General features: G+C 47.1%; 18 protein-coding genes and 3 non-coding genes across 25 annotated transcripts in view; 8 read left to right on the top strand and 13 right to left on the bottom strand.

The window, feature by feature from the left end:
• Window positions 1-22,643: 22,643 nt before the first annotated feature.
• Window positions 22,644-23,084, top strand: LOC131207202 (shematrin-like protein 2). The gene has a single exon (XM_058199814.1). It carries the CDS (start codon window positions 22,644-22,646, stop codon window positions 23,082-23,084), a length of 441 nt encoding a protein of 146 aa, XP_058055797.1.
• Window positions 23,085-27,662: 4,578 nt separating this feature from the next.
• Window positions 27,663-29,200, bottom strand: LOC131209924 (beta-1,3-glucan-binding protein-like). Its single transcript, XM_058203082.1, has 3 exons — window positions 28,889-29,200; window positions 28,663-28,817; window positions 27,663-28,535 (listed from the first exon to the last, which is right to left on the bottom strand). Exons 1-3 carry the CDS (start codon window positions 29,135-29,137, stop codon window positions 27,755-27,757), a joined length of 1,185 nt encoding a protein of 394 aa, XP_058059065.1. The 5' UTR covers window positions 29,138-29,200; the 3' UTR covers window positions 27,663-27,754.
• Window positions 29,201-30,213: 1,013 nt separating this feature from the next.
• LOC131209543 (beta-1,3-glucan-binding protein-like) lies at window positions 30,214-31,646 on the bottom strand. The gene is made up of 4 exons (XM_058202633.1): window positions 31,518-31,646; window positions 31,360-31,454; window positions 31,129-31,283; window positions 30,214-31,068 (listed from the first exon to the last, which is right to left on the bottom strand). The coding sequence occupies exons 1-4, from the start codon at window positions 31,636-31,638 to the stop codon at window positions 30,270-30,272; spliced, it is 1,170 nt and encodes a 389-aa protein (XP_058058616.1). The 5' UTR covers window positions 31,639-31,646; the 3' UTR covers window positions 30,214-30,269.
• Window positions 31,647-32,709: 1,063 nt separating this feature from the next.
• On the bottom strand, window positions 32,710-37,286 carry LOC131209542 (facilitated trehalose transporter Tret1-like). Its single transcript, XM_058202632.1, has 6 exons — window positions 37,069-37,286; window positions 34,851-35,236; window positions 34,343-34,784; window positions 34,111-34,280; window positions 33,500-34,045; window positions 32,710-33,428 (listed from the first exon to the last, which is right to left on the bottom strand). Exons 2-6 carry the CDS (start codon window positions 35,058-35,060, stop codon window positions 33,147-33,149), a joined length of 1,650 nt encoding a protein of 549 aa, XP_058058615.1. The 5' UTR covers window positions 35,061-35,236; window positions 37,069-37,286; the 3' UTR covers window positions 32,710-33,146.
• Window positions 37,287-38,273: 987 nt separating this feature from the next.
• On the bottom strand, window positions 38,274-45,009 carry LOC131212042 (leucine-rich repeat-containing protein 58). 3 transcript variants are annotated; one of them, XM_058205765.1, is made up of 6 exons: window positions 44,870-45,009; window positions 41,010-41,709; window positions 40,160-40,376; window positions 39,109-39,298; window positions 38,928-39,021; window positions 38,274-38,860 (listed from the first exon to the last, which is right to left on the bottom strand). In XM_058205765.1, the coding sequence occupies exons 2-6, from the start codon at window positions 41,498-41,500 to the stop codon at window positions 38,782-38,784; spliced, it is 1,071 nt and encodes a 356-aa protein (XP_058061748.1). In that variant the 5' UTR covers window positions 41,501-41,709; window positions 44,870-45,009; the 3' UTR covers window positions 38,274-38,781. The 3 variants fall into 3 exon arrangements, 2 of the variants coding, with proteins under 2 accessions (XP_058061748.1, XP_058061746.1); XM_058205763.1 differs by lacking the exon at window positions 44,870-45,009 and adding an exon at window positions 42,376-42,608; XR_009156921.1 differs by lacking the exons at window positions 38,274-38,860; window positions 38,928-39,021; window positions 39,109-39,298; window positions 40,160-40,376; window positions 44,870-45,009 and adding an exon at window positions 43,339-44,862 and having other exon boundaries at window positions 41,506-41,709.
• Window positions 45,010-45,530: 521 nt separating this feature from the next.
• LOC131207204 (uncharacterized) lies at window positions 45,531-47,853 on the top strand. Its single transcript, XM_058199815.1, has 3 exons — window positions 45,531-46,651; window positions 46,717-46,807; window positions 46,889-47,853. The coding sequence occupies exons 1-3, from the start codon at window positions 45,581-45,583 to the stop codon at window positions 47,851-47,853; spliced, it is 2,127 nt and encodes a 708-aa protein (XP_058055798.1). The 5' UTR covers window positions 45,531-45,580.
• Window positions 47,854-49,008: 1,155 nt separating this feature from the next.
• LOC131212462 (hrp65 protein-like) lies at window positions 49,009-62,253 on the bottom strand. Of its 3 annotated transcripts, none has more exons than XM_058206333.1 (10): window positions 61,603-62,253; window positions 60,355-61,219; window positions 60,088-60,278; window positions 59,844-59,987; window positions 50,570-50,686; window positions 50,421-50,484; window positions 50,052-50,189; window positions 49,539-49,705; window positions 49,274-49,331; window positions 49,009-49,047 (listed from the first exon to the last, which is right to left on the bottom strand). In XM_058206333.1, the coding sequence occupies exons 1-7, from the start codon at window positions 62,062-62,064 to the stop codon at window positions 50,158-50,160; spliced, it is 1,875 nt and encodes a 624-aa protein (XP_058062316.1). In that variant the 5' UTR covers window positions 62,065-62,253; the 3' UTR covers window positions 49,009-49,047; window positions 49,274-49,331; window positions 49,539-49,705; window positions 50,052-50,157. The 3 variants fall into 3 exon arrangements, with proteins under 3 accessions (XP_058062316.1, XP_058062315.1, XP_058062314.1); XM_058206332.1 differs by having other exon boundaries at window positions 50,047-50,189; XM_058206331.1 differs by lacking the exons at window positions 49,009-49,047; window positions 49,274-49,331; window positions 49,539-49,705; ... (1 more) ...; window positions 50,421-50,484; window positions 50,570-50,686 and adding an exon at window positions 54,248-55,727.
• On the bottom strand, window positions 49,418-49,487 carry LOC131212994 (small nucleolar RNA U18). Its single transcript, XR_009156944.1, has one exon. It is a non-coding gene; the product is annotated as a small nucleolar RNA U18 (small nucleolar RNA).
• Window positions 49,795-49,864, bottom strand: LOC131212993 (small nucleolar RNA U18). Its single transcript, XR_009156943.1, has one exon. It is a non-coding gene; the product is annotated as a small nucleolar RNA U18 (small nucleolar RNA).
• Window positions 62,254-62,678: 425 nt separating the features above from the next.
• Window positions 62,679-65,027, top strand: LOC131212625 (transmembrane protein 216-like). Its single transcript, XM_058206558.1, has 2 exons — window positions 62,679-63,218; window positions 63,427-65,027. The coding sequence occupies exons 1-2, from the start codon at window positions 62,999-63,001 to the stop codon at window positions 63,618-63,620; spliced, it is 414 nt and encodes a 137-aa protein (XP_058062541.1). The 5' UTR covers window positions 62,679-62,998; the 3' UTR covers window positions 63,621-65,027.
• A 56-nt stretch (window positions 65,028-65,083) lies between these two features.
• Window positions 65,084-65,793, bottom strand: LOC131212626 (cyclin-dependent kinases regulatory subunit). The gene is made up of 2 exons (XM_058206559.1): window positions 65,549-65,793; window positions 65,084-65,466 (listed from the first exon to the last, which is right to left on the bottom strand). Exons 1-2 carry the CDS (start codon window positions 65,720-65,722, stop codon window positions 65,395-65,397), a joined length of 246 nt encoding a protein of 81 aa, XP_058062542.1. The 5' UTR covers window positions 65,723-65,793; the 3' UTR covers window positions 65,084-65,394.
• A 9,676-nt stretch (window positions 65,794-75,469) lies between these two features.
• Window positions 75,470-81,443, top strand: LOC131210849 (protein tipE). Its single transcript, XM_058204153.1, has 2 exons — window positions 75,470-76,245; window positions 81,374-81,443. The coding sequence occupies exons 1-2, from the start codon at window positions 75,470-75,472 to the stop codon at window positions 81,441-81,443; spliced, it is 846 nt and encodes a 281-aa protein (XP_058060136.1).
• An 18,252-nt stretch (window positions 81,444-99,695) lies between these two features.
• LOC131210188 (growth hormone-regulated TBC protein 1-A) lies at window positions 99,696-102,662 on the bottom strand. The gene is made up of 5 exons (XM_058203397.1): window positions 102,376-102,662; window positions 101,511-101,806; window positions 101,305-101,451; window positions 101,059-101,241; window positions 99,696-100,998 (listed from the first exon to the last, which is right to left on the bottom strand). The coding sequence occupies exons 1-5, from the start codon at window positions 102,393-102,395 to the stop codon at window positions 100,643-100,645; spliced, it is 1,002 nt and encodes a 333-aa protein (XP_058059380.1). The 5' UTR covers window positions 102,396-102,662; the 3' UTR covers window positions 99,696-100,642.
• Trnav-cac (transfer RNA valine (anticodon CAC)) lies at window positions 101,850-101,922 on the bottom strand. Its single transcript has one exon. It is a non-coding gene; the product is annotated as a tRNA-Val (tRNA).
• Window positions 102,663-103,157: 495 nt separating the features above from the next.
• LOC131209120 (probable Golgi SNAP receptor complex member 2) lies at window positions 103,158-104,019 on the top strand. The gene is made up of 2 exons (XM_058202108.1): window positions 103,158-103,423; window positions 103,483-104,019. The coding sequence occupies exons 1-2, from the start codon at window positions 103,287-103,289 to the stop codon at window positions 103,985-103,987; spliced, it is 642 nt and encodes a 213-aa protein (XP_058058091.1). The 5' UTR covers window positions 103,158-103,286; the 3' UTR covers window positions 103,988-104,019.
• Window positions 103,959-105,465, bottom strand: LOC131209118 (uncharacterized). The gene is made up of 3 exons (XM_058202107.1): window positions 105,377-105,465; window positions 105,147-105,293; window positions 103,959-105,079 (listed from the first exon to the last, which is right to left on the bottom strand). Exons 2-3 carry the CDS (start codon window positions 105,195-105,197, stop codon window positions 104,066-104,068), a joined length of 1,065 nt encoding a protein of 354 aa, XP_058058090.1. The 5' UTR covers window positions 105,198-105,293; window positions 105,377-105,465; the 3' UTR covers window positions 103,959-104,065.
• A 4,538-nt stretch (window positions 105,466-110,003) lies between these two features.
• Window positions 110,004-119,107, top strand: LOC131207205 (uncharacterized). The gene is made up of 6 exons (XM_058199816.1): window positions 110,004-110,412; window positions 115,900-116,410; window positions 116,644-117,835; window positions 117,916-118,105; window positions 118,180-118,416; window positions 118,476-119,107. Exons 1-6 carry the CDS (start codon window positions 110,004-110,006, stop codon window positions 118,523-118,525), a joined length of 2,589 nt encoding a protein of 862 aa, XP_058055799.1. The 3' UTR covers window positions 118,526-119,107.
• Window positions 119,108-119,954: 847 nt separating this feature from the next.
• On the top strand, window positions 119,955-125,678 carry LOC131207206 (uncharacterized). The gene is made up of 4 exons (XM_058199817.1): window positions 119,955-120,089; window positions 120,328-121,556; window positions 121,627-121,753; window positions 121,829-125,678. Exons 1-4 carry the CDS (start codon window positions 119,955-119,957, stop codon window positions 125,642-125,644), a joined length of 5,307 nt encoding a protein of 1,768 aa, XP_058055800.1. The 3' UTR covers window positions 125,645-125,678.
• A 343-nt stretch (window positions 125,679-126,021) lies between these two features.
• On the bottom strand, window positions 126,022-127,763 carry LOC131207207 (uncharacterized). The gene is made up of 4 exons (XM_058199819.1): window positions 127,587-127,763; window positions 126,488-127,531; window positions 126,214-126,416; window positions 126,022-126,152 (listed from the first exon to the last, which is right to left on the bottom strand). Exons 1-4 carry the CDS (start codon window positions 127,761-127,763, stop codon window positions 126,086-126,088), a joined length of 1,491 nt encoding a protein of 496 aa, XP_058055802.1. The 3' UTR covers window positions 126,022-126,085.
• A 483-nt stretch (window positions 127,764-128,246) lies between these two features.
• LOC131207208 (EF-hand domain-containing protein 1-like) lies at window positions 128,247-130,410 on the bottom strand. Its single transcript, XM_058199820.1, has 3 exons — window positions 129,665-130,410; window positions 129,406-129,590; window positions 128,247-129,337 (listed from the first exon to the last, which is right to left on the bottom strand). Exons 1-3 carry the CDS (start codon window positions 130,408-130,410, stop codon window positions 128,247-128,249), a joined length of 2,022 nt encoding a protein of 673 aa, XP_058055803.1.
• A 1,354-nt stretch (window positions 130,411-131,764) lies between these two features.
• LOC131207209 (pseudouridine-5'-phosphate glycosidase) overlaps window positions 131,765-136,784 on the top strand; it is a 9,673-nt gene continuing 4,653 nt past the window's right edge. Inside the window, exons 1-6 of the mRNA XM_058199821.1 lie at window positions 131,765-131,835; window positions 131,929-132,085; window positions 132,699-133,061; window positions 133,277-133,613; window positions 133,679-133,791; window positions 133,967-134,026. Coding sequence (XP_058055804.1) covers window positions 131,765-131,835; window positions 131,929-132,085; window positions 132,699-133,061; window positions 133,277-133,613; window positions 133,679-133,791; window positions 133,967-134,026 — 1,101 coding nt within the window. The remainder of the gene's footprint in view (window positions 131,836-131,928; window positions 132,086-132,698; window positions 133,062-133,276; window positions 133,614-133,678; window positions 133,792-133,966; window positions 134,027-136,784) is intronic.

A 136,784-nucleotide genomic window follows, 5' to 3' on the forward strand; every position in this document is an offset into this window, starting at 1 on the left:
ATGGGAACGGGATGAGAAACAAATTAACTGTTCCGTTGGTGGATCACTCGGGACTCTTCCCAACTCCGTTTTGGAACTTTTTTGAGCATCGTCCAAAAAACCCCAATCAAGAGACGAAGCAATTCTCGAACCGGGAAGGATTTTCCGCAAAACTCGCAGGCCGCCCGACAAGCAATGCAAAGTAGGTTGCCAATAAGGTCGCTTAATTATACGATCGGCCAAAGAGGCGGAAGGGACCGACTTCTATGTCTTGAAACCAGTCAGAAGGAGAGAGAGAGAGAAAGAGAGGGTAAGTAAGAATGTGTGGAAGAGAGTGGAAAAATGATTCACGAAGCGGCCGCTCGTAAAGCGGTGAAATTATTGGTTCCACTCGATGTAACTTTAGGCATCCCGGTTGGGCGTCTCGCGTTCGGCGGAGTTGGTTTGCGGAAAATTATGGCCCATTTCTCATACCGACGAACGCCGGTCGTGGACCGAACCGGAAGTGGTGTCACTTGAAGAAATCGAACCAGAAGTCGGTCACGAACGAGGCGCTACTAACGCCAACGCTGTCGAGCGGGTTTTTTGACACATTTTTTCAGATTTTGGGTACTGCTCGCGCCTTATCCGGCTGGAGGCGACTGTCGTGGGGCTTGCGTGGGATCGTGCCCGTCCTCCGGGATCCGAAGCAATCGAGTATCGAAAGTTAATTGTCACCATTGTGAAAAGTGGGGAAAGTTAAATTAATTTCCCACTCTTCCGGTACCGCACGGCCCACGGGCCCGTGGTGTGTCCTGAGTGTCCTCGGGAGTCCCCTCGAGTGCGTTCGTTATTGCTGGCAACGAACGGCAATTTCAGGCCGGATACGATTAGGGTTTTGCCTAAATTAGAATGCGCGTTTAAAAAATTAGGTGACTGTTCGGGGAAAGAGCGGGCCGGCAGCTAATAAACAGCACCACGGGCTACGTTCGGGCAGGCGGATGCGCTCGTGGGCGCGGGCTGCTTTTGTCAGCACATAAATGAAAAGTTTTCTTAGTGTTGCCCTGTTTTGGGACAGAAAGAAGGGCTAATTCAATTAGTCAAAATTATAAACTTCGTATGAAACAAGCTACAACGCTGCAACGATTCCAAAAGCATGATCAGGCAACAAATGGGAAAGGCACGAAACATGATAGCTGTTTTCATGGCAGCAGAACGTCCTAGCGGTTTTGTGAATGTAACTATAGAAGGGAAACAACAAGAATTATAATAATACACAGTTGTCCATTGGAAGCGAAATCATTTGTTTCTTTAAAAATGTTTCGATATCAGTCGTCAAGCGGACAATGGTCGCATTAAATCTATTGTTGATTGAGCTGTATGACATGTACCGCGTCCTGTTGGAATCAGTAATCAAGCCTATCATTTTCATGAACAATTGGCGTCACAAAATCCGTTATCATAGCCCTATAACGCTCACCATTGACGGTAACGATCAATTGAAGGTTTTCGTTAGCATGAAAACGAACAATTTTGTTTATTTACGGGCCAGCATTTAACGAAAAACGTGCTTCGTCAGACACGACAAAGATTGAATAGTTATTTTGAACGTACAACTGAACAATGTCGAAGCGTTCTCTTGGTGGGACCATGAATAAAATTGAACTGAAATAACGCTTCAGAAACGGGATGACGTTAGTCAATCTGACAATTCATGGCAAATAATTTCATTACGTAATAACATTCTGTAACTATTTCGTTGCTTTTCCAGTGAATTTTTATGTTACTCAGAGTGATCTTGAATTCGTCCGTCCGTTGAAAGTCCGTTCTCTCGAAAATTCTTTTTAAAAAAGTGATCTTGAATTTGACAGTTCGTGCAACATTCACCGAAATATGTTGGAGAATTCTGTATCCTTTACGCTACAGTTTTTTGCTCAAACGGTTAACAAATTGGTCTGTAAACACTTCGAATGTTGACACACTCTTTTTTTCACGAACTTTGTAGTTTCCGAAACAGTGCAGCAACGCTTCAGAAAACATTGCACCATAGCACGGCAGCCAACACTGTAATGATCCGTTTGGATCCGCCAGCGCCGACGGTCTTCAGGAGTTTGCACGCGAAACGAAGCGCACCGCGTCGAGGCCGGGCCAAAAATGGACACCGAGCGTTTGTAGAATTTTAAACAACGTGAAATTGATCCGAAACCTGCTGCTCTTCCGGAGGATCCGAAGCCTCCAACCTCCAAGATGATAGTGTGGTGCATCCCGTAGCGGTGCATTTTCGGTGCGGATACGCCACTGCAGCTCGCCGTTGTACAGCAAACTTCAGAAGCAACCCATATTTTCGCTAAACCAAACGAAGCCCGAGACCCGTGCGCCGTTCGAAAGTTTGCAATTTATTAAAAGTTTTCACTTTTGTTATTTATTGCCCCGCAGTATGCACGGGCCCTCTGCTTCCGGTTCCGGTGAGTGGAGCCAGCTCCGCCTGCGGGGAACAACTTTTTACACAGAAGCAATTAGCAAGTCGCATGAAAATGGATGCGGAAATCATTAAGCGCCGGTGGCAGTGCAAACGTGATTTTGTTAAACAGCAACACTGCGTTCATTGTGCCTCGGTGATGCGGGACAGATAAACACTTGTATATTTTAATTATTTCCCTCTTGGTTATTTCCAAACTAATGCCTCTTTTAACAGTTTCACTTTACGAACAGCCATACAACAGTCCTCGTGACATTGAGTTAATTTTCAAGACATATTAAACATTCACACGATCTCAAATTTAATGTCCACCTTATACGTGTGCAGTTTTAAAAAATATTCACTCCAATTTTCCTAAATTAAACACACTTTTGCACTTAACCTGTCGCATGTGCTATGGTTTCATGTGAACGCCGTTGAACTAATCATCACGATCGTGATCCTAAACTCACGCCCATGACCTGCCGCACCTAGCATTGCACACACGATGAGCAAAGCGTATGAAACACCACACCATTCATCGGTCGGCTCCGGTTTCGGAGAACAAGAAATCATAACGATCACAACGCCCGAACTCCAACGGGGTACAGGAACGTTGGCCGGAAAACATAAAACCTGCCCGAAACTACAAAAGCCGCTGGTGGTAGGACGAAACTCGCTACGTTTGAGTTCACTTGCGGCCCCAAAACTGAGAGCCGGCTCATAAACGGCGCCACACAAACTGTGACAGCGGCAACGACTCTTTCGACTAGTGTTTGAACGGTACGGCGCAACTAGCACTTCATTCACAACCCTTCGCGTGAAACGTGATCCGTTCCGTCGCCGCGATGGGCACAAACGTCGAAATCTTTGTCGTCGAGCAACCTGCTGGAACCTGCTGGGCCTATAAACGGCTCGAGCCACTGCGCCATAAACAGGTTCTCCTGAAAATTGTCGTAAATTTTTATTTACGATCCGAGCGACGAAGACCAACGCTTGCTGCTGCCTACCGACCGGAAGTGTGCGCGTGTCCTGCGTGCCCCGGGCGTGTCGGGATGGACTGTGTCACATGGGCCCCGGTTCGGTTCGCTTTCATTTCATCCGCCGGCCATCAAACGTCACACGCCGCCATCAAAACGGCCGTGCGTGCGTGATGACTGATGGGCCCGCCAGTGAAGATGATTTTATTTTACTCCGCGCCCCGCAATACTCGCACCGGGTCTGCAGCATACCCCGATCGTGGTTCCTATATTCAATTACGGCCACACCGGTGAACCGTCTCGGTCCCGAACTGGGTGGCACTCAAGTTAAAGTTCTCCGGTACTTTTTGCCGATGCTATACCGTTAGTATCTTGTGTGTGTCTTACATCCCCGTTAACATACGATCGCACTTAGCGCCTTCCTTCAGCAGGGCGGGCTGGTAATTTATGCTATCGGTTTATTGTACCCACTATCACCGGGTTTTAGGGGCCAATTAGAGTCTCGGATCGTTTTTCGGCTGCTACTGCTGCTGCTGCTGCTGAATTATTCATCGCCCTTCGGCCCTATCCGTGGGTGCAGAGAGGTTTGATTTAGTGTCCTTCCACTGTGCCGTGCAGAGCATCCGATCGCTACCGAAGGCACGCCGAAGAACACACCCGAGAGCCGTTACAGGGCCGGAAATCAATTTTACATCCGAACGTTTTTCTTCGCACACTGGCGACAGCACATCACGGTGCGAGGCATCGGCACACCGGTCTTTAAGGTGCGTGATCCGTTGGGAGTGTATTTGATTGAAAGATAATCGCTTCTCGGAAAATCTGAGGGCACCTCAGAACCGGAGAGTGGTTTTGTGAGGTATACGCTAAGTAAAAGAAAATTACAACCATTACGGAATCTCTTAATGGCGTTTGCTATCACTAGGTCTGGTGTATTACAGTCAGCAGCACCGACAACGAGAGCCAAGCGCTGGCCAAGTGGCATGAAAACTTTTGAAAGCTTATCAGACTGTATTCGGATTTTGGATTGCAAATTTCAGATTTCAGATTTTACAAACGACTAGGCGCCTCCACCGAGCTCCTTAAAAATACCATGCGGCTCCATTAAAGATTGTCAATTAATGTGAATGGGTTTAAAAAGATGTGTAGAAAATAATAAATGTGTAAAACGTCAACTATGTGCCCAAAGCGTGATGAAGATGGCAATGTAATCAAATGAACCATCCCTCAAAGATCCACGCAGAACAAATGCTGTCATCTGACAAGGGTCATTGCGGGCATGACCGAGCCCTAAGTCCTGTCTTCAGTAGCTTGCGACTTCCCAAAGAAGGCATGACCTACATGTGTTAATAATTACTTACGTTTACTTTTCTCGTGTTTTCTTTTTTTCTGAAATGGTGAAGCAAATATAGCCATATAGCAAAAGTACTGTTTCATTCATTTCCAGTAACACTTATTTAGTTATTGATATTTGTAACTCAAAACCTAGTAACATCCCGAATGGCTTAGGCCTTCAATCGAATGGTTGATCGTTCGACTAGCACCGGAACGTTAAGCTTGGACCATTCGCTCATCCTTCCATCCCAATGTCCTGCTGGTTGATTAGCAGCCATTTCCTGTGACACGTTTCCACAGTGTGAGCCACGTCCCGTCAGTGTCGGGGCCATCAAAATTTGGATAATAAAATCGACGGCTGTCCCGTTTGAGATACCACGTTTGTTGTGCTCTCCACATTTGAAGAGCTTTATCTATTTTTCTCTCGCTCGTTTCTACTCTTTGTATTGAACTTTTCGATGTGATATTTTACTTTATTTGCGACACTCAACGCCATGGTGCGATACGCCCACTCGACGGTGCGTGGGATGCTGCGAAAAGTCAAACACGTCGGGCACGCCAAGTGGCCGGAAAGTCTGTCCACCACTCGCGCGCGCTCTGCCAGCGAGGTCGACGACAAGTATTGATTTTCAATTAAAGTTAAAAACACTCAATATAATGAATTTTATTCAATTACTCCGATCGCCTGTTTCGACCGTAGGAGTACGTTGCCTGGGCGTTAGCGACCAGTGCCCGGCCGGCCAATGACCGGAAATGCTGGAAGTGGTGGAGTCCTAAACTCAACCTCTCCGCACGATGCACTTCGTCAATTGTGAGCCGCTGTCACCGGTAACATTTCAGCATCAATCGCAGTTCACGGTGCATGATCGCCTGGGTAACGTGTTGAAAATGCGCCTGTCGTCCACGAGAACCTCGACAGCGTAATGGTGGCTGTGTTAGGAACAAACTGAATTATACGTTCCGGGTAAGCGGGAATCAAACGAGCACTCGAATGCCTAGCGAAATGGAGTAACAATTCTGTTTCGTTTTCAAGCATGTGCTACGATACGTTTGAATTGCTTATAACTATATTTAAGACACTTTATGTTATGTAATCAAACATTTTAGTCGACTTCAATCTTAAGTCCCAATGATATAGACCAAAAAAATAAGATTTTAAAATTCATTTTATCAAGTCCTCTTTTATTAAAACATCATTCAACAAAACGTCTCAACTTATCTTGGCCCAAGTCCTAGGCGGCTTACGGGAGGCACGGCGCATCGCCTCTGCCCTTCCTGTTGCGAATCGTAACAAATGAAGATCATTTTTTGCATTTTTTCTCCACCTTCTGGGGCTGCTTCTGCAAATTAAGTTCCTCCCGTCCCGGTTGGTGGTGGCCACTTTGCGAATGCATAATTCTTCCTTCCCTGCCGCTACACCGTGTGGAGTCTTCTGCAGTCCGTGTTTAATATTCCTTTCTTCGTTAGTCCTCGACATTTTTTCTGCTCGTCCTCTGGGCCGCACGACGAAGGAAAAGATGCTGAGCTGGGCGGTACGCTTTTTTGTCCCCCATTTACGCAAGGTGCTGGCGGAAATCTTTTCCACCGGTGGCGGCCATGTTTGTGCGCCTAGGGACTAAATGGCCCATTTATCATAGTCACGGCGGCCGACATCGCCAGGGTGGGGTGGATTAGCGTTGCTAATTGTAGCTTTTAAAATTGCACATTATTCCAAATCTAGCACCGGAACGCACTGCACTCAATCACCGGGCCGAGTCGCGGCTCGTCTCGTGTGGGACGCTGTCCCTGCACACCGGTGATAATCTGCAGACCAAATGTCCTTTCGTTCTGTGCACCTCTCTCTCTTTCTCTCATTTGCCCGTGATTGCATTGTTGCGTAATCCGAGTGGAAAACTTAATTTATTCTGTCTCTTTTCAAGCCTCCCAAGAAGGCCCATCTAAGGTTCGGAGTAACGAAAGCAGAGCAACGATAGACGATCATCTAGCTCGCCGATCTGGAGCCTTATTTTGAAAAGCACTTCATTAGCGAAAGTTGGAGCTACGAATTCGGTCACACCATTTGAGTGCCATCGTACGAAGGACATCACACAGCAGTCAGAAACAGTTCTTTAAGTCCATTCACTCTATTATGCCAACTTGGAGTTAATTGAAAACATTTGAAACATTAATTTGGTTCCCAGGTAAATGGGACACGTTTGCGTGTTTTTTTGTCACCCAGAATCAATTGCAGCGGACGTCATCAAATAGACGATAAAACTGTGTCAACGGTTTTAAAATAGTCAGCATAACCTTTCTCTGCTTCTCTCTCGTTCGGGTTCCCGCCGGAACGACGGCCATAAACTCAAATAAATTATAAACTCCCACCCGCCGGAAAGCTCGTCACTCGAACATTGGCGCTACATCAATCAAAACTGAGGCTGGCGCTGCTTTCACGATGAGCAGTCTGCAATGGCAGCGAATATTTTCAATTTCATCAAATTCTCAGCCCGCCCGGGCCAATAAATCTTCGTCATGGCAAACGTGGGTGCTGAAAATGTGTCCACGGCGAACGAAGCTATCATCCGATCCGGGTCCCGATGGATGCAGCGGAGCGTCTAATGAAAACAATTAAGTTTTCTCTTGCAGCTGCACTTGTGCGACACCGAGCCGTTGGCTCAAGATGGTGACAGAGCACTAGCTCAACGGCCAGCTGCTGGACAGCTGTTTGATGCAGCCGCCAATTCTTTAGTATCTTTGAATTCTGTCGTGAATCGTGCAGAAAGTACATTTGTATCCGACCCACGGGAAAATGCTCCTTGTGTCGGTTCACATTTTTCGTTATTCGTTCGATCGATCATTTTATGAACTCATTCAACACAATTTCTACAATAAAAAATAATTTTACAGAATTAAATAATGGCAAAAAGTTTGTGCCGTAGGCTGCAAGTATGCAAAGTGTGGGAAAAATTATGCCATCTGCTACAAAATATGTGTAAATATGAAATATGTACAAATATGTATTGTAAATATGTAACTTTCCGCCACCTCAGCATAAAGTGGCCACCATAGTTTTGCTGACAGTCAACAGCCCAACAACCTGAATCGACCTTCTCGAAGCAGCAAATCGATTCCCTCAATCAGTGGGCACACTTCCGTTCCGTACGTACATATTTTATTGGGCTTCAATCCGAATCCGGCGCCACGAGTTAACTCCTGTGATGCGGTTCCAGGCCCGAAACCGCCATTTGGTAGCCCGGCAATCAAATCCTGCACCGTCAGACCGCTAAGCCAAGCGGTCCCGTGAATTTTAATCAAATCAACTGAAACCTTACTGATTGGCGGGACCGTCAGCTTCCGTGGTGGTATCGCATCTTATCCATAAATCGTTCCGATTGCCAGAGTAAGCCCTCGGAAGGGGTCGATTTTTTCCTTCTTCTTTCCGCCCGTCCACCACCGTCACACCTCTTCGAAGCGGGGAGAATTTTCACTTTATTCATAGCGCCTTTCGGTCGGTTTAATTAAATATTTGCCACTCTTCGGAAAGGCTCCGCCGCTCGGGAACCACAATCCGGAAAATCCCGGAAAAAGGCGATATCGATGTTTATCGAACGGATTAGGTGTCCTCGGTTTCAGGGCGGCCAACGGGGGCGGCTCGTGTGTGTCCCGCCGTGAACGTGATGCTTGATTATGCCTTCCATCAATCCCACCACCGGCAACGTCGCCGTGATGCTTTGCCCTCAACACGATCACGTGTACCACGGCCATCTATCGAGCCGCGCGCACCATACATCAGCCTAGAAGCGACCTCAGGATACGATAAATATTATCTCACGCAATCTCGCCTCAGCCCGCAACACACGTGGCCATCGGTTACAAGAAATTACGGATCTTAAAAAGCATAAGCTGCTGAAATTGAACGACATCGACCGGAGGTTGCCACGGACTCAAATTTCCCAGGAGGCAAAAGCTTTGTCGGACCCGGGCGTGGGAGATTGGAAGATTTTCGTCTTCGCCTTTTGATGCCGCCTGACGGTTGGATCGACTGGCAGGTTCCGATCCGGAAGTGCAGCCAGAGTACGAAGCGTTTCTTTTGCTGCTTCCTTCACACGTTCATCGAAGGAATAATGGAAAGCTGAAGCACAGGGGGGGCGACTGCGGGTGTCACTTAAGGAAGAGCCTGGCCATGCTCGAAGCAATACCGGCAAGGGCATGAACATTGACGCGCGAAAATGTACGCCGCGTGTATGAATGCTTTACAACATGTCCGTGAGAAGTTTACTCGGAAGTGTGTGTTTATGTGCTAGTATCGACCATTAAAGACACGATGAGTTTGAACATTTTATTGCATAGTATCGCGATCATGTTGAAGGTGAACCATTTTAGGATCATGGAGCGAGTTCTAAAAATATTTAAGTCAATGTGGCTATACAGAGTTGCTACATACATAATTTGGAACATCTTCGTCTTTGAAGTAAAAACACTTATAAACTCCTCATTTTGACCATAATAATGCGAACAGCTAATAAAAATATAATTAAAGCATATCGCATACTGTAAAACTCAATGACTTCTATGAAAATTTTAAAAACCAACTGAAGCATTGAACGATTGAATTAAAGCATTGAACCAATTGACACTATGAAGGTATTTTTGCTTAATAATGTCGTTGATTTTTCCAGAACAAGACAAATCGCATGCATTAAAAAATTAATTCGTCAGAAATCATAACATTGGAAACAACAATATGTGCTGCTCTTGGTGGTATATCGATCGTTTGCTTTTTCTTCAAAGCAGCACATCAATTCAATAGGCTATTTGGTAGAGCTTATTGAATTGAGGAGCATATCAAAATGCTAAAACAAGCACCAACACAAATCTTGGGAATCTTTCAATTTGTCACCCTCTTAAGATTTTTACGAATCGAACACAAAGCTAAAATATTTTTTCAAATTGATCAATTGATTTCAATCAACATATTCATTAGAAATTAATTATTTATCTTATATAATAGTTGTTTAAAATCATATTCATATTTGATTTAAGTTAACAATTTCTATTTGCAATAATGGTTCGCAGCAGAAAGCAAACGTTACTAATATGATTAATTGTTCCAAGTAACTTTTAAACAACCGATGTCCTCTCTTACTTTCCATTGGGAAAGATTGTATTGATTTCCCTGAGATGATGATGATGATGAAAATGCTTCACAATCTTGAAACTTTCAAAAATTTGAATTGTTTTATTATAAAGCTGGAGAACCATGGCATACTTTTGTACCTTTATCGTTATCACAACTGCTGGAAGCGGATAAAATATTGCATCATAGGATTAATCCGATCCTGACCTCCCATCAGACCATTCCCACAGCCAGCTTGGCATGTTCACGAATCACAATCATGGAAAGCCGAACAAGGAACACCATTCGGAAGAGAGTCGAGTACCGTAATATCCTGAGACGGTTCAACAGGCACGTAGCGTCACTTTGGGTGGACACAGCACCCAAAAGTGGACTAGTCCAGCGCCCGCCGCATAATTGTACCACGCACCGGGCATCGAGATGAGCCTCCAGAAGTGAGGCTAAAGTAATCGAGAAAGTTTTTCAATTTACAACAATCCAACACCACCGAACGGCTTGTAGAACACGTTCACGAAATATCTACAATTATGATGGGCTCTACCAGTGGCGGATGGCAGCATTCCCAAAACTTCCCATAGGCGAGTGGGCAGCACGGTTGACATTCGCGACGGAGAAGTTGGCTGCTTAGCATTCGAACATTTCAAACCGCTTGACACCTGATGAAGCTTCCGAAAATTCTCACACATGCCGGTACAAGTCCGGCCTGATCAAATCAACACCTCGCCAACGAAAAGTTTTGCTACAACCCATCACTAATGAAGCAACCAAAAGGGATCGCTGCCCACGCCGACTGCCAAGTGCCGTTGTGCCAAGTAGCTCATCCCGAAGCTGCAGTTCCAACTGTTGTTCGGTGCGCGACACGAGCACACCACCACAACCGCTAACTCGTGCGCGATCCTTCGCGTTTGTGCCGGAAAAGCCTTTCGACACCTCAAATCACGGACGTTGTACCTCCTGACGAGGGCGACAGCGAGAGGTCAAATTGAGACAAATGGTTTCCGTTGTTTTTTGGGCCATTTTCTTCAACCGACGCCATGAAAATCAGCAACCAGAACGATGAGATGCATATTTATTTGCATACTCATTTGCAAAAATTATTTCTCACCGACGCCGGTCTGGTTGGCGGGTTGTGCCCAGTGTAAGTGTTACAACGTGGACCGAGCTACACCGGAGGTAGGCCTTAGTGACTTCAGGAACATCAGGTCAGGCCCACCAATCTGCCAGCAGTTCCTTTGAAACGGTCGTGTTTGTCAATTTACATGCTAATGGACTCGCCACCGACCGGAACGCCGATTCCAAGGCTTTGCACAATTGTGGTCTTTTGAACCCTTTCTGGATGGTGACTGTTTGCCGACGGCCGCAATCAGGACCACGAACTGTAGCCGAAAACATAGCGATTTCAAAGAGCTATTCTCAAGGGCAAAGGTATTCTCAAGGTATTCATTAAGGATAAAATGAAATGCATAGCTGGACAATAACACTTTACAATAACTTTGAGGAATATGCAATCATCAACAGGTGAACAAAGAGTAGAGACACTGCACGGAAGCAACGTAACACCTACTCAAAGTTGCAAATATTAGATTGAAGAGCATCACTTTTCCTCGAGAAAAAATCCTCAGCATTGTTAAATTGCCTGAGGAAGAGATTTCTGTATCTCCCGAACCCAGAGCCTCTTTGAGGCATTTGAGGCATTCACCATAACAGAACCGGTCATGTTACGTTAGTAAGTTGTGTGGTTTTGTTTAAAATGTGTAAATGGTTGTTCTCAAATCCCGATAACTTGAGACGAATTGATTAAAAAAAAATCCACTCGAAACATTGCGGAAATATATTTCAGCATTTAACCTCGCTATAGCTACCGGTTTTCCGCGTTCCAAACAATCCAGGAATGACTATTCCCCATGCCCATGCTCCCTTTAATGGATTATGTTTGTTGCAAACATTTAAAAAGACCCAAACCAACAAGTCAGACTTGTGCACTAACTCTTCTCAGCACGCGCTCGTACCCGTGTTTACTGTTTAATAATTTACCTTCAAGACCAGGAACTTGTGACAGTCCTTGTGACGTGTGTCGGGACTCCGCCAACAGATACAAAAAGAGAGTTCCATTGTTCTATCAACATCAGCCAAAGTTCCCCAGACACTCGAGCGTGAGAAACGAAAATCGAGAACTCGAGAAATGAAAATTTAACAAAACGGTGCAAAGCGACCGAAAACAGAAACGCTCCCTAACTCAATCCCAGCTTTGGTATTGTTCCCGAAACGATGTTTAATTACTTCCCGCTGCTGTCAGTAAATGAACTAAATTACGCCTGCTGGCCATTTCCGGCACACAATCCATCTCCAGCGCCAGGAAATCATCCAGGACCATCCCTAGTCCATCCCGCCCCATTCTGGGATCCGGTTCCGGAGGCGGAACTGCATCGCCCTGCCAGTGAAACGGTGATGCAACGCCGTAAGACCGGAAGACGCGGTTCGCGGACGCAACCGGAAACTGTCGCTTGACGAGACGAAAAGTTAGCACGCAACGGGCGAAGGTGCGCGCGTTTGGCTGAGGGGTGGAAAGAAAAATTACAAACAGCAAAGGAAAAGCAATCCCCCGGCAAGGCCCCGTTTCCAATCTGACCCGGCTCCGGCACTCAGCAGCTTTTCGCCCCACTTGGCGCGGTGTGTTTTACGAGAAAAACTTCCCGGCGGCCCGCCCTGAAGTTTATTAATTATAGTTTCGTGTTATTTTTTATGTGATATTCAACTAAAGTCCGCCTCTCTTGCCACCGGTTGGACGGCAAGAGATCCTGTTACATCGCCATTTGCCGTGCGGCCCTGCAGTGACGACGCGTTAACCCGTGTCCGAAATGCTCGCCCAGCCGAAACTTCACCGAGATGCTTCTAATGAAGACGGGTTGAAAACGTTCAGCAACCGTTCCGCAACTCGGCCGCAAGTATTTTTTTTTAGTCAGATGCTTTGGCGGCGTTTGCCTTGTTTTTTTTTTATTCGGACCCGAACGTATCTTATACGAACGCTCATTACGTGCTGTTGATCGGTATTGTGGAAGACTTTAATTGTTTCACTGTTTTTGGCGGTTAAAAGTTGAGCTGTTTTTTCTGATCGGTGTTTAAAGTTTTCTGTGGCCACCGCGGGTAGATCGTTTCTGTGGTTGCCCTACCATTGCAACGTAATTTATTTATTTATTCAGTAACAACGGACAGAGAAAAAACTCTAATTTATGCATTCTATCAACGACATTGTTAAGTTTCACACTTGCGTCTTGAAGGGGACGACAAAACGGACGTCGAGTTCCTCAAAGCTGAGGTCTTTTAAGAAGATTTAAGATCGATTTTGGTTTATTTCAATAATTTGGCTGCTGTTTACTAATTATTTGCCATCTTCAGTTTCATTCACCGCTGTCAAACATCTTCCATTTTGCGTAGTTTTTATATCTTTTTTTCGTTTGTTCATCACACTTATTCTGTGCAAACTGCAATCTAACCTCAAAGTAACTTGTTGATAACCTAAGGATGGACAAAAATCCTTTCTTTCCCTAAGTCTCGTCCGCTGCCCAAACAGCTCCACGACTTGCAGATGTACGGCGTGTAATTCGAAGCTTGGGAGCAGATTATGCACCGAGTCACGGCGACAGCTTCCAAGTGCATTTGCATTGCTCTTTGGAACTTATTGAATTTCCGCTGTCCTCACAAAAAGTCCAGAACCGACTAGAGGTACCGTTCGGTTCGTCTTGAGACATGCAAACGAATGGTGCAAGTTCACAGGGTCGTACAGGACAGCAGTGTGCCGGACAGCTGAAGCGTGAAACAGGAAACAGGGACATCACCTCGCCATCCCATTGTCTGCCAGCCCGCTTTCCCATTTGCTTTTTTCGAACGAAAGCAAGCAAAAAGAAACGGACAGATTCGTGCCGGCCCAGAAAAGCCGGAAGCGGAAACCGGATCCAGTCCGGTCGGGGGTCGGTGACGACGACGACGACGTTCGCTTCTGCAAGCCATCGATCAACCAAACGGGATGAGTAATGGCTAATCGGTTTGATGATTTTTACGCTCCGGCTATCCATTAAAATCGTGCATCTTTGCGCTTATCTTCTTGGCCGGACCATCGACGGGCTCGATCGATTGCTGCACTGCTGCGGTGTTCGCTCGCTGTTATCGCTCCACCGTCTACGCTTCCGGTGCCACTTCCGGGCGACGAACGGCGACGACATACATATGCATAGTTTCGTGGCCGTGCAACATGCACCGCCCCTGACAATGATGGCCAATTTCCCGTTCGAAATGGTCTTTTCTTAGCCGGGCCAACAAAAACGGGGGACTGCGTTGTAGCATAAATCACCATCCGCCACATCCACACAATGGCCGCAGCTGGTGTCATGTGAGAGTTCCCAGTCTTCCCAAGGCACTCGTCGACGTCGTGGCGTTTGGAGAAATTGACCCGAATCAACCTTGAACCGAATTACCAGCGGTCTGTCGGCGTCGATTTCCGAGCCAGAACCACCCCGTTGGTTGGTTCCTTGGGTCGACAATTTAAAGCTCAATCCAACTATTGACGCAAGCATAATGAGCATAATTCAACTAAGCGTTCTTTTGCACGACGTAGCTTCTTTTGTTCTCAATTGTTTTCAGTTCCAACAAAGAGTATTCGTATTTGTCTGCTTATTAAATTGTTATATTTGTATATATTTATATATATATTTATACATTTATGTTATTTTAATTAATTTACAAACTAATTGTTTATCTTTGTTATTCTACATATTTTCACTGCTACAACTAAGAAGACAATATAGAACTCAAATGTTCAAATTTAGGTTTTTCATATCTTATAAATCAATCCAAAACGATGCTGCGTTGATTTGGCTGTGAGAAGAAGCGAAGACATCATAAAAATGGCGATGGCCAGGGGTGGTTGTTTTAGGTGAAACAACTGTCCTAGCCAAAATCCGCGAAGGAATCACTGTTGCTAAGGGCAGATAATCTTATTGCTTTCGAGTGGTTCACTTTAGGATCATTGAGTATCTTCTATGGGGTCGTCTGTGCGAGTTCTTCTCCATAAAACCTCAAATACATCCCATTTATTGCGTTCAGCATAATACCGTACGTGTTGACGTAGTTTAACGATGAAGAAGATGTTCGTGACATCTGCATACGCCATAACACGATTCCCCGAGGGTACTGGGCGCTCTGTATTGTCTCTGTTTCGTAGCTCAAGATACACCTGCATGACATAAAAATTCCGGCCCAGCCCATGCCGATTAAGCGAACGGTTGCCGGTTTTAATTTTCTGCAACAACACTGTCGGCAACGGAGAAGGTATTGGACTTCTGGATCCTAATCAACTGGCTGACCAGAAGGTGAGTTGCTGCAGCAATTTAATATGTGAACCACAAGCGAGACATGAATTGAAGATAAAACGGTCCGGCTTCATTCCCGTTTTGGCGCAGTTTCACCACATTTCGCCGCTATAAGTCTCTTCCAATCAAACCCATAATGGTGAGCTCTCTTCACAATACTGGGTCGAGTTTTATCAAAACACTGCAAAGTTCGATAGAAAACTCTCAGCACACGGTAAATACTGCAAACCTGGAAGTTACAAGACTTGTGGCATGTTCACTTGCGGCAGCTGTGGGAAGTCCACAGACTCCGTCCCTAGCTGATTTCCGGGTGGGGTGTGAGGCCACTTCTCACTTCCCATGGAATATTTAGCCTTCATTTCGAATTCATGAAATCTTCTGTAATGGCGTTTAGTAACAAACCTATTGCTCCCAGTGCTGCCGCTAGATGATGCCAGAGCTGCGTACCGAGTGTGTTCCGCAAACCCGTGCCGTTCGGCACTGCAAACCACTTTCGGAGAAAACGATTCCTTTCGGTACCAGCTAGCCTGTAATTAGCATGTTTCTGGCGCCTAGCGCGTGATTTCGTTATCAGTTACGGAAGAGCCCGAGGCCTAGAGGCGCGTGTTTTTCGAGGCGCTACTGCTGCTCACCAGGAACTGTTTGCTTTCCTTGGCAAGCACAATTATTGATACAGCGCATACCGAAACGCAAACATTGCCAATTGCACGCGTTACACTTGTTCGACGTAGGGTGGCGGTTTGTCTTAAAACAGTTGAATTAATTACCAGACAACCTTAATATGGTTGGTTTTCGAGGAATTCCATTCTTCACCGAACTGTTATTCCCGTTATATGGGTTTCTGCACGTAATCGTGAAAACGCCTAAATGTATGCAATCAAATAAAATTTCTTTTTCATTCGTTTTTGAATTGTCGTCTAATTAGAATCATATTATTAGTTAGTTTCTTCCGCCTTAGAACATAAATTTAAAGCTTGATTTAATTTAACAACGACTTATGTTACATCACACCAAAATAGAAATATGTAACGTAATGTAAACGAAGCAAAAATGAATTAAATTAAAGCACATCATAATGCTCATGTGCGCATAAAGCAACACAGTCGAAACACGTAAACCTGTTAATCATGTTCCACTTGTTCCCCAAATGACGAAACCATTTCGGGCATCTATTGTTTCGTGAGCAACAGCGTCGACCGAAACACCCAGTGGTCCGGTGGCATCACGTGGCTCGCCTCTAATCACCAGCAAAACGTTCTCAAACCAAACAAGCCTGCCCGAGCTCATCACGACAAGAAGTGATCAATCAATCTCCCATTTAGGGCCCATTTTTCACCACCGAGCAAACGGTCCCGAGGAAGTGTTCCACATTGAGCGAAACGTCTAGTCGGCTGCTGCCGGAAAAGGGGAAGCCACCCAATATTGGTTGGCCAAGTACCGGTGATTTTACGGCCCGAGAAATCATCGACACTGACGCATCCACGTTCCATATCGTCTCCAGTGGATCGCATCTAATCAGGGCGTCCTCGAGGGGCCCCGAAACAATGAACCACGAGGAAACAGGAACCCCTATAAGGACAGCGATCCACAGGGAAAGCACTTTTCACTCGCGAAATAATTGATGTCGGTGTCTTCGGCTGGCGGTCTCGATCTTCAACCGACCAGAGAACAAGCCAAGATTGTATCGAATCATTATGGCTGATAGCGCTTGATTGATGGCCGGTTGGCTCTGAAACGCCGGTCGATTGTGTCGAAGAAAGGCGCGTTTCATTCTTCCGGTGGTTCCGGTCCTCCAGTGAGATCCGGTAACTGCACGTGTAACGCTAATATCGACCGCCAGCCCTAATCGGTGGTACATTAAAATCGTGTCCAAAACGGTGGTCCATAGACAAAGTGTCATCGACAAATCGATGGGCGGCAGGCGATGATCGTTGCTCGTAACGAGATGCTTTAGCTGGCTCCTGAAGCGCATTTCACGCGAAAGCATTTTGCTAAAATATTTATGAAAGCAATTTACGGAATTCGAAATTCATTTGCCAACACGATTCGGGAGCGCGCATTAAAATGCAACGATGCATGAATTATGAATCATACAAAGAAATGCTCCGAGGCCCCAAGAACACATTTTTCATCAAGCCCCGATTGGTTAGGCTTGACGAAACAAATAAGAGCATAAAACTATTTCCCAAGTGAAAGACGTTTGCCAAATTAGCATCCATGCCTCGGCTAACATAAAGAACTCCGCCATTTCCCGCAGGAGAACAGAGAAAGCAGAGAGATAGAGAAAGAAACATTTCATCATTTACCACCCGTACGGGTTTTACTCCCGGGACGCACAGCAGGTTGATCACGGTTGTTTAGGGAACTTTGAATTAAAAAAGGACGCCTCCCTCGTGGGGCTCGTGCTTCGGGTACTAGAAGACGTGCATCCCATTTGCGCTCCGTTCCGGCGGATGTACGGTAGCGGATCCACCTAATGGTGTGCGGTATTCTTAATCAAAACCGAACAGCTCGTGGCATTGAGCGCGGAAAAACTTGCTAAAGCGACGGCGGCAACAAAAACTGCAGTAATAAAGCTGCAAAAGGAAAACGCAATGGCGGAACGACACACAAAGCAGCATGTTTAATGCTATATCCATTTCAGAACCTTCAAACCACATTCAGGATGTAGTTTTATCTTATGAAAGATTACCGCCAACTAAAATCGCAATAATGTCTGAAGACTAATAAAAGTTAATTATAAAAGCTGAAGGCTCCATATCAAGTGAACAACCTTTAGTAAAACGTTGTAACGTTGAACTAAAGAAAATCATGTTCGAAAAGAGGACGAACAGGAACAGAACGGAGAATGGGAACAATGAACGTTCCTTTTTTTGTGTTGTATCTACAGATTCCTATCCCCGAAATTGAATAGCTACGTAATGAAAATGGCCTAAAATAGTAGAAAATGTGAGTATGGATTCCCCCAAGGGACGGTGCCAAAATGTGCATAATTTAGGCAGAGTAAGACCGTCTGCTGTCTGCCGCGTACTTTTCAAACACATAAAGTGGCCACTCTATCGGGTCTTAAATTTTAGCCAAACTAGCGTTCGCGTTATTTGAAAGTTACTTTCCGATTCTTTCTTCCCATACATCGCCTGTCCGGGCGGAAGCATCCGGAAGACGCGTGGTATACCTTTCGGATACCCGGTACGGTACGTAATAAATGGGATCGTTGTCCTCATCGGTCCTACTTTCCGCTGGAAACTGCACTACTCTGCTCAAAAGGTTTCGATCTCCTCTGAGAGCGATATCGCTGTTCCCGGAGGTGTGCAATTGAACCCTTATCAGGGCGCCAAATTTATGGACCGACCCTTTCACCCTTTTGACCCACACACTCCAGCCGGGTGTACTTATTTGGTGCAAATTAAAGCATTTTCCCAGTGCAACCGAGCGGTCGGGTACGGTTTCCGGTCCGGTTTCTTCGCTGCTGGTAAGTGAATATTACACTTTCCACTAATGCATAACCGGCTTCGACCCTAACCAATAGCACACCGGGGACCCCGTACCCCGGTTGTGTTGGGGCAGGTGTGACATACTAATTTCATAGTGCGTCACAAAGCATAAACGACTTTTCGATCGTCCTATGTATGTATCTAAACAAGGGAACTGATAAAACACTTATCATGTGCGAGACCTGTTTGAACTTGTTAAGTTCATCCTGCCAAACCATAAGTGAATGCTCTCATTTTAATTTGTCACATAAACTGGTTTATTTGCGCAATTTCAGGAACCTTCCAAGAACGAAGGCTAACCCATCAAGCGATTGGTCCGGTGGGTAGTTTTATGCCCTCCGTATCCGTACGCATCTAATTGAGACACATCAAACCCTGAGCTCTGAGCGATGGGATATAAAGATCAACATTAAAATTTCCTTTGAAAAGACCATCATTTTATTCATGGCCATCGGTTCCATAAAACCGAAATGCAAATAGCGCACAGGGAACCGGCACGGTACGGGCAGTCCCATTTTTACGATGCTCAGGAGATGGTGTCCTTGAAGGGCCCGGGACCGGGTCAGGCCCCACTGTGCAGGTGACTGCTGGCCAACGCTGAGGCACTCACGCCCCCAGTCCCGTGTCGAATCTGTTTCAATTAACTTCAAAACCATATGATTTATGCAAACTCAGTCCATTTGCCGGCACGACCTTCGGTCGGGAGCTTTGCCCAGTTATCCCTTCAATACCCGGGTGGCCTCAAGTTGGTTCACATTTACATTCATTGTTCCCCGGCAACGCTGGCCTCTCATGCCCGTGTGTTTGTGTGTGTTTGGGTGCCTCTAGCAGTAATCCTTAAATTACCCGGCTGCGACACTGCCGGAGACGAGTCGAAACCAAACAAAAAGGGAAGTTGGAAACCCAACAAAAAAAAACGGAAGATGAAAGTTTGCATCCCACGTGGCGCCACGCAGTGAGGTTATTTATACGACACTGGCCAAGATTTATGAACACGTTCCGTCGTTTTGAAGGTAAAGACACAAACACACCAGGAGATGCCGGGGCCGGTAGTTGCACCGAGCGTCGCCCGTGGACCCGCCCGTTTTCGGGTGAAGCTTAAAACTATTCTTTGATTTACGACACTTCCGCCAAACAAACGAGAGCAGCCACCGGGGTGGTGGCCTGTTGTGGCACCGAACCCACCCATCGAAACCCATTATTGATATTCCCCCGGCGGGTGCTACTCCAGAAGCAAACTCACTTACCGGAAATTATCGAAGGATGCTCCCGGAACTATCCTCTGGCCCTCTGGGCTGGAGTCTATTGGAAGGTGCAGCATGCGAACAACGAGACATCGCAGCCTTTGCTGCCAAGACGTGACTCACGGAAACCAGTACAGCCCGGACCCGGACACTGCAGCCGAGGATGCACGGTAAGAGTGCTATTGATGTTGCGAGCTTTAAATTTTGAATTTACGATGAAGGAGAATGGCGTGTAGACACCTCCTCCGCACGGTTCATTCTGATGTCTTGGCTCCGATGGACTAAATCCTGCTCCTGCTGCTGCTGTTGCTGTCGGCTGCCGACGGGTGACATTGTCTTACCACACGACACACCGGACGGAACCCGAGTGGGGAACGTTTGCTCTTGAGGTGTCGCCACGTGGCGGCGTCGAGTGTTTGCCGATGCCATCTAAAAGCCAATGTCGTCGTTCCGTCGGGCCACTTCTTAAACGACAGCAACGTGTCTACGGACGTGGGAAAGGTTCTGGTTCTCTGGCAGCAATCTAGTGCATCCATTAAAATGTACACCGCCCGGACGATGTCCACTTCCACTTGGCTCACATAAAGTAAACCTAATCCCCGCCTCGACTACACCACTCCGTACATCCCGTAAGTAGTGTTTCCCTAACGCCATCCCAAGTGAAAGTCTTATGCCAAGAGTCGTAATTTATGCCAGCGAGGTGTCGGCCTTCGCCGAAGAGATCTCCTCGAGTCGACCTATAAATCAGGCCGGTGGAAGGCGTAATGAAGCCCCCAGATTTTCGCCGAATCGAGAACGAAGGTTCTTTATTTTAACCGGATGTACGTTGCTTGCAGGGTTGCCCTGTGTCAGCTAAAAATCCTAATCAACCCGTGACGATCGAGATAGAGAATGCGTTTACGGAGCCGCCATGCTCCGGCCGCTGGCCAAGTGGCCTCTCCCCCCCTCGATAGCACCTTTCCAGAAGGGCACTTTAAAAAAAAAGGGTGTTCCTTGAAAAAGTTTTGGATTTTGATTACACGCCTCACCGGCGACCAGGCGGAAGTGCCGATGAGTGATCTTCAGGATGTGAGTACCGAAGCGCAGCGAACAGGGTTCTGCATGTTCCGCGTAAACCGACCACCCTCCCGGTGCGAGTGAGAAATGGTTTTTCTTTCGTTCATTTCTCGAACGGCCTCGGCCACAAATCAAATCAATCCCGACCGACTGCCGGATCATCCGAAAGGTGGAAAAGTTTTGGGCCATGAATGGGGCGAAGAGGAAAGCGGAAGGTGGAAACCGCCAGGAATTTGTTGACCATCATCCATCGTCCATCATCAAACATCGGACCGGCACCGGCCGCCCAGGAATGGCTAACGGTGTCCACCGGTAAGTGGTGCGAGCCTAAACTAATCGAAAAACTGTGATTAATTTTGTTGTGGTGTGTTTAGATTGCGCGGCGGAAAACCGGAACTCCGTGTCGTGTTTGCGTACAGCACCGGAACGGCAAGGGACACATCATTAGGTGGTACTGAGCCCTCTTTTTCCTGCGCAACCACACGGCAACAGAATGTTATCTTTTCGAAATCGAAAAAAAACTCCATCTGGAACGGGGAGGAACAGAATAGGAGGCGAAGAACTGACCCATCCCGGTTCGGGAGTTGTTGGTTAAAAAAATTGTTAAATTTTGCATATGCTTTGTGTTGTTTATGATTGTTTATGATGCTACTTTATTTATTGAGTTTTTAATTTATTTGTTTATTTATTTGTTCTTTCATTTGTTTGTTGTTTGTTTGTTTTTAATTTATTTTCATTTCTTTTCTTTCCTTTACTATTGTATTTGTTAGACCTATAATAATTAAATATCTCAAACCTTTATGTAAGACAACACGTCATGGTTATTTCCATTATATTTACATTACTTTTGCCTTTCTAAACGCGATGGACTCGCCACAGGCATTAGTTTTGTCAATATTTAAAGTGAACCACGACGAAGCACGGCTTCTCATTCACCCATTCATAGCACCAGCACCAATAATATCATTGAAATATACTGGTGCGATCTTCCGAGGGATTTCCGAATCCAAGAAGGTAAACAACAGATCAACAGTTCTGCGAACGCAACGGTTCTGCTGCTGTACGGCCGAGGTCCAACCGAGGACCAGTTACAACCGGTTCGATAACCGTTGCGAGTCGATGCCACTTCTGGGCGGCATCGGCCACCTATCGGAAACCACCAATAGAATCGCCTCCAAGAAGAGAGGCCAAAACCTGCCGGGGTTCGCGGAAGCAAAACAGGTTTCAACCGTGGCACCCACACGAAGTTCCGCTGCAAAGCGGAGGAGTGTTCCACCAGTGCCGGTCAACGTCTTGAGCTGTCACTGAACTACGTAACCCCACCAGTGACCCGCCCGAAAGCCTCGCAGAGTCAAGGCTAACCCCTCCGGACGTCGCAGACAAACGCGAAGCCGATTCCCACAAGACGAATCTCAAGACGTTGCGAATCTGACCGCCGCCGCTGGCGATGATCGTCCAAAATATTTCAATGTCACCGATGGACGGTTTTCGAGCGGTTGGGTTGGCTCGGTGTAAGAACTTGATGTATAAATAAGAGTGTCACCAGATGGTGGCTGGCACAGAAGCGCGAGACGCGATCAACCGCGACAACGACCGACCAGCTTTCGGCTGCAGACTATTGTGCAAGATCAAGTGGACCATGTCGGGACAAGTGTGCGTGTTGTTGCTGCTGGTGATGACCACCGTTGGGATCTCGCTAGCCATCCCGATCCAGAACTCTGGCGCTGGTGCCGGGCTCGAGAAACAACTCCAGCCGACAAGGCTGGAAGCGGTGGACAGCGTGGTGTTGCCAGCTGTGGCCAGTGACGCGGAAGTTGATCGCAATAAGCGACAGCTAGGCTTCGGTGGTATCGGCTTCGGTCTGGAACTGTTCGGTGGTGGCTTCGGCGGGGGTTACGGTGGTGGTTACGGTGGTGGACCCTTCGGAGGAGGTTACGGTGGTGGACCCTATGGAGGCTTCGGCGGACCCTATGGAGGCTTCGGAGGACCCTACGGAGGCTTCGGTGGACCATACGGTGGATACTCAAACGGCTATGAATACGGCTATGGATCGGGATACAGCAACGGGTTCTTCGGTTAAACGACCTAGCCGACGCCGACCGAGTGCTCGCCTAGCTACCTGCAGTATTAGGCTCAGTGATGCCAAATAAATTATTTCACTATTTACATTCCATGTTCGCGTTGTTCCTTTCGCTCGAGGTACTTGATGGCCGGTGTCACGTTCACTTAGAAGGCCCGGCTTCGATCGGTTGACAACGACCAGGACCAGCGTGGGCCATGACAAAGTAATCTTCCTCGTGGTCGCCGGCTGGCGCAATTCGTATTCCGAGCGATGCTGGGCGGCTATGTTTGCCGGTTTCGAAAGTTATGCTGCGCCAATGTTCTCGCGGTTCGCGCTGTTGGTGAGGCGATTCATTTGAGATTCCACGCAAAATCCACAGAAAGGCGTCCCGACGCCGGTAATTAACGGAAAAGATTTATTACCGTTCGTGGCGCTGCGAAGGCGCAACTGAACGTCGCTTTCGTTATAAGTCATTTTGTGGATCTCGTTGGAGATTGTTTCAATAATCTCAGCGACCCAGCAAAGGGCTCATCGAATGGGCCAACTATACGAATGGTTGGGTTTAAAAATAGAGACTTGTTAAAGTTCTGTTTGCCGTAGAGAAGGGGGCACAAGCAACACCACATTAACCCCGTTAAGTTCGTTCGTAAAGTGCAAATTATCTTCGGTTATTATTCGGAATGCTCCCAAACCACAACGAGGATGACGATCGAAATGTGTTTCGAAATGGAAATTTCATTTTGCCATTCGACTTCATTTTCCACATCACCAATCAACCTCGAACGCCCGAAGACCTCGCCAGCGTCCTCCTGCAGGGGATGCATTTGCCAACTCTTGGCAATAAAACTTAAGCGCTTCGTTTTAAAATTTTATGCTCGCCTGTCCGTCGCTGGCCAACCTTGGCCAGCCTGTGGGAAGTTCCCACGGACGCATTCCACTGCGGCCCTGGAACCGATCAGAAAGTGATTTAACAATTCGCCCGTTCCGACCAGCGGGGCCAAGATGTTAACTTTGCTCGCAAACAATTTCCTGCTGCCTAATTGAAAGTTAAACATCTTCTCGAACCGCACCAGTCGCGGCAATTTGCGAACGGGCGCTTCTGGCATTTGGCAACTCGCTCCCGAGGGGTGGCAAGGGCACGAAAAATCACAACAATGAAATGGCCAACAATAAATTCACGCACCCCTTTCGGTTCGCGACTGCCGGCCCCAGCCTTGCCCTGCGGGTGTCGGAGGCTCGAAGAATTGAATAAATTCGTTCGTTATAAAACGATTCCTACAATAGAACTGGGGCTCGGTGCGGGCTCGGTGTGGGGGTGGAGTTTTCCTGACGCGGGGCGCCGTTGCGGTAGAAACATCCTATTTTTATTTCGCATCCATCAGATCCCATCATAAAAATCGGAACTGTGTATTGGAAGCCTTCAAATAAGAAAAAACGGTGAAAAACTAGAATTTTGCCAAACCAAATCGGGAAAATTATGAAAAACATACATTGCATAATGAATTAAAGTAGTTAAAAAACAAAGAATTGTAAACAAAAATTAAGTGAAATAAACTATTGTTTTGCCATTCGAGTAATTTTTGAACTGAAAAATATCGAAGTTCGTTGCAAAAATAAAATGCCAAGTGGTATCCGAATGTCGATTGTGCGTCAAACCGGTTATCGTTTAAATTGTGTATTAAACCTGTGCCGAAAAATATTAGTGCGTCTCACGAAAGTGAAAAACGATTTAATCATTTACATAATTTGTTCACTAATTACTTTATTTGAGCGTAATTTTACGGGGTCGTGCTGATACGAACGTTCAAATGGCATTTCCTTACGCGAAACGAAGCTCCTGGGCCCAAATCTAATCATGACTCATTCTCACCAAACAATCAGTCTGCAATGAGTCTGTATATCTTGAGTTGAAGGGTAGGCAAAACTTCTAAAAATGTAAATCCCGCACATTTTTATTCTAGAAACAAACAACACTTTTTCAATCATTCAATCGCGCCCTAAAAGTTACGCGGAAAAGAGAAGAGTTTCGCCAGAAACCCCGAAAAATTATTCGACTCTCCGGTAACATTCCTTTCGCAATTCCGTTCATCCGCCTCCGGAGGGTGCGTAAATCCGCAAAGAATCGAACCCCGAGGTGGTCTTTTGGCTTATCCGGCCAGGATCTCAGCCTGCGGTGTACGCCTTTGATGTTGCGCACCGAACGCAATCAGCTTGATCTACTTTCACCCGAAAACGGGTTGTGCGAGGCGGAACCCGTATTTATCCGTAATCGGCCACAAACAATTCAGAAGCAATAGAATCTGCGCCGCCCTCCGCGACTCTTCGGAGGCGTTCTCGGAGTGGAAGCTTTCGCAAACATTGGCTTCGAATTCGTTACATTTCTTACGGTATCGTATTTTTACCATCTCGCGTATGGCCGTTTGGCCGAACTTGCCAGATCTTGAGCCAGATACCGTCCGCAGCACAGAGCACTGCCATTTTCTTCGTTCACGATGTGTGGTGGTGTGAATTTCTTTTGGGCCGCGCGAAACGATCCGATTCATAAATCAAACTTTTCCCGGCCGGGCGGGTGCCACTGTCGCTTAACTTCTTCCGTCGCCGGGCCTTTTTATGACGCCAACCGACCGAAGGCGTCAAGTAACGAGTTACACACGAACCTGCGCCCCCGTGTGTCAGAAGTATCGTTTAGTTTACGGGTTGACGAAAGTAAACCGAAAACTTTCGAGCACTGCGCGGGTCCTTGCCCAATAACAAAAAAAAGGTGGTCCCATCACATCGATGACCTGGCCGCGCCACCCCTTCCGGGCACACACTTCTTCGCGCCAAGGGTTTTCGGGGGGAGTTTATTGGAAAACTTTTTCAATATAACCGCGCGCACTCTATCGCTGGGAACTGTGCGGAGTGAGCGACCGAGGAGTCGTTCGACTATCCATCAACGTGAGCGCGTCCCCGTTCCGGGGTCCGCCCGCGAAGACGTGGCACATCCCCACCTCCATTCCGTTGGCAGCTTAACTGGACATTCTTCAGGCCCGGATTCTCCCACTCTAAGAGCGGGGTGGCGTTAGGCTGGGAAAGGAAGGTTTTATCAGTTATTGATGGTCCGGAGACTACACGCTGGATAAAGCAATCGTTTAACGGCGTAATCCCCGCCATTCATTCAGCGGGGAACGAAAAACAACCAAAATGGATGCCGGTTCCGTCACGCGAAAGGGTCGGACTGTAAAGTATTGCAAACCAATCGACCATAGTGCAAGCTACATTAGGTTAATTACAACGCCTGGTTCGGTGAGGAATTCGATTCTGCACTCAAACTCAAACGGGTAGCCGGCCGATAAACTACTTAACCGTTTGATCGGTTCAATCAAAACCATTAGTATCGTACACTGGTCCCACCGGAGAGAGAAACAGTCTCACCTGGCCGCTAGACAAGGGAGCTCTCGATTCACCGCCAGAGCCTCCGACGAACTGATCAGCTGACTGACGGCGAGAATTAAATAACGTTGACTCTTTTGGTCTTGGTAAATAAATTGTCAAGCTATTACATGTCAGTCCCCGATGGGTTTCCGAGGTGTTGAATGTGAAAAGTAAGGGCCAAACCCATCGTTCCCAATTCTCGATGCTTCTTTGACGCTACTGGTGGACGGAGCATTTAAATGACTGAAGCGGTTGCCCCAGGAACGGACAGTACAGCACAGGAATCCTGCGGCCGGTCTCTTAATTATGGACGGATAGACGGACTGGGATTCTAGTTGGCCTACCAATGATAGGTCACACAAGCACCACGAGACACTGTCGGTCGTAGATTATCTATTACTGTGTGAGGCGAATGTGAACACTGGCAGCCTCATTTTTAAGACCCCAACCCGATAAAGAATTGGGACGTTAATATGAGCATTTGATTTTTTAAATTTGAGCATTTTTTTTTCAAATAGATAAATTTCTGCTTAAGGTTGATCGTTTGTTGACGTAGAAGACTCGACGTTGACGATGGGAAACTAATCTAGTTTTGATGACTAACTAATAATTTTCTCAGAAACATTCTCCATTCTCAGAAGTACTAAATTGTGAAATTTTAGTGGAACTCTATGTATGTAGTATTTATATTCAAATAAATATAAATAATTCATCGCATAGAAAATGGAACGCCTAATTGCAAAGTTTCAATTAAAGGCCTTGTGGTTTGGAAACAGTAGTCGTACTTAAATAAAAGGTTATCGGAAAAGTACAACTGTCGGGTGTATCAAAAAAAAATTAAAACGTTAATTTAACTAATAGTTAAATATTCCTATTTTCACTATTTCACATCTCGCGATCATCGTGAGCGTCGAAGTGGAAGTCGCTAAAGCTTACAACACGATCACAATTAGTCTGTTTGTTGAAGACCAGACTGTTGACCAGAGAACCAATGGAGGCACCAGGACCCGGCACTTATTGTATGATAATGATACCAGAAGCTGAACACTGTTTTCCCATTGCCCGTAAACCGTCAACGGAACGTGCACTGCTCTCAGAACGCTCCCAGGATCCGTTGCGAAACGAAATATCAACCATTGTTTCGACACTTTTCAGTCCTTGAATGCAAAAAAGTTTTTCGCCAGTTCCATTATTTATTCACCGTTGCTAAAATGGTATGGCCCCGCAAGGGGACCGGATGAAAGTGAATTGCCCAGTTCTGCGCCCATAGGGGCCTATAGTGCCCACACCTTGACGTAGTCGACCAGCAGCGACGCTGACTTGCCACGGTCCCGGTCGAGGTTCCACGTCGGCAGCCACTGGGTGCGCCCGTTCCAGAAGTCGGTGGCCGCCTGAGGCGAGTCGTTCCGCCACGGTTTGCCACCGGCCTGATTGGTGGCCGCATCCGGGAAGTACGCCACGCCGCCGACCGCCAGATTGATGACGAAGTGGAACTCCTGGTCGAACGGGGCCATGCGCGTCCCGTGACGCCACGGGTTCTCCAGATCGCCGTGACGGGCGAAATCACCCAGCGCCCAAAAATCTCCGCCCAGCGTGGCCAGCGCTTCTCCGTTGACGCTCACCGTCATATTGTCCGGTGTCCAGACAAACCCGAACGTATTGAAGTCCTTGTTGAACTCCTGGCCCGCTGGCGCATTCTTGCTGAAGGTCGCCTTCTCGTACCCATTGTAGGCAGGGCCCGGGCCGAAGTGTAACGTTTGGCCAACCTGACCCGCCCCGATTTGTACGTTATTCAGCATCAGGTTGTCGTTGCCGCGTGACTCCATCAGATCGATCTCTCCCGACGCCGGCCAGCCACCGTACGCGTTGCGCTTCGGCAACAGCCAGATAGCGGGCCACAGCCAGTCTCCCGTGGGCAGTTTGGCACGCACCTCCGCCCGACCGTACTTGAAGTTAAACGACTCGATCGTCCGGAGCCGAGCACTCTTGACCGGGTTTACGACGTGCTGCGCCGTGCCGACCCGCTCACAGCCCCAGAACGCATCGTTGGTACAGCTGAAGACGAAAAGTGACGCGGGATAAGCCACGCTGAGCCTAATCTTTTCGAGGTGTGTGGGAATGGCCCACAGCAGAAGGAGATTCCCACCGTGACACCAAGGTTATCGCGATCGACCATACTCACTGATCCGTCGGGTAGTTGCCCTTCAGGCTGAGCGTGCCGGATGTCATGAAACCGTGCCCGTGATGGTCCGCCGTCAGCGTCGGGCGAATGTTTAGCGCACCGTCCTCGGCGAACGAGTTGGACCGATTGTTCGTGTACCATTGGAACTCCCAGTTCTGAAAAGCAGTGGGGCAAGGGGCCGTAAACGATTGTGCCCACACGGCATAGGATTGCGCTCCCAACTTACACCGCCACCGGCCAGGGTATTCTCGTGGGCCCACTTCTCAAAGTCCAGAAAGTCGAAGTTGTCCTCGAAGATTAGCTCGCCACTGCAGAAGCTACGTCCCCGTTCGATCAAACTACCGCTTGCCGTCGTGACCGATTTAACACACCCCGGACTGGCCGTTGTCTCGGCATACACGCTACGGCCGGCAGCGCAAAGCAATAGAGGAACGGCGATGAGCAATCGCCCGGTACCGCCCGGGGCTGACTTCATTGTCACTTTCGTCACTTAATCGTCACACCGTCACACCAAACGCAGCCCGACTCGTTGACGGTTGTGGCGATACTGGCGACCGACGGCGATCGACGGCCGAGGTTTTATAACGCCCGATAGAACGCGATCGGCAGAACGCGTTACGCGATGCGCAAACAGGTTGCTCCGTTCTGCCTCACCGGATCGGTCCCGGTGCTTAACCCTTATTGGTACGGGTGGACCCAAAAGTTCTTATTGGTGAAGGACAAGCTCATTTAAGCATATTTTAAGGCTCTTTATTTTTGATAGCAGAACTTTGAAGACAGTGTTTTATTCGAAAAGTTAATTCAGCATCTCTTGTACGAATTAATGCAATGGTCACCAAATTTGATTTGACCGTTTGGATGCTGAGCGTTTGATAGCAAACGAAACTTTTACATTATTTATAACCCTATTCATACTTCTCGCTATGATCGACACACCATTGTCCACCGAGCTAGCCCCACGCCAGCGGTGAGAACTAACCGATCCCCGCACGGGATTCACTGGCCGTTATCATGGACACCGCATCTCACGAAGCCGGCTCCTCCGTCACGCAGCTCACACCCGTCCCGCGGGGCCACCGCGAGCCCCGTGAAGCCGTTGGAAGTGAGCGATTAAAATATATTCGGCCGATACCGCACGCGATACGTTGCCGGAGTCGGTCACCTCTAGCATTGGCACGGCTGTAGAAAGGGAAAATTGGAATTCCCGCACAATTAGGGGATTTACATCGGCAGATCCAACATAAACGGTACATGCTGTCGATGGAAACCACAACACGCGTGGTGAGGAGCGCAGCTCCAAACAGGTTTTATCGCCGAGTACATCGTGACCCACCGTGCATGAAACGTTAATTACTTCAAGCGGAGCTGGGTAAACCGTCGATTGCGACATCCCACCGATCGGCGGGCGTACATTGTTTGCACCTTAATATTATTCATAGTTGAGGCATGGGACGTCCTTTTTTTGGACATCAAAGATAGATCCGAACGTTGGTTATTTATTTGCAATAGCTCGCGATGGGAAGGCCTAGAAAAGGTACTAAAGGTCTACGATGGGTACGCTCGGTAGCAGTACCGCCTGGTATTGCCTCCCCGTGCCGTGGCTCGCTTCAGAGCGCCCAAACTCGCACGTAGTCCAGCTGCATCGACGCATCCTTCGACTCGGCGTCGTCCAGGTTCCACGTCGGCAGCCAATCGTTCTTGCCGTTCCAAAAGTCCGTCATGGCGCTCGGGGACCCATTCTGCCACGGTTTGCGCGTCGGGTTGATGTCGTCGTCCGAGAAGTGCTCGAACCCGCCGACCGCCAGCGTCACCTGACAGTAGAACTCCTGGTCGAACGGTGCCATAATGCTGCCGTAGCGCCACGGATTATCCAGCCCCGGGGCACTGATATTGAAGTTACCCTTCTGCCAGAACCCGGTGCCGACCTTCACCGTGCCCGTCTCGATGTCGTTGATGCTGAACGTGATGTGGTCCGGTGTCCACTCCATCTGGTACCGGTGGAACCCGGTCTGGTAACCCTTGCCCGACTCCGAGTTCCGTGTGAACGACGTACCCGGGGTCGCCAGTTCCGGCGAGCTGTAGGCCACGTTCGGGCCAAACTTGAGCGCCGACGTAACCTGTTCGATTCCGACGTTTATGCCGTTCTTGATTAGGTCCCGGTTGCCCTTCGATTCCAGCAGATCGATCTCCCCGGACGCCGGCCATCGCCCGTAGGCGCTCACTTTCGGCAGAAACCAGACGGCGGGCCACAACCAGTCGCCGGCCGGTAGCTTGGCGCTTACCTCCACCTTACCGTACCGGAACGCAAACGAGTCCACCGTTCGGATGCTGGCACTCTTGACCGGGTTCAGCACCTGCCCGTGGGTGCCCCGCCGCTCGCAGCCACCGGCCGAGTGTTTCGTGCATCTGTGGGCGAAAAACCAAAGGGAAAGGGAAAGGGGCCTAACGCTCTCGCTGCCATCTTACTGGTCGGCCGGAGAGCCTCCGTGGATGTTTAGCACGCCCGACCGTAGGAACGGCTCACCGAACTCATCGACCGTCAGGGTCGGTTTGATGAACAGGTTGCCCTCCTTGACGAAAGAGTTCGACCGATTGTTCGTGAACCACTGGAACTCCGAGTCCTGGAGGGTAGGAAAGCGCAAGCAACCGGAAGTCATTACGTCGGGTCAACATTCCGATTCCGCCACCAACGCGTACCGTGTTCCCCGCGAGAGTATTCTCGTGCTGCCAGGTATCCAGATCGAACCCATCGAATGTGTCCTCGAAGATGAGATCTCCCGGGCAGAACGGACCTACGTGGAGCGATAGTATTATTGACCAACAGCGCACGGACTACCCGGTGGGGGCCAACCCACCTGACGGGGCCTTCACACCGCTGGCCGTCGTGAGGGACTTCTCCTGACACTTGGAGCTCGAGCTGGTCTTCCCGGCCAGCACACTCGCGGCCAACGCAAGGACCACCAACATCGGGCACATGTTTTCCGCACGCATCGCTGCTCGTTCAACTTTTAAACCGGATAGAACTGTCACTGTGGACACCTTTGGCGACAGTCTTATATACTAAGCGGGCGCTCCCGGGGTCGTGGGAAACGGTACCCGTACCGGCCGCCCTCGCCCGACCGACAGCATAATTATGCTTGCCGGGCATTGATTTACCGGCGGCCGGTCACCATCGATCATCGGGCGCGCATTCAATGGCCCCCGACGGCACTCGGAAGTAGCGTCGGTGTGAAAGTTGGAGCATCACCACTGTGTCCAGTGTGTCGCAAAGCCGTCCCCGATTCCGAGCCCGAGTCAGATTATTATCACCACTGTCATGTCGGACACGGTGCAGCCGGGTGCGGGTGATGTTTTTATTGCAGTCTAACGCCACACCCGCCCGGTGTTCCGGATGGTGCTCAGTGACGGACGCTGCCCTCCGACTGGCACCGGGTGGCCGGCGGCCGATGGATGGATGACAGAGCGATAAGAATCGGGCAATGAAAAACTATGTTTTCAGCCGCTGAAGGCGTCAGCACCGTGACGCGCGCCAGTGGCGAAGGCATCAGATCCGCCCATGATGGAACTGCTGCGCGCCATCGCCCAAGTTACACAACGATTGTTGCCAAATTGAGCGTCGTTGCCGTTGGAATTGTTTCAAAAACCATGCCGTAGCGTCATTATTAGTCCATCTCAGAATCGCAAAAGTACGCATTGGAGTGTGAATTCATGTTGCAATTCGAGACCACAAGCCGCGAACGATAAATGCGACCATCTTATCGTCGTTCAATTTGAGTACGTGGACCATAGGTGGTAATTTTCCATTCATTTACTCGGTCCGATCGGATCGATAGTATTAATTAAACTTCGGAAGTGCTTCGTATAGCACCCTTTTCACGGAATGTTATTAAAATGCTGATGTTAATGCTAATTACGGAAGCGTCCGAGACCAGGTCGGCACAGCTGTGCGTCCCATTTGCCAGCTGGAAATGAAGTGTTTCGGAGAAACATTTACATCGGGACGTACACAATGAATATTGAACGGGTTTTGCATTAAAAACTGCTTACTTTAATGTCTTTGTGGTGAAATTTTACTTAAACTAATTGCATTGCATAAAACAGTAGTAAACAATGCTTCTCTGGCATGACCAATCCTCCGTCGATCGCTTACACTAATGTGACATAGCCTTGTAATTAACGTTTGAATCGTTTGGTGCTTCCTCTTCGTCTGGCTCCGTTGGTTTGGCTTCACTACAAGGTACTAAGTTGTCGATTTCTTAAAATCTTACTTTGGAAGACTTGTTGCTCTGTTTCAACGGTGAACTTCTACCGATCGTCGACCGCCGCTAGTCCCGATAATTCGAATTATTTCTCACTTTTCTGTGTCCGCCGTGCATTTGCGGCATCCGATATTGATAAAGTATAACTAACACGTCCTGCCGTATCCCTAACTATATCGCAAACCTACCCTAACCTAAGTTCTCTTGTCTTAAAATTCCCAAAAGTTAAGTAGCGCTTCCGCCAGTGCCAGCCTTCCGGTGCTGCTGCTGTTGCTGGTTGCCATCGGAACCCGTCGCAAAGTGTCGCTCGATTTCGACAAAACTTTTACCGAACGTTTCTGGCACGTACCAGTAGATGTACGCCGCGCCAGCCAAACTGGTGGCGGCGTACAGATAGAAGATCCCGCGAATCGCAACGAGCTCCAACAGGTAGGGAAACACCTTGACCACGCCGAACATCAGCACGTACGCGACGGACACGGTGAAACCACCCAGCTTACCCTTAACCTGCGAGAAAAAATGCCATAAAGATGTTACAGATCGACCACGGACGGTTCGGCGCACCGGCACATACTTACATCCGTGGGTAGAAGCTCGCCAATCATTGTCCACGGTAGCACGAGATAACCGAGCGCACTGAAGCAAACGTAGCCCAGCACACAGACGAGCAGCGCATAGCTTCCGGTGTCGATGGCAGTCGGCATGAAATCGATGTACAGAGCCGCAGTGGCCATGCAGAGACCCATCGCCAGCCCCGATATGCACAGAAGTGGCCGACGGCCATACCTTCGTGAACAGCCGGACGTCACGATGGACATAACGAACCGTATCAGTCCCAGCACGACCAGGGCGGTGTATTGGTTGAACGTTTGACCTTCCGTCCCTCCGGTGACACCAGCACCGTTGATTTCCTGAAACACGTTCAGGGCGTAGAAGATCAGCACGTATGCCCCGGACAGTTGCTGGAACAGAAACACCAGCAGCAGTATCGTCATCGGTCGGTAAACTCGCGGCTGCAGGAACACCTTGGGCGAGAGTGCCCCCAGAACACTGGCCTTCTTGGTGGCAGACAGATGGCGAGGGCTCGAGCTGGAGACGATCTGTCGGTACTGCTCCTCGGCAAGCTAGCGAAGTGAAACGGGGTTAGATCAAGATGGGGCCCTATCTTCCTTCTTTACGGCTCGCTCACCTGCTTATCACGGTACAGCCAGCTCAAGACGTCCCTCGCTCGCGACGGATCCTGCTTCGTGAAGGTCATCAGCCAGTGAGGAGACTCTGGGATCATGAGCAACAGTAGAAACGTGACGATCGAGAAACCGGCGAAGATGTACGCTATGGCACGCCAGTCGAAAAAGACCGCTGGGGAAACGGAAAGTACACCGTATAGGCGATCCGGGGAATCTTGGGCCGCATCCACATACCTAGCACGCACGTAAGAAGGATGCCAAACGAGACGAACACACTGTTGGCGCAGAGCAGCATCGGGCGCAGCGAGACGTGCGATATTTCGCTCACGTACACGAGGGCCACCGTGGTGAGGCCACCGGAACTGCCCAGGATAATGCGGGCGATGTAGATCATGCTCACGTTCGACGCCCCGGCAATCAGCAGCCAGCCAATCGTAAACGGGACACAGGTAGCCAACGATACCTTCTTGCGCCCGAACTGGTCCATCAGCTGGCCCACCACGAGCGACCCGAGCGGCAGGGCGATCGTCACGACCGACGCGATCCAGGATGCTTCGTTCCGACCGATCAGTATCGGGCTGTCGGGCTCGGACAGCTGCGGCAGCAGAATGGCCGAGTACGTCATGTTGATGCCCGCCTGGACGACCATGAGGTTTACGAGACAGGTGGCCAGCACCTGAAAAGCGACAAACGGGATGGGGATTAAAAGACTGTCGGTTACAGAGTTGTCACGTCTCCGTACCTGCTGATAGCCTTCCTTCCAACCGATCACTTTGGGAACACTTTGACTCCCATCGTCCGACCTGTTCGACGCACCATTGTTGATGTCGGGCCCTGCCGCCAGTGGTTGGGCTTCCAGATCGTGCGAAAGTATCTTCCGTTCGTCTGCGTGGCTCGCGGCCAGCTTAATGCAGTTTCCCTCCACACCCTGACCATTTTCAGCGGGAGCCATAGCTCTCCGGAGCGTGGTCACGTTGCCTGTTTCCAACCTTTCCCGGACATCCAGATATCACAGACAGCAAGGGTAATGTAAGAGCAGCGTGCGAGATACTGTCCGGCTTTCTGAGTGTGATCTGCTGACCGGTAGAGTGATGACCAGAGAAATGCGTGCCTGCCGCCACCGGTGAACTGCGGGAAATGGATAGCCGTCAACAAGCGGGTGATAAATGGCCTCACCATACAGCATGCACCGCTGGCAAGGTATCAGATTGTCCTAACAGCCGCCACCCCTAAACCTAGGCACCGGCGATAAGCCACGCTGATGGAGTCTTCGTCTCTTTCCGACCGGCCGATAAGGGAGTGGGCAGACACAAGACCGAGGTCGGTTTTCGCATGAGGCTTGCGCTTTTATTAGCCACCACCGACGGATGTGTGATAAGACCGCCTAGACCGAGAGATATATCAGACCAAGGTTTGTGGTTCCGCTGTTACTCGAAAGCACTCACAGTAAAGATCCATTAACAAACTCATACTCTCAAATGTATAGCGATAAGGCAATGGAAAAGCGGGCAATAGATACGTGACGTATCCACTATTTATCGGATTCGTTATTTGTTTAACTAACAATACGTACGAACGCTCAATCTTTGTAGTGCCTGAACAACCGATAAATGGAAGCCACTGATTTTATCACAAGCTGTTAAAGGTCCTCAACTACGCAAAACTCTCTTATCATGGTTGGTACTTATCTCTAACGTTAAAAGATGGCGGGGTGCTAACCAGGCTACACTCCTCATAAAATCAGCTGTTTCTTCGTATATCCGTTCCGAATCAGATTTTTCAGTTGAGACGATAATTCCGAAAGACATCAACTCGTGAGTAGAATTAAAATACCGCCATGGTAAATTTGATTTGTTTAGACAGACCACAATCGTTTTCAAATGAAAGAAACAAAATACCGGCAGGGCTTACTGAGGTGTCGGCAGTTTAACACGCAAATATGAATAGCGACATCGAAATTTAATTTTCGATCTACGCTGCCACTGCCAACAATCCTGTGCTGTGTGCCTGCAAAAATGTATTCCAATCAACCGGCTGATGAAAATGACCCTTTTGAACGTACAATCGAGTGTGAGTCTTCGGAAAGTTTCTCGCCTCAGCGTTTCGAGCACACTGTCAGCGGCAGCCACGATGCCGCCAGATGGCCAGTGGATGATTGTGATAACATTATTGTTGTAGCACAATGATAACAACCGCAACGGGGCGCAAAATTGATAAATCCGACACCACCGGCACGAACGTCACGCACGCACGGCGCCATGTGATGGATGAGGGTGAAAAAATAGTCAGTGGCAAAAAAAACGGCAAACAAAGCACGTGGTCGGTGCGAAATGTTTTTGTTTGCTTCGACCGGGCGGACCAAAACAAAGATAAATCACCAACACACCGAAGCCAGTCGGGGAGGGCCATGACTTTCGAATGCATCAGCCGCACCATGCTCGAAGGACGCTGAAAGTGAAAGGACTTAACTCGATTTGGGTTCATTCAGGGCTGCTATTGCTTCGCCCAACAATGGGTGCTTAATAGAGTAGCCGACCCCGAGTCAGTTTCGATTGGCTTTAATTGCTCGAGAATTCTTTTCTCGAACCGGCGGAAACGTTGTCGGCGGAGTTCGCGTCGTGCTCGAGGTCAATAAACTGGAGCAATCGTTAGACACGGGCGAACGGAACTAATACAAATCGGAGAGCACGAATTCTCACGCACGCACACACTCCTGCACACATGCTTGCGGACACGCACGAACGGCGGAGACGTTATCGCCCAGTTTGTTTGTTTGCCGTCAATTTATTCCGCTCACGCTGGACGATATGGCTCAATTAAACCAATTCTTGGCGGAAACGGATTACTAACTGATCAACTGCTCCACAGACTGATAATGCGTCTCCATCGATATCGCGTCCAGCGGGCGCGCGGCACGGTGAAACATTGGTAACTAATAAATAGGTCGCACGGTAACTTACATCGTTGCTCGCGGACTAACACTGGACCGACGGCCCGGGACCCCGGGTCGCGGTTTCTCCACCGGATATCACAGTATCAGCAAAAAAAAACTCGGCTTAGCAGCGGGCAGCAGCGGAACCGTGTGTTTTGACAGCGTAATTCGAATGTAAACAACACTCCACCACCGTGCGCGCACACGTTCACCGTTTACCAACGGACAACGGCACGGCACCACTACCAGCGGAGCGACACTGGGCGCCTGAGAAAAGTGTCCGTAGAGACCGACTTCACGACTGCGACTGCGCCAACCGGCTGGTCAGCTGTCTTGGGCGACCGTGAAGGACTAGCACCGGTTGCGACACGAGCCCCGCGCGGCCAACGTGCTGCGGCGTGTTTTGAAAGTGCAACGGTTGCACAACTTGCACTGGCTGCGTGCAAGCCCTTCAAGCAGGGCAAGAAAATCACACCGATAATCCGTTAGAAATTGTCTTCCGTTTTACCGTGGACAAAGTATGCCTGGACCACGGTTGGCGCGCGTTTGGTGCCGAATTGGCGGGAACCGATGCAAAACGTGCCTTTGATTTTTGAATGGGAGGCAGGCCAGCTGTATGACAACGGTATCAATATAACGCGGTAACGAAATAAATGTAAAATAAGAGAATATTGACAGAACATTTTCTAATAAGTACTTCTAACTAGATTTTATTGTTAAAAACGATAATAACATTTTTTTAAATACTTGAACGTTCAAGAAATGTATGATTTATGGGCCCCATAGTCTCGCTTATGCTTCGGCACGTACGTGATCAAAATTCAATATATTTCCCACGAACACATTTAATGGTTGTTTTACCAAAAACCTGTGAGTGTGATGCATTTAAGCTTTTATTAGCCACCTTTCCGAGCTTGTCGTCGGTTCAATTTTATCTTATCTTGTCCAACCATGAGATATTCTCCGAGGATCGACAGATAATGTTGGACTTCGAAAACGCCATACTTACCACAAAACTTTGTGTCACATTTTCTACTGATTACTACGACTTCTCGCCGTACTTGACCTCCTTTTTGTTGGCGGACCGGCCAAAATTGGCTGTTTCTTATCGTTTTGCAAATGGTTTGCATCGTGATTACTGAAAAGCAAAATAAATCCCACCATCCGTCGGTTACAACAATTTTTCAGGCGACGATTGTGATATTGTCTAAAGTAGATGCAACACACAGCCTCTACAGGGTGCAATCATTGGTGTAGCTGTTTCTATCTCGGCTCTTTCTTTATACCTTGCACACAAAACATAACCTATTCATTTGCCTTTTACTTTGCTGCTCTTGGAGCACATCACATAACTTCCCACCTACGCCACGCTAACGATAAGGATGATGCTGCTTTTTGAAGTGGAGAAGTCTGTCGACATTTTCCAAGCGCCCTCCGGCACCGAACGTCCTATTCCTACGATCCACATCCGATAACAATAACCCGCGTTCGATGGTTGGCTTTCTGCTCCTGCGATTCATTGGTGTGACCGTCACCGTCACTCGCCACTATAATCTCTTTTTACACATCCTTCATCCATTTACACACCCTCTCGTCGCCAATGAAGTGAAGGCACTAGTTGGAAGATCAACCCCAAAGTTTCCCATTCTTGCGCCACATAACCCGGACGCTACGACGGAATGGTAAACCCTCCGAGACGTTGCTTTGTGGTGAACGTTTACCGTCGACATGGGAGCACCTTTTAGCCGAGTAAAACTTTGCGCATCATGCTGCTGCTCGGTTCAGCGCCTGCATCCGAAGAGCTCGTGTCGGCGACGCACCTGCGGATGATTGATTTTGTTTAATGTCCATCTGTCCATGTGCCTGTGTGCTGCATAGTATACATACTTGGAAGAGCACAAATACTGCAGCAGCGGAATACGATATTTGCCACAAAAGTCGACAAACTTGATGTGCTCCACACGGTTGTCGAAAAACACTCCTGCAAAATGGCAAACAACAAACCGTTGTGAGATCCACTGATCAATACGACGGACTTCAGCTGCTTATCGGTGGAAGTATTTCTTACCCTTGCAGTTGGGATTAACACAGCAGTTGGCAGTTTGCAGGTACTCAATCAGCATACGCGGCAAATCGTCCGGCCCATAGCGAATGGCACAGGATTTCACGGTACGCCCGGCAAGCTCCAGCAGACTGGGAGGATTCAGTGTCATATCCTTGACGAAACGCACGACCAATGGATTGTCTCGCAAACTTAGCTAAAAGAGAGGAAAACCGAAACCGTTACAAGAATCGAAAGTGCAAAATTGATTCTTATCTCGTGGATCCCGTTCCCTTCGAATCTGTTTGTACCAGAATCAATCGCTAGCGATCGGCGCTGATCGCCAGAGGACAATTGGCGATCGCGTAATTGCCCCTGTTGTTAATCGCAATACAAAATCTGCGCTCGGTGTCTTATCAGCAGGCGTCAACTTTGTCAACCATCCATGGCTCCGTCCAAGAATGACGCCTCATCAAAAGCGCACTTGAACTTCGTTCGTTCTTGTGTAATTTATGACGCAAATTTAGAAACAGTTTCCTGTTTACCAATTGATTGGAAAGAATCTAGGGATGAAAGGGGGGCAATCGATAGTGCAAGCTTTTCGTAACATTGTTCTTATCCTGAATGGTACTCGCTGTGCCAGCATGACTTGCAAGAAAACCACTCTCGTATAATTACATTTGATTGACAATTTGATTTTGCTCGTAATTGTGTCACACTGGTGAGCGATGCACCAAACTGCATGTACGGCTAAGACGGAAAAGAAAGAAACCCAGCCGAAGCCCGCTAACCACCCTGCAGTGGCCAGAGGTGGTTATCTTGAAAAACGTTGCCTTTCGCGGAAGACCCTGAAGAGGCTCTTATCGCATCACACGGTAACTTGAACGACGACATTTAGCGAACGCGATCCTGGATGGAACAAAACCCCACTTAGTGCATGGGCTTAGCAGAGTTTGTTAACGGAGCACTTGTCGAGTGTCGGTAAGCATTGTGACAAGGATCAGCGCTAAATGAGGTCAAGATGATCTAACTAGCCTATTCACTCCGTAGCCCACTTCGCTAAACGATCGTCACTCACCTCGGTTAGGTTTTTCAACGTTATGATTTCCCGTGGCAGATGTCGCAGCTGGTTCTTGTGCAGCAGCAGAGACTTTAGGTTCACCAGGCGTGCGATGGACGCAGGCAGCGCCTCGATCTGATTATCACAAAGGACGAGCGCATGCAGATGGTTCAGCAGGCCAACGGTTTCCGGAATCTCGCTGATCATGTTGCCACCGAGGGACAGTAGTTGCAAGCTGAAAAATGGAAACGACGCCTTAGAAAGCAAATCTAATGAGAACACACAAAACGGTTTAATTGTCCGCCATTCTCCGCAACCCTATTGGTGGGCCATTCTTAAAATTGGTCGGCCATTCTCGCATGGAGTTACTTGTTTCTTTGGTTTCGCTACACATTCGAAGGGTACACGAAGTGATGACATTCAAACTGTACCGCATTAGTGAAACGCCCGTGTAGCTTATGATCTACAACCGTGCCGCTTGGTCCGATAACGGAGTATCTCTCGGTATCTCCGCCGACAGATAAACGAATTGGCCGATCGCCCATTTACTTCGACCCTCTTCCAATAATCTGCGTCACATACAGCTGGCTGTTGTTCCATGGGCCGGTTGTCGCCGGCCGGCTCGTATCTTCCGTGGGAAGACTAAAGTTCACGCAGCGTCGAAACGACAAGCGCGTAGCATAATAAAAAAAATGGTTCACGTTGCTAGGCCCAACGCCACTGAACATCGAGCTCTTTTGCGTCCTGAGCGCAAACACAAAAGTGCAAACTCACGCGTCGGCCGATTGCACCAAATTTGCACACGGCCCATCGGGCGCGCCTTGGCGGCCGTTTGCTGTCGTCTCGTTCTAGAGCTAGAGCTACTTACTGCTGCAGCTTCCAGATGTCCTTCGACACGTTCGTGATCTGATTGCCACCGAGGTACAGATACTTGAGGGAGCGCAGTTCGACTATCTGCTCGGGAAAGTGCTCGAACCGGTTGCCGCTCAGATTCAGCTCCTTCAGGCCGCTGCCGACCGTCGCAAGGAGCGACTTCGGTAGCGACTTGTCCGTCAAAAGATTGTTCTTCACGATGAGCGTCGTCAGCTGGCACTGCGTGATCACGTCCGGAAGCCTCTCGAGCTGGTTGTTGCTCAGGTCCAGCACCCGGAGGTTCGTAAAGTCCGTCAGCGAAGACGGAACGCGCACCAGCTTGTTGTGGTTCAGCAGCACGGTCTCGACATCTTCCGCCAGCTTCTTCGACTTTGACACGCGCAACAGATCGTCGTCCAGGTGCCGCTTGTTCGAATGGCCCAAGTCAACGGTTTTCTGCTCGCGCGAATCACTGTCGCAGCTGTCGGACGTGTAAACGACATCCATTCTGCTGTCCACTGACCTACGATACCGGAAGGCTGGCAACACCTGTGTTTGGCTGATGTAGTGCCACAGCAGCGGCCCCTATTTGTTGTTTTCCAATTTCGCGCCCTGTTGATGTCTACTCGGCGGGATTGTTTTGCTGTTTACCACCGACACCGACGCGACACACAATCTAAAGGCAGCTCATACGTTGCTGATGCAGGGGATGTTGCCTGTAAAGGTTCAAATTCGAAAAAAGGTATAAATAAGCATATGGCGCACCAGTTGACTGTTCCGACCGCGACCAGGCTACGGTACAATCACTGCGAAATCGCTGGGGCGTGAAACAAACGAAGAAGAAGCTGGCGTGAGGATGGTTCTACGATGAAAATAGAACAACCGATAAATAAACACGAAAAAGCCAGCCCTGAATCCACTTGCGATACGTAATCGGCACGTAACTTCTTGAACTCAAATAGATGGCCACTAATATTGGCATCAGGAAAAGGGGCAGGCAAAAGAATCTCTTAAACACGGCCCCACAGTGGCACGGGCACAGCGCACCGGAAACGATAAAGTGGCAGAAAAATGTGTAAATTTCTTCAACGCGTCGTTGGCGCGCACGCACCGCGCTCTCCCTCGCGACACAGTGCCACTCTGCGATGGTTCCGTCGTGAGGCGACTATCTGGCAGGCGATAACAGAACACTTGCGCGGTTAGCGATTGCTTGGCCCGCGGTCACTGTTGCTGGTAGCCCCCACAAATTATTTCTTCGATACAGAACCTACGGTTCGGTGGTCGTTCTTAGCGAATCTAGTCCTGTCTTTAACGGGCCGGATTCGTTGGAGGAGCCTTCAGCTGTTCGATACCCAGCAGCTCAATCTGCGACACAAACTTACTTCAACTCCTTGATGGAGGCGAGTGACGGAATTCGTTGTCTGCCGCGCGCTCGAACCGCAAGCCGCTTATCAGTGCACCCGTTGCTCCCCAGCCGGACCGTGCTAGCGCATTACCCCAGTGCCAGAGCGAGCGAGAGAGGTACGCAAGGACAGAGTATCTCGCGCAACGCACGACGCACGTCCGAGTGTGGCCCGCGACCGCTAGCCCAAGCAACTTCCAATCGACTGATAGCTCGGCGACCGGGAGCGATCATTTGTGGCGTTCCCCCAACGGAGCGCGGCCAATTTCGCACACACCGTTGAATCTTACTTTTCTTCCTCTCTCTCTCTTTCTCTCTCTAACTCGGTTCCAGTTTGGGTGATAAGCAAAGGCAAGGGTATGATAGTAATCCTGCCATCTAACAGGCACGACTAAAACGTGTGTTCACTGCCATTACAACTTGTTGCCATTGTGTGAGCGTTCGCAACCCAACAACGCCATCGGGTCACGGGAGCGAGTGTGTGTGTGGGGGGGGGGGGGGGAGAGAGAGAGAGCGCGTTTCTATTGGCCTTCTGGCACCGATTTCTCTTCCGCGCAGCCACTGAATGCCTACATTTCAATTGTCTTAATCGGTATAAATTAACAACCATCGGCAGTCATCAACGCCGTGGCGCTCTGCGTCCATCCAAGGACACGAAATACTGTGGCAGGTCAAATATACATTTCCTTCGCCAATAGTCTTACTCTGCATATTTTAAAGAAATCGCCACAACTGGAACAGAAGCAATTATGGAACAGACGACGAGAATGGCGGACACTGAATGATGGGTGAAATGAAGCTGGAAAGCTCAGCCAAAAATAAATTATGGTTGTGCATCCGCAAAAAGAATCTGTTGTGTGTAAATGAAACAAACCAAACACTTTTAAAGATGAAGGTGGACACGAACGTAAATGAAAGAACATGCATCACTCTTGTGGCTCACCTTCTCATTTGGCCACCAAAAAGTTGACATGCGGAGCTTCGAACAGGTGGCGGAATTGAAACGTTCATCGCTCAACCGTTCGCGGCGCCAAGAATCACTTACAATAAGATACAAGTATCGGCCATTGGCAACTTTGCAGCTGTACGGAATGTGTTGCTTTCACACTATGATTCGTCCCACACCTAAAACACGGTACGGTTTCGATCGGGAGCCTAATCCATCATACACGGCGGTACATCGACGCTGTCCGGCATGCCCATTAACTGCTTCAAAGACTTGCCCTTCAGGCGAACGTACTCTTGGTACCACTTGTTAATGAGCGCCGCTCGTCGCTCCTCGAAGTACTGGATCGCGTCGTGGATGAAAATGTCATTCTCTAGCACGGCATCGGTTTGGCGGGCGCGGCCAGCGGCAGCCCGTGATAGTTCGTCCGCTATCTGGTTACCGCTCACGTCCACGTGGCCCGGAATCCACTGAATCGTCACCCGAAACGTTTGCGCCATCCGCAGAATCTCGTGCGCCACCGCATTCCTGACCCGCGAGTCGCGGTTGCGCTTTAGAAAGAGGCAGGCCGCCTGACTGTCGGTAAGCAGGACGGCCCCCCGTATCCCGCGGTCCGCTATGTGTTGCATGGCCACCTTGATGGCGAGCGTTTCCGCCGTCATGATACTCGTGTCCAGTGCCAGCTGCAACGCAATGCGAACCTGGTTCGTTTCGTCGTACACTCCGATTCCGCACTGACCGTCCGGGGCTTTCGAAGCGTCGGTGTAAATGTGCACGCGGCCGTAGTATTCGCTCTCCAGCACAAACTCCGTCAACCGCCGCAATGTTTCCGGCTCCAGCGTGGAGCGGCTCAGTGCGAGCGGCTTCAGCGACGGATTCACCGGAACGTCGGATAGCAGCTCGACCGTGCGAATGTGTTTGGCGATAGCTTCGAACACGTACCGGTGCTCGAGAAAGATGCGCCGTAAAAACGACAGCCGCTCGTCCTTCGACGGTGGGTGGAGATTGTCTCCTTGGACAAGCGCCAGTTCACTGTACATCCGATTGTTACTGCGACAGTGTTGTGCAATCTCACGGGCCGCTATGATTTCGCGCACCAGCTCTAGCTGCTCCCGACGTGCCGTCCGTTCCCGACGATTCCTGTACTCGGCCAGTGCGCTCGTCCAGCTTCCATCCCGACGGATGGGTTGTTGCGGAGGCTGACGGGCGCCGGTGAAGCACTCGTTCAGCTGGACTAGCAGCTTCCTGTACAGTTTGGTCCACGCTTCGGAGCGGGAAAACATGTCAAGTTGATTCCGAAGGACACGGCCGAACAACCGAATTTGGAAACCACAACAAAACACGACCACAGGCCCTCCGCCTGGATCACTGACTCACTTATTTTGCTGGGCGCAAAACCGAAAATATTAACTATACTGCCAATGGTAGTAGATGGCCTCAGTCTACTACGCTTCAGCTCACTTTGGTTTGACTCTCTCGAAACGGAGTGCAACGATTCAAGGATTGTTTTTCCTGTTCGATATTTTACCTCTCAATAAACAGCTGCACCAAGCAAGGAAGATGACGAGCGACGACTGTGTGGTCGGCGCGGATTTTCTTTCCAAACAGTGGCCACCACCTCCGAAGCGAAAGCGGAAGCAGAAGCGCGAATCTTCGGAAGCGAAAGTAGTATTTATAACATCACAAGACCGCAACAATGCCGCGCATTTTCAGCCGCGAACGTTTCGAATCCTTCGCAACACACTGTCACCTAAAAGGCCTATTGTGATGTCAAATTTTTTCGCCCCCGATGGTTTTCAGAAATAGAGGATTATTTTGTCGCTCTGGAATGTCGTTTGAAATTTTTTATTCAATACCTAAAAACGCAAAAGATTATTGTTCGAAATTTCGCTTTCTGATGCTTAGACCAAAAAAAACACCAAGTTTTTGTACATTGCAACATTTGTTTCGAGGGTGAAATTATCTGTAAGAAACAATAATCTTTTGCGTTTTTAAGTGTTTAATAAAATATTTCAAACGACACTCCAGAACGACAAAACAATCCCATATTTCGGAAAACCACCGGCGACGAAGAATTCAACGTCACAATAAGCCTTTTAGATGACAGTGTGTTGCGAAGGACTCGAAACGTTGTCACCCTGTGCTGTCACAATGGACGCTAAAAGTTCCTATGCAAACGAAGCAAACAACCGGTGCGAGTCGTAAATTTAAAACAATTGTGGTTTTCAACCAGCCCGATATGGCATCCCGTTCGGCGATGGTAGACGAAAGTAAGGACGATGGATCGGAAGACTTTTGGAGCGATTTTCTCACGACAGAGGGCATCGATGAAGTCATGGACAGTACATCGGTGACGGAGCTGTACAAGCAGCATGTTGCTCGGGTTGATGCGACCACTGCGGAAGATATTCGTAGAATCAACGAAAGCTGGAACATCCAGCCCCCGACGGCCTTGGTAACTACGCCGCGTGCGCCTGTTCGCCTGGGTCTCTCGACCTCGCAAAAATCAACCGTACAGCAACCACAACCTGAGGAAACTTCTCGACCCGGGCCTTCCGATCCGTCCCGGGGAAAACTTACCCACCTGTCGGTGGTTGCACGAGAACGGATTACAGGTGCAGCTTCATCATTCGCCTCTTCCGCGGTACCGTTATCAAACAAATCGCTTGGAAGGTCTGCCGAAGAAGGTATTCAAGCAGTTGAAACAGAGCAGCAGAGTGCGCCGCAACAAGCGATCCTTGCCGTCGAGCAATCACTCTCGAATAATTTCGAAACTAACCGTTGTCTCTCTGCCGGGAAACGGCAAGACATAGGAAATAGAAACGGAGACACCGGTGATGATGAAATCCAGCAAATAGAGAAAACGAGCCGGAGACGTTCGCTTTACCACTCACGGAGTCGCTCGCCAAGTCCTGGCTATCGAGGACGTAGACGACGACGCTCACGTTCCCGAAGCCGCCGTAGAAGCCGAACGCGATCACGATCGCGTTCCCGTTCACGCAGGTCAAGATCAATCGAATCTCGACGCCCCAAGAGCCGCCGTGATCGGTCACCTTATCCGACGCCGGGAGCAGACTACGCCATGATGCAGTCCATGATGACCATGATGATGCAAACGATGGCGGCTGCTAATGCTTCGGGCAATCGGATGCCAATGAATTTTACGATGCCTCCTTTCCTGCCTCAGAGCGCTCCCACCATGACGGACCCAGCACCTCAGTCATCCCGAAACATTATCGAAACATCCCGTAAACCCACAACTGAGCCGCCGGAAAATAAAGGGGATGCTACGTACGATGTTGGCACCGAAGTAAGGATAGTAAATTGTTGAGGGTTAGGAATAAAATGCTTGATTCTTCATATCTCTCTTTCCAGTTGTTCCTCAAGGGAGAAATTAACTTCGGTGATTACCTTGCACTCAAACCGTCGTCCAAAGAAAACCTGATGACGTGGCCTGCTTCTCAGGGTATGTTTTGCCCGTAGGCAGCACCAAGAATAGTGGTTCGAATCCCTGACCATGTTGTTCTCTCTCCTTCGCGTGTTTCAGTTGTCGAGCGCTTGCAGGAAGCAATTTCAATTCTCGGCCGGCAGGAAACGAAAGAACAAACCGGAAAGTTCCTCTACGTTCTGCCAACCTACTATGATGAGCTAACGAAAAAGGATAATCGGTCGCCGCTTGTATGGAACACTTCCAACGTACTGTACGATTTCTCGTCGATCCAGAAAACAATGGTGAAACAGTGCGAACCGTTCTCTAACGTGAACGACAAGCTGAAGCAACTGATTGTCAAACTGGGCCTGGACGAGGGTGCCGTCTCGCAACAAATTAAACAGAACGCGCTGGCCGCCAAGGCTCGGGAGGCCGCAGAAAAGTCCGCATCCCGCATACAGGCTATCACGACGTTGCCGGCACGCCCGGGCCATTCTAGGGGACGGCACATGATCGAGCGTGCGATTCAAACCGAAGGCTACGCGTGCAGTGAGTGTGTCGAGCGCACGAAGCAAACTTTCGTAACAATTTCAACTCAAACGAAGCCCCACGTCATCCGCACACTGGATGCCGTCGTTCAAACAAATTTGCCGGAAGAACCGAAAGCTTCTAGTATTACGCTTGACAATCTGACACCAAATCAGGTCGAAGTGATCGAGACGATCGTAAGATACATTCGTCAGCGCCAAATAACAGGTTCGGTGGTAAGCGTCAGCAACGCGCTCAGACGAGATCGAGTTGCATCTACCGCGATGGGTTCGGCTTTGTACCAGTCGGTTCAGGAAACAGTGACACAAGCTGCTGACAATTCGAATTGGTTGCGAGGTAATAGCTATCAACCGACAAACAACTACGCTCCTCAATTACCCATTCACGCCCCAAAACCGAACGATCCCCGTCTTGCAGTGCGAACGGTCACCCGGTACCCGCAGCTTGCCAGCACTCCGCAGCTAGTGCCGGCCGGCTTCAACACCCAGCCAGCCGTAAAGAAAATCAAGAAAAAAAATATGCGCTTCCATTGATCCTTTAGAGCTTCGGTTCCGCTGACTTGTTGATTAACGAATTGCTGGAAAACTTACATTACTTTTGTTCTTTCTTTGTTACATTTCGGTAACATGTATGCATGAATTACTCAGAAATGAAAGATATTTTTTATGAAATTATAATCAGGCTGTGTTTATTTTGAAAACAACAGTAACTTTAGCACCGCAAAGAAACTTTAATTATATCACATGAAGAACCGTAACTAGGCGTTTTACTGCCTTAAGAAACAATGCAGATAGTAAATCCCTTAGGTTATTGGTATGCAGTCTTCGGTTTGCTCCGCAAAGGTTGGCTGTAAATGGCAAGAATAAAAAGAACTGTGCATTAGTATAAAGCTAATTGGTGCAGAAGGTATTTTTGTAAGGTGGTACACGTAAGGGTTTGCTGTGTTTCAGAATTAACTGTTATCAATCATTACTGTCATTCAGTCGGGAAAAGAAGACAAAATTTAAATGGTCTCATCACATATAGAACAGACATAGGTCTTCGTATTGACTAAACATATTTATCAAATAACTTTGAAAAAAAGTAACTTACCTTTAGCTTATCGAGGCTGTTAATACATTGTGCTTTTAACTTCGATTGATGCACAATTGAACAATAGATCCCTATATGCATGGCAATCACTACATTTTGTTCATTGCTTTTTCGAGTGACAGAATAAATTAATGGCAACACAAAAAGCTCTTTTAAGATTACTTGTTCTTGAAGAAAATGCGATCAAACGCATTGTTACTTCGTGTGTGCCCGCACACACAGAATGTTGGAATAATAGAATTTTTAGGCAACTAGTAATTCGTATCACAGCACATTGGGGTTGCGTATCATCTCAAGAAGAGCTTGTTCAGACTATTTCAGGTTCGCTTCATAGTCCGAGAACAATTTTAGTTTTCATTAGAATTGTACAAAATAATAAGGAGCAATGACTTTTTTCCTCTGCAATTCAAACATCACATAAAAAATTAATCCATTGTCCGTTCCGATCTCTGGATCAGACTAACCCCCATCATCCATGTTTGAAAGATCTTTTTTCAGTTGAAATGGCCGTGTTTTTCAATTGACTTTCTGCATCTAACTGCAATCATAATGCATCAACTTGAAGTGATCTAAAACGATCACTGTGCAGTTCTGCAGTGCGCGATCCGTATAACCAATATCCGATATTGCTGTTCCTGAAACGAAAAGAATACCAAATCCGTTAATATTCCTGTACTCAACATGAGAAATGTGGGTTCATTGTGATGAACAAATCAGGTCCAAAAATAAGTACAGCCATTAAGATTTCTATCATAATAACTCAAACGGTAATTCTATATTTCATCATTTCTGAAGCATTTTCCATTTTTTTACAACACAACAGAATAATTTAGCATAGTATAATTAAAATATATGACTCACCATTTTTAGCATGTTTCATTATTCAGTAGAATATCAGCTCTGCCTTCACGGCGAGAATCTGCAAAATTGAAAACAATATTATGGAAAACTATTTCATGTGGGCATGTTTTTTTCATCTATACTGAACAAATCATACAGTGTCATACTTTTCAGAAGTGGTTGAGAATGCTAATCAATCAATATCATAAACACGGACCAATAGTTTCATCATAGGAAAAAGATCGCGACCTTTAATATATCAAGAATCATCAAACATATCACTTACCATTGATGCAACTCGTTGCTGCTATTTCATTATTCGTCGACACTCAGGCTTTATAAATAATCCGCCATTTCGTCGGACCAATAGCCAATGCAGTGGAGCGCATTCTTGGCGGATCTCAGTCGATGATGTACAATCCAATTTTTTTGCTATTTCAAATCCACATAAATCTAACGGAGGAATACGAGACAAGATTAAGTAAAATGTGAGATTTTTCGGTTTTGTACGTTTTGCACAGAAACAAACATGTTACTGAATGTCAATTCAGAAATGGTTGGAACTGATAATCATAGAAAATCATAAACACGGACCAATGTTTTCATCAAATTAAGAAACACGAGTTCATAAAATTTCTTACTACTGAGTAACTTATGCAATTATTTACATGTTCAATTTTTCGCATTAATTCAAAAGTTGTTGTGACTTACAACTTTTTCATGTTTCTGTTTGTTTCTCTGAGAAGAACTTGCCTTGAGCGGCTTTTTTAAGGCCATGACTAGTATATACGCACCTCACCTGGCCGATGCGCTCAGTTGTGCCTAAAGATATTTCCAAACTGAATGGAATTATATCAACGCTACATCTTTGGTACGCTGTAGAACTAGAAGAGTGCTCGAAAAAGTTAATCTCCGCACCAAAACCAAGCTGCTTCATCTGTAGAAGAAGAGGAATATAGAAACACAGAATAAAGCATTACTCGACTCATCCTTGATGGTCTCTGTGTGCATGTGATTGATTGTAGTGAAGCATATCAGACAAATAAACTCTGTTTATTTGCAGCCGAATGGGTATTATCATCGGACTATCAAACGGTAATTATTATCATCATTCTAGTTCAAGAAAAAATGCTGGGCCATACGTACACCATTTGACAATCAAACTTACCCTGTGCATCTTGTGAACTTCCGTCTCTTTCTTTTTTATGATTAATGTGAGATGCGCGATTGTCCTGGTAAAGTATAGTTTAAAACGTAATTATTTTGTACAAAATTTTCTGCTCCTACCTATTCAGTCATTTAGACGGCGACACTCACCATAAAAATATTTGGCTGTCCGTTAGATGGCTTTTTCGAGCTCGATTTTCCACCATTGGCGTGTTTAGAATGGTGGGGTCCATTGACATGTTTCCTCATTTCTTGCAGTACTTCGAACTAAGCAGCGTTAGAGATACGATTCGACAATACGTAGAGATAAAAGGAAACGAATAAGATAATATTAGAGCACAGATTGGCGAGAATTCAGTGATATGATGAGCAACGTTTCCCACCCAATTGGCGCGCAAAATTGCCTACAGTCTGAACATTTCTAATTCGACAACATTGAAGCGTTCCCATATATACTCGACTGCCAGTAAGTGGCATGGTGTCCATATCCAGAGCTTCTCGGACAATCTTTCATGACATAACATGACTTTCATATGGTTTGGGACCAGTCACTTTGCCCCAACTTTGTCAGCGGAACACGTCCATATTTTGAACGTACACGGAGGATTATACATACACAGATTTAAATTCATATTTTGTTACAGTTGATAAGCATACGGCTCAACCTGCCTTCAGTTTTATAAATGAAAACTATATTTTTCCAAACGACCGTTGTTTGTTGATTGAAGATTCGTACAACGGCGTGTGGTCTAGAGTGTAGACTACAAATCACTTGAATATGTATTGCATCCATTAATGATTGTTTAGTCACACACCATCGACATTACGAATATGACCGTTTCCCTTTAGCCTAACATTGTCACTTGTTTTGGCGTATTTTCTTCGCATTGATGTATCATTCACGCTTTCGTATCGCATTGAAGGTAATACACGTTCAATGCCTTACGAATTCCCAAAATATGCTTGAAGACAAATTCGTGTAGAGAAGGAAAACCCCGAGTATAAGATATAATTGAAAAAAAAAATCTTCTTTATACATTCTTACTTTGGTTTGGAAAGGGGATACCGTAGCAATCAAAATTCAATTTGATTCTAGTTTTTTGTTGTTGACTTTTTTCATTCATAGAACATCGTTTAGTTTAAATAGTGCAATACATGACATTTAAAAAATTTCATCAGTATTGTTAATTGTGAAAATTCGTGGAAAAAATAATGAGGGGGCTTTGTTTTCACCATCTCAATTTATCGTTGGCTTTGATGGTGTAAATTCGAACATTGCGTCCATTCTATTCGCCGCTTGTTCATCGCAATGACCCTGTATTCTCGCCGTGTAGCAGCGAAAAATTCATAAGCCTATGAATAGAAAATCACACATTGTTTTTTTCCGTATTATAATAAACACTAGAAACGTGATTGACACAGATTTTTTCAAGACAGTACAACGATTTGCTCGTCTTATTTCTAATGACATACAGCAATCGACTTGACATCGCCGGTTATGTTCCATATTACAGCTTTAATACGAAAAAAATTGAAAAAAGATTAAATAGCAATTAGCAAGGCAAAAAAAAATATTAGCAAATTTGGATATTTCATAGTTTGGATTGTTCATAAATAATTTTATCAATGTCTGAAGAACTGAGCGTTAAATGTTTGTCTAGGCAATGAAACCTAGTCAAAAATGATCGTGAAACAAGAGTTGTTCTAACATTTCCGACCATGAAAATGGCCATACTTTACACAGTTTTATAATTCGTTGGGAATACCAACTCTTTAAAATAAACCACAATTAAGAAGAGTAAACTGATTCAATTTAGAGGTTTCAATTGACCAAGTTGAGTATGAATGTTTCATTCACAATTAACTCAAGAAGTAACATCGAGAAGATTTAAATTATTCACTCAACAATTGGAGATACTGAAGTTAGTTAAGTAAAGCAGAAAAAGCAAACCCGTGTAATTTCTATTGTGTTTTCCCTCTGATCAAATCACCATTTTAATAAAATACATTCTTCACCCATGAAAAAAGGTAATCGCTAAAAAAGTTGTGTAAAGACTATTAAGTAATTATAATCATTATCTAGAAGTTTTTTCATATTACCTATAAACCGTACGTGAACGCCCACCAGCGGCGAGATGAGGGAAGAAGTGATATATACGGTCTTCCGACAACCACCGCATCCGCAGTGATTTGGTGTGGTAGCAGTAGTCATGTAGTTGTCAACTCAGCTTTGTTTTTTTTTTAATTTTGTGTTATCCAGGAACCATGTATCCTCCATGTTACAAAGATTGACGATCCGGAAACAGGACTCTCAGGAAGCAGTACCACACCACTTTGTGAAGCTTCTTACATCTTAACAGTGGCACCCAGGAACACAAGCGGACTTTCTTCCCTTTGCGCATGATCAATTTGTTGTTCTTAGGAACCATCTTATCTTATATGCACGAATTTGATCTTATATGCGCGAAATTTCGCTTCAGTACGGTCAACATAACCAACAACACATAACCCATGTCGTTTAACTCCTCTTTCTACCTTGCCACGGCGTTCATACTAACACAGCTAGTTTCGCTCAGAGAACTTCTTCCATATCGACTCGGAAGGTTTGTGAATTTAATAAAACTGTAACTTGCCTTTAGAAAAAAATGTTTTTGTTTTCTTTAAGTCGCGTCTTTCAGTTCGCACAAGGCACGTTACGTTTTTCTCTGTTGAACGAAGAACATCTTTGATAGGTTTCGTTGAAAAAAATAACAAAGAAACGTGTTCATTGAAAATCAAACGAACAATGTGCACTAGAAAAAGGATAATTCGAGAGAGTTGTTATCGTTTAAACTGTACATCCATCTTTCGATACAAAAAAGAAAAATTTAAGTAAAATGTGAAATTTAGATGGAGAGAAAGGTCGAGAGAAACGGAGAAGTATGAATGATGTACGGCATGTTTTACTAGCACATGAAAAACCAATACAAGAAGAAATTGTGCGAGAGACGAAACCATGAAACTAGAATTACACTGTCCGCCAAACAGTCGTCGATGCTAAAGAGTGTATGGTAACATACGAGTGGCGGATGGATGTCACACAGAAGTTAGCCCCATAAATCATAGCTAGAAGAGAAATGCCTTGAAAATGGAAAACAATTTGGCTAATTCATCATTTTCATCCACTTCATTCATATCGTTCCTTGAATTGAACAAGCTGAAAGTTGTTGCATGAGACCAAAACAATAAAAAAAACCAACATTTGCAAATATATGACACAAACAAAAAGATACAAGTTATCAGAAGAGAACAGGAATCGTGTGATGGCAGTTACTTTGAATCAAAGTGAAACACAAATGAATAAGCTTGACGCACCACAATACAAACTAGTTTATAATATGGGTTAAATATAAAACTTTACAGATGCAGAAGCAAACTTTCGTTAGTATTAAATTGTTAAGAAACCAGTTCTGATAACACTTTTAAGGGTCGGTAGTAGAGAAGTTGGTGAGTTTTTTGTTTTGAAGATGCTCACGCAGAAGTTGCCGAACGGAATGCGATTATGAAAAACGAAGTAAAGAAAAAGGGGATATCGCAAATAATAAAGAAACTTTGGCGGCGCGTGTAAGTGTGCGCAACACGTCAAATGAACTAACAAAACTACTACGGACAACATACTGGAGTAGTCGCATGGTGGCAAAATTAAATACACAACAATCTACTTGTTCTGATCAGTATTATTATATTATTTTTCACATTGAAGCATACTTGCTTTACTTTCTCGAAGGGACTTATGATCATACTGGTTTTTACGCTAATTGCACACTAAAAATTCAATCGGAAACTATCAACTGTTTGAATGCAGTCGAAATGTATTTTCAAAATAAATCCTCAAATCTGATTTTTTCTTCTTTTAGTAGAGACAAAATAATAAATTGAATTGTTGTACCATCAAAATGGTAGGCCAATCTGAATTTGCATCAATTTACGCATCTGTACGATACGTTGTATGTACGATATTTTACGCATAGTGTTGTTCACAAGGTGTCAACGTAAAGGTTGTTGTAAGGTGTTTTCGATCGCTTAAACATGTCAAATACTACTCTCATCATTCAATAAAGATAGACCATATAATATACCGTGTGACCATCGTCGTCGTTGTCTGGCAGGGGAAAAAGGAATCTTGTCTAATTTAATTAAATCTGAATTCAAAGGACAGTGTCATTATTACTACTCAAAATGTTCAAATTCGTATTTGTATTCATTGATTATTTTGCTTTTTAAAGGTGGCGCGGCGGGGTTTGGTGCACGGAGGTCATTGTTGCTCAAATACTTGAATAGCCTAAAAATTGCTCGGTTATAAGAACCAGAATCTCAAATGTTGACTGGATGAAATTGAGATGAAACTCTATCGACTATCAAATGGTCATTCAGAAGGAACCTCTCTTAGTGACAGAAAAGGCGCCTAACGGCAAATATATTTTAGATTGCTAACTTGTTTAACACATATACGAGTAAGTGTTTCTAATTTTAGGTTGAACAACTTGTTGATACCAGATAATATACACATACGATGAATCAAACGTGTTATTATGTTGTTTTTTTAGAAATTATTGGATCGATCTTAAACGATCAATGAAGTTTTTGTCGACTTCTTTATCATCCATCTTCATCACCCAAGCCCAGCAATATGCCCAACCCCCCACATATCTAAAATTAAAACCAACTCAAATTGATTAATTTGTAGATTGAAGTACGTCTTAAATTCAAACGTTGTGTAACCCATATAGGTTCAAGTGGGAAGCTAATTAAATTTGAACATGAGCGTGAATGATACTGACACTAATAAAGAAAAGAATGTTTCCTTTGATCGCCGAGCATGCAAATAGTGCATGTTGAAAAACATTTTCACCCCATTTTATACATTGTGGAATATTACATGCTCGATTAGCCATTGCCAGCATTGCGTCCTCGACATAGCAGAAAAGGGCGACAAATAATCCCTTCAATGCGGGATATCTCTAGAAAGCAAAATAGCTAGGAACACAAAAAGTGAAAGCTTTTATTACACATTAAGCCAATCTGAGTGTAAAGCTTCAATAGCCGCGGCTTAGAAGCGTCTCCGCTTGTTCTGGAAATCATCGTTATTAACGCCGCGACGGTCCGGCGTATTGTTCATCCAATTGTTACGATTGCCGAAATTGTTTCCACGTTGTTGCTGCTGCTGGTGCATTTGTTGCTGTTGTTGCTGCTGCTGCTGTTGCTGCTGTCCATCGTCGAACCGAGTAGGTCGGTTCTGACCATGATCGTAATCTCTGATCGTCGGTTCCTATTATATAGCAGGATCATAGTAATTTATTGTTTTGCACTAAATTAGGAAAGGTTTGGTGGTTTGATTAATAAGAGATTCGCCAGGACAAATTATCGAATGATAACAGACACAGCATGGACGGACATGATCTGTAGGGTAGCAGAGAGAGGGAACACTAAAGGCCGAAATATAATTTGAGCACTTTTATGCCGTCGAAACGATATTTCGAACTACGAATTGAATCCCTTTTCTTTGCAGAATTGTCAACAATACTGACACGGAAAACACGGATACGGACACGAATAATCCAATCGGGCGCGGATCCGATGTTACGTAGCTAAGTCGGCACAACTGCAGTTTATTTCAATGAAGGGATGAAAATATTGCTCAATCCTCACAAGCATTTGCCTGTTTTGCTGATACACGTGCAGTGTTTTTGTGATTTGTTAAGCCAATGCGTGAAAATAAGTCGTAAGTCTAGATCTTTTAATCATGTTTCAAATCCAACTTCACATGATGCAAGAGCAAATAAAGTTTTGAAAACGAAAAAAAAATTCACCAACATAAAAGCAAATTAATTGTTCAAAGTAATTCTACGTAACACGCAGTTATTCTTTCATTTCCATCGACTCAATATTTTCATCTCTACATTTGTGTGCGCATTGGCTAGTGCTCTGTGGAGAGTTTCGAGCACAACTCCTCTACTAAAACAACCCGGAGAACATTAATTAACTATTATGTTTGCAACGAATACGGCGACGGTAGTGTGGTGTGGTCTCGTCATAGGATAGAGTCTAACACGCAGAACAATACTTGTTCCGCTGCCCTTGAAGTGTCGACTCTGACAGAAGATTGGTAGAATTGGAATTCGTGCAGTGTGCACCAGAGATATCAACAGAATTCTGCAATACATGACATTAATTTACCTTTGCAGAATAACTGTGATTGGTAGGACACATTCGTCTACTTAAAACAACAGCTCTTTCGGACACCCACTATCAAAGTCAAAGCTGTTAATAGGCACACATTTGTCAAAAATAATTTTGTGCGTTGATTTCGTGATTAACGGCATTTTTCTATTTGTAATGTACGCGTTACACGTTGTTGCCAAAAACTAAACAAATATATGCCAGTTTTATACATTATTAAACATAAATAAGTCTAAGTTTTTAAATTAGTTCTTTTTATGTCCAACTAGCTGTTCCAGGAGCGTGTTGTCACGCCTCATATAAAACCCATTTCTCGATTACCCGGCGTTTCAAAGGCCTTCTTGGTGACGTATCCGACGTTTCCAATCTGCTTCCCTTCTCATTTCCCGTTACTCCTCCGTTTTGGGCGATCGGCCTTTTCGGCAACGGCCTTTCGCATACTTTCTCGCCTCCCGTTAGATTCATGCCAAAACTCGTACCAGCTGAATTTGGCTCAAATTGCTTAAAAACTATCCGAGTTTTGCTGAAATTTACCCAGATTTTGTATGGGAGGACGCACTTTGTAATGAGGGGAGGCGTTTGAAACATTCACCAGAACATTTCCACTTCGCCTAAACTCGAAAACAACTCAAATTAGAATGTATAGAAGCCCCCCTTTCCTATTCACTGTCCGGTAGCACAAAACTACGCTGTGCAAAATCTCAGGCGGAATGGTTCAGTAGTTATGGAGAAAATGCGGTACAGACAGGAGGACAAACATCCAATTTTATATGTATAGATGATCTTTGGCACTACAATCGCCGTGCGGGCACTACAAACGTCTTCGATCCGATCCGTGGCGAACGAGGTTATCTGAAGCATGTTTCTCGATTTTTGTAATGCATTATGTGGTTGAGCGAATAGCGAATGTGAGGTCACACAGAATGCTTGTGCTTGTGCGAATTTGAATGGTATGAAAAGCATTCATAATGGAGATCGATATGTGTTCTTAAATTGCCGTAGCACTACAATCGCGGCACTCTGATGAGAGAACTAGAGCCCAAGTATGAAGCATATCATTCAAATCAGTTCATAGGACTTTAACCACTGTTTTGAAATTGAGACACGCTGCAGAAGAGAGTGGCTTGTTCTGAAAGATCTTCCCTTAAGTTTCATGGATTTACGTCCTTCAAAGAAAATGGGTTTTAATCTCCAATCCTTTTTAATTCGGTTAATAAGAAATATTAAATATGAATGCATATGCATAATCTTCGGTTAAATTTTATATTTAACCACTGATTGAAAATAACATTTCTTGCGGTTGGCCATGTTGATTAAAATGCTTTCTATGGCGGTGCAAGGTTTAGACAGGATTGTAGAAAACAAACAGTATACTTTAAAGGCGTTGAGAGAACGTGACATTAGAAAAGTAAAAGTATACCTCTGAGTATATTTATCTTCGTCTTTCGCGTATACAAACCGATAAATATCGGTGCAGTGCGATTGAACTACGGACGCGTGCCACACCTGCGAACTACACCTTTACATTTTAGTATCACTTTTGAATTCGAAAGCAGTATCAGAGTACATACTATGTAAGAAATGACCCGCACAATATTTGCTGTGTGTGTTTTTTCGTTTACATTCAATTGCTTTTAATGTCGTGGGATGTTGTTTTGATTATGCTTATTGTCAAGCATACATCTCTTGATTACGTACTTTATTAATAAACCGGGACGACTTCGGGAAACAGCGCATTCATAGAGTAAAACAAGCTCTACGAAGGAAACCTCATTCGTGCGTATGCAATATAATCAAAACGATTAGACTTCTCCGATAATTTTACAGTTCAATTGTCAAAAAGCGTACAGAAATGTAGTTGCATAACAGATGCTACAACGACCGGCGAACAGTCTTAACTTGTTGCATGCTATATCCCCACCATTCATGGTCGCGCGGTCATGTGCTATTCCATCAATTATACCTGTTACAGTAACAGAAAACTAAATATGCTGAAACGACATGTTGGGACGAAATGAAGCCAAACAAATTAAAAATCGATTTCAGTTTCGTTAATTCATCAAAACTAGCAAAATAAACCATCACCAACACAGAATACACAGTGTACACCCATCATCTTTATAGTGCCAGTTTCTTGCTTAAAATGATGATAAAGTGTCAAATATTAGAGATTGTTGATATGTGGCGACGGGGGACCAAAACATTACAATCGAATGTAAAATGTTAAATGTTAGGTAACGTTGCACACATCCAAATTGTGACAGAAAAATCCCCACGATGGAACAATCTATACGACGCTTTATTAAACTGAGGAGAATATGCAATTGAACAATTAGAATGGTTGGCACACAATTAGGGTTTGGACTAACTTGCTAAACGTACTAATAGCAGGATTATCTATGGATTTGGAGTACGTACAAACTTTGTCTATAGCGCTTCTTTAAGACAGTGTGACATTGAGGACTAGAAATTAGTTTGAACATGGGGCATTTTTTCGAAATAGTTCACAGAATTCATACAAGTTGTGACGGGTGTGTAAGTGTAATGTAGAAACAACTCGCAGACATGCCGCTGCAGCAGTACAAATCAACCCGCTCCCCATTTAAACATAAATCGCATTGAGTTCTAGAAGCCGGGTTTGAACTCGATTGCGATTGTTGGCGTAATAACTTGTGTTTTATCAGAATTAGAATCGTACCGAGATGGAAAAAAAGTACAAAGAATCACCATCTTATCGAATGGCATGCGTCCCTTGCATCACCAAGATTGTCTAATGTCACACTACCGCCTTGGGCCATACTCGTTGCAAACATAAGATAAGTGTAAGTACCAGTTCCGAATCTACCAGAAAAAACGATATTTGTGTAGCTTTCTGCCATTTATTTGTCCAGGACGGAAAGAAGTATCGAAGGTTTGTCGTTGATTTAAGCACAAACGTGCGAATTATCTTCTATTTTTGGCAAGTCTTTAGTCTTTCGGACAGGCAGGATCGTTTGAAGCGAGCCAGAGTTTCACAGTGGATTAATCATTTCATTGGGCATATTATTATCCCATCAAAATGCTGTAACATAACGCCGGCTCTTCCTTATCGTGGCCATGTCCGACGGCATCGGAAGGCGATCGGATTGTGGGTTTCCGATGAAACAAAATATTTACTTCAACAAGCATAGAGAAGTTTTCACAGATAGAAATTGGGCGGACTTACCATAAAATTTCCATTGCCACCACCACCACCACCACCACCTTGGTTCATGTCGAAGTTGCGTCGGTTGTCGTTAACATTCATTATTCCACCCATCTCGTTCATTTGCTGCTGCTGTTGATCCAACAAATTCATTTGTTGGTTTTGCTGAGTGTGGTAAAATAGGGTGAAAATAAAGGTCAGTGGTTAAATTAAATATTTACAAAAAAAAACAATAAAAATTCAACACTCATCCTCCGCCACACACCTTCATGAACATGTTGTTTTCCTTTTGTCTGCGATCCAACTCTTCATCCGAGCGCTTGATCCGGTTGGTCATTTCATCGATTTCTGTTTTCACCTGAATGTCGTTGCGCTGTCGCTGCACTTGCACTTGGCGTTCGCGCATCTCCAATTCGGCCTTCTGTCGGTCGCGATCCATCTCACGTTGGCGCAATTCTGTAGCGTGGTGATAGTGAAAAATCAAACAAATGTAATCTCCCGCATACGGCGAAAGAACCACCTAGACACTTACGCTCGCGTAGCTGTTCCGTTTCGTGCTCGTATCGGGCAAACTCCATCTTGGCCTCAAGCTGCTCCTCTTCCATTGTCATCTCGCGCTTTAGTGCTTCGGCCTTCTGGCGGTACATTTCATGCATATGTTTCCAGCGCTGGCCGTACTCGTATTCAAACGAACCGTTTTCAGCAAAACGAGGTCCCATCTGACGTGCTTTGACGAATTCGTTCTGCTTTTTGTTCAGAGACTTCTCTGGCAGACCATCGTTATCGTCCTGATACGTGTAAGGTTCGACGATGACCGGGCGCAGTGACGAGGTGAGAAAATAGCACTTTTCCGTGCAATAACGAATGGCAGCCATCGCGCCGGGTTTGTTCTTGAACTCAACGATACCCTCACCGGTTGGTTTGCCGCGCTCGTCCACCTGGACTACGGCGCGCTCGAGCGGACCAAACACCTCGAACGCCTTGTACAGCAGCTCATTCGTCACGTACGCCGTGAGGTTCTTCACGCGAATAGCGGTGGCATTGGGAGCGAACCGTACACGGAGCACACGGTTCTTACGTGCGGTACCATCCAGTTCGCGCTTGGCTTTTTCGGCGTTCGAGAAGTAGTCTACGCGCACAAAGGCGTAATTTTTCTCCTTATTCATGAACATCTCATTAACCTCGCCAAACGGTCGGAACATCTCGATTAATTCTTCCTCTGTCACATCATTCGTTAGATTACCCACGTATAGACGGTTGCGTCCGGAAAATTTCGCCTCGCCCGCCTCAATCGGAGGGATGTCAAGTAGCGGTCCGGATAATAGCCGCAATTTTTCATTTATGAAATATCCGTCACCACCACCACCGCGACGGCGCTCGCTAAAACTATTCTCCATCTGCGGGGAAAATACCAAAGCACAACCATTGTTTTACAAAAAGCACTCCAAAAATTATCGCATAAGAAACCGAAAACACGAGGCGCATACGAGGGTACGCGCGTTGCTCGAAATAGGTTAGGTTCGTCAAACTCATTTGCGAGCCAAAGTTTAAGATTTAGATTTTTTTTTAAAGTACATATTCAACGTTTATAAATATGACCTTTTTCAATCTTTGTGCGTTTCATTACATCTATTTCAGACAACTAAAAATATCAAAATGAGCCGTGTGCCAACTCGACCATTAGTACGCCAATCCGCCATTTTGGCTCTAGAAAAACTTATGTCGGAACCAAAGACGCCATCTTGGATAGAACCCAAAGGCCAAGCACATTGCTACTTACATCGTTTCCTCCTCGATTTCCGCGGTTCATGCCGCCACGGTTCATGTGCGGGCCACCGTCGTCACCGCCTTGTTGCTGGGCATTGTTGGGCCCGTTATTGCCCGGCCGATTGTTGCCGGGGCCCATGTTTCCACCCATGTTGGGACCCATGTTGTTGCCACCACCGCCGACACCCGGACCACGATTGCGATTGCCTGGCAGACTGGCCCGATTTTTGCTGTTATTTCGGTTATTGCGATGCATATTTCCCTTGGCACCGCCAGGTCCACCGTGCTGCTGCTGCTGCTGCTGTTCAGCTCCACTTTGGTTACCGCCACCACCCTGGTTACCAGGGTTAGGACCAACGCCAGGTCCGACTACGACGCCGCCACTGCCACCACCACCACCTCCGCCGACATGCTGTTGCTGCTGACGCTGTGGCAATGGCGTACCATTAATTTCTTGTTTGACGGCCGCGTCCATTATTGTGCGTTATTTGCTTCACGAATGATTTAAGTTTATAGCGTCACACTTTAGCCGCACGAATGTTGGTGATTATATAATCATCACCGAACAAACTCAGTCCAGATGTAATTATCCCCTAACTTTGCAGCCACAATCTTTTTCTCTTCACAATGGCTCAGAATGCGTCCCACTTTACGCTGCGTCTGCTCACGTTCGAACCAACCGAGAAAATGAACCTCACAAAACTCGTTCCCTGCTCCGTAGCCAAATCCGGATCCGATCAGGCAACACCACCGTGTGTCAGACCGACAGCTTAGAGCGTGTTGAAATAATTCAGTCCACAGCACGAGTTTGTACATTCGTATCGTTCAATCGCGTTTCAAAAACGAGAAACTTCGTGAAGAGATTTCTAATTTGATTTCTGTTCATCCAAAACTACAAGCAGATCTTTCAATAAACACGCACAACGGTAATTTAAGCGCTTTCATTACCAGTGCTGGCTGAGGCGAAATATTTCATCCTCCGTTATCGTATCCTTGCCAACCGCCAAACAAAACTGTCAAGCAGGGAAAATCATCTTTAGAACGCATTCTCGCAGCGCACTGTTCTAAAAATAAACATTTTCCTTAAAACTGGGCTGTGCGGTACAGTGAGAAAACTTAGTTAGTTAGGGAAGAAATTCACCTTCGCTTCATTGGCGAAGTTCACCCCGTTAATTTTTGTATTTCGAAGCGGTACGGGAGCAAGGCGTGGACGGATTGAAGGGAACAAAAGTGGCCCGATTTGGTGCCACGGTGATGCGGATGCTCGCCTGCAGGAACAATCAAGGGGCGCCAGTTCGCGCCGCTGGATGATAAGCAGCCTTCAGTGACCAAGACCGGGCACTGCCGCCAGGAAGCATAAAAGCATCGGCAGTGGCAACAGCAGCCTAGCAACGGAGTAACGGTCGACAATGGGAAACCCAAGCTTGACCTACGAGATTCTGCTGTACCTTAATTCATTCTACTTCGGAATGTTCGCTGCCTGCGAGCTCGGGATGCTCACGCTGAAAGCGGTCAATTTGAAGTACCCCGACCACATACTGTTACGCGAAGCCTGCATTCTGGTGGCACTATGTTTAGTCGAAACGATCCGTATCATCCTCGGCCGAAGGGGCAGTCTCAGTGACCACGGTAAGGTATCGTGCATTCTTGAAATGTAACGGGCAGACAGGGGTAAAGAGCGGGCTTGCCTACAGTTAAAAATAGTCTGTCCCTTGAGTGGCCTCCATAACGCTAACCACACCGATCGACGGCCTGGCGTTGTGGGAAGGTGTACCTCCGCCAACTTACCTGTGGAACGTTGCCCTAACTACCATTTCATTATTTTTCTTCATTTTAGGTTGGCATGTGATTCTGTCCGTGTTTCTGACCATCCCCTGTGGCATGGGCGTGGGCTACCTACTCTTTTACCAGCTGCATCGGTTACGCCTGGAGTACATCCTATGTGCCTTAATGTTATCACTACAGGCAGCGGAACTGTTCTTCGCGATACTGTTCGTATTCACGCTCTGCCGGCCGCCTTCCTACGATTGATTGCAATATCAAAGCGACAATGCGAAACTGCCACAGGACAACATTTCGGAGCGATTTCAAGCGACGTTCTCTTCACCATACTCTTAGCTTCGGGGAAATTCTTTTTTTGGAACCCCTTCCTTGTTGGGCTTTCGAACAGGTCATCCCGTTCATACGGATTTACCCACACGGATGGGCTCTAGCGAAGCGAAGCCATCAACACAAGGTTCCAACCCCGCGTGACCATAAGCTTGCTCAAAACTGGCCAAAAATGTGTGCCATCGTAAGGCTGGTAGTTTCTAGGTGCCATGTAGTTTATTGTACACGATAGTGAAGCGTTCGGACAGACAGCAGTTTTTTACCCTGGCTCGTACCGAACCAAGTAGCCAACCTTAGTGCCGCCGCGGGCAAACAGGGGCAAGAATCAAATGGTGTTGAGAGACAATGCGAGTAGGAGCAACAGTAGGAGCAAGCAACAGTTACTATAAGTTATCTCAGCGCGCAAATGTTCTACCGAAACTCGTGACTTGCTTCACACCGTGTTGTTTTCTCAGTTCACGAATCTCACGCACTGGTTTTCTTAGAGTGGTCACTTGCTTTAATCATGCTTCAATTCACTCCATCGCACAAATTTACCTTTGACAAACCAATACCAAAGGGCGTAGTTTCACTTCTAGTCATGCGAAGCGATACCAAAAAACCTTCAATCGAAGAATTTTATATCAGTTGTTCTTACCTTTCAACTAAGCGTCCAACTTACTCTTTCTCGTTCTCTTGTCGTATATATCCTTAGGTAGTAACACCCATCGCGGTTTCAACAACTTCTCGAACCAATCAAAATCCGCAGCTAGCTAGTAGGAAACAGATAGTGAAGGGAAAAACAAACGGGTTTCGAAAACCTAGCCATTGGTGGCCGATTCTTAGAGCAATTTGCTAAAATCCTAGTCCTAGCAAAAGTCTGGCGCGTGTCAAATATCAGGTACTGCTGGCCAGGAGGGGTCGGCGAGCAGACAAAATTGAAAAAGCAACCACTGCAATATAGTAAATTTAAAGTGCATCGTAAAATTTTGATCAATATTTACTAAATAGTAGTTCAGGAAGGTACACGAAAGTTATATCAATCTATACTCCAGATACCGATCGGTAGCGAATCTCTAGCGCAAGTACGAATCTGCACGTTTCGAAGTTGTGTATAATAACGCCGGCAACGTTTGTCCTTGTCAGGTTATGATTGCTTTTCGTTTCCTTTCACGTTCAACCATCACCGGCAACATGCCGATACGAACTACACTGTGCCCTTTGAGAGCAAAGTGTGTGAGAAACCGACGCGTAATGCTACGCCGAAACCAATCCGTGTATGATACCTGTAAACATACTCGTACTTGTATTTCCAAGTGAAACAACTGAAATATAACCTCCCAATTTGAACCGGCGTTCCCTACTTTTATTGGTAAACAAAAGACCGATAGACGTAGTGAAGAAATGTTTATATTTTTTCCGCTTTGCGCTATAGTCCATGGTAATTGTTTTCGCAATCGTTTTGGTTTTACATGTACTTATTCTAATGCCGCCCTAGAGGTGCTCTCGTGGTAGAGCAGCCGCTCGGGGCGAAGTTCTCAGATTAAGAAACACTTAATTGGAATCTAATTTCTTCAGCTGCTGGTTATTCATTGCGGCTGAATAATTTTTGTAGTTCATAACTGGTTGCAGCTTGATTCCGCGTGTACAACAATAGGAATGGTAATGAGATCGGAGAACACTCAAAGTAACAAAAGTCCAAACATAAATAATGATTTTAAGGCTGTTCCGGTGGCACTGCCGCACGAGGACGCCGGAATAGCAGGATATGTGGTTCTGGTGCGTGTACCTTTGAACGAATGAAGAATAATGCGTAAAACTAGTTGCCGAACACCGCCAGTGTATTATTCTCCCGGAAGCGGGTTTCTTACCATATACATCACCCATCCGGGCGACTGCTGCACTCCCAAATTACGCCACTCGGTCTCCGTCATGAGGTGGGTTTTGGGAACGAGTTTCGCCAAGTCCGGCGGCAGTATAACGTGTCGATATTCGAACACATCGTCGTAATACTTGTCCGAGTACTGAATTTCGTCAGCAGGCATTGTGGAGCACGTTTTATTCGATTTACACACAGGAAAAACACTGGCCGGGTGAATTGTTTGTAAAAAGCGTTAAGCAAGTTGATTTGAACAGCAAAATAAACATGTCACAAATGTCATTTTTTGGGTGCCCAGTGGTTGCAAATGAACTAAGACGTCACGAGCACCGAAAGGCAAAATGATGTCGAACTTCAAATTCGTTACTTTCGAATGGACTGGCTATAAATGGGCAGTTTAAATGCATTGATTAGTCACTGATATGAATCACGGTAAATAAATTTACAATATTGTAGAGGAAGCCTGGGTTTGTATATCTGTTGCTCGAGGCTTTCGAATCCGGATACGTTGGTAAGCAATAATATGAAAATCACACATTTTTACAGTACATGCTAGCACTTTGAGGTTTTTCAATAAGACTAAGTTTAATGCTAGGACTTGCAAGTGGTTGATTGATGCGCAATAAATATGGCCAACAACTCATACCGCAGTTAATCAGACCAATGGATGGGTTGGGCATTCACATATGGCGCACCATTTTGCTTAACGCACACGAAGCGCGTGTTTGCTCCTCCATTCATAAACCACAAACGCGTGTGCTGATGGGTCCCTGTGTGGGCCATCGCTTTCACTGGTTCAAACACAAGCACAAACCACGGTGGTACAGCAAGTTAGACCTAGACAAACAGCACCGCAATGCCACGCACACTTGCTGGTACGAGCAACTATTACCGGGTCGCTTTTGAAGCCTTTCGGAGAATATCCGAGGAACAATTACCGTTGTCTGCACAATTGCGTTGGTATTTCAGAAAAGCATTGCACCCGTCCAACGGCGTGTAATAATGTCGGGCTGGCGCAAGAAGGCTGGGGAATGAAAGCTCGTGCGAATGCATGGCGGGCGCGAATCCTGGACATCAAATGCCAGAAACATCACCCTTGTAAGCGACCGACAGCAAAGCAATTTCTTATCTTTGGAACCTTTCCGCCGCTGCGGTGGCTGCGCCGGGCTCCGTCTCCATGCGACCCGCACCAAAGGTAATGGTGGGCCCATGCTTTGAGCAAACAAAGCTGCCCTCACCGTGAACGATGACGGCGCTGAATCCACCACCGTGAATCGGCGTGGTGCCCGTCGCTGCTGTCAGCGAGGCGCAACGAAGGAAAAATCTCTGAATGAAAAGCCACCGGAGCCGCCGTCTTCTGTCCGCCGGCAGCGCAAGGCGCAGACACCGATGCGGTGCACTTGTGTGTGGCTAGCGGGTGGCCAGACACACCAGACGGCCGAGCTGGGCCGATGTGTTGGTAAGGGCAGCCAGCATGTAAACAACACAACCCCAGAGCGCTTTGGTGTGCGCACCGCGCCCGAACCTGTATGTGTGCGGCATTGTTTGCGTTTAGTCCTCCACCGGTAGGATAATGGCGAACAGCCAGCGCAAAACCTCGAACCACCTCCCGCAACGAAAGGACGAATAATAAAGCGGCACACCACTACAATGAACCCTGGTCCCTGGTAGGGGAAGTTCTCGTCGGGCGGATGAGAAAATAGCGTACGGTGAGCTTTGGCAGACGGAGAAAAATGAACGCAAGGAACGCAACGATGTTCGATACAGGCGACTTTTGTTTTCCTCGTGAAAACGGGTTTTCAGAGAACCATTCGGAAAATTCAGTCACCATGTCCAGCTCACGACACCCAATCAGTTCGCAACCAGCTTTTTTCGCTGGTGGTCTGGCGGTTCGAAAGCTCAATGGAGCCGCCTGGTGGCTGTTGGCGTTTCGGGATGTTGGCCAACAAATGCCAACGGCAATATGTCAGGTCTCATTTTCCGATGCTTTTCCGAATTCCAAACGACAGGGTGGACGTTGTAATTTATTTATTTTGCACTCCACTCATGGCAAGGATTGGCCCCAGGGCTCGTGTGGGTTCCGACGCTCTCTTCACTCTCTTCACAGCTCTCCGCTTCTCTCGATCGCCAGAGTCACCCTCAGTGGGTCGTGCCGTAGTGGTGGTAGCGGTAGAGATGACTGCGACAGTGTTAGTGTTTCCCGTATCCTTTTGCAGCGTGCGCGGGTGTATCTGTGGGTCGCAGACAGCACACCGTTGGCCACCGCTTTTGATCTCTCCCACTGTGGGGAGCGGTCCGTGGCCTCGAACGAAACACTGCGAGCCTCAGTCTAGCGCTGCAATTCCGATCCGATGCTCGTCCGTTGGTCGCGACGTTCGCGCTAAAGTTATCCGCACTCGTTTGGAGCGTACCACCTTCGGCACCGACCGGGTGGGCAGTGGGTGCTACAGTGCTCGAACATCGCGAGAAAGCAAAATGGAGTCCAACGACTGTACTCGGGAAAGTGGCTCCCTTTGACGACGAGTGTTATCAGAGTACGTTATTCACTCGTCCGTGCGTTACGTTCGCCACCTGTGCATCCTTTCTGTGGACGAACGCAACGACACGATTCCCCCTATCGAAGGGGATACCCACTTCTTGGCGACATGTAGAGTCAGCGTGCCTCGAGTTTGAGTTCAAAATTGGCGATCTCCAAGAAAGCACACCCGCCCCCAAGGGGCAGGGAATCAAGGACTCACGGTTCGTAGAACCTAGACTGAACCTAGGCTCATCGTTGTGATAGTTTTCTCCCTGCTGTGTGCTTATCACCCGTGTCTGTAGTCGAGGGTCGTGCAGGCGCACAGCCAGCGCCCCAAGGCATCGCTCCCATCTTCGCCAGAGTTGGCAAACCTGTGGCACTGGAGGGCTCGCCGGAGAGTGGGCCTTATGTGGGGGGCCTTGCGGTTACATACCCATATCTAGCGAGTCTGTCCACGGGAAAGGATCGGGGTTATCTAATTTCTTTCTACTCGTATGTAGTTGAGTCCCCGTGTGTCATGTGTGTACCGTCGTACAGGATCGTCATTGATTTCCGTCGTAATGGCAGCCAGTTTCTGTGTGTTAGGGAATACGTGAGTGTATGCATAGGTGGGTGTGTAACGATTGATTTCTCACCTGATTCGATTCGGTTAAATCGGGCTTAAAGTGTACGAAGAGATGAAACAGGTCAGCTCGTGGCCGATGGTTCGAGGGATGCAATGGAACTCTAGGAAAAACGCGATAAGTTGATCGTTCACCATCCCGAACAAAGAGATGGACGTGGAACGGAATATTTGGTCCTCTCTGAAGGACTTAGCTAGGGATTAAAATTGTTCGATGAGTTGTGTTTTTATTACTCGCTCAAGAATTTGTACATTCTTTAGAGCACGTTCTCGCTTGTCTCGTCTTGATTCGTTAAGTTCGCCCAAAATTTGCCCTCAACGAAATTGGACGATCCGAAAGAAAACGAAACGCAGCCATGGCGGATGAGATAGAAAACAATAGGAAAGAGAGAGAGGGAGAGAGAGAGAGATGCGAACCATTGCAAAAGAAAGGTGAACTACTAACTCGACGAAGCTCCTTTCTGGTCCTCGAAAACGGCGAAACCAGCAACGGAACGGAAGAGCGGAAGTGGAACATACAAACACAAACACAGCCCATAGATGGGAAACACTCGATAGTCCACGCTGGTGGCGGAAGAAGAAGCAAACAAAAAAAACGTGGCTGTTACACAATCAGTTTGGGTCCCACCCGCAATCGCTGCACTCGACGACGGGCGGACGGTGCCGATGATGGCGACGCACCAGATGGTCGCCGAGCGTGGCCGCCTGGCCGGTGTTGGTGTTGGTGACCGTTGGGACTCCCCTACCGTGAGCCTGTGAAGCGCACGGCACGGCGAATCATGGGAATCGAACCGTCGAGTTACCCGAACGCGACGAGGTTATGTTGAGGTTTGGATAAAAGTTTAACCTCCACTTCAAGTTGTCCCTCGGGCGATATACGATTTGTTTTGGATTCACTTTGCGAGAAAGAGAGAGAGAGTGTGTGTGTGTGAGAGAGAGAGAGAGAGAGAGAGAGAGAGGCCGAGAAAGAGTAGTCAAAGAGACCGAAAGGAAGGAGCGACAAAGTGCATCGTTAATTGTATCCTTTTATCCGTTTGCTGGCCAACGCCGTCGTACCTGCGACTCCCGCTGGTCCCATTGTAGGGAAGTCGGACGGATGATGGAGCGGGAGTGGCCAAGAGCAACTGACAGGAGGAACTTGATTAATTACCGCCAGGTCAACGGGCACGCAAGCAGCGTGGTGTACAAATAAGCCCGATGAGATATTAACAGTGAATTACCAAACGACCGGACCCTGTTATAATTGCCCCGTTGCCACTATCTATCAGGGCCGGTTCCAGGCTGTAGGAAGTGTACAAAATCGTAGGCTTTTTCGTTGTGAATGTTGCGGCAATTGAACAGAGCCCAGTAAATGACGCTCAGCTCCGGTCGAGGCACGGACGGGACGGCTCCACCGTCGATAGACGTGGTAAAGATTTTTATACGTTAATTGCGTGATCTTTCGTGAATTCGCAGCGCCTGGGCCTATTATTTGTTTTCGAGCGTCGGTTCGCGAATCGTGATCACGAGGCGTTTTAGCGGATTTCAATAAACAGTGAGTTTATGGAGTCCTTCGCCAACGAGTCCCAATCCCATCGGAAGTTAACTGGAGCATGAAAGGTTAATATAAAAGTCTACATCAAAAAGAATCGACGAAAATTACATAAGATGCTTCTCTTCAACAAATCAGCTGCAGCAGATGATCGTTTCAGTGGTGAAGCTTCTGACGGCTTCGTTTGCAAAACCCAAACAGATCACACACAAACCAGGACACACTTGTGACTCGACTATTTGAGAGGTCCAGGGGCAGTCATCTTTTGCGAACCGGTGGCCGATGGCAGTAGCGATGGGAAAGCCTCCAAAGTCCACCAAAGTCCACTCAAATCCAAATCCAGACCTAGAAGGCCAGTTCAACTCTGGCAAATGAATGACCCACTCCAGCTAATCTTTTGCTTTAAACAACACCAACATCCTTGAGCACCGCACCGTGGAGTCAAGTGGCCTCCCCGTATCGCTTTCCTTTGCTCTCCTTCGGCCAAAAACAAAGCTGGTCAGAAAGTGGGAAAATCATTTTCCATTTCTGCTCCGAACGCGCCCGGTGGCCCCCGTTGTGGGGGGGCGGTGGCCGTTTCGCTATGTGTGTGAGAGAGAGTGAGTGAGATTGAGAGTGTGTGTGGGTGGGTGTGTGAGAGAGAGAGAGAGAGCACGCGGGCAAAGTGATTTGGAAACGTTGGAAAAATCGATACTTTCAAACTCGCAAGGCTCCCACTTCCTGGACCTTTCCCTCTGGGGGCGTGTGTAAGGAGTGTGTAATGGACGTTGGCAAAGCGGCCACAGCAGCAGCAACAACAACAACAACAACTACGGCAGCAAAAACGTAGATGTTTAAATTGGAGCATCGTGAAAACAACTCCCGGTGGCCTTCCGATGCAGCGATGCACCAGCTACACATCAACGCATTCGCCATGGTGATTGCTTTGACAGCTTCGCTGATAAAGCACCAGCCCCGAACGTCGATCGCCCGAGGCTTCAGCCGCAAATCGGTGTGTGTATGTGTGTTCGGTTGGGCATTGGCAACGTGTGGAAGCTTTTGTGGGTGGGCTGGCTGGCTTCCGCCTGCACAATAGGCTATTGCCCACGGGATGGCTTTTGATGGCCATTGTAAACGCCGTCGTATGGCATGACGGGGCGGCACAGTGACGGTGCACTTTTATTTATTTGTATGCAACGTCCGCTCTCGCTCACCTTCCTTCCGGCGAAAGTCCGTCCAACCAACCGCCATCATCATCATCGGCCGGAACGGCAACGTTCGCGAAACTTCTGGCAAGGTTCGGAGCAACATATTTTGGTGGGATGCATCGGACCCGTAGACGAACGAAACTCGAACCAAAGGCTAGTTCCGCGGGGTTCGTGATTTGTTGTATTTTCCATTTCGTTTGTAGTTCACATTACTGTTCCAAAAGTTCCAAAAAGTTGCAAAAGAGGTTTTCACTTGGAGCTGGTCTATTTCAACGGTGGCTTTCACATTTTTCGTCGACCAAGCGTAAAAACCTTGAAGCATCGTCTAATTTTAATTCGAATAATCCCAAACTTGCTCCCTCGAGCTAGTCCGGCAACGTATTGTGGTGGTCCAAGAGATTCCACCCAATTCCACAGCTGGAAAGCAGCTGGAAGGCGAATGGAAATTTAACTCCCACTGGTTTTGGTGGCTGATGTGATTGAAATGCTAATCCTTTTACCCGATCCCATCTGCCATCTGCCCCAAGCAAATCTGCCGGTCTCTGGTCGGTCGGTTCGAACTTTTCCGGTCAGCCCTCGCGGCAATTAGCGTGAAGACTTTGGCAGAATAAATAACCTTCACTCCGGAGACCGGAGCCGTAGGCCGTGGGCACCCGTATTGGCACCCGACTTTGGTTCAGGACCCCCTTCCATTCCGGCCACTGGCAGTTCCGGCAGCACCGCGCCACAAATCAAATTCGGTGTAATCTAATCACCGACATGACGCGGGGCCTCCGCAACGGACACATTGTTGGACATTAGCCTAAGTTTTTCTAATGCACTTTTAATTGCACCAGTCCCGGACCAGCAGTTTTCCTGTGGCTCAAAATAGCTGAACCCATTCTGTCACTCTCCGGTTGACACTGGGGCGCTGGTTGATTCGACGAAGATGACATTGGACCGGAAACATAATTTATTTGGGGACTTTTGGATTCGATCTCCCGTCTGCGGGTTTGCTAACAATATTTGAGCGACCTCGGGCTGCCCGACCTTCTGGCACATTGAGCATTCATTCATTTGGCGATTGTTGTCCAAGAAATGCCATTTGGTAAGCCATTTCTAAATATTCTAATTCTACTTCCGTTTAGCAGTTCCGATGATTTTGAATCATATCCATTAATATCAAATGATCTGACTGCGATAGAAACACCGCCATTGTGTTTGAAATACCGTAGTTTTAGATCCATTTTGTACTCGGCTTACACATAACGTATATTTTTATTTACTGCCATTTACAATGAATTTTATCCCTTACACGAAGTCTAAATAAATACGGTCCGGCCCATTTTTCTAAGATTAAGAAAAGAAGTCCATACGAAGCCACTTAAATACTTTCTTGATTTTTTTGCTCCAACACAAGATGAGATCTGCTGGGATTAATCCATTACGAACAGACGATCAACACTTACTTGATCTTGTGAAAATCTATGCAAAAACCCAACGATTGCTAGAATAGGCTGTACTCCTTACAAAATCAAGGCAGGAACGCCGCGAATATAAGTGCTCCAAAAAACTGCCACCGTACTGCATTGGCCCAAAATGGGTCACAAATGGAGGGGCAATGCAGTTAGTGTAAGAGTGTCCTTTTCCCGCTTTCCAAGCGCGTCTCTTTCTCAATATCACATTACAGCACATCGGAGTCTCGGAGTTCTGCGAAAGGCGAAAGAGATTTGGACAAACGTTCGGGGGGTCGCTCCGTCTGTTCACCCGATTTCGATTCTTGAACGTTCCACTCCGTGATTTGCGGGTCCGCCTGTCGGTGGGTCGTCATCCGGGAGGGGAGTGGCAGGGATTGGCTTGTAATGGGCACTCCCTCGCATAAAACCGTCCTGCGGCTGAAGGGGCCACTTATTACAAATTTAAGGATGACTGCGGTCAAAGTCGTACTGAGTTACGCCCAACCAGCCGCCCGGTCGAGTGTCTCTGTGCCCTTCAGCCGTGGATCGGTTTGAACTTTTTTCTACAAAACGTGTGCCTTGGACGTCTTGAACAAGGATATGCCCTCGATTTCGATATAAAATACCGTTGCAAGTTGAGAATTTGGTGTGGGCGAAAAAATCACGGAATGTAAGTTTTGTACCTTTCTTCAACAGCACCCAGCAGATTCGGACAGAAAGTGCCCATAAACGTCCCATAAACGTCCTAATAGCCACACAGCGCGCGAAGCCCATGTGAAATTACCGGCACCGCGCCTTCCGGCCCGACGGCGCACACATTGTAAAGCCTTCCGCACAGTGCGGACGTCGATCAAACAAATTGCCGCTGCCGCCAATTGGTCGGTTGGGCAGCAAGGCAGCAAAAGTAAACGCAAAACTCAAAAAAATTCAACAGTTTCCGGGAAAATCGGCGGGCGGCTCAAAGTTCCTGTCGGCAGCCCGACCCCGAAGGATCGGGCCGGCCCAATCGCCTGTCGTCCCCGCTGGAGCGGGTGCTCCCCAGGGCGGCTGTCCATCACAGTACGCCTCCACTCGCGTGTGTGTTTGTGTGTGTGTGTAGGTGTCGATACGTGTTTTGGCTCGGCAAAGGTTAGCAGCTAGAACGAAAAAATCAATATACCAAAAGAACCGAGGTTGAATGTTTTAGCTCGCCAGCCACCAGGCAGCCAGCCGAACGCGGGTTGGGCTTCGAAACGCGGTGAAGTGTGGTGTCCGAAACGAGCCAGCCGAACGGCTTGGAGGACCCACACGGCCCCTAGTTGCCCTCGACTCGCAGCAGGTCCGGCCCTTGAAACCCTTCTCGCAGCACTTGGCGGTTAAAGCGTGAGCCATCGAAAGAAACGGAGCACAACGCAACACGCCTTAAGCGCCTTCCGCCATTTAGTGCTTCAGCTAGCTTAGAACGCCGGAACGGCGAAAGGACCAACAACTCGAAGAATAGGACCTCGAAGAGCTGCGCTGCTCGGACGACAGACAGACAGGCACAGAGGCACAAGCTCCCCCAGGCATCATTAATGAAATCAAACCCAAATTGCACGCTAATTAGCTGCCCGATGGAGCGGCCGACCCGCGGCTGTTTGTCATCCGCACGGTGTGAGTCAGTGGCCTACCGGGCGCCTCCATCATCCTGCGACCGAACCGAATAGCGCGCGACAGCATCCTCGTCGCGTGTATGAGTGGCGCGTCTCGCGGCTCGGTGAGTGGTGAGACCTTCCGTGTGCGAGTGGTGCGTGGCTAACGAACGGAACAACGAAACCTGGTCCAAGCAACGGTGATCAGTGAATGAACGGTGGCGGCGGTGGTGTCCGACGACGGCGACAATGATGAAGGTTCTTTGCTGCCTTTAGAGCCATAGCTCGAAAGATCGAGCGCCTGCAAGTGAGAAGCTCCGTGCCGAGTGAGAGTGAAGCGAGTGAAAGAGCGTGAGCGACCGTGAGTGAGTCGAGAGACAGTTTACGTGACAGCACCTGGCTTGCTTGCCAGTGTGGTAGTGTGGTAGTGTTTGGCCTCCCTGAGAGAGAGAGAGAGAGAGCGAGAAGCCGCCCCGCTGTGATTTTTGATCATTGTGAAACACACATCCACACAAACACACAGGAGAGCGGCTGCGAGTGGTCCGCGGTGGTCTGGCCTTCCGGGGTCCGCGGTAGCGAAGGATCTCTGTGGCGAGCGCCACGGCGGCGTGTCCTTGAAGGGAAGAGGAGGGGATGTTGTGGATCGTGTGCATACTGGTTCCACTGGCAGCAGCAGCAGCAGCGGGACTCCTAGCAGCGGATGCCGGAAACCCGGCCCCGGCCACAGCACCGCCGCCATCAGTGTCCTCCTCATCATCACCGCCACCGCCACCATCACCGGCCCGGCGGCGACCGTCGCCGTCGTCGTCGTCGTCGTCGTCGTCGTCGTCGTTTTCGCCCTCGGCAGCACCAGCGGTGCTCGCGGGCGGGCTTCCGGCCCTAGTCGGGCCCGTGCTTCCCCTGCCGTGGTCGACGCACCCGGCCCCGGCCCCGGCCCCTCCGGCACCGGCACCACCCGGTCCAAGCTGCGGTGCATGCCTGCAGTGTGTCAGCAGCAGCAACCACGACCATGAGGAGCGATAGTTCGGAGCTGCTGCTCGAGCAACAGGCCGAAGAGCTGCGCAAGAAGAAGCTGCTGGAGCTAGCGGCGGCCAAGAAGGCGAAGAATGGGCCCCCGCCGAAGCGGTCGCTGCGGGAGAACGCCTCCTTCTACACCACGTCCGGGCTGGCGTTCCTGTCGGTGACGGCCGGCGCCTCGCTGCTCTTCCTGGTGCCACTGTACGTGGACCCGGCCATCTCGACGCTGGTCGGCGACTTCGTCGAGCAGCCGACGATGTGCGTGACGACGCGGCGCGAGGACATGACCGGGCTGTTCAACTGCTCCTGGAGCTCGTGCCGCGAGGGCTGCACCTCGGACGTGTTCAAGTGCACGCACATCTACGTGACGTTCATCGACGATCTCAACTTTACCTTCCCGTTCAACGCGACGCCGGCCGAGCTGTTCAACCTGACCGACATCGGGCGCTCGGAAGAGGCGATCCTGCTCGTCAACATCAAGGGCTGCGGCTACCCGCCGACGGTCAAGTGCAAGAACTTCACCGACCTGTACGGCTTCGAGGGGGCCGTCTTTCCCTGCTACTACTCGAAGCAGAACAAGACGGTCGTGATGACGGCGTACAACCGCGAGGACCAGGTCAGCACGATCGTGCACTTCTTCGTCGTGCCGTTCATCGTGACCGTCGTCTCGTCGGTCTTTCTCTGCATCATGCACTGTGATTGTAGGTGTAAGAAGGAGCGGCGCCGGCACCGGCACCGGCACCGCCGCCCTAGGATAGAGAACCTCAGGTAAGCCCGCCGCCACGCGAGATATCAATTGCAAGCCGCCCACGAAACCGTGCGCCTTCCTCGGTCGGTCGGATCTGCGACGGTCCCGGTAAACTTTCACCTTTTCCGAAACGCGGTCCCGGCCCAAGAGAGCTCTCAGCTCTCCAGCTACTTGTGGACCGCGACACGCGCACCTTGGGTGGAATTAATTATTTTAAACAAGTTTTCTGAAGCGGTTCGATCCAGGGCGTCGAGCGCGGGGGCAGGTTATAATGTGCCCTGTTGGTAACAATGAGGCAAGTAATTTAACCGGAGGCGTTTGCGGGCAATTCGAGCCCGGCGCCGTTGGCAGAACGGCCATTTTAACACTTGAGCACGAAACCATCGTATGTTTGTAACGATGCTCACTTTCCACCCGTGCGAAGGAGGACTTGTTTCCGCAAGGCCTTCAACCATTCCCACAACTTCCCCGAAGAGAGAGAGAGAGAGAGAGAGAGAGAGAGAGAGAGAGTCGAAATTAAAAGTACTTCAAAAAGTCCACATAACAACCGCCGAAACCACCAAATCTGCCGGAAGCGGCCGACATTGACATCTGTCCTCGTGGCGTTTAAATGGCGCCACTAGACCTTCCACTTGTATGCGCCGAGGCCGGAGGCTTCCCCCACTCCGCCCGGCCAGGATGCACTTGAAGCAGTGCGCTCGTCAGGGTTGCTCTTGGAGCTCTTTGCATTCACCCGAAATGCTGTCACCCGTAGTCACGAACGCCAAATGAACAACGACTCGGCCGCCGCCCCAAATCGAATGACACAAAGTGACACGGGTGGCGCATATGGATGGTGCCAGGGAACGGTTGGGTGCCCGGCATGACAGTCGAATAGCTGGCGGACCCGCTGGAGCGAGGGCCACCAAAGTCCCGGCTGGGTTTCAGTTCTCCACTTCCGCGCTTTGCATCCTTGTGCTTCCCGCCGTTCGTAGCACCTCGCGATCCGATCGAACGTAGGTGACAGTCGCGTGACAATTTCCTATAACCGCCCGAAATGGGCAGCCGTCGTTGGATTATTTGTTATTTCATTACGGTTAATACTCGTGGGCGCCGGCGCTGTTAGAGTGCGGTTGAAACCTCCGCTTGTGACCCCTAGTTCGCAATGGCGTCCGCAATGGCCCCAATTCGGGTAGTTGGGTGCGCTTGACCCTCACCGTTTGCTAAAGCCCCGGCAACCAAGTGTCCCTTGGCGTCCCCGAAGAACGCTGCTGTTTGGGAGGGCTCAGATTTTCATTTTCTTTCTCTCTGCGGCCTGGAATGAAGGGCCCTCCGGCGGGGGCACTATCTTGTGCCGTCCCGCTTCCGTTGGCGGCCTGGGCGAAGGCGGAAGCCATAAGTGATAATCTGTTTCTCACCCTCTGCTTACGCCCGGAGAGTATATATTTGTTTGTCCCGTTTTGTTTCGCCCGACGCGTATGTGTTTGCAGTCATGAGTCACCGCTCGCCTCGCTAGTGGTCCGTCGTTCGCTGTGCTTTTTGCTGTGTTTTCTGTTTCTGGCGCAAACAACGCAATGGACGTCCCATGAATAATGTAGTAGTGGGCACTCTAGTTGCGTGAAGCGGTGCTCACCGGCTGGGAGGAATTGGGTCCTAAAGAGTCCTCGGACAACACTGCCGTGGTGTGTTGGCTGTATGAATTTTGCAGTGGTTGCAGGTTTCGCTTAATTCTTTAAATTTAGAGTCTTCAAAAATGAATATTTTCTTCAAACATTTCTTAACAGTGAGTAAAAGCGGTCTAGGCTACTAAAATTGCATACTTCTTGGCGTTTATGTTCAAAGTGTGCATCAACTAGATGCGCCCAAAAGTATTCAACAGCGAAGGTTGCCTTCCAATTCATACGGTTCAATGGTGTTTTTGCTTTTTTAAAGCATCTCACTTTAAAAAAAGAATCGAGTTTACATTGATCATGAATGGGCCAAGAAGAAGGGTCTAAAAGGCATTTTTGACAAAATAGTGCCATTTCCCTTGTTATTTTTTTCCATATGCAACGTTCAATATCCAGCCGACCCTCGATAACGCTCATCACACTAATAAAAGCTTATCGCAAGCGTGATTATCTTTCCCATAAATTCGTTCACCCATCTCTCTTTCTCGTCCACGTCTTAACTCTTCGGAGTCACTCGATTTGGTGTGCCCGATCTGTTAAAGTACTGGCCTTCCCACCGTTCAAAAATCGTTCAAATTTCGACCGAATGGACAATTGCTGGCGATACGTGCTGATGGCTTCGGCATTACGCATCCTCGTTGTGTCGATTACCAGGAAACGCCTCACGTGCAGCACAACCCCAAATCCAGCGAGTGAGACCAATAGAAAAGACATCTCCAAGCAACGTAACTTCATCGCCACGCACGAACTCCCAATGAAATGGGTCCAAGCCAACCCGAAGCCTCCGGCAAAGAAGGGACACTCTGAAAAATTATAAAATATTGCCCATCATCAGTTTGCAAGTGGCATCATAAGCACGTGTATTCGGCCGTACCGTTGGCTTTCTAGCGAACTGTAACTGGTGGCATCATCCCGCCCCGAGCCCACCCCGCCTCGATCGCCCGACAGAAAGGGGCGGATTCAAAGGACCCGCTGTGCTGTGAGTTTGGACCGAAAAAAAGCCCCAAAAGAAGGATGAGAAGACTTCATTAGAAATTCTTTGGCAGTACGCCGGCCCGTCCGTACGCCGAGCGTCGAGAATGATCACGATGATTATGTTGATAGTATTTACATGCTCCCATGCCGGAGCTGCCAGAGTGTCGAACAGGGAAAGGCGTACGGCGACGGCCATCATGATGATGATGAGAGCGCTGTTCAATAACGTCTTTCCGTCATCGAGACGGGGGCCAAATAGGGGGCCTGTCACTTTGGCAAAGTCGACACGGCGTGCCAAGATAAGCTGCCTCGAAGGAAATGAAAGTCGAGAAGAAAAATCACCCAACAAACGCTCACATAACGCAGCCCGGGTGACTGACGACGCTACGCACCCGGATGCTCGTGATGCTCCCTGCCTTTGCGTAGAGGAAATCACATAAAAAATGCGACCTCCCAGAAGAATGGGCAACGAAATGGGCGACGGTGTGAGTGTGGAGCAGCTCTTCAAAATGAATCTCTCCTCACGAGGCCTCACCAGAGAGGGACCGGAATGTGTAGTCTAACGATGTTTGATGGCGGGATGATAAATTCGATCATTTTTTCTCGTGGCTCTCGGAGTGGCGTCTTCTCTTCGTAGTTGAGCTTCAGCGCACGGCGCTCTGTGGACGGTAGGCGGTCGGGTACCATGATGCAAATGGGCCAAGGCTGACCCACTGGCTGACAAAGGCAGAGCGAAATAGTGCGAAAATTCTTTGGAGGAAAACCGGGGAGAAAAGTTCCACCAAGAAATGTCATATGGAGAAGATTTGAATCACTTGACTGGTTTTGTTAAGGAAAAGAGGTGCAGGTTATCATATTCGTAACCTAAATTCGCCAATGTTGTGTTGCAACACAATGCACTTTTTCATCTCCTTTTGCCTACAATACAACTGGGAACTCTGGCAAATGGGCGAAGAAGCACTTCAAGTTGGTTTCATAGTGGTAATTTTCCCTTTCTTACGTTCGAAACACTAAAGCAATAGCCGTTGGTTATAGTATTTACAACTTTGAGCTAGTTGAAGAACAAAATTCTGTAAACATCCCAGAATATAATGGTCGTCATCCACTGATAGTTTACGGACTCATTTGTGATTATTCGGACGGGTTTAACCGACTCGTACCATCTAACTTGAGCGCCTTTTTGAATCCGGGTAGTTGCAATAGATCCATGTTTCATCCACTGTCATCAAAAGATATTTTGATTTGTGTTTAAATGTTTGAAATGATTAAACAATGCTGTGAATTTGATCAACTGCTTGGCGAAGCTGCATCTAATTTGAGAACAGTGTTTCCGAAACCAACATTATGGGCTTCAATAGTGTTCAGAATAATTTATCAACAAGTTTCACTAACGAAAAATGCTTGCCATGGACGGAGCAGAGTTCTCTTAAAAATTTTCACGTTAGTTTTTTACTATAATAATATTTTGATCTCACTTAAGACAACGATTAACTGTGCCACGAAACGATTACAAATTTATTCTCAGTACATAATCAAAAGTAGTATAACTTTAAAATCATTAAATCTTTCATGTAACGGTGAGTGTTTTTGAGAAAAAATTCAAATTTCGTCATAACAGTTCGACATATAGTTCTGAATGCAAAATAAAATGAACCATAGCCCGCGCGTCGTACCGACACGTGTCTGAGTTGTTGACCAACGACAGACGAATCGACACGCATAAACAAGTTCAAGGTCAGCAAGGCAAGCGTAAAATTTCCGTTTCAACGGGTAAACGCAATGAACGGCCTGTCCAGAGACTCACTAATCACTAAGTTCCTGCAAACGCTTCAAACAGAAAGTCCGTGTCCGACTGTCTCCCGACTAGACTGTTATGCCCCATTTAGCGCGCGCCCGGAAATTCGCATGTCCCCGCGCATGCTTGCGTTGCGCCGAATGGGGTGGCCCCAAAAAATGCGACGATGAATTTCTTTATTAAAAACATATTTTCATTGGCACGCCCCAATCAGCAACAACTTCATTCTCACTGCACGAACCCGCGGGCCACGGCAGGATCAGACGTGGATCCGTACGGGGCCCACGGCTGGCTCGGCATGCGGCTGGCGGATCGAAAGAAGTGAAAATCATAAAACACGTGCCCGGACGATTTAATGGGACATTGCATGCGAAAAGACTATTCAACTGCGCGGCCCGGTCCGCAGCGTCTTCCGCGGACGTCAGCACATCCGTCATCGCGTGTAAGGCGAGGACTCGGGCTGGGTTGGGTTCATAACTTTTGCTTCGCCCCGAAAAACACTACTCCCGACGGCGGTGTGCTGCAGTTACACAAATTTCTCGACCTTTGCGCATACATTACAGCGGAGTCCGTGGTCCATCCGTCTCCTGGACGGGGTCCGCCTTGTTTCTCCTCCAATTTGCTCCCTTAATGGGGCCGCCATTTTATTTGCCACCACGTGGTCGACACGTGGCCGCACTGTTTTCGGCTGGTTCTTAATTCTGTCTGTTCTCTTGCCTCTTCCGCCAGCGATTCTTCGATATCGACACGGGTGGACATGCTGACACCGGCGATCGAGGTGTACAAGCAGCCACTCTGACACAAAGATGACACCCTGGAGAGTAACCTCGGCAATCCGTCGACGAGTAGCGACCTATGACGAGGTATCCTGTCGTGCCCGGTGTTCCACGGCGCTCCACACCGATGTTCCCTCCGACAGCGCCCCGTTCGGACTGCGCCGCTGCTACCACTGGTCATCACCCACTGCATCGCCACCACCACCTCCGTCAACCCGCTCGCCAAGTGGCTGGTGCTGGTGTCGTTACTGGCCGTGGGCGGCGCCACCAGTCTGCGTTCGAGTCCCGTATACGAGTTCGCTCGGCGCGACGTATTCGGTAAGAAGAAGATGTTTGTTCCTGCCGGTTTTAGTCTCCAGCTCGACGACGCTGTGCGCCTTTCCCGGATCTCGTTCCGGTACGCCGTGTACGCCGCCGGTACGCCGGCCGAATCATAGCGCTGGCTTGCCGTCCTCTAAGTGAAGAAGGACGCCACGATCTCTTGGAGCTTCCTTCCAGGAGTTTGATTCCCAACACGTCGTTCCGTTTACTGAAACACTCATGAAAGGCACCGAAATCCAGTTGCAGGCATCGCTGGTCGAAGGCCGGAAGCAAAATTCGAGAGCCAACTGGTACGGTGAATTTCGAATTTTCCTACGCTCTCCCATGTCAGAATGGGCCCTGAGTCTGTGCTACTCGACAATGATTCGCGAGTCACACGAAGCATCATAGTAAAGAAATGATAATATCCAGAGAACGGAGTGGCTAGGAAGCAGAGCCTTGAGACCCGGCAGGGTACAGGCTTCCAAGACTAGCGAATTGCATTCGATAAAAAAGCAGGAAAACCCGTTTCCGTTTCGCCGTTGGCTCGACCCCCCTTTCCAGAAAGGACCGGGAGTTCCCTTTTCCGCGCGACAATATGGCGAGGTGGTAGTTTTTGCGTGCTTTTGTTTGACCCACTTCCCGGCTCCGGTTTTCGGTGATAACTCACGTCCGGCCCGTATAATTTGCCGCTCAACCCTTTGGTACGTGGTCAAACGGGAGCCATATTGGTAGCTTCACTTCAGATGGGGTGATAAGTACTAGCAAATTGGGTTCCCGAACTTGTGGCCACCGTCAACAGGCTGGCCAAGTGAACAAGAAACCATAGAAAGGAGCTCTGAAAACATCGAGACGGATCGAGGCGGGGTTTTGTAGACCGTCTGCCTCTTACTACCTTCCCCGTCCCGGGGGTACTGAGTCTGTATAGGAAGTTTTCCGTTTCTGATATCTGAACTCCACAGCCCGGCGCCACCGAAGGCGAGTAGATGGAACGTGTGCTATCGAGAAAGAGAAGCCATTTCCAGTTCGTTTCGTACACTCCAATGGCTTCGCCAAACATTTGCCTGCGGTGCAGAGATCTGTGAGCTTTGGTGGGGCGCAATGAATCCGAGCGGCCCACAATATTGGAGGGCGGTCACAAGCCACTGTGGAATAATGAGAAAAATCAAAACAGCGCACCAACGATAGACAGAATGACCTCTTCAGGGTGTCAAATTATGGAGCAAAAATGGGCAAACTACTGCGGAACAAATAGAAGTGTATCGTTCGATTTAACAACGCAGTGTGGCCGACACGGCAAGAGAGCAACATGAACATGTTTATGAGAAAAACAAAACCAAAACTAGAAATTAAACAGTAACAAGTAACACAGCAGCAAGTACGAGGATACATTGATGTGAACATTAGTGATAAGTAAATCAAATAATTAGCTAAGCGTCCGTATAGTTAAAAGTGAAACAAACAAGTATGAACCGGGAGAAAGAAAAATACACACAAGCAAATATGATGGTAAGTTTGCATACCGTGGAGTGAAGGAATAGTTTAACGTAAATCGGAATTACTCACAGTAAAGCAGTGTAAACGTCGACTGTAGCTGATGAAGCAGCGAGCAGATGGCGGGCCACTTAGTGTTACCAACGTAGAGGAAAAGGCTATAACTAGTGATAGAACAAACTATGTAAGTAGACAAATACGATGTGTACACCCGATGGTGGTGATTAAAATAAAGCTAACGAAAGTGAAATCAATCCGCATTCGGACTGCATCCAGTCATTGTCACGTTTCGAACGACACGTAGCGTAGCAGAGGAGAGAATTGGATAGAGTGGAGATATACAAACACCTAGTCTTAGCCGCTGAAAACGAATCGAAATCGAAGCGAAAAAACACATCGGAACTGTAGCTAACAGCCCATCCTGCGAACCAAACATATGCTAAAGTGTTGAATAAATGGTAACGAAAGTATTGCCTGCGGAACAATACGGCGGGTAGGCAACATTTCGCATAACCCACAACGTCTCGAGCAATAACACTAACCGTAGTTTCACCCGACCGTGGGATGGAGTGGAGGCGAAACGAATTTTCAGAACGGCCCTAGCCCTCTGTACGCTCCGCTGTCCGCTGTGTGTGTCCGTGCGGCCATGGTGTAATAAAGGTTCGGTTCGGACAGAATAATCCTCGTCGAAGCACTCGGTTTTCAGTCAGAAATCAAACCCGTGGGTCAGGGATCTCGTTTCCGAAATATTTCCATGCCAGCCAGTGGCATGACCAATCCCGTCCTACCGAGCCATTGGACCTCCCCAGCATGGTACGACCAATGATGATGTCATTAATCGCATGAAACGCCACCTTCGGCACGAATGTTTGCTTCTTACGAACGGACACGGCCATAACCGCACGCAACTGTTAGTAATTAACACTAGGATCACTTTCTAGCATTTGTTGTTCGATGTCGAATTTATTTTGAACGATTCCGATCCGTTTTGTACCCCGATCAGCACCACAAACTTTAGGCACTGTTTTATAAATCGACAACAAACACCGATTGGCCAACATCAACATCATGGCGCACGTTTGGTTTTGGTTCTTTAATTTGATTCTGTTTTTGTTGTTCTGTGCTATTTAGATATCTTAAGCTGATTACTTCGTAGTCAAGTCTGCACGATCATATTGATAGTTGTAAGTAAAAAGAGGAGAAAGTATTATAGACATTATGGTAAATAGTCAAAGGATTTAGTACCAGCAAAAAGACCGCTAAGGCGGTAAGGCGGCTTAACCATCAAACACTCGTTGATTTTCAATTGTTAGAAAATCAAATAAAACCATCTATGGCTTTCCAGGCTAATTGAAGATCCTTAAAATTTTGAACAGTTCTTCCGGACGCACCCGGATCCACCAATTGGAGTTTCCGCGTTGTACGTGCCTCCGGAAGCAATTATAATCAATTTGTCGGCCATGACTTACCACGCCAGGCCCAGTACGACCGCCAATGTACAAGTTGAAGAGTTTCTTCCACCAAACAGGTCTTCCGGCAGCCCAACTTGCTGGTATTGTTTACGAGATGGACTCCCAACTTCAATTGTTTCTGTGATAAACATTTTTCCCCCAGAGGAACTGGGCGATAAGGCGAAGGATAAATTCGACGGAAAACGAAAACAATAAACCGAGCGGGGTATTGTTTTCACAGCCACCGAGTGGCATTTGTAAATCGTTGTAATCCCATTTTTCAGCGGCATTGATGCGCCATAAGCGCCTTTGCGCGCGGGGCACTGGTAATCCCTACGTTTTAGAATGGAACCTCCAGAATGTTAAGCATCAATCGAAATGGAAAGCAAGTTGATGAACAAAATATGTAATGAGGCTTCCCTAGAAAGAATGCGCGGCTAAGCGAATGATGAAACTCTGATGGCGGTCCCAAAACGCCAGGTGAAGAGATTGTACATTTTTACAATGACGTTCACATTGAGCCCTTGGGCGTGTTTGCGAGCATTGTCAGGCAACGCGCTGTGGCTTGATGGTTCTCCAGAGAACTCGTTTGTTGCGAGCCTTGCGGCAAACGGACCAGACAAGGGCCGGGCCGTGGCAAATCACATTAAGCGTAATTTTCAACGGCCACCGGGGGACCAGCGATAAGCTTAATTTTATGCAATCTGTTTCCGGCGCGGCCCCGTTTTTTATTCCCCGTTGCTGGAATGGAACTTTTGAAAAGAGTGCTTATGATTTGATTTGACATATGGCCGTGACATAGTTTACATGATATTGTTCAATTAGGTAACGGATTTGTGCAAGACAATATAAGAAAGACAAGCTGCAAGCCCGGAGTAAACTGTGCAGAGCAAACGGACAAACAACAGATACCATCCGGGGTATCAAATGATGGCAGGAAATCAGTGTGTTTAATAAAGAAAGCTAAATCATTGCGAAGGTATTGCTTCTCAGTACGTCGCGCGTGTCCTGTTTACAATTTTTCCGGCGATGGAGGCGCCTGGTGCTCCGTAAATATCACTCTCCAACCTATCACACCTGGCACGCCATTTCCGTAATCAACTCAAGTCTGTCGCGTTGAACCAATGCGTTTGACAGTGAAAAAGTAGCAGGACGATAGCGCATTATTTTCTACGCCACCACGCGACACATGTTTCCGATAGTTCCGCGGAACGGACGAGTAGCCCCAAAACATGTTTTTCGTGGCCCCACTTCCTGTCGCAACACTGTAGCTAAGCACCTCCTGTCAGGGTCGATCACTGTCCCCTCCGAGCGATCAAAGCCTGTGTTTACCGCCGACGGTCAGTGCATACGTTTCCCCACTGTCCCCGGGATCCAGCCTAAACAGCCTTTCGGTAAGCAGAACGCAATGAAACGGATCGGCAAGTGGCCTTCGGTGCGGTCGGAAAAAACGGAACAAAACAACAATTTCGCCCCCGGTTTAATTCACGACCGAGCGGCCGAACCAGAAGGCAGCCCACTAACCGGTCGGTGCATGTATCCTTCACCGCAATGTCAATTTGTGTGATGAGGGTTTCCTCTTTCGTCGCTTCATGTGTGTCTGTTTTCGGTTTTTTTTTCCTCCGCTGCTCTCCACTCACCATATGGAGTCCTTGAGGGTCACGCACACGAATGGGGGGCTTAAAGCTGTGCCCAGCATATGGGCACAAATTGCGAACGGCGTGGAGGTCCACCCTCGGACGCTCGGAGACGGCGACAAAGCGTGGCCTTTAAAACCTTGAACCACCGTGCCGAGTGCCATGCTTGGCGGAAGCGGCAGCCCACCGGAAGCTATTTAACAGACAGCCCCAGCTCGATGAAAAGTTCAGCGAAGTGGGCGCAGGGAGCGTCACGCGCCGTCCCAGAGCGCCTGAAACAGAACCGGAACGACTGCCAGTAGACGGCCAAAGTGGGCCATCTGAGCGTGTGCAGACGCGAGCGAGTGTTCTGTTTTTTTTGCTTTCGGAAAAACGCGCCCAAAAGTCCAACGTCATGTGGCACGGGACGTGTAGAGTGTAATCGGAAAAAAAGAAAGTAGATTTAGATCCGACCCGACAGTCACTTTTGCGGATTTGGCCAAGTCGATTCCATTTCGGTTGTCCCAACCGGATGGCAGCACATACCCGGACGCCTAACGACTGTGCATGTGTTTGTGTTTTTATTGCGAAATTGGCTGAAAACTGTCGCGATAAAAACCGAACCGGAGCAGCGCCCGGAAGCTTAATGGCGGCCATAAGACTCTGCCACTAGGCTGAGGGTGCATCGAAACGAACCGACTTCAGATGGCGTCCGTACCGAAGAAAACAAAATCGGGTCACGGGACGTCAGCGCCCAACATCGCCGACAGCGGCCCCGAAATATGTGGGGTGTCCACAGTTCCATAATATGATAATTGGTACCATCAAACAAAAAAAAACTGGGAACGAAGAGCACCCGACCAGACCGGAGACCTACTGTCCCAACTCCGGTTTCCTTATGCTGCGTGCATTTTTTTTTTCGCTCGGGATTTTTGCTCCTAGCACGGCCGACGGACCGACTGGGCCGACCGTTTGCCAGCGTGAACCGGTTCTGTCTTGACGGTCGCAAGTTTGCGTGTTTACGTTTACTTTGGACCATTACTGCCACCACTAACCGGGGTCCGCCACAAAACAATCCCCTTTTAAGTAATTTAAACCCATTGAAACTTTTTCAAAAACCGCAAACAAACCCCGGGCGGTGTCGGTGTCTGGTGAAATTAAAAAAGGTTAAAAGAGGCCTCCACCGGCTCGGTTAGCCTGGCCAGATCCGCCCGGTAATCGTTTCTAGCTTGTTCTTTCCCGTATTTTTCGTTTGACACGGCCATCGAGCGGTCGCGTTATGTTGCCTGGTGGCGAAGTGAAATAAATTAGCCGCCCATTACTAGCACGGCCAGCCACGGTTTCAAGGTAGAAGAACGTTTTATTAAGTGCATCTTGCCGGACCGTTTGTTTCCTTGGACGGCCGTGCGAGCAGCGGACTGTGGTGACGATTTTAGTTGTGGTAAATGTAAACTGTGACCCTTGCATTCTGACCACTCAATCGGAGCAGCGCGTCTCGCTGTGTCGCTGTTGGGGACCACATTAAAGCTTTTCCGCCCGAAAGTAGACAACGGCACGCCACATTCCCATGCCCATCCGTGCGTTGCGTGTTTGAATCGACAACGGCTGACCGAGCGACTGACTGGCTGACGTTGCGGAAGGCCTTGTTCAAGATTCTGGCTCCGCACGGCGACCCCAGTAATTGCCGGTAATGTCCCCCCACGGGCTGTGGTCTAAGTGCGATGTTTCGCTGCTGGATAATGATTTAATGCCACCAGCCAACAGCTCCAGCGAAATTGGAAAGGCAGACAAACTGACCTTTGCCGCTGGACAATGGATCGACATTATTATGCTGCCTTATCTGGCGCAGACAAAGAGCGCACAAAAAAGATAGAAGCCCAAAAACATTTGAAAAGGAATGCTTCAACATTGGTTAGTCCATTGTTTTTCTGAGCTTTGATCGTTTTACTGACCCGCGATGGTATGTTGTTGTTTGTGTAGGCTAATTTTAACTGCAACAATACCGTGCAGCCATTCCGTCCGCGTGCGTCATTCACCGAACATCGACGTATCGATTTCGGACGCGAAGATTTGCGTTCAATCTGTTTTGCGTAACCGTAAACCAAACCAAGGACCCACCGTTACGTTCCTGAGGGTTCGATTATTAAATTAAAATTCATAACAAAAATCAACAGCACCAAGCTAAGCCCTTAAAAATAGTCCAGACCGTCGATGGGCTCCCCCGGGAAGGGGGGCCTCGGGAGCTTATTTATTTAGCGCTTCCGCGACCGTCTTCCGCTCCGGGGTCTGTGCTCTCTGGTCCGGCTGCAAAAAACCTGAACGGCAGGGCGTCGACGATGCCGAGCAACAGCGCCAATTCTCCAGCGGTTGGACGGACGCAGTTCTCGAGGTCCTCGGGCAGCAAACTTAACGTATTTATGCGCGTTACAATGCTTTCACCGTGCAGTGAGTCTTCGCTTAAGGTTGGTTTCCCGTTTGGGAGGAAAATCCGTAATGCCAACAACCACGAACCGGTCCATAAACAAGCTGGTCAGCGTCGCGTTTTGCAGGCCAGTTCTTGTGAGACAAAAGTTGTGACGCTTTGTTGGCCGTGATTGATGTCACGCATCCGTTGCCGTTCGGCAACTTTTCCACTCGATTACCAGTCAACCTGACCGCCAGCGGGATGCGCCAAATGGCAAAACCGTCGCTATAGTTTCTGGTTAATTTCTGAATGGCTCAACTTTTGACATAATTTGCGCAGCACGGTCACGGTGCTCGGTGTCCGGTCGCTTTTTTCCGTCGAATACAAATTGTGTCTTTCAGTCGGACAATTTTTTTTTAATAAATGAAATTTATTACAAATGTTACTTTTGGTAAAACTAAATAATCGTGGGTTTCGTTCCGCCCGAAGGTTTCGATAGTTGAGATCATTGAGATTTGAGATTGCAACCTTTTTTTAGAATCATTTGATTAAGATCTCAAAATATATCCATAGGGCTATCCGTTGGCGGTGACCAATGGAAAACATACAACGAGCTTTAATGGGTAAAAAATATGCTCCTTTCTAAGGAACAGCTTCACGATATTTACAACCTTTACAATGCTGAGTATCTAATCATTAACCGGCTCACTCAATCAAGCAATTACTAATATTAATGATAGTGGCTAATTGGTTTTTTTCATTTCTGTACACCCATAACGAAATTATGTTCGATAAAACGAGACACTCGTGGACGTTGCTGAGTCGTTCTCTGAATTGCTGTTCATACGCCAATTATCCCAAAATGCAACCCCTCGGTTTCATCGGCCTGCGCCACGGCAAACGCAATAGTAATCGCCAATCAATCGGTAGCAACAATTAGTCACACTTATTAGTCACTTATTAGATACACCTAACAAATTGGAAGCGCCAGAAGCCAAATTGGTGTAAGCAACTGAAATTGGTATTGGCGCAGACCGGAGTAACCCTTCGGACCTAATGATAGACGAGCGATCGAAATTTGTCACACAACGTTACGGCTTTCGGTGAAATTGTCCGCTGAAGTATTCATGTGCACCCACCCGGTATCCCGTTCCCTCCCACGCACCCCCGACCACCCTTGGCTTCAGAAGCACGGATTCAATTATTTAAGCTCGGCCACCCATTAGAGATATTGAACTCGCCACCGGAGCTTTCCGGTGGATAGCCGGAGCTCTCAGTTGTGCCCTTACAAAGGTACCGACAGCGCTTTAAACACCGTTTTAATCCAACTAAAAGGGCACCGTCCTGTGTCCTGGAAGTGGTCCTGTGTCGTTGGCTGGCCACTTCTTGTGCTACAAACTCAACGATTGCAACGATTGACGCAATCGAAAGCGGGTTCTAAAAGTACTTTTTTATTGGTCCCATTGGCGAAGAGTCTTAACCTTTAGCCTCTGTCCCTTTCGGATGGGTGTCTTTGAGAGTTGAACTCAAAGTTCCCTGACCATCGGCCACTGCCCGATTAGTGATCGATTGTCTTACTATTTTCGGTCACGATATTTTTAGTTCAGCGTGGTCCTTCGCAGGGTCACGACAATTGGGCCACGGTTCACGGTTACGTACAGTTGCAGCAGTTGGCCCTTTTACCGAAAGGTTAAGGGACGGCCATCGGGTCTGGGATTTACTCAACAATCAGAGGATAGGTTAGGATTGCGAATTCGAGCACAGCCCAGCACTGGACTCTCCATTATTTAGTGGCCTCTCATGGGCTAAGACCTTGTGGAAGCGTTCGAGGCACTTTGGACCAAAATAGTTCCATAGTTTTTAAAACGACGTACAGTAAAGCGTTCAAGTGCCGCGAAGGGGAAGACGATCTCTCTGGGGTATGATTTAACCAGCGTTAGAAAAAGGGCAGAAAGCATTACATTGATTGCTTCTAAAAACGACTTTTGTGATTCAGCCGCGACTCAGGACCGCTGGGAAGTTACACCCTAACTTACATTACTTAAATTGAACGATCTTTTTTTCCATCTCATTCTTATCGCATTCTGCGTTTGTCGTTGCTTGCTGTCAGGTAAAATTCACGGTGGAATAGTTTGAATCAGAAAATGCAATTAGAAAGTAATGAAATTACAAAATAAAAACACAGATAAAAAGATTTTTTGTAAGTAATTAAATTACTAAATAACAACACAGATGAAAAGATTTTATTGCTTAACCGTTTCAGCACTCGGCGTAACATTAATTTTAGCCTTTTATTAATCTCATGGCTTCGGTCTCATAAAACGTTTCCCAATTTCTGTGAATTGGCATTGAACCCGTGGAATTAATCGAACGTATACCAAGAGGACTTGAAAGTGGCCGTTTCTTCAGGTTAATGATTAATTCAACCAGCACTCCCAATTCAGCCTTCATCGTCGCAAGCACCTTCCGAAATTCATCTTCATGTTTCACTAGCTTAACTTATGGCAGATCTCCTTCTTCGCAAGAGAAAATTTGTAATTCTAGGAAAAAGAAGCTGGCGCCCCACGAGAGCGCATTCAATTTTCAGGCTGATAAATTTGACCCACGAAACGATGAGACCAATTTAAAGAATATTTACAGCCGACACTTGGCGACCAGTGCCGGCCAAAAAAGGACCAACCGTTTGGAGAAGGATGCAAAACAGAAGCGGAATACTCCAGCCGCGGCATCACACTTGGTACGATTAACTTTTAAACTGGGTAATTCTTTGAGACCTTTTTTCCCGTTCTTGAGTGCTGCCGTACATTGAAGGTACCCGCCATTGGTTAGCATGTCCGACACTCAGCGCCTTCGTCGGACCTCGGCACGGCGAAAGGGAAGATATTTATTTATATTTAATAGCGCCACTAATTTAATATTCACATTGCGTGCCGGAGTTCCCGGGTTGAACAGAGAGAGAGAAAGAGAGAGAGAGTGGGCTGGGCTCACCCCATACGACTTGAGAGTAAAGGGGTAAGAAAGAGAGAAAAAGCTGAGGTGTTAGAGGGTCAGTGGACAGATTTCGGGGATCAAAGCGTGGCCGATAGTCCGAGCAACTCCTTTTGCGAGTCGGCGTCCAGGTTCAACTCGAAGCGCTCGACATGTTTTCATTATTGATCAGCCTCACCAAGCGCTTGCCAGCGGCGAACCGTAGGGCATAGTAATTTCCTAGCTCAAACGGACGTCACGAGGCGGTCCATTCTTAACCTTTCGTTTGTTTCTTGCGCGTCGTTCTTGTCACCCACCGAGGCAACGTTCCTCTTTAATGGATTACGCCGAAACTCGCTCGACCGAGAAATCGCTACAAATTGCCACGAACCGGACCAGATTTCGAGCCCCCTGAACGCGGTTTAGAATGTCAAAGCTACTGGCGGTACGGAAAGTTACTGGCAGCGCAGGACGTGGGCATACTCCGCGAAGCCACGTGATCCGCGACCCGGTTTATGGCCCATTATGATTTGTGGCGGTTTGTCTTCGCGCTCTGCTGTGTGTTTATTTTTCCTGGAAAAAAGAAGAGTAGCGTTAACCTCCACTCAGGGCAACGGATGTGGCGGTTTTTGTGGCCCCTCCAGAAATCAACCTGTTAGCTTCGCGTGGATGGTTTGCGGCCCGAGAATGACGCTATGAAACTTCCGCCATTTCGCCGTTTGGACCGTTCGACTCCGGTTCGCCAGTCGACTGGCGAAAGGCCGGGTGAAGGATAAAGTTTTCCGGTTTGTCAATAGTGCACAGCGGACTGCAGACTTGGAGCGCCTGTTTGGCGAGAATAAAAAGTCACTAAATTTAATTAAACGTTCGCGCTCGACCGCTCAAATGTGTGGACAAACCAGTGAGTTAGTTATCACCCAAAAGGCATCAATCAAAAAGTGTGTCCGCCCTTTCACTGACGTCGGGAAATCGGGAAAACCCGGCACGACATGAACAAACAAAAAACAAAACCGACAGTAAATGCCCCAAGTGGGTCTTCCGCGTCCGCGAACTTTATGAGCCACCAATCGATAGGACGTCGCATCAGAGCATCAATCATGCAAAAGCGCAACCCAGTTCTATCCACAAGCGTGGCGTAAAGACCAATTTGTCCCTTTCCGGGGCAGGTCACGGCGGAAGTTCAATGGCATCGTAAACCTCGGGGTGCCGGGAAAAACCGGGACAGTAACAGCAAAACAAAAGCCGGGCAATGTTTGGGGGAAAACTCGGAAAAACTTTCTCCCACTACGTACGGAGACACCGCGTGGCCAGCTATGTTCAGAGTGACTCTACGAGAGTGTCTCTTGGTCGCGGCTGCGTTTGGTAGGATATTTACATAAACAATGTGCTCAGCTCCAGCCAAACACGCGTTTCGATACGTGGGTGAAGGATTAAAATATTCATTCCACTGATTGATGGGTTGATTGTCCACCTGGTTGGCCCTACCGTTCGTTGTTGTTGGCGCAATACGGAAAACATCGTGGACACGAGTTAGCTTCGTGACATCTTACGTGACAATCCTGGAGTGGAAAAAAACGTCATACACATGACGTAGAAGTTGTATTGAATCAGGACGCAAAGCTAGTAACACCCAACAGTGTCCACGCTCCATTGCGTGCTTTCGATACACGTCCTTAACTTAATTCTATCGTTCTACATTTGGCCTTTCTGGAATGTGACGAAAGCTTCATTCAACATTCTTGCTATGTTATTTCTTCTTAGCGAACGAGTGTAAAAATGTCATCAAACGAAGGGTTTCAACTGTTTCACAATATCCCACTGAAATCCCACTGAAAATGGTTCAATTTTATCTTTAAAAAAATGAAACAGACACACAGCATATGGAATCCCTTTTTTGATAGATAACAGTAAAAATTAGAAAAGTTTATTGATAAGAATATTGATGAGAAGAATGATTGTAAGAGTAAGTACGAAGCATAAGTAAACGAGTATACAACTTTATTATGCCCTTTCTCTTAACGGTAACGCTTTAAAGCAAATACTTCCAATAACAGACGAGCAAGAATCATTAGAAGCCATCGAAACGCACTAAACCTTTCAACGCATTAGATTCTATCCTTTATTCCTCTTTAAACATAATCCATACAATAATTACGTTTAAAACTGTGACCGAAATTGGCCTTAACAGAACATAGAAATGCTAAGCCTCAGTGGAAGCCAAATGTTCGTTTCAAATTGAATTTAACTAACCCCATGTTGAACTACACGTTAGAATGTTACGTAAAGTTGAGAAAAGTTGAGCAGAAAAGTGAAGAGGACAACACCAAACGGAAAACCACGATAGTAAGCAATTACGCACAAGAAACAATGTAGCATAAAGTAGTAAGGGAATTTGTACATAGTAAACATTACAGGGCGATAAGTAGAGTATACTATTCAATCGAATCGAATAAAATTATTTGAAAAACAAGTTTAATACAAATAGTCCACGAGACAGAAACTTAAGCTGTTGCAAGAAAAAAAAATCAGGAGTATGATGTTTGATAAAACCAATCTATAAATGTACTCCAGTGTACTCGTGGCGTATTGTAACTCTCTACACGAATCGATATTGAATAACCCGTGAGTATGAAATTTATAACAACGTGTCAAGTGTTAGTTAAGTGACATAAATTTAGTGTAACTAGAAGGAATGCTTGTTGCAGCAAAGCGTCCGCAAAATGTTATGCTTTTCTCAAATTTATTTCGGATAAGTACTCGTGTAGAATAAAAAATCAATGTACATCCTAGTAATATGATACCATCAGTGGTAATACGATAGAGTCCACAATAACCTCTCAAGTTTAGATTTAAGTTCCTGTTGTAAGTACGACTAAGTTGGCAAGAGTAAATCAAAACGATTACAACCAATATGTTTAATTCCATTTCATCGCAAATCATAACATTATGTCGAAAACTTTGTTTGTAAATGGAAAACAAAATACAAACATTAAAAACAATACTTTCAAAAAGCAACCTCTGTTACATAGCAGATACATTGATGAATACGTGACAAACTGGATAAACGGATAAACTAACGTGATAGATACATAAAGAAATTAAAACAGTATAGGCTACCTATCGGAACCGTTAGAAAATGGCGGCTTATCGTTAGATAACGGAGAGTTTGAGACCTCCGGCGAGTAGACTAACGGTCTGTGGTGTTGAGCAGGACGAATGTTTTCACTTTTGTAAAGCACGAATGTTGAAAACAGACACTTGAGTATAAAACTACTTAAAAAATGATGTGAACAAACTATAGAAAAAATATAGCAAAAACAGAAATACATAAATAAAAAAATAGTACACCAAAGAAGTAAGTAGATCAAGAAAGGAAAAAGGGAAGACAACATGTTTATACAACAATTGGTCGTTAATGTCGTGAGAGCGAATGTTGATAAGCAATGACGACATATAAAGAACAATTACAGAAATATTCAAAAGTATGTGTTTACTTATTGTGACATTGCAAACTTTTATTTGATTTTATTTGTATTGATAGAATCATTACGTGAGTTACTATTTTCAGGCCTTACACCGTGCTAAGATGTATTAAAATTTCCCTTATTTTTCAAATTTAATATTTTGTTCCAGAATGTCAGGAAGACATGTATTCTTTCGTATTCTTACAAGTTATCGTGGAAAACATCACTGGGCATTGTATCTAATTTATCTTCGGTCTGTATTGCGTGCTAATCATTTGTAGAATGCCGTGTCCCAATGCGCCGTCTGCTGACTAACGTAATGCCTCTGCCAAGGATCTGGGGCATTCAGTCGTACGCCGCAGGGCCGAAGCAAATCGTGTTTGCCGATTGGCGGAAAACCCGCGGACGAAACTCGTTCGAGTTGGAGGAAAATTTACGGCCACACATTCCACGGTGATATAATGCTGATTGATGACCAAAGACATACAGAGTATGGAGAGGGCTTCGTTTACGTTGCTGCCAGCTTTTTTGCAGAAGAATTTCCACCAGTAACAACTGGGCGCAATTCATGCAATCAATCTTATTATGTACCGAGTTATTTCGCTTTTTCCGTGAGGCTTACTACGGCTGAAATTAGAGAAGCATGAAGAAAAAGTATAAGATAAAATGAAATTATTATAACCCACCCTTACGATGGTCACGCGGGCGATAAAGGAAACCCGATGAAAACCATGACAAATTGTTCCTCGACTACCCATTTGTTAGGGAGTAATTAAAATTGAGGATATTTGCCGTGGGTCGTTTAAGCCCAAATGCAGGCTTGAGCGAGTGCGCTAGGAGTCAAAGGTTGGCGCAATGTCGCCTGATCAAACTTCTGACAATGCCTTTTCTATTTTCGTACCATATCCTCGGTATAAAAAAAAATCGGTTAAAAAAATGTTACGAGTTTCAGGACCTTTCGCATCCTTTCGAGATTGCTAGCTAGAATACACCCGAAAGAAAAGTTCATATTTTCCAATACCAACATTCTCTTTTAAAATGGTTTACTACTGCATAAGCACACAGTGTTTAAACGAATAAGCCACAACAAAACGCAAAATGTGCAAAATATTTAAAAGCGTTGGCGAAGAAGCAAGCAAAAAAGAGGGAATACTCGGAGATGACCTTTTTAATGTAAATTGGATAGCATAGACCGCATAAATTAAGAAAGAGACGGTGGGGTTCTGGAAACCCAACCAAGGTCGGCAGAGATGCCGACCGCCCGGATGGTTCGCCGGTGCGCGGGGACAGCTTCCGTTTGATAGCGGAAAGCGCGAACGGAAATGTGCGGTGCATCATACCGTACTCATCGAACCGTAAACCGGGCCCCAGCTGACGGGCAGTGCCCGTTTTCCCGCTGCACAGGATACATTTTAATGACATTCCTTATCATGCTTTCCTCCATTCTTGAGCAGATGAAATCACCATCTCCGTCGCCATCATTGCACAGTGGGATCTTGTCCTGCTTAAGTCGAAAGAAACTGAAATAAATATAAAACAATCGTTACTGAGAAATGTTTTATAATTTTCACAACACTCTCTGCGTTGCTGATATTTGTGGCCCATTAAAGAAGTCGCTGCAGAACACTGCATCCAATCGGAACGGAAACAATATGACATGTTGGCATCCTGTCAATGTCTCACATTAACATTTTTTTCAACTAAATTTAGGCACATTTCAAATTTGAAATTTAATTTTCTTCCATCCTTCGGAACCGCAGTGAATCATAGTGATCTGCACAATGACGAGACATTAGAGCCCGGGCTCATCTAGTTTATCATTTGCCCGCGCACGGGACCGTCAACTTCCTGTTCTTTTTTCCTTGCATATTTGGATGAAATCTATCATTTTACGAATCCGTACCGCTGGGCGCAAGCAAGAGGCTAATTTGTATCACATGAGAATGGGGAAATTATATGATCCGCTTCCTGGCAGTTCAGCCGTAGCATTGTCATAAGAAACTCTTTCCTTGCGTTCTTTTTGTTATGATCATCATCATAGAAATTTCGCAAGAAACTTCAAATTTTATCAAATCCCGAAATGCTAATCCCGATAAATAAACAGAAATTGATCTAACGTAGTGTAGCGACAAATAAGGTCATTTTGTGCACGCTAGTCAAATAAGTCCTCCGGACACAGTTCGTCGCGCTGGATCGCGCTGGCGTTGCGCGCGCGGTCCTTCTTTTTCCATTATGTGCACATGAAATGCCTACCGATTGACAAACTAAATGTTTCAATTTCATGGTGCCAATCAACGACAAATCAGCAAAGGTTATGGCGCAACGGGCGGTGAAGCTTTTCGGTATTGGAAAAATGGACACAGCGCAAAGTTTGGGATCCAAAACGTGCCCTCGTTCGTCGACTGGTTTTCCTGGGACCTAGAAATTATGGTACGAAAAGAAAAACAAAACCGACAAACAAATTTGTGCCACGTTGGCACAGTTTGCAACATTTTCTCCATTATCGTGTATCGCGGCTGTCAGGTGGTAGTGCATAGTCAAGACACGACGGCCCATCTGGCTACCTGCGCTCTGGCCTTCCATTCTGCTACATGCAATAATTGTTTTCCGCTGTGCCGTTCATCATTTTAGAATATAATCCCTCGTCGGTCGCCAGTGCGAACGTGTCCCTGGCGGGTGATACTAAATCAAATCTGACCCCGTTCCTGTAGTGCCTCCGGGACTACTTAGCTGCAACCATGTGCAGTTACGTGTTGGAAGAACGGCCACACAACACATCGAGATTCTGCACACCCAAATCGCACGCCATTGACCCCGTTCAAACGACGGCCGGGAGTCCCGACATGTTGCAATCCGTGGTTCCGCGCATCGTTAGCCGGCGTCACTTTCGTTTGATAACCTTTTACGATCGTCCGGAGGCTCCTTGTACACAGGGCGGCAATAAAATATGAACCAGCTTAATCAGTGGCCCATATGGCTCCGGCCCACACACGGAAGCACTACGATGCATGCGGGCCATTTGCACCACTACGAAGCATACGAAACGTTCCAGTGGTCGCAGCACCGCACAGAACGCCAGTTGCGGACTCCACCACAGAGAGCTCACTTCACTGGCACATGAAGTAGCGTGCCCAGGAGTCATTATCGTTCGCAACTTGCCTGCCAACGTGCGGTCGAATGGCCACGAAGAACTCAGCGGCCAAAAAGTGACTTCATCTTTCGTGAAAATTAGAACACATGCGACCGACCCGTGCTAGTGGGGACACATGGCAACTTTTTTAACATTTTGGGGTCAGTTTGAAACAATCGCCCCAAAGGCTCTGTAGTGATGATCGACAGAGTGTTTCAAGCAGAGATGAAAAAAAAAGGATAGAAAAACCCGAAGTATGTTTGTCAGTGGAATTCCTTTTTGTCAGAAGGCAACCATTCTTGACACTGAGAAACCACTGGGGAACCGCATTTTCTACTCTCTTCTTCATGGACTGACAGGAAGGAGAAGGTCTTTGCATTTACATAATTTCCCCAGAGCGTTGGATAGTTTCTTGTGCATAAAACGAACGCTGGTTACGATGCAAAATATGACATATCCTGCCCTCGGTCACCTCCGATTGCCTCATGAGCACATTTCGCAAATTAATAGTCTACTAACCCGTGGCAAATGGCAACATATTGCTTTCCCATGACGCGTATTTATGAAGAGAGAGCACGCCAGTTGCTATTCGACCACGACGCATTCCCGTGGGCAACAGTAAGAAATGAAATAAAACTGAAATCGCACAGCCAACGGTAGTACCACGCCGGGCAAGTATTGCCGTGCCGCCACAACCACGAGCCTCAAAACTCTACCACGGGTTCGTGATGGCAGATTTCGTGTCATCGTGTGACTTGACTCACAAAACACGCCGCTCGTGGAAAGGGTGAGCCTTCGGTCCGCGGACCGTTCATCGTGACTAATTAAATGGTGGTTAGAAGTTTGACAGTTGTTTTCAATTTTTGTTTTTCTTTCCGCCCGCAGTTTATTTGATTGGCCAGCTGGGTAAGCCTTTTTGGCCATCGTAATTGGAGAGGAGAAAATGGGATTGACTCCCTCATGACTGGCGCTCTGGACAAGGTACCGGGCACAGGCTGTGAATACCTGGTTCGGCTACCCAGTTGAGGGAGTTGACGATGCGAAAATGATTACACGGTGCGGAACAACGGAACGGTCCCTGTTGCACTACTATTTGCCTAATCACCAACTAATCAGCCTTGCGAAAATATACTTTACAGCAGTGGCGTCGGGAGACACGAGATTAAAATTAAATTAATTCACTGTGTACATTCTCTGGTTCATAATTGGCATCTTTTCCATCCTTATCGCGATCCTACTCAGAACGTTACGCAGTGGCGCTTAATCGGCTTGATACCCGTTGTGTTTACTGAAGTTTTTTTTATCAACACGTAGCTTAAAGCATAAATTTTCTCGCTTGGTTTTGATTTATAATTTGTGTTTTATTTCAAATTGTAAAACGCGTATTAACAACGGGCCCCAACTCGCGAATTGGCGCGAGGAAGCACCTAGAAATAACAAACCAGTACAATAATGTTTTGGGTAATGCTGAAGCACTACATGAATAAGGTTTAAAATATCACTATTACATACTTGTTATGTACATATTTGTTTTTAATTTCTAAAAATGTATCCAAATATCTCGCAGTAATACCAAGCAACAACACTAACAACCTACTCTACTGTTATTATTTTAATGGAACTCGGTTAACCGTTTGTATTGTAATTCAACACTGGTCCAAAAAGCGTCTGCCGCACACTTGTGGCGGCAACAGGCCTGGCAGTGTCGTTCACAAGAAAGTGGCGCTATCTCTTGCTATTTAGTTACCGCAGCACTAACGTTTGCATCTCGAATAATATTTATCAACAGGCGCACCATTATCCCCACCACACACGGCACGCGCCGCACAAGAGAAATGTGGTTTGTTTAAACATCGTGCTTCATCGCATCATCTTGCACGTGGTTCATCTCTTTTTTCAAATTGACCCCTCGGTCAAAATACCTAGTCTACACAAAATAATGTTGTTATTTAAATAAAAAAGAAGTAGAAGTGTACACATAGGGATTTAGCACTCATTGATCGATGGTTGTTGATTTAAACTAATATCAGCAACATAAGGAACTGAAATTTCCATCGTTTGTTGTTCAGCAAAAGTCACACATTTAATATTCGCATTAACAAAGACTAGAGTCCAGTGAACCAAGCCAGTCAATACTATAAAATAAATAAACTTCATAAGTAAAGAAAAAAAGAAAAATGCACTTAACTTGCTGATGAGTGCTGATGATGAACTGGAGGTTCTGGTTTCGTGGGAACAAAAAGACTCCCTTGGTCACAGTTTTAGATGCGACTAAAGCTGCCAGATTTCGTAGCAAAGTTTACTTTGGCTTAATCACCGTTGCCGCGGAAATGATCATTTTTTACGATTCACACTATATTCAGTCTGTATCTCTTCTGAATATAGTTCTCTAACCCCTAGGAACCATTGTGCTTGCTAGCCATCCGTTCATCGTATAGCCGTCGCCGAAGTGTAGTCAGCTGTGACCTGCGCAGGTTACCCGGCACTTTGAAGATGCTCTTGATGAACTCGTGACAGTCCATCAGGACGGGCGATTTTTCCAGCGATCGAAACAAACCAATCAACGTGGAGATATCGTCCGTGGCCAGTATCTCTTGCCGGAGCCGTACCACTGCCGTCAGCCCGACACGAAGCAGAATTTTGTTACCCTCGAGAAACAGACAGTCCCATATCCGGAGGACGGTTTCGGTCGGTACGACTTCGGCGTACAGGCAGATAAACCACTTGGTAGCTATCACAGGCCAGGGCAGCCCTGGAGGAAACAGAGATCATTGGCATTGGTGAACCATTGCTTTTAAACCCGAGAACCTACCTAAGTCGAAGATATGGCGGTGGACATCCGGCACACGTTGTTTGATCAGTTCACTCAGTACATCGATATCCGTGATTAGGTTGTCCATCGTTTTTGTGTGATACAATGGGACAATGTTTTCGACTATTACTTTGAGCAGCCAAAACGTAGATTCTTCGTTCTTCGTTACGATTAGCAGCAGTCCTAAAAGAACAGATGGCAATAGTAAATATACCACATATAGAGCGCCGAGGAAAGGTGGCCAACCTGCGATGTAATTTAAACCTTGACAGTAGCCAACTGTTCGATTCTCATGCGCGAATGCAATCAACGCATTGTAGAGACCCAGTTTGTACTGCTCGAAGTGAATGTTGTCCGGGAACGTCCGTGGGAGATCAAGCTTTATTTGATCGGCTGGAAAAAAAGAACAATGATTCATTTGTGGCCAAGACCATTTCAGAACACATTCTTACAGATTTCTTGATCGAACTCGTACGTCAGCAGTGTTTGATAGAGGGTTGGCTGTTGTTGCTGTAGCTTTAACGCACCAGACGTTTTCATCCACACTTCCTCCCGCATCGGACCGGGAACGCCTTTCCGGACGAAGCGCTTAAGTTTGCTCTGGTTTTTCGTCATATCTTCGCTTTTCACGAACTTTTGCCACCTCATACTGCGCGACGTCAGTACCGCCAAGTAGCTTGACATAATATTTTCGTACGATTGGTAGTCGAAATCCGGTTCCCGCCGAAACCCGTACTCATCGACATCGCTAATTGAAAAGAGAAAAAAGAACAATAATTAAAAAAAGAAACTGTTTCCGCCCGGGTTCGAACCGGGGACCTTCTGCGTGTGAAGCAGACGTGATAACCACTACACTACGGAAACTAACAACCAATGCGTTGGAAAAAGCACTACAGAAAACGCACAAGTAATTGTGGAAGTAATTGTGCATCACAAACCAATTGTTTTACGCTTTCTGGCAAAAGGTTGAAGCATAATCGTTTCCAGTGGATGCACGCTAGATTCCGGGGTGATATGTAACCTTATGCAATCAAGCCATTGTTGGCCGTTTCCATTGTTTACGATAAGAAAACTATGCCGGCGAGTGAAAAACCATGTAACATGGCACGTTTTTATCAGCACGCTAAAGGCACGCGCTGCGAGCACATCGACTGACACCCACGCTGGAAACCAAATTGGTCATAAAAAAATGTCGCACCACAAATGGGGTGATAAAAAACAAAGTAGCAAAGCATTCTGGGCCGATGCGCATAACATTAGGGAAAGCTAGAAACGTAGAATTTATATTTTGCAAACGAAACGCATGCGGTGACTCACCTGAATTTTGAAACTGCCATAGTGTTTCTTCCACACGGTACCAACCTAACTGCACTTTAAGAAACTCTTAAAATCACGTTTCACAGGACCAGGACTAGAACTTCAATCCGAAAAAGCGGTACTGTTACTATTTCGATGCAAAGGTTGTTATCGCGCACATCCTGATTCTAGTATCGATCATCAGCTGATCAGTTGATAACAACAGTTGATAACACGGGTGGTTTGTGGCCTCCAGCATTCTTCTGCTTAACAAACAAATCACACTCAAGAGTGTGTTTTTTTCTTTCTTATTACACTCTCCATTTACAGCCTATGCAGACTGCTTACGAAATGTAAACCGCCCCGGCACGGGTAGGCCGATAAATGGAATTGCAGAACAACTGAAATTGCAGAACTGCAGATTTGTAAACACACAAATTCCGACAGCTGCTCCTGACAACTGAATTCGAGTAGATGATACAATGTCGCAGTTCGAGCAGCCGCAGGAGCAGTCGAGCACTTCTGCAATTATTTTACTGTGCAATTGTTTTTTTACAACAGTACAGATTGTTTTCTCCAATGACCCATGATTTGATTCTCTTTTCATGAGAAATCGGACAGAAATTGCCATTTCAAACGGATCGGTTACATTTTCGGTCGTGTCGAGCGTAGTGTTTCTGTTTTCTGACAGAGGGCGCAGCTGGAATGCGGGAGAGAGAGAAAGGGATCAGTGTGAGAGAAAGGGATTGCATCAGCTGCGAGCGTACGTGTCAGACAGTGTTTTGGTATTTGGTATGTGATGATGCGGGCGTCGAAAATGTAAAGTTCAGACGAAACGTGCTCTTCGTTGAAATTAATTTAATTAAAGGACATACCGGCAATCAGAGAGCAACACTGGAACTTGAAGACACAAGTGAGGAAAGATCTCGTTTATGATGGAAGCGCTGTATCTCCAGACCAACGGCCTTATTCAGGAAACGCAACAATGCTTCCAACGTCTCAGCGATACTCGTGCCGATGCCGAAGAAATCGCACACGACATCGAGATGAAGATTATGGCCGCTAATGGGTATGAAAATCTAGTATGGCACCGTTGGGAAACTTATCGATACCTATTTCTCTTCGCAGCAACTGTGATCGGTTGGATGTGCTGCTGTTTAAAGTGCCCGTTGCGCAGCGACAGAACGCTAAGATGCGCGTAGATCAACTCAAGTACGATATTCGGCATCTACACGCCGCCTTAAAAATGTTTCACGAGAAACGGCAACGCCGGGCGACGGAGCTCGCAGAGCGGGAAAGTTTGCTGAGCAAACGGTTCACCGCCAATAGCGACACGACATCGATTGACATCGATTATTCCCTGCAGCATCATAATTCCATGCAAAATGCGCACCAAGGGGTCGACGAAATGCTTTGGACGGGCTCGAACGTTCTGGACGGTCTACGGTCGCAGCGCGAAACTTTGAAAGGGGCTCGTAAACGAATCCTGGACATCGGAAACACGCTCGGATTGTCGAATCAAACCATGAAGATGATCGAACGAAGACTGGTGGAGGACAAGTATTTCTTGTACGGGGGAATGTTCGTGACGACGGCTATTATTGTTTTAGTAATTTATTTTTTGGTACTTTAGCGACGGAATACAAAACACTCGCTTCGCTGTTACACCTTGGCTCTGTGAAATTGTGCATTTATTTTTTGAGATTGTTCACTAGAAAACTAGCATTTCATCTTCACTTCCATCTGTTTCATCATCAGGCCTCACGAAGGTTGGCCACTTGGATAACGCTTCAGTTTCCTGATTTGTCAGAGTTTGCTGTAAAGAATCTTCTCTTGCAACAATAGGACAAAAATCGATCCTGTTGCTGGATGTTGCGTTAGCTTCGCTGTAAATGGGCCGCTTGGCGAAGTTCATAAGGGGACTCGTACATTCGTTTGAATGCTTTCGCTTGATTGCCCGGCAAAACGATTTCGCGTCTCGAGAAGCGCTACCTTCTCCAATTTGATTCATTTTTCTGCATTCTTGGCTTGACAGAGGCGAAACAGAAGGTTTGCTGAGGCCTTGTTTGAGGGTTTGTTTGCGATGAAAGTGTAAAAGGGGTTGATGTTGCTGAAAGCTGTCTGCCTGTACCGATAGCGAATGGTTTGTGGAACCGTTTCTGCTCTCCAATATTTTTTCATTGCCTGCATTCTGATCAAATCTTTGCGCGACGGTAGCTTTCAAAGGCAAAGCCTCAAACACATCTCTTTTAAGGGTGGGTGCTTGTCTTCCAGTACTTTGGCAAATGGTCCAATTGTCATTTTTCGGCGCCGTGGCTATTCTGGAAACAACGTTCCTTCGTTCGCGAATAAACGCATCATCCGGACAATTTATATCGGGGTCACCATACAGCATATCATCGCTGTTTTCATTTTCAGTCTTTCCAGCGAATGTGTCCCATTTGGAAGGTTTTCCTTTAAGTTCATCGGTTGGTCCGACAACACACAATTCGCTTTCTTCTGCCACTGCCAATGAGACGGACGGTTCAGGAAGCTGAATAGCACCACTCAGTACGAGCCGAAGCGTTTCCTGTTCCCGTTGCTCGGTGATGATGTTCTGAGCTTCTAACTTCTGCACAATGGAGCGACAATCCTTGCCGGCACCACGGTAAAATTCCCTCGCCAACGATTGTTTCACGCCGCACACTTTGCACGACCATTTGTTGACTTTTTTGACGATATCCACCTGCGTAATGAAATGAAAACTTTTCTATTGTTATTCGATAAGAACAGTACTTAAATAAAACACACACCTGATATTTCAAGCACTGGACGCAACGGACAACGCGCAATTCTTGCGGCATTTTCGCGACACACTGTTGCTTTGTTTACCAAGAAACTGTCTTCATTCGATTCAAATGAGCGCGGCAGACGCACAGCGACAACCAGATCTAAAGAAACTATTTCATAGAAGGCAGAAGCTCTGCATCAAAAACTTTTGATAAACTAATGATAAACACAGCATTATTACAAAGTTTCCTACTTTACTCTTTCCACCGGTATTCTATCACGAGCAACACCGAAACAAAACACAGGGTGGTCCTTCAGCACCATTTGACAGCCGATTTCGCGTCTTTCGAGCGACAGTTTTTTTTTTGTTTTGATAATTCAATGTGGGGGTCCGTGAGCCTTGCGGTACAACTTCGCGAAACCGGGAGCGATGGAAAGCGCGGAGCCAAGCGGTAAAGGGCGGCATTGGCTAAACGGACACAACGCGGAAAGTGCGGAAAAGCGGAAGTGCGAAATCCCCCCGGCTCCACCGTGTGTTCGCTTTCCTCGAAAACTATGCCTTTAAAGTAGGCCCCGTCAGACATTGCGCACGCTTCCGTTTCACAACGCACGCACACACGTACACGGGGCGCGGAACACATCCGAGTTTGTTCTCTCGCTCGTCAACCCGCAGTAAGTTGCGGTCAAACTGCGTTGCAAACCAGCTGCGGATGGTCTTTTTTCAATTGTCCGCCGCTAAACAGTAAACTGACCAGCGCGAAAACGGCAGTAAGGGCGCGTCGTTTTGCCGTGCGTTACTCGTTTGTCTACTGTGAACGTCCAGCGAATAGGAGGAATAGCTCGCTGCGATAGTGAATTGGTTGTGTTGCAAGTGAGACGTGTCTCGTTGTTCTTTGGGAAGTTTGTACAAAAGTGTTTAACCTTCGTGTCCAGATTGTGAAAAAATGCTAGGAATATAGCAACCGGTAGTGTGTGTCTGCAGCCGGAAGCAAAAGTTTTACCAAATCAGGCAAAGCGCATCGACAAATGTTGACGGCACCGGGGGGCCATTGTAATATGGAGTGTGAAATTCCGCAAAATTGAATCTTGTGACAGGATTCGCCGTGAAAGTTCCAGAACGTGACCCACCAATCCCAAGAACGGAGGTGATCCCCTTTTCTCGGCCCAAACCCATAGAATTGGATGACCGACAGGTCCTCCGCCGGGTGATCACAGTAGACAACGACGCCTTCCATCGCCAAGCTGGATAATTCCATCGTCAACCGGTATCTCAGCGCAGCGGACGACGAGTTCGTGTATTTTTTGGATCTGGACATCCGGCGGTTCATTGAGCGGGCCAACCCGAAGGCGTAAGTGAGAATTGCAAGAATTGCGGCTACCACTTTTCATTACGTTTCATCAAAACTGCTTTCGAGCTGATGATGCGCTCCAGTCCGGGGGGCAACTTCCTTTCCGCGGGAGCTTCGCAGCTAGAGCCGCGAGCCAACAACAAAAGGGTTGAGCCGCGAAATCAACCGCTATCTCTTTCCCTATCCGCCCGACTGCTGCTGACCCAGAACTCCCCGTGTTACGGAGCGAGGCTGGGGAGGCGTGCAGCTAACGGGACATTTCTCCTCCGTGCCAAGGGTACCTGTTTGCTTTGGCGTTTGCGTTCCTTGTCAGAAACTGAGAAGATAAGTGTTATGTTCTTAAACTGAATGCTTTTATTTGTCGGAGCCAAGAATATTTAGTCTCAGAGTTAAGCTAATATTACTAAGAACGATAAAGACTGCGTAAAGTACTCTGTGTTATTATTTTTCCATTTTTTTATTCACAGCAGCAGTGAACATTGAGTTCGAAATTGATTAAAAACAATTTTGGTATGTCAAATCAGCGAAAGGTATTGCTAGTAGCACCATTTTGGCTCCAACGGCCATTACATTTTTATCTGGCCATTGAACACTGCGCCTGTAAAGTGGAACCCAAGAAACCCTTCTCGGTAAAAAATGCACTCCCCTTGCGGGTGAGTATTGGATCTGATTACCGCCGTGGCCATCAATTTATAGTGCCCAGCCCCCCTCCGCGGGACACGTTCAACCATTTTGTGCAACTACTTCTTCATCCGGCAAATTACAGCAACAAAAAATGGTACATAATCGGTATGAATTGGTGAAATTTTTATCATTTCAGCCAAAAAACGAGTAGAATTGATAGATCGAGTGAAAATCGAATATAAGTGGTGTATAATTTGATCCAAATTCGCACGATTATCGCCAGCTCAATCGGGTGACACAGATGGTTGCAAATCATTGTTAAAAATGTGGATCAATCTTCCATTTGAACGATTAAGTCGAAACGAACAATGTACAGGAAACAAGTATGTTGTAATTACTTTCCGTTTCTGATCTTTTGATGGCTCGAGTGTGATCTGCAAGTGTGATCGGATCATACTAAATAGCCTCACAAAGATAAGATTTTGTGCTACAGTTAATGTGCGAAACGGTACATATTTAACCTAAAAGATGTTAAACAAAACTTTCATTTCTATTTTAAAATGTTGGCCAACATTCCGACGGACCAATGGATTATTTATTCAGGCTGTTTGTTCCGAGGCAGCCAGAGACCTACTTCTTCGTATTAGCTGGAAAACCTAGCATAGGCCAAAAGAATGTGAAGCATTTTAGCGTATGGCCGCTTAATGCGAATACCGAACGCAAACTGTTTGTGCAACATCTCAGAACCGTCTTCGCACATTTGTTTTTCTACTTACGTCTAGGAATCTCAGCACTATTTTTGTTGCTGGATGCACGTTTTGAACGATGCCCGCACCAGAAACAGATTCCGGTAAATATTTATGTTGACCACATGGCGAAATTGTGGAAATGTAGCGTGGCATTCACTTGGAACAAATTCATGTTTTGCTCCATGAGGTCATTGTTGTACACCCAAAATTAGTTCGATTCACCACTCGAATCGCAACGCAGCACCTCCTGAAGATTTTTAATTAGGTGCTGAAGGAGTGGAACCGCTTCTTGCCGTTTTGGGTGAGTTGCGTTTGTTTGGAGCGGCAGAGGAAGATTACGTTTACTCTGCCCCCAAAAGCTCCCCCCAACCAAGCAAAAAGAAAGGTGGCAATTATGGGCGAAAAACAGCGATGCCAGATGATTAATAGGGCGCCGTTCGACCGAGCATAGGCGCTGGGGACCAAAAGGAATGTCTACGACCCGGTTTTGCTCTTGGGTTTGGTTTGGTTGTTAAGGGTTTGGGGTTTTTTGTTTAACATTTAACCAACTGGTTTGCCATATTTTACAGTTCGTTTCATTTAATTTGACCATTCCTATTGCCTCACTCTTCCAATTCTAGTTGAAAACACGCACATCCCCAAAATAAATGAAACCGTCGGTCTTTAATTTCCGTTCGTTTTGTTTCCTTTTTATCTGCCAGTGTCCTGATTTTTCCACCATTCAACAATTATCGTCGGTTCCTGATCCACAAGGTGTGCGCCAGCAAAGCCTTCGCCCAGCATGATGTCGTGACTTTTTCCATCGGCGTCGGCACCGAGCGCCGAACTGTCGTCTGCTTTCGACATCAACTGCTGCAGGACGTTAAATCGACCTCCGATAAAAGGTATGTCATCGTTGGGACTCCATAAAAGGGACATTGAGCGAACGCCTGTTTCCTTTCTCTGGCGACCAGAATGACCGTTTTGCGTGCGCAATAATGTGTTTATTACAATGAACTCGGCCCGGGAGCGCTGCGAAGGATGCCCTTATGTGATGTGCGTTTTTGTGGAAGGCCACAAAAATTATTAATTATTTTGATGGGCTGTCAGGCGAAGGAACACCCTAACCCTACGCATTCGATGACAGAATGCAATGGTCCAATTTGTGAGAAACTTTTTACTGTTTCGTTTGTTTCAAACTCAAAAAATCCGTAAGTAAATTTCTCGTAATGCTCGCATGAGCAATATTGTTTATAAGTCATTTTGACCACTAGTTCCATCACTAGTTCCACGACACCCACGTGTATTGTTTGGTTACATTAACATAATGGACATCTCTAACGCTAGGTGAAGGACAACTTCAATGTGATTAAAGTCAATGGCCTTCAACTACACCCATCTACCTACCAGCTGTTTAGCATTCTTGTCTCGCACTGTGCCTATGTCACGACACGCGCTTTTGTTCTATTTTTAGGGAACATGACATTAACCGTCGGCTTGGCGTATTTTAACATGAACTCACTGGCCGAAGGTTAGCATCTGTGATTACTGCAGTAGATTTAGGCAATGTTCGGGAACTCGAGCTGGCTGACGAAAAAGGGCCATAACGTATGAGAGGCAAAGAAAACGATTTATGCATCGCTCTCTCCTCTAATAATCGCCAGTCGAGGGGCAAGTTACCATAATTTCACGTGACAATAAATTGAAGCGTATTTATTAAGTGCATGGGTTTTGCACTCGTGCCTACAAGTTGAGCACCTTTCACGGTTTCCGACGCCGGAACCTATTTTTAAACCATCCAACGGGGGTTTTTGCTTCGTTCTTAAATCCCCCACGTTGGCGTGCGCTACGCAGATGCAGGGTCACATCTTGGCGGGATGCGCTTGCGCCTTACGCAGCATGCTTGCCAACTTTACACGCTGGCGCGGTGTGCAATAACGGGCATCATCTTCTGTCTGTCTGGCAACGGTTTCGACTGAAGATCGTCGTGAAGAATGCCGCATGAGTCACCGCCGCTACTAATAAGCGGAACCTACGGCGATTTTTTTTGTGTCCAAACAAATTTGTGCTCCTGTGAGCAATGTTTTTATATAAAGCTCGCCGGTTCTGGGGTTAGTGTTCGGAGAATTAATGTCCAATAGTTTCTTATTTTCGTTTCGATTTTCATTTCGTTTCGTTTATGCGTGTTGAACCTGGCTACAACGATATCAGCTTCGAAGAATCGGGCAAAGGAGGCTCCACCGTTGCAGCACATCCGCAGTTCACTAGTTGGCGCAGTTCAACGACACCACCGACTGGTACGACTACCAGCATTACCACCAGCAGTCACGCTTCGGCAGCAGCCAGCTGCACCAGCAGCGGGAGCCACGGCGGTGCGGCCACCGGGTGGAGACGTGAAAACCGTGACACAGTGTCGGTGGGCGCAGCCTGTGCTCCCGACAAAATGGGTACGGATGGGTTACCGTGTGTCCCTCCAACCGGTCAGCATCAGCAGACAAACTATCAGCACAATCATGCGAATGCTTCCAGCCGGCAGCCTCAGTACACGATCGGTGCCGGTTTCGGTGCGATCGGTGAATCATTAAAAGGTAAGATAAGTGTGGCCATATTTAATTGAAATGTTTGGTAAATTTTAAGTTTAAACTAACTAGAACCTAGAACATTTACGATTGAATGGAAAAGTTCGAAAGAGGAATGAATGAGAAGTTCGTCTAATGATCGATATTATGCTTGCTATTATAAAATATAATTATGATGTGACTGCAGTTACGTATGAAAGCTGTATGGTGAATAACAGCTAAAAGGCCGTTACAGAGTCTACCAGGCTTTACTAGTTGCATCGGAAGGCCTGCATATTACAATACAGGTCAAAGTTTTATCATTCTTCTTGGTGCTTAGTAAATTGCTATTTCTAACTACAAGTGGATTTTAGGGAAGCTAATCGTTAGACGATATGTTGGTGTGCATCGATTTCGGTACATAAATCCAATCCTAAGAAGCGAATTTGGCGAAGGCACGTACCAAATGGAGTTATTTCTGCTCTCATTTTCACACTCTCGCCCATGATGCAATTTTGGTTTTGTGGGATCCGTAACAGTACAGCGTGTGGTGGAGTCGGTTACACAGTTCCATATGCTACGGTTATGTGTTGCTATGCTTTCAAGGGACGGGTGGTGCACACCTTGCAACAAATTGGTAGCAAATTGGGCCTCCATCATTAGCAGATATCCACCCTATCGTGAAGTATAAGTGCAAAGAATTGTTGCAACGAACGAGGAAATTTAATTTGATTGGGTTTTATGGAGGCAAATCAACGGCTTCATCATTCTGGAGTAGTATTTTCGTTGTGATTGCCAGTCGTTTGTTGTTGATCCCCCCGTGTTGCTGGGAAAGTAAGGGGTTTTTCTAATAAACAACATCGGTAACATTTTATTTTTGAATTGACCACTTTTCCCCTCGATTTGGGCCGGTTAGCGAATATTCAATTAAGATTCTTCCTCATTGCAAATGGCCCATTACCGGCATCTCCTGCCTTGACCAACGCCGGTAGCCACACGCATTTCAATCGATTCACACGGAACGTGCTCCGGTCTTCTGGTTGGCGGAAATTTCGGTTGCGCAAACTTTATTCAACGTGTTCCCGCATTGCATTTTTGCGTTTGATTGATCACGACAAGGTGGTGGCAGTTAGTGGTGGCGATGTGCCGCATTGTGAGGCCTCCACCAGCATGCTCCAGTTACCAAGGCGCCTCAACTGAACTTTGTAGCCAAAAGCATACATGATGGTAAATTGAGTTTTTTTTCTTTGTTTCGTTTACCGACTTTTTACCCTTTGAAAACATATTCATTTTGTTCGTAGCAAAACGATCATGAAACGATGTCATCCACACCACACCCGGCGACACAAAGTTTTGTTAATCATCAACGATATACAATTACAATTTCCAGCAATTCTATTTGTTGGGAAATCGTTTCATCACACTGGTTTTAATTTCGCAGTGTTCATTAGTGAGAGTACCATTACATTATTGAAAATTATGTTTAAGCTTTTCTCGAAAAGGTAATGCATATACTCGATCCCGCCTGAAGTCCGCGAATCAAAGGAAAGTCGGCTTAAGCAAAGTTGCAGCTGCAGAAAGTAATCACATTTTCTTGACCGGTCGGTCGTTGTTGCTGCTTGGCGCCTGGCGCAACCCAAAAACCTGGCTCCCCGGTCCACTGACAAGGCCTGTGAAGTGTGCCACACACTTCACACTACCGGTGTGCCGGGGCATCGTATTACGAGGCCTCAAACTTATTACGAAATATGCTTACTATAGCCTCCTTTCTCTCTCACTGCTGCCGCGACGTACCGTATCGGCCCCGGCTTCATCATGGGTTCGGGCAGCGCGCACGCTTTGGATTACAGCCGGTTTGCATAGCCAGTACTTGGGTCGCGAGTGCTTTGCGACCGGTTCTTTGGTATGGCATATCTGCACTTTGCCACTGTTTATTTTTTTCCTTCTTCAAGTCGTACCTTACTGCCCTTCTCCGGTTAGTCGTGGTGCATCCATTATGGCGTTATTATTTAATGTGTTTAAGATGAAGTTACCATAGCGTAATAGTACTATCTGGCATAACCAGAGGCTGCTTTCCTGTTTTTGTTTTCTAGCATGGCACTTATAGTCCCGTGGTTCCATATTTTCTCCTTAAGTTCGTTTATCAATCACAGCACGTGTTTTGTAATTTATTGTTCAAATTTGTCCGCGGTGAATAAGGCGAACAGTTGACAATCGACCTTTTACTCAAGCAGGCGCTGTAAACACGCGCCTACCGACAGCCGGAGTAGTGTGCGTGTACAGAACGGCCCAGTCGAGTGGTAGGGAGAGCCGCCCGACGATCGCGAAGGTGATTCAGGCGACCAGTCGTCGAGTTTGTTTCGAACGCGAGTTTGCTGTTGGTTGTGCGGTTCACTCACGTTCACTCGGTCGCCCAGCTAGTGGCTTGAAACCGAAAGTAAACTCGCAGTATATACGCGGTCGCGAAAGAACACCCCGCAGAGTTTCGTTACTTTGCCTGCTTTGTTTTTTCTCCTTTCGCGTAACGGGCAGCAGTTTCATCACTTTGCCATCGGCTGCGTTTTCGCGAAGGCTTTTCGCAACCCGTAGTGTGCGCTGTGGACGGCGACTGTGTAAAATTTGCGAGTGAAAAGCCAGTGCTGTGAAGTGAAGTTCAGTTGGTTCGCTGCTGTCGTTAATTGGCCGCCCATTGGCCACTTTTTAGTTGCAAAGAATCTTGCGTTCGCACGGTAAGCTGTTACGATGTGCGTTGTTTTTGCGTGCAATGAGAGCGAAGATTGTGTTCCGCGAATAGTTTCGCGAGGCGGTTGTAAAAACCCCGATTAATGTGCGATTTTCCGACAAGTATGAAATGAAAAAACTGCGTTTTATGTGCGTAATTTCAAGTGCTTCACATTCTGCGATTCTTTTCCGTTCCTGCTGTGTTGCTATCGCTGTGTGCGTGCTCTATCGAGCCCACGATGACAGAACGAAACTTTGCATCGGCGCACGATTGTCATGTGTCAAACGCCGAGTCCCGACTGCGTTTGTTTACCAACAAAGGAAGAAACCCTTTTTACTTTATTTCCTCTTCGATTTGTTTCACGACGTATCCGGTTCGATGCCGAGCCGAGGAGTTGGTAACATCCGATAATCGATTAATCTAAATGTCTGTTGCTGTGAACGGCACCGTGCTCTAGTCACGGAATATCGCCATAAAATAACCGGCTTCCCATGGTGAAGATCCTCGCCGCCAATTATCACATGCTCAGACACACAACGCTGGGCACCGTTGCTTCGTTAGCACCGGAAGCACTATTACGCTTGCGGTTAAACAATCGAAAATACTTCCCCAGGCGATGTGACGAGAAGCACTAAGGGCCTACTGTGTGCGACTTTGTGTTTCGTGCTCCAGTTGAAGGCAGTAATTGTGGCAATAGCAATAGATAGTAAAAGTAGCGATTCGAAGGGGGATAGTGGCAGTAAAACGGAAGCAATCAACGCTTTTGCCGCCGTGATTCTGCAGCCGGCGAATCGTGTGTGAAATTGTTTAGAAATGGTGGCTGCACACTTCCTCCCTCTTGTCCGCCTATCGTGTCGTGTCACGATGGAGCAGCAAAGCGCAAACCAAATCCGGAAGAACGCACCATCTCCACGTGAAAACGTGAATCGACCAGTAAGGGGGCAAAATTAAAAATCGGCGTTACTGGTTTACTCAGCCTCAGTGATGTAAAAATGGTTCACGAAGTTCGAAGCAATCTGTCCGGCGTTGGTGACAAACAGGTTTAAAGTCCAAGTCACGACCGTTTCGGTGGCGTCGTGAATGCTGCAAGTATTTGGGACGGTGCGAAAGTGGTCCAATGCATGTGTCGAAGGTATTATAAAACACCCGAAAAACAGGCTCGTCGCTGGCTGCTGTGACCTCCATTCCAATGACGACGGTGGCGGTGGGGCATCTTGGTTGGATGGTTGCGTAGGCCCACCTAACCACGCCGTCTGCGTCATACTTTCTCAGCATGAAAACGTTAGATTACAGCATCGTTTGACGTTAACTGCGGCACGCACAAACACACTGAGCATCGATTGCTCGTTGATGGCCACGGTGCAACGTTTTTTAGCTGATAACAACGCACTCGCATTGAGAAGAATATTAAGTGCACTAAAGTTATCGTGAGTTAGCCAAGGGACAAGCAATGAACTAGTGGAATTAAGTGATTGAACGGACTATTATTATGAGCGAAACTAATTTCGAATACATGAAACAAATATGGTACATCTCCCTAAACTATGGTACTCGAATGGGCCACAAAAAATGCACAAAAATCGTCAATAAGTAGTCATACACATAGCCAAGCACTTTACTTGCATTACTATTCCGATGACCGTTCAACTGTGGAGCGTTCGTTTGGCCTGGCCTGGCCGGCGGCAGTCAGAAAACGAAAGTGTTTTAAGGTCAACCGTTTGTATTGTATAATCGGTTTTTAGGTTAGTCATTTTTTCGCCTGCATTCGGCGGTCGTATTCCAAACCTTTTCCTTTTGCTTACCCATCTTTTATTCGCTCTCTTTCGCTTTTTGAAACGGCGTTGCCGGTGGCGGCGCCAGTTTTGCATCACGCTGCTCGACATCTTTATTCGCAACGACGCGAACCTGCAATTTCCGTTGCGAAAACGTAATATCCCGTGCATTCAGTGTAATAATTTTACCCGTGGTTTGATGCTAGGCGCCGCTTGGTTGCCTCACGATGAGCTGGGCCTAGTGACCTGATTATTTTTTTAGTTCACAAACAACATTTTACACAAGAGCTGAGTTTGAGTGAGGTTTTATTCCGCTCGTGTGTACCGGCAGTGTGCTAACGAAAATCAATCAAATGCTAGCTAGTAAGTAATGTTGAGTTTTAGAAAAGTGTTAGGTATGACGTCTATCAAAGGTGGCCAACGGGCCAACTAGGTAAGATTAGTATCATAACGATGTGACAATCCAATGTGTTCGCTCTTAATGTTCCTCAAGCATGCTGTGACACTAAAATGTGTTTAACATATCCAATGAAAGAGAGTGACACATATTTGGACCGGCATGGCGCACGTAGCTATGCCGCACGTAGTATGCGGAGTGTGCCACGGTCTGCGTTGAATTGCAAACAATAGTTGGCAAGGTCGCGTTGTTCCCTGCGGGGACTACCGACACCTTTTACACCGAAACGGAGCAATGGTGTTGTCGAACAGATTAAAGCAGCGGTCAAGTGAGGCCTTCGGCTGCGGCTTCGGCTGCGTATTATGCAAACGAAGACGATTGTTGCAAAAGAGTGACACATGAAATAAATGGCCAAGGTCAACGGACAGATTTACATATCGGTTATTGAACCTATGCTGAATTGATAGTGTTTGCGAGAAACAAGGTTTTATTTTAGAAATGATATTTGTTGATGTGAATTGATCAATTATAAAAAAAATGGAAAGAAATGGCAACAAATTGCTTTTTAAGTAAATGAGCGTTTTAATCTTATGTCAAGTTGCTCTCTATTTCACATTTACTTTTAGGTACGGGTCTATACGGGTGTGCTACATCACCGCCGAAATCTTCTACTGCTACGAGCATAAAATTCCCACCGTCGGTTGGCATTTATCGTCCACCGGCAGCCCGTCGAACGATAAAGCTTGCTGAAAGCGTCATCCAGCAACTAGCCCCACCGGCTGCCTGTGAAAACCCAACAGATTATGGTCATCATTTAGCATCCACTACGTCACTGCGGCAGCAGCCACCAGCACAAGTGCAGTGCGCTCCAAGCGACGGTGGTAATTGCTGTGCCGGTGCTGATAAGGCGTTACGCGAATCATCCACTGTCGGCACAAATTTATCGGATTCCAGAGAAGGCCACCCTTCGGTCCAAGGCGACGAACCGGTCAGTGAAACCGGTCCCACTTGCAAACATCGGACCGTTCAAGGGGACGGCGGTGACGGCGTGAGGTGCGAATCTCGACCACCGCAGACACTTAGCGACGACAGTCTAGGAAGTAGTGCTTCCGGCACCAGCATCACCTCTGCGTCCAGGTATGCACGGATAGGGCTTTTTGTGGAAATAAGGGCTCGCAACAACTTTTGGTGTCAATTGATGAAAGCGAATGTCGTGTCGTTTTCGGAAGAAGCAGCGGAAAACATGTTTTTTGAGCCACATGTCTTTTTCTGCGCTGGTTTACTTTTTATACTTCCGGCCTTTTCTGAAAGCAAACTCGAGGGGCAAGTTAACTGTCATAACGATTGTTTTACGGTGTTACTTTTTGTAGGAATAATCGTCCACACCGTGAACGACGACCGGATCGAGCCGTTTACATTCCGCGAGCTCGCCGCAGTCTAACAACACCGCCGATAACGACTTCGACTGGTGTCTCGGGTAGCGGTGGCGCTGCTGAGTCTAAGGTTTCTTCTACAATCACCTCAACATCGCCAACCGCTGCGACGTATAGTGTATCTCCTACGAAACGATCGTCGCGAACATCCTTGGACAGACCGCGACGCTCAGAAGTAGTTGCGACTGGTCTGACCTGTACGGAAACGGCAAAACCGAATCGAGATTGTGATGCTGCAGTGAGTGATGGTGGTGTGGCCATCCAGCAAGACCAGTATCAGTGCAAAGTGCCAGCATCTCTTCCCGAAAAGTCTATACAACTCTGTGATACTGTGATAGAAGGATTGTCGGTAGCTCCGGAATCGACGGGACGTAACCAAAGGTTTCTGAATTCGGTGGAGAAACTCAAACGTAGCCACAGTTTGGAGGAGCACGAACCGTACTTCGTGGCGCAAGGCGGCAACTGTGACCGTTTGCAAAGTCTTGCCGAACTTACGAACGGTTTACAACTAGCTCCCGGAAAGGTCGCGTCTCCCAGCGGTACCTGCAGTGGCGAGCTTCGGCAACCTTCACCCGAAGAGGAACTACACCAAAGACCTGCTATTTTAAATCTTAAATCGTTGGAGACGAGTGACACGATGCATCGAAACAATAATCGCAATCGTAACACGAAAAATGCTACCTCCATACAAACGCCACCATCGCCCGTTGCAACCAGCACCATGATCATAAACGATTCGGCGCATGCTGAGAGCGAAAAGTTCGATCGTGATGAGAAGGAATTGCGGCGTGCCTCGCAGGAGATCAATCGCAGCAATCGGCGCATCATGAAACAGTCCTTCAACTCGGATGTGCTGCAAATCGACGAACCCGAACCAGCCGGCCCTCGTATGACGGCGAAAAAGGTAGAAAAAGTTATTTCACCTACCATCAACGGAGCTGGAACACCGTCCGAGAATGGTGCATCGAATGATAAGCAAAGCGGGGCTGGTGGTACCAATGGTGAAGAAGAGGACGACTGGGAATCGATGTATGATGATAATGGTGACTGCTTGAACCCAAAAATGATTGACGAGCTTACTTCCGCCGTCGGCAGGGTAGCGATCGAAGTGCCACAGTCGGATTACAAGGTAATAGTTGTTTTATCTAAATTGCACTGCCAACAACACGAATAACCGAGATTATCGTTTTCTCTCTCTCTCTATCAAAGGCGTATCAAACAAAGCAAGCTGTGTTGAATGAGGAAGAGTTTCCGCACGTGCTGGAAGTGTCCTGTTTTCCGCCCGAGTTTAAAACACAGGACCTGATGATGCTTTTCTCGCAGTACAAAGAGTCCGGTTTTGATATTAAGTGGGTCGACGATACTCATGCGCTGGCCGTGTTCAGTAGTTCAAAAGTTGGTAAGTATCTTTCCAGCTAATTTTGCCGAAAATGATTCGCCCAATTTTATTAGAAAAATGTCATTTAAACATAGCTGCTGAAGTACTTGCCGCTGGTCACGCGTTCGCCCAGGTGAAACCGTTGGCCGAAGCGACGTCCGAATCGCGATCGAAGGCCCGCAAATGTGCCAGCTCGCTGCAACCCTACCGGCCTCGGCCAGTAACTTGTGCGGCGCTCGCGCGTCGGCTAGTAACCACCGCGCTAGGCGTGCGACTGAAGACGGCACCCGAAGAACGAGAAAACGAACGACGAGTTCTGCGTGAAGCCAAAGGTAATTTTGTGCACTGGGGTACGCCTGAACGTAAATTTCAAAGATCTTCGTCTTCGCAGAACGAAAGCTGCTTGCCGCCAAACAGCGCGACGAAGTCTGGGATAGTTAGTGATATACCATCGTGACGTGACTGCGAACTATCCGATCTGTTATAATGAATGATGCAGAGTTGCTGCCATACTGATCGCGGAAGATGCTAGGGCAAGGTTTTCGAAACGAGTTACACCCGCGGCAGGATTTGCAACGAGCGGAAGTGTAAAGTGCATTTTGTTTCATTCTATGGTACGCAAAACGAACAGTACAAGACACTGGGAGCAATCAATGAAATGGGAACGTTTACATAAGGATGAGGTTTTTTCAAGTTCTTTTGTTATGTTTCTTTTTAAAGTGTTTGTATGGTTACTGCCGAGTCAATGCGGCACGCGCAAATAACAGCAGTTAAGGCGCAACCAGAGAATGAATCTTCGACGGGGTTATACTTCACTCATCTTTGTTTACCTACTGAAATGGGTGAAGCACACTAGCAAATGAGAGTAGGATTATACACATAGAATAGATATACATATATTTAAAACCATGTATACACAATGTATTTAGTGGATCGCAAATTTAGCGGCCCATTTGTCACTGTGTTTCTTACTTTTATTTACAAAACGAAAGGGACAAGTTGCGATAGGATTGTGTAATAAAAATAAATTCAAAGAAAATGCCAAGAATAAAATGATTGTTACCTGGGCGCCACACTATGAGAAACTTGGAAAAAATGTATGGCAGGCCAAGAAACTATGAATCTTTTGCTAGAGTTCCGTGAGTTACTTTGAGTTGCTTTTGAGCGCCTTTTGTTTACGGGATATTTTCTCCTTTCGGGGGTATTTTTTTCAATTTGACAGTTTACGGCAAATTTCGGCAAATTTTTATTGCTTTCCAAAAATATGGCTAGTTTTTCTACAGCGGATTGAATTTTGACAAAAATGGCACTAGAAGGAGAAGGAAAGGAAACTGAAAAATCAAAGCATACACAAACGAACTGTCATTTCACTCACTGGAGCTCACGGAATATCTCGCGCAAAAACTTCAAGTGTGAATGCTAGCTTATCAAAAAACCTGTAGAGAAAACTCATAGTGTGGTCGAGGCGTTAGAAAGAAAATCACATACCATCTTTTTATCATTGCGGCAGCATAGAAACTTTTATGTCAACCCTTTTTTGTACACCCAAGCAGCAGCGCCCTCTAGCAACAAACTCACAACTGTCATTCTTGAATTCGCGTTCCGTTGCAGCAGACAAGCGTGCGAACGGAGCAAACCAAGCACACAAGCGAGAACGCGACAGGGCGCGTTAGGAACATGGCAACAAAAGATTCATAAACATTAAACGAAAAGATGCGCTACGACCGGTAAACAGTGTAAAGACAGTTGTATTTCGTGCATTAACATGTGCAAAAGAGTTTCAATCGCTGCGTCGTTCAAGTGTGCTGCAGAAGCTACGATCGCGAGTGGTGCGTCGTAAGGGCGTCCGTGAACGACGCACCTTCTCAAGATGTCCGTTAGCGTGACCGTACACGAAATTCGGCCACCGTCGCCGATCGCCGACGCGCTCCGAAACCCGTTGGACGATCTGGAGACGGTGCGAAAAGCGGCCAACGAAAAGCTGCGTATCCGTCGGTTGGTGCAGGTGCGTTCTAGTGAAGCGGTTGGCGTGGGGAAGGGCAATGATGTCAAAGTCCTTCCGACGACTGACCGTCACCAACTGCGACCATAGGGATGACCTCGTTTTAATGTTTGACCACCAGCGTTTTTTTCTTACGTGTGACGTAATGAGGTCATTTATGATTTTTGGGGTTGTGTTTCAGTGGAAGTCTTATTTTGTTTCGCTTCTGTACCTTTTTCCCACGTTTGTTTGGCGTGCGTAGGTTCGGCAACAATCAAAAGAACTGGCCGCCAAAGTACGCCAGGGCTACCAGCAAGCGAAGGAGAAAGAGTTGGCCAAAATTGAGAAAACGAAGCGCGATGAACTACAAGCGTGGAAAAGGCAACAAATCCGACACCTGCAGACCGAATATGCGCGGTGCGTTAGTGAGGTCGGGGAAGCGCATAAAGCGGCCGAAGCCGCGGAAGAGTGTGCAGTTTGGTTTGAGGAAAAGCGCGCAGCGCAGCAAGCGGTGGCCTTGCAGCGCGGTCGGCAGGCTGAAGAAACGGTTGCCCGCGAACGGGATCGCAAAGAAGCGGCGAATGAAGCGAAAAAGAAAAAGAAGTACGTCCCATCGAAATCGATTGCAGTTCAGACGGCCATCATACCAGAGCCAGAGCCCATTCCTGGGCCCAGTAAATCGCACGCCCAAGAATTGCCCACCGGGCCCACCAGTACGCTCAGTCCGTTCGAACAGTTTCGTCTTACGAAGGGAAAGAGTAGCCTGGCCAAGGAACGTACCGTTGCTTCTTTGACGATTTCTTCGGACTCTGAAGATGACGAACTTTGCGATATCACAGGTAGGGCCGATAAGGAGAATGTGCCGGCTGCTGGCAAGCGGTATAGTGCGACAGATTTTACCTCACCCAGCGCCGATGGTCAATCGGTGCCCCCGCAACGATTGAAGCCGTTTACGCAAATTTCCGACCTAATTCAACAACGTCGACAACAGCGACAAGACGATCGACAACCGACGATGTCGAAAGGACCTGGCCAAAGACCGTATGGTAGTTGTGGAATGCAGAAAGTGGTTCAGTTTGACGACGTTAGCGAATACAATACGCTCTCTTTTCCCACGAGCTCAGTCATGACGAACGACGATGCATTGCATCCGGCTCCGAGGGTCCCTGAAACGGACGATGAACTACCGCGGAAAGTTGCACCGCAGCCGAAAGCTTCAAACCACGAAAAGCCAATCGTAAAACGTGGCAAAGCTGCACTACCGACCGAAGCACGTCGGACAAGCAGTTGCGGCCCGACTTCCGGTTCGTCGGTGTCGTACGGGGCGGAAACGAAGGTGCAGTATTACGATCACAATACACGCTTCCGGAAGGAGTACGATCAACCGATCGCCTTCGTGCGGCGAGAAGAGCGCCGCGAGGACGAACGTAGCGCTATGGAAGAAGCGAATCGGTACGAAAAACTGCAGCAGGAATTAGCCAACGCAAGAAGGTAAGATTGAGGCCCTCGAAAGAATAGGCGGATAAGCATTGATCTGTGAATCGTAACGTTAATATTGCAGCATTCCTATCGTGGATCGCGGCAAGCCGGCTCTTGAGAAGCAGCAAATTCGAAAGGATTACGAAAAATTGTCCCACGAACTCGACCACCTGACGAGGGAGCAGAATAGGTTAAAAAGTCTAGCAGGGGTAGGTAACCAATTAGTGCCATGATCGGTAGATGGTAGTTTGCTCGATCCTTACTGACTGTTTTCCCGTTTGCAGCCCAGTAAAAGTCATCCGACTGAAGCGGTGATCAAGCAGAAAGCAGCGGCGCGACAACGTAAAGCAAGCGAAGTGATTGAAAATTTACTTCGACAGCGTTCACTGGTGACATGTCCGGTGGTTCGTCAACCGCATGATGACTCCGCAAGGGCGACTGTGCATCCGGCTGCAATAAACGTAGCTGAGGGTAGTCGGATTGCTAACGTTTCCAGCGACAGCTGCGCCTCAATTGTGCTGGGAACCTTCGAACGGCCAGCGATACCTTTGCCGGTAGATAAGGCACCAGGAGTTGATATTGGAGATGCCTCTGGGTTGGACAAAATTACGCAATTAAAAGCACTTTTAGAGCAATTGAACGAACAACGCAAGCTGCTGACGGTGGAGATCGACAAAGCGACCACAAAGGTGGCACTAGATGCGGAACGTACCGCGGAAAACGGTGGGCATAGGACGGCAGTAGTGGAGTTGGAAAAGTTGAAACGTCGCCAAGAGGAACTGAACGCACAGCAGCAACTATTACAGCAGCGCGAGCGTGAAGTGGAGGCTTTGGGACGCGAGTTACGCGAGAAGATGGCCATACTAGATCGCAAAAAACGACCTGGTGATGATAAAGAAAAAGAGGTGGCCAGTAAACGGAACACACATGCTAAACTACCAACGGTACACGTCGCTGCGAAGGGGCAGAAGGATAAGATCGAGGTAGAAGTTGAGCAACCATCGACTGCCAGTACTGTCGATAGCGGCAGCAGCAGTGGTGAAGTGAGTGCTATTTCCGGCTCCGAGATTCCTGTAAAAATCATCATCACCGTAAATGAAAAACCAACCAGCAAAAAGTTGAAGCACAAAAAGAAGAATAAAATTTTAAACAAGTCCCAGAAAAAGGTGAGCATCGAATTGGAATCATCGGATCCTCCGCCTGCCAAACCGACGATCGCGGAGCACACGAAAGAGACAAAAACAACCGTCAAACAGGTTACAGAAGGTGATTTCTCGCTCGGTAGTACTTCGACATCGTCGACGATCTACCGCACGTTACCACCCAAAATTGGACAATTGAAAATCAACAATCTTCTCGGAGAGCTTCAGCCAGAACGCGGACATTCATCTCGCCCCGTACCGGGTAAACCAAAACATCAGTTAAGAAAAAGGGACACAAACATTGCAGCGGTTCCCCCGACGACGGGGCGACATGCAGCTCGACCGGGCACGAATTTGAATCCCCATCTGATGCGCTACATTGTACGGTTGCTGGGAATGTCTCATCAATCGATCGATCAACTCGGGGTTAGTTCAAGCACCGTTTCCACCCCGAACGCTTCGGTTGTGAACGTTAGCGCCAACAGGAGCGGCGGTACCGTGGTTGAACCAACGAATAACGATCTTGAGCGTTCGGCTCGATTGCGAAAGTTTATCGATGATAACTACAACTTTCTGCAGGAGATTGACGACACACTTCGACGTCATTCCGATCAGTCTGCCAATAGTAGTAGTGGTGCGGAACGGAACGAGCGTAGCACCATCGAGGGCGATCGTAACGATACCATAGATCCGGAAGTAAGCCGGGTAGAGGACGTATGGATGAGCACACTGAGGCGTAGGGAACATGCAATGCGGAAAAGTAATGACAAGAAAGATGAGGGTCGGGATAAAACGGATGCAAGTAAGCCAAAGACCAACAAGAAAGTATCCGAAAAGGCTACTACCGAGACGCCGATGTCTCTTCTGATTCCGGCTCCTATATCTGCCGTGGCCGAACAACCGATCGTAGCACCGATTCAGCCACCGAGGCCTCGATCGTTCGGCACACCGATTCAAACACGAGCCCAGGAACCAACAGTGAAAGCGACGTCTCTGAAATCTATCCTCAAATCTCCCAAACGCGATCCTCCAACCAGAGTAGCAAAGATCATCACCCCTCAGGGCCACGTTGAAGTGATCAATTTGAGCGATCATGAGGAGCAGGAGATACTGGAGCGATACTCGCAGCTAACCGAACGCGGCAGTCAGCGGATAGCGGAATTGTCGCAAATGATCTCGCAAGTGCGGGAAGAGAAACGGCGATTGATCGAGGATAGTTTGTCTTCGTTCGAGCAGCAAGAATCATCTACCAAATACATGGATCTTCCGCCGGTGATAGGAAGACCGTCGAACATGGTTTCTTCCGATGCTCCTGCTGCTGCTCCCGTTCACTCGCCAGCGGTACCTGTTGCACAACCGATCCTATCACCACCGATGCCTTCAGCCGCTCTGCTTGATGATCCCGTAAGTGAGGAGATCGATAACATAATCTCCTCGAAACAGATCGGACTCAGCAAGGACAGTGGTATTGCAATGTCGCGTCCTTTAACAGCGTCCGATATCCGCGAAAGTCCGTCCGAGGAAGGTAGCCAAGTGAAAGAGCCACCACCATTCGAACCATTCCTGAAAGACATTCCAAAACCTCCAGGAGGGGAGTGTGCCCTGGCCTGGAAAGTGTCACATGCTGTCACACGTAGATCACAACCAGCACCAGCGCCTCCCGTTGCGATCACTCGCTACAGTCCGCACCTGGAGGAAGCTCCGATGCACGAGCTGTCTACCATTCCCGAGGTTGAAACACCGGCTGCGGCCACGACGAAAGCGAACGTATCATCGCTTTCGGTGTCCGGCCCAGACCGTCCTTCGGATGGCCGAGCGGAACAGGTTTTGATAGAAGCCCGCAATAAACTGCTTACAGAGGCTGCCGCGGAGGACCTTTCGGTTCCCGATCTCGGCTACGATCGGTTTCCAGTGTTTGAGGAGTACGTCCGCCAAACGGAGACAGAGAAAGCACCGACCAACGACACGGTCGATCTGCGATTAAACGTAACCGGCGAACAGACGCTCACCAATCTGCTGCAGTATCGACGCTTTGCCGGTCCAGCTCCGGCTTTTGACATCACAGAAGATCACGCTGGTTCCACGTCGGAGGCTAACGGAAGTGACGGAACGCTGCCAGATGTGGTGGCTGAATTGCGGAAACTGAACATCGTCATAAAACCGTTCGATCATTCACTCGACGATTCCAACCGATCGACCCCGTTTTCGGATCAAGCCAGTGGACAGCAGGAGCCTCCGATGCAGAAAGTTCCTGTGATGAATCCACCACCAGCCTCCGGGGGTAGCGAAGATCCTGCAGAACTTATGGAGCTGCTCTCTACTTCCCTCGGTCCTGATCTCCAGCGTATTCCAGGGCTACAGTGGCTTTCATCCATGCTACGCCGGCATCAACAGCGGCAACAGCAACACCCGCCAGGAACCGATAACTCAAGCACCAGTTCCTCGATGTCGTTGGTTGAAGCTGTAAAAGATCGTCGTCAAAGTTTGCAGCTACAGGAAACCGACGGCGATTGTGGTAAACCACTGAATCTGACGAAATTCATCCAACGCGAACTGCTGATCCGAACGCTGCAGCCGTCACTTTCGTCCAGTCCCATTTCGCACAGCACACTGCTACATTCGCTACTAGACCTTAGCAACGTAACGAGTTCCGGCGGCGGAACACCATCACCGATGGGAGAGCTTCTTTCGCACACGCAAGCATCGGACCGGAACGTGCAGCGTACGTCGACGCCGGTAGCCAGCAAATCGATTACCAGTGGCACTAGTGGGCATCCGAGAGGGACCCTTACTGGCGGAGACAGCGCTGGCCAAGAAGGGATAAGCAATGTGACTACCGGCGGTGCACTGTTTTCTAGCGAATCTCGCATCTCGTCGGTACACTGGAGCTCGTCATCCGGCAGCTCGGAAGGAAAGCTAGCGATATCCGACGTGAGGCTTGAGCGGAAAACACAGTGACTCCCAGCAACTCCCAGCTTTGCGGCCCAAGCCCACCGTAGTGAAGAAAAAGAGAAGAAATTATTTGTTGTTGACGAAAGCATATAGAGTCGTAGTTCAATGTTTGACTATTTTTTAAATCAGTTCAAAGTTGTTGTAATCAGTTTAGTTTATTGTGGAACCAGCTCTAGGGAAATAATTGCATTTATACCAGAGTTAAAATGTAGAAATTGAGTATGTTTAATATGTGTAACTGCTTTAGTAAAAATAAATTCATTGTATGTTCTATTTCCAAGTTAACATCAAGAACATTCTGGTTTTTATATTCCTGATCATAAGAGCATCAGAGCATTGAGGTTCGGGTGTCTGTAAAGTTGACCGGGGCTGTTTCGAAGGTTCCGATCGTCGATCCACTGAGGTATGGTGTTGATATGAGCAATCATACGGATGTAATTCCTATTTTTAGTAATCCACTTCCACGCAGTAGATAATGAAGGTGCCATTGTACGTGCCGCTGATCAACCATTTCCTGCGGAGGTACGGTATGAAATCTGTTGCTCGTTCTACGATCGTTTTTTCTTAACTCTTACCCGTTGGCTGTCATTTCAATTAAATTTGGTGTTCCTTTCAGCGGTAAGGACGGCTCGATTGTGTCGACCTGGCCACTGCCAATACGATACAGTTCCAGCAGTCCGTTTGCGGTCGGGGAGAAGATATACTCCGTGTCGCCGGTGCAGACAATGCGTGTCTTGAACGGAAGTGGCATCTTAACGATCAGCGTTGGAGTGGAGTTCTGTGTAGGGGAGAAATACGAGCTACTAGAACCTTGAAGGTTCAGACCACTACCGTCGCGTGTGTACTTACGATGGCGTCGGTAATGTCGTGAAAAAACACCTCTCCCGTAAGATCGCAACTAATAAGCAACTCTTGGCGGCGGTTCAGGATCTTCTGTAAGCTCGTAACGGCAAACGAATGGCTTTTCAATTCCACCGTCGCAGGTGAAAAGTAATTCATTCTTCCACCACCATGACCGTTGGACCCACCAAGAGGCAGCAGCTGCGTGGTGGAACAGAGCAACAACGAACCATCCGCACAGCCGACAACAAACTCTGCGTTCGAAGTGGCCAGTATACGAGTCAATATGAGCGCTTTTCCCAGACTGGCCAACGTCGGTGATGGCGAAGACAGTTTGAAAATTTTGTCCTTCGCTACGGTTTTTCCAACACGCCACTGGATAACGGTTCCGTCACCGTGTGCTGTTAGCAGCGCATGATCGGCCTTGGACATTGGGCTGTATCGTGCCCACGCCATGTCGACCACTTTCCCACAGTCGGTGGTCTCGGAGTGCAGCTCGGTAAAAGAATTCCTTTCATTTTTTCGATTCATCTCGTACTGCCAGATGTAGACATCGCCCGCTACGGTTCCACCGGCGCACATGTCCCGATTGAACGGGTTCGTCTCGAGCGATTCGATGCAAGCCTTCACCGGATTGCTGCAAAGTTCCGTCCACTGAACCGAACCCCCATACCGGTCGCGGGTGGGACTGAAAACGGTAACGATGGACGCGAAATGGTCACACCACGCATCGTGGCTGGGACTGCAAGCAATCACTAGAAGCGGAGCGTCACGGGTCAAGATGGAAAGCCACGCGGCAGCACCGGCTGTGAATGGTCTTCCATCACCCTGTGTGGCTAGGTCGTGTAGCTTTACGGTAAGTTCCTGATGACGCCGAACACGGTATCGGTCGAACGATGGGTCGTACGGGTTGTCGTTACAGTCAAACAGCGGTGTCATACCGTAGGACAGTTCTTCGTTCAGTATCGGTTGTACCTTTCGTATGAAGGTGGCCAGCTTGGAGTCGTCGTAGGTTGAAAATTTTCCTGTACGCGGTGCGCTGATGGTTTGTGTCTGCAAACGATTTGCGTCAAAACGATATCGATCGAACCTAGGAAGCAACACTTACGGCCATCTCCTTTCTTTCCTTCGGTTCCGTCGTTGCATCGGAACATGCGGGCACTGGTCGTGGGTCCACGCCGCACTCGCGAGTCGTTCGCTTCTCGTCGATGTCCTCGGAGCGTGACGATTTAAATCCGACCGGTCCGCTAGCGGTAAACGAAAAATTGCGAAAATTTTCGTCCATCGCGATCCCAGGAGTCGGCATTGATTGGAACATGTTTTCTATTCATCCTTATTCGTGGTGGGTAATTCGTTGCCATGGTAACGATTTCGGTGCCTAAACACTGATGCTCTCCTTGACGACCTCCGTCAAAAAGTCCCGAAACAACTTGTAACGCAGATTTATTTATCGTGTTTTTGAAGAAACAATTATCGCCTACCTCGTTCACAGAATAACGAAATGAGCACCTTTTGGTTACTGTTACCTAATTTGGACGATGAATATGACAAACGGCGGTTGACAGCGGTAATGTAAACACACCGGCCGGTTTCGTTACAATCGGCGTTGTGTCAGAGTCAGCTGATGACCAGCTGTGTGCGTTTCGTGCAGTGTGGTTTGTGGTGCGCAATTGTATGAGTCCTTGTCGTGTGCATACGTGTGTGTGTGTGAGTGTAGTTAAATATCCTTTTCGCGAGATTGAACGCCAAAACGGTAAGTGGCCTAGTCTCAATAGTCACCGGAGTCCTGGAAACGCACAGATTTCTTGGCTTTGGCGTCACAATGCGTTGGTGAAGCTGGCGTCGGATTAGCCGCAGAATCACGGTACGCCTGGAGGGCCAAATCTTCCGGTTCGTTTGTGTGATATGCCTTCCTTATTTCCTCGTCCGGTATGATCGGATGCGGACATGGGTGTTCCACTGGTTCAGGTGTTTTCGGAGCCGGTGATGAAGTTGGCATTGCGATTGGTACGGGTGATGTCGCTCTCGGTTTGGATACTTCGAACCCGGTAAGCCTTTGTTGTACCTCATCAACGGGCGGCTCAGCGGACGTTTCGGTTTCGGCCACCAGTTTCCGGTACTCCTCGTCCGTTGCTTTTCGCAAGTCGTCGCACAGGTGCCCCGCGGCCAAAAGGTAGTTGCGCACGCTGTCGATCGCGATCGGGGCAAACATTTCCGGATGGGCCTGCATGTACCGATATACATACAAATCGGCACTAACGATGCGAAATCGGTGCGCAAAAACAACAATTGTGGCTCCGATGTAGATGTCCTTGGCCGTGTAATACGACGGTTCGTTTGGATCGCACCCCGGGAGCCACACTTTGCGCGGCGAAAGGAAACGCCCTCCGCGGATGCCGGAATTATCAATGGTCGATTCCATGATTTGGATGGTGCCATCGGCCAGTGAAAGGCTCAGAACGAACCGACGCACCTTGTCCTCCGGATGGGCCGTATCAAGCACACAGCCGTACCGCAGAAATTTGTTCACATTCACCAGATATGTCACAACATCTTTCTTCGGACTTTTCGGCACCAGGCTGTGGTGCGATGCGAGGGAATCCTCCGGTGTACCCAGTCCAAGGTACTGCGGAACATCCAAGCGCGGTGTGCGTGGCGCAGGCGCATCTAACGTTACGCGGTCTGGCTGTACGATTTTAAGTGCCTTTTCGTAGTAACTGCGCGTAAAACCGTCGCAGTCGAGAAGCAGAAACTTGCGGCCGTACACGAAAATGGTGCTACCCACAGTGAGGTCCTTCGGGGAGTAGTACTCCGACACTTCGTGGTCCGTTTTTTCGAGGAATATCGATGGATGAGACACTGAAAAGCAAAAGCAAAAGTCACATTAATACGGGACGTGGTTTTCAACATCATAAGTCACAGTCTACCAGGGTTTTCTTTCCAGTTTTTGGGAAGTTTTTGTTTCCTTAGCAACATCGGAAAGTAGTCTCTGCCTTCCTGGTTCTCCTTCAGCTCTTTGATCGAAACGGTATCGTCCTCGAGATAGTAAAACAATTTGTACGTCATTAGCTCGCCACCTTCACGGTCGCGGTCATCGAGCACGCAATCGAAGCTGGGGAAAAGGAACATGGAATTATTACGACAAATAATCGTAATCACCAGATTGCCTTTCGTTGAAGCACTTACTGCAACACCTTGCCCTGATACTCGAGGTATTTCCGTAGCTTATCGTCCGTCGCAGGGTACATCTTGTGGTGGCGGAACGATTGGCGCTGGCTGATGGAGCGCTCGTTCATGGCCGGATCCGGTGGCAACAGTTCGATTTCGTTCAACTCAATGCCGTTGCTAAGCAAAAACTCCTTCGTGTACGCATCGCAATCGGTAATGTGAAACACGTAGCCATGCATCTCCACGTTGATGCCGATGTTCAGATCCTTCCACGTATAGAATTCATCGCGTTCGACCGGACCCTTGATCTTTCTGCCTCGTCGCACCAACCGCCCCTGCGGGTAGCCACAATTTTCGATCGTTGGTTCCAGCACCGTCATGGTGTCATCCTCGAGAAAGTACAATATGTTCACGTACCGGATGCGGTACGTTTCGGTGGCCGACTCCGGTACCGCCTGCCGGAAAAACGCACTAAAGTTGAGCGTTTTCTGGTCGAACAGCACAAAGTGAGGCTGGTAGGGTTTGACGGGGAGGTGGCGAACTCGGCCGTACGTAAGGATCGGATCGTACAGGACGGTATCATTGCCGTTACCGGTGGAGCAGAACTGAATCGAATCCTCGTGCAGCCGTTCACCGCCTAGACCACATTCGGGGCGCACCGGAATCGGGTAACCGTTGATGTACTTGAAACTCTGTGGTACGTGGTGCTTCTGACGTAGCCGGTTGGCGAAGTCGTTGCCTGGCAGCTTCGGCAATCCCTCCATGCTCTGTTTCCAGGAACCAGTTTCGAATCTTGCGGACCGATACTTTTCAACCGCTTCGCAAAGTTTGTCTTAAAAATTATGCGTCTGGTGCTGTGTGGTACGTTGCATTTTATTTTGTTTCGAAACTAACCAACAAGCGGCATCGTTTCTATGGTGTTGATACCATCGTTACGGTCAATGGTAGCTGTGTTTCGAAAGAGAGTGCGCATGAGCGTTTCTACCGTTTCTAGTTTCACCTGTTGCGCTCGTAAAATGTGATTCTGACGCCAAGACTCTCGCATGTCGCACATCTTCTACACTTGAACCATTCACCTTAGGTTGTTTGAACTAGATTCTATTCCTGCCGTTTACCAAAAAAACCTAAATAATTACTTTTTTGTGCATGTGAAATGGAGTATTTTACCATTTAAGTAGAAATGCTTTTGAATCCTAGTAGTCCTTAGAAGACCAATATGCCACTTTAAATTGCGCACTTGCGCCATTACCACATAAGCCAGATGCAAGCGCTGGTTAACGATAAAATCACCCCAGCGCACCATCCAATACCGATAACAAATCGTAGAACGTCCCGACAACAAATGCTTCATTAGCGAAGTTAGCTTTACGGCACCGGTCGTTGCTTTTAAGTGAGTCGAGGACCTTTTTTAAACATGGAACATGTTCTTAAAAATATTCAAAGTCACCTCATGGAAGCTAGTTGTGTCCCAAATGAGTAATCATTTTCATCATGTTTTTACCTGTAATAGAATGGATTGATGTTGAACTAGAAGTCGATGTGTAATTTGGCTTTCACTGACGTACTCAAATTGAAACAAGTTCTTCCCTCAAAAGCAATTATAAGAAAAGACAGAAGAACAGTTAAAATCAACTAAAAAACCGTAGAACATAATCGTTTAACCGTCCATCAGGGACGAGACGAGGGGCAGCAGAACAACGCATTGATCCTAAACCTTTCTTTCTACAAAACAATCTCTTCTTCAAGGTGGACTTGAAGCGCACTTTGTTAAAAGGTTTACAGCAATTTCGCACAAACCACCTTTCAATTACCGACCAAACACCGAAAACGCCTTTGTTAATCCATTGTGTTTTATCTTTCACAATGAGCCGGCCTTCTTTCACGTTCAATTTACGTCGGTTCGGCTCTGCTGGCGCTTCCCCGAACGCAACAATAAAAAGCGATGGGCAAAATTTGAAACGAATTCTCGTTAGATTTTGCACTAGTATCAAGAATACATGTCCTTTTTTGCATAACTTTCTTCTATATTCTTCTATATTCTTCTAATATTCTTAGACAGTATCTATACAGTGCCGTAAAAGTGAACGAAAAAACATGTTCCGCTTGTCGGCCTCCCTAATGCGTCGGTCTACCTCCCGGAGGTGTTTCCTCAGTGACCTTGGATCATTCTTTATTAATCGTTCAATTAGGTATGAAAAATTTTAGAATGTGCATTTTGCATCGTAGAAAGCTTTGCGACTCACAGTTTGTCTTTTCATTCCAATCTCAACAACATTCAACAGCACGTCCCTCATCGATATTGCCCCGGAAGTTCAGGAAGTATTGCGGGAAGCACCGCAATCGCTAGTGGCACTAGAATCAACCATCATAACCCACGGTATGCCGTATCCACAAAATCTAGAGACGGCGCTAGAGGTAGAACAAATTGTGCGCCAGGAGGTAGGTCTTTGTTTCATTGGCAAGTTTATTAACAATACGCAGCAACATTTCTATCGGTGGCTGCCATCGTACAGAACTCTGTACTTCTTCAAAATCCTAGTTTGAATGCTCCAGGCGGCGTATAGCTCGTCGGCAATCGGCGGGTTTCTAACTGAGTTTCAACTTTCAGCAACATCGCAAACCACAAGACCACGGCAGAGAGGAAGGTGCCTGTCTGTATGTGTGCTTGAATTTGAATGGGGAAACTGACTGCTCACTGTGGTAGTCCCCTGGCGACTGTTCCGGCACCAGTGCCTCTACACAAACCGCAATATTTAATTAAAACTAAATTTCAGCATCAGTTGCAGCACGGGTTAGACGGGATGCAGCCATAGTCTTGCCCATTGCTGTTGTAATTCGTCGTTTGCCGCTTCAGTATTATGTGAACTCTTGAGGCCACTACGGTATGTGGGCGGTTCCTTGAATGCCTGCAGAGTTATTAGACCAGAAGATGCTGCGGACGCGCTGCACAAGTTCGCAATAATCCTTATTATAAAATGCAACGTTTCAATGTCGGTATCCGTTGGACGCAACATGCTTATAAAGGTGTATTTGTTATATGTTGCCTTCGCAGGGTGCCGTTCCAGCAACGATCGCTATTGTGGGAGGCCGCATAAAAGTGGGTCTCGGAGCGGATCAGCTGCGGTTGTTGGCAAGGACAGATAAAAGTGAATGCTTGAAAACTTCTCGGCGCGACATGGCGTATGTCCTAGCGACGGGCCGGCATGGGGGAACGACGGTGGCCGGTACGCTGCTCGTAGCTGAGGCCGTCGGAATACGGATCTTTGCAACCGGTGGTATCGGTGGTGTGCACCGCGAGGGTGAGCGGACGATGGACATTTCGGCGGATCTCGTCGAGCTTGGCCGGTGCCCGGTGGCGGTTGTTTCGAGTGGCGTGAAATCGATCCTGGACATCCCGAGAACATTGGAATATTTGGTGAGTGAACAACCGGCACCTGCTTCATCAGAGTTCTCTTCATCACATTAAACGCTTCGGATTGGATAATAAGATTAAAATTTTACCTCCAAGGACACGTGATTAAGTCACAAAAATATTTAAGGTTCGGGTTAAGTTTTTAGAAACAAGAAGATTAATTTTAAGATGACATCATATTGAAACACTATGTAAATCTCTGTTTCAATGTACGTCAGGAAACACAGGGGGTGTGCGTGGCAACGTTCGGGTGCCGTAATTGTGACTTCCCAGCATTCTACACTCGGACCAGCGGGTCCAAGGCTCCGTACAACCTGGCCGACGCAGCCGAGGCCGCGAAAGTGCTGCACATCAACGGGCAGCTTGGTGTGCGCTCTGGCATTCTGATCGGTGTCCCGATACCGGAACGCCATGCCATGAATCGCACCCAAATGGAGTCAGCGATTGACCAGGCGCTGCAGGACGCCCAGCAGGGACAGGTTCAAGGGAAAGAAGTCACGCCGTTCATATTGGCAGCCGTTTCAAAATTGACAAAAGGCAAAAGTCTCGAAGCCAGTAAGTAGATAATAACGTTATTATTTTAAGTTGTTTGATGATTTTTAATTACCTTTCATCAACAGATATGGCGTTGATAAAAAACAACGCCAGTGTTGCGGCGCAAATCGCAGTGGAACTAAGTCGGCTTGAAAACGGCTTAACGCACCGTCATGCAGCCGGTGGCTCGCAATCACCAGTGGAACACAACGGCGCTCCGGTTAGTTAGGATTTTTATATATAAATATATTTTATAATAAATTTAAATCATGTATAGATTAGCTCTACAGCTCTCGTTGCTTCGTAAAAAGAACACGAACACATGTCGTGCAACTGTTTCGTTATTCCGTTTAATATGTTTATTTTCTTTCAAGGTCGTCATCGGCGGCTCCGTGATCGACGTCAGCATGAACGTGATGGAAGATGACTTTAAGGTACGTGGAATCAGATGTGTTTCATTGTTGCTTCTTTGTCCTGTGCTGTCCTCTAAAAGACGGAGACAGATTATTGTTAGGTTGGCAAACAAAAGGGACCGCATTAGCAAGCAGAAGGCACAGAATCAAGGATTATTAAATATTTCATTCGTCTTTATTTCAAATTCTTCGTTTTATTTTTGTCCTGGTTGCATTTTGTTTTGCTTGTTACGTTTGTTCTCTTTTCCTTCACTTTCGGTATGTACAACATCACTTTAAGGATAACAGATTTCATTATATTTCTGGTTCTTTTTCTCTCGACCCATCCGATCCGTTTCATATTACCTTCATCCTATGGATTGGGTTAATATTAGTGGTAATTGTTGTTTATAAACTTTATCTCATCTGGTACACTTGAGACTTCTTTTGTTTTATATGAACATTCTTGGACTATAAACATTCTCTTGATTATTCGCTACTCTATCAATTCAAGTAAGGTTTACAATAATTACAACAGGGTGTACTGTTTAGCTCAAGGAGTTTTGCATCCTTCCGTTTATGTAGTGTATGTTTATATCATTTCGTATTAAGTGAATATTTTTTGAATGAACGAGCAGTAGTTAGCATTTTATTTTAACGTCATGTTTAAATGTGTTTTCTACGTCTCTGTGCCGCCGCTGTTAGCACATTTTGCCACACATCTTCACTTTGGTGTGACAGTTTTGATTTTCCTCCAAATTTATTTTACTTTACTCTCACCATCATTTGTTGCGGATCCTCTTCCGAGAGTGCTTTTGTCGCGAACATTGAACATACAATTTTAAACACGAAAGACTTATTCGAAGTGTAGGAGTATTTCGTTTCGCACTCATTCCTTAAATGCATTAACTTATTTTTTTTCGTTCATTTACTGGTTTGTGGCGCATTGGAATTTTCGAACAAAATTGAACCAAATGCTTATGATTTTATCCGTTCCGAGCTACAGTGATTTCGCGATGCCGTCGGTCAACACTTTTGGTTAGCGTGTGGCACATAATCCGCTATTTTATATTATCGAAAAGTGTAATGAATTTATTTTGGAATTTCATATCGTTTTTACACGCTTTCGTACTATCCGATGTTCCAACGTGGCTGCTAAGTTTAAATCTATACCTTTAATTTACAAACTGTTTATTCGCATCTAATGCACTTACCACGTATCTGCGTCGCTTGTATGGCGCTTGAAAAAATTGAGATGAAGCGACGAAAGCAATAAGGAAATCGCTGATGATACCAACCGATACGGTATCTAAAGCCCACACATGAGATGAAGATTAATAGCTACCTGTAGCTGGTAGGGTATTTACTCGTAGCTTTCGATTCTGAAATGCCGGCCTTTCGGTTGCCTAACCGAAGTGCCTACTAGGATCGTGATGGTTTTCCTTGTCATTCGCTGTAGTGTAATGTTTCAAGTTTCAATCCAAACTCCGCCTGTGAGACATCGTTTGCCGTTGGTGAATGTATTTAAACGATTATGAATATTTTGAGTTTGTCTCGAATGGCCGATGGCTAGTGAAGCCAAATTAATTTGGACATAACCGTCTTGTCAGCCAAACTGTTTATCATCTGGTATTCTTGTGCGAGTTGGATTTCTTTCTTCGCCCTTATATAGGCATCTTATTCGACAGTTCGTTTATCATGTTGGTTGTTGGTGTCATCTCCTGTCATGTCATCTCGCGTAGAGTGCAGGCAAAAGGTTAAATGGTTATTAAACAAAATATGTTTCTCACCATACCACTGCTTTTAGATTTATAGTAAATGTTTTGTGTCGCTTTTGCGCGCGCGGATGACTTCTTCCACCGTGGCACACCTTCGCACATTAATAGGCAATTGTATTCTACACAGAACACAACATAACGATTCATTATAGACTCTACACTAGCGAATAATGTTTCAAGAAATTCACTGAAATCACTTGGTTTAGGATTTTGTTACATCGTTACACGTGGTTACTTCTTTTACGGCCTCTCTTCTTTTGACGTTTATAATTTTTAAGATTTCTTCTTTAATGCCTCACATAGTTGCTCATGTGGTGCACCTCTTTCTCTTTTGATTTTGTATCTACGTTTCGTTTTGTTCTCGGTATCGAAATATCTTAATAATCAAGTCAACAAATTATTAAAGCCGCTATCTAAATATCATGTCGATCGTGAGTGTGTTTCGGATTCCGATCAAAAGCTCCTATTTTCTAATCTTACATATCATTTCGAAGATATGGCCGCTGGATTATATTTTTTCTGGCCATCATCTTGGCCTGTACCCTGGACGTTGAAACGTATTCGTTTCGGCGTCGCTTAGCTGATGGATGGTCGTTTCAGTTGCCTCTCCTTTTCTCACTCCCACCTCATGGCATGGAATCTAGACCGTTGTTCAGAGCGTGCCCACTGGGGATCGATAGAACGGTTACACACGCTACTTGGGATGCATTTTGTGACTGAGGTTTTCTACAATGTTTTCATAATCGTTTGTAAAAAGCACTCTCTGAGAATTCTCTCCCGGGCTCACCTTTGCGGAAGCGCCGTAATTATGTTTCTACTGTTACCTTATTTTCGTTTGGTACCTTCTCTCGCTTGCGCTCAGCACTCCATTCAGTGCGGTGGCCCCGTTTTTCGACCACCGACCAATCCGGCACATACAGCAGCAGCACACAAACACGGCGGGTGACGCCATGAAGCGGGTTGTAATAAATGAGAGGAAAAATTAAGGATGTGCGTTGTTTTTGGTAATTGCATTCTGCCTC

The sequence above is a fragment of the Anopheles bellator genome, chromosome 2 (genome assembly GCF_943735745.2).
Source record: "Anopheles bellator chromosome 2, idAnoBellAS_SP24_06.2, whole genome shotgun sequence".
Lineage (NCBI taxonomy): Eukaryota > Metazoa > Arthropoda > Insecta > Diptera > Culicidae > Anopheles > Anopheles bellator.

Excerpts from the sequence above, each read along its gene's own strand:
- LOC131210188 (XM_058203397.1), bottom strand. The coding sequence starts at position 102,395 with ATGGCAGTTTCAAAATTCAG. Across the intron at positions 101,242-101,304 it reads AGGTTTAAATTACATCGCAG|GACTGCTGCTAATCGTAACG; the intron begins GTTGGCCACCTT and ends CTGTTCTTTTAG. Across the intron at positions 100,999-101,058 it reads CCGCCATATCTTCGACTTAG|GGCTGCCCTGGCCTGTGATA; the intron begins GTAGGTTCTCGG and ends TGTTTCCTCCAG.
- LOC131210849 (XM_058204153.1), top strand. The coding sequence starts at position 75,470 with ATGAGGAGCGATAGTTCGGAGCTGCTGCTCGAGCAACAGGCCGAAGAG. Across the intron at positions 76,246-81,373 it reads CCTAGGATAGAGAACCTCAG|CGATTCTTCGATATCGACAC; the intron begins GTAAGCCCGCCG and ends CTCTTCCGCCAG.
- LOC131207208 (XM_058199820.1), bottom strand. The coding sequence starts at position 130,410 with ATGGAGGGATTGCCGAAGCTGCCAGGCAACGACTTCGCCAACCGGCTA. Across the intron at positions 129,591-129,664 it reads TATCAGGGCAAGGTGTTGCA|CTTCGATTGCGTGCTCGATG; the intron begins GTAAGTGCTTCA and ends CCTTTTCCCCAG. Across the intron at positions 129,338-129,405 it reads AAACTGGAAAGAAAACCCTG|TGTCTCATCCATCGATATTC; the intron begins GTAGACTGTGAC and ends TTTGCTTTTCAG.
- LOC131207202 (XM_058199814.1), top strand. The coding sequence starts at position 22,644 with ATGTCGGGACAAGTGTGCGTGTTGTTGCTGCTGGTGATGACCACCGTT.
- LOC131207206 (XM_058199817.1), top strand. The coding sequence starts at position 119,955 with ATGTCCGTTAGCGTGACCGTACACGAAATTCGGCCACCGTCGCCGATC. Across the intron at positions 121,557-121,626 it reads GAATTAGCCAACGCAAGAAG|CATTCCTATCGTGGATCGCG; the intron begins GTAAGATTGAGG and ends TTAATATTGCAG. Across the intron at positions 121,754-121,828 it reads GGTTAAAAAGTCTAGCAGGG|CCCAGTAAAAGTCATCCGAC; the intron begins GTAGGTAACCAA and ends TCCCGTTTGCAG.
- LOC131212625 (XM_058206558.1), top strand. The coding sequence starts at position 62,999 with ATGGGAAACCCAAGCTTGACCTACGAGATTCTGCTGTACCTTAATTCA. Across the intron at positions 63,219-63,426 it reads GGGCAGTCTCAGTGACCACG|GTTGGCATGTGATTCTGTCC; the intron begins GTAAGGTATCGT and ends TCTTCATTTTAG.
- LOC131209924 (XM_058203082.1), bottom strand. The coding sequence starts at position 29,137 with ATGAAGTCAGCCCCGGGCGGTACCGGGCGATTGCTCATCGCCGTTCCT. Across the intron at positions 28,818-28,888 it reads ATACCCTGGCCGGTGGCGGT|AACTGGGAGTTCCAATGGTA; the intron begins GTAAGTTGGGAG and ends ACTGCTTTTCAG. Across the intron at positions 28,536-28,662 it reads GGCAACTACCCGACGGATCA|CTGTACCAACGATGCGTTCT; the intron begins GTGAGTATGGTC and ends TTTCGTCTTCAG.
- LOC131209118 (XM_058202107.1), bottom strand. The coding sequence starts at position 105,197 with ATGCCGCAAGAATTGCGCGTTGTCCGTTGCGTCCAGTGCTTGAAATAT. Across the intron at positions 105,080-105,146 it reads TCCAGTGCTTGAAATATCAG|GTGGATATCGTCAAAAAAGT; the intron begins GTGTGTGTTTTA and ends TTCATTACGCAG.
- LOC131207207 (XM_058199819.1), bottom strand. The coding sequence starts at position 127,763 with ATGGACGAAAATTTTCGCAATTTTTCGTTTACCGCTAGCGGACCGGTC. Across the intron at positions 127,532-127,586 it reads AGGAAAGAAAGGAGATGGCC|ACACAAACCATCAGCGCACC; the intron begins GTAAGTGTTGCT and ends AATCGTTTGCAG. Across the intron at positions 126,153-126,213 it reads ATTGAAATGACAGCCAACGG|GAAATGGTTGATCAGCGGCA; the intron begins GTAAGAGTTAAG and ends GTACCTCCGCAG.
- LOC131209120 (XM_058202108.1), top strand. The coding sequence starts at position 103,287 with ATGATGGAAGCGCTGTATCTCCAGACCAACGGCCTTATTCAGGAAACG. Across the intron at positions 103,424-103,482 it reads AAGATTATGGCCGCTAATGG|CAACTGTGATCGGTTGGATG; the intron begins GTATGAAAATCT and ends TTCTCTTCGCAG.
- LOC131209542 (XM_058202632.1), bottom strand. The coding sequence starts at position 35,060 with ATGGCTCCCGCTGAAAATGGTCAGGGTGTGGAGGGAAACTGCATTAAG. Across the intron at positions 34,281-34,342 it reads CCTTCTTACGTGCGTGCTAG|CGGTCTTTTTCGACTGGCGT; the intron begins GTATGTGGATGC and ends CCGTTTCCCCAG. Across the intron at positions 33,429-33,499 it reads GCGAGCTTCTACCCACGGAT|GTTAAGGGTAAGCTGGGTGG; the intron begins GTAAGTATGTGC and ends TTTTTCTCGCAG.
- LOC131209543 (XM_058202633.1), bottom strand. The coding sequence starts at position 31,638 with ATGTGCCCGATGTTGGTGGTCCTTGCGTTGGCCGCGAGTGTGCTGGCC. Across the intron at positions 31,284-31,359 it reads ATACTCTCGCGGGGAACACG|GACTCGGAGTTCCAGTGGTT; the intron begins GTACGCGTTGGT and ends CCTACCCTCCAG. Across the intron at positions 31,069-31,128 it reads GGAGGCTCTCCGGCCGACCA|ATGCACGAAACACTCGGCCG; the intron begins GTAAGATGGCAG and ends TTTCGCCCACAG.
- LOC131212042 (XM_058205765.1), bottom strand. The coding sequence starts at position 41,500 with ATGGATGTCGTTTACACGTCCGACAGCTGCGACAGTGATTCGCGCGAG. Across the intron at positions 39,299-40,159 it reads CGTTGAAAAACCTAACCGAG|CTAAGTTTGCGAGACAATCC; the intron begins GTGAGTGACGAT and ends CCTCTCTTTTAG. Across the intron at positions 39,022-39,108 it reads TGTTAATCCCAACTGCAAGG|GAGTGTTTTTCGACAACCGT; the intron begins GTAAGAAATACT and ends GCCATTTTGCAG.
- LOC131207204 (XM_058199815.1), top strand. The coding sequence starts at position 45,581 with ATGGCATCCCGTTCGGCGATGGTAGACGAAAGTAAGGACGATGGATCG. Across the intron at positions 46,652-46,716 it reads CGTACGATGTTGGCACCGAA|TTGTTCCTCAAGGGAGAAAT; the intron begins GTAAGGATAGTA and ends CTCTCTTTCCAG. Across the intron at positions 46,808-46,888 it reads GACGTGGCCTGCTTCTCAGG|TTGTCGAGCGCTTGCAGGAA; the intron begins GTATGTTTTGCC and ends CGCGTGTTTCAG.
- LOC131207205 (XM_058199816.1), top strand. The coding sequence starts at position 110,004 with ATGCGTGTTGAACCTGGCTACAACGATATCAGCTTCGAAGAATCGGGC. Across the intron at positions 110,413-115,899 it reads GATCGGTGAATCATTAAAAG|GTACGGGTCTATACGGGTGT; the intron begins GTAAGATAAGTG and ends ATTTACTTTTAG. Across the intron at positions 117,836-117,915 it reads TGCCACAGTCGGATTACAAG|GCGTATCAAACAAAGCAAGC; the intron begins GTAATAGTTGTT and ends TCTCTATCAAAG.
- LOC131212626 (XM_058206559.1), bottom strand. The coding sequence starts at position 65,722 with ATGCCTGCTGACGAAATTCAGTACTCGGACAAGTATTACGACGATGTG. Across the intron at positions 65,467-65,548 it reads CCGGATGGGTGATGTATATG|GTACACGCACCAGAACCACA; the intron begins GTAAGAAACCCG and ends ATTCGTTCAAAG.
- LOC131212462 (XM_058206331.1), bottom strand. The coding sequence starts at position 62,064 with ATGGACGCGGCCGTCAAACAAGAAATTAATGGTACGCCATTGCCACAG. Across the intron at positions 60,279-60,354 it reads AACGGAACAGCTACGCGAGC|AATTGCGCCAACGTGAGATG; the intron begins GTAAGTGTCTAG and ends ACCACGCTACAG. Across the intron at positions 59,988-60,087 it reads AAAACAACATGTTCATGAAG|CAAAACCAACAAATGAATTT; the intron begins GTGTGTGGCGGA and ends TACCACACTCAG.